This window comes from Pleurodeles waltl, chromosome 3_1 (genome assembly GCF_031143425.1).
Source record: "Pleurodeles waltl isolate 20211129_DDA chromosome 3_1, aPleWal1.hap1.20221129, whole genome shotgun sequence".
Classification (NCBI taxonomy): Eukaryota; Metazoa; Chordata; class Amphibia; order Caudata; family Salamandridae; genus Pleurodeles; species Pleurodeles waltl.
The window spans coordinates 1,257,279,956-1,257,424,134 of NC_090440.1; positions in this window are offsets into that span (position 1 = coordinate 1,257,279,956).

Consider the following 144,179-nt stretch of genomic DNA (forward strand, 5'->3'; position numbering starts at 1 on the left):
ACCAGCCTGTGCCATGTGTATAGTTTTTCCTTAGGTTTGGGCTTAAGATCGTGCCCATGTTGTTACAGTAGGAAATGTGCCATCTTCACCTAACCGCTGTTTAATTGTCTGCTATGTGCTGTCATTGTCTCTTCAATACCAATTGGGAATTTTTTTAACTCCTCACTAATGCACACTACTTCTTACCATGTCTCATGACATGTACCTCAACCCTGGACTCCGATTGTGCTACATAAGGCTAACGTTCACTCATAGGGACTGTGAAATGAATATTGTATAGAAATCACAATTACAATTGCACCTGTAAATAAAGCACCTTGTACACATGTAGCATTTCTACGTTTACTGTGGTCCATCTACTCAGCTAAAAATAGTGTTGTATCTATCCATTTCAATGTGTACAGAATATCAGTACATGAGTACATGACTGTCAGACAGTGAGCCATACACTAAGATTCTAACATGAGAAAGCTGAGTGATGGTAGTGTTGGCTACAACCAACTTATTAAGTATACTACATGATTTTTAACTGAAATCCCTTAAAGTAGACATAGGGCATGTATGGCTCTGAACCAAATCAATGGTAATTTACCTAGATGGAAGTACCAGTACCACTTATTTTTGTGGTGCAGAAAAAGCTAACCTTATCAGTGATGGCCACCTGTCAGTGTTGCAGGATACAACTCCAAATTTGCCTGTTGTCCACACTTTCCAACAATGAAATTGTAGGACCCCACCAATGACAGGTGAAGTACCATATTTACCTGTCCAAGATAAAGTATACATACACATTGTGAATGGCTGGAAAACTGGATGGCAACTGTATGCATTAGTAGACAGTATATAGCAGCCATTCTGACAGCTCCTTGGTCATAGGGGATGGACACGGGAAACCTCCGAAATCAAGACAGTAAGTATACCCTAGGCCTTTCCCCCAACTTGGCCAGTGCACTCATGAGAATCTCGAGACTCTCAATCAAATTACAAAATTATGAAGCTAAGATGAATAAGATTTATTTTAAAACCATATACCAAAAGAATATCTAAAACCTACCCTATGCTAAACTAATCTATACTACCTATACTTAACTAACAACTACACCTATCAAACCTATTTGAAGCTTATCTTACACATGTAACACCACACTCTAAACATTGGACCACCACCCACCTTAAGAGACAAGATACAAGCAAGATAACATAAACTATGACTACACATGTACTAACCTAACCCATGGCCTAAACAAATCTATTTTTTTGGTACGTTTTCATTATATATATATATATATATATATATTATTTTTTTTCGTACACAAATACCCCAATATTACCCCCACCCTCAACAATAAAACAATGTAGGAAAACCCACTCAGCCACTATACGTATCCTAACCTATGCCTACCATACACTGCCCTAAAACTACCCATCTAAAACCCAATCTAAAACTATTTAAAACAGTAAAATGGAAGCGAAGGAACTGGGAGGTTGTACGACACAAATAGTTAATTTCCTGCTTTTCTTCATTTTCTTCTTGATGTATCGCAACATCCTCCGATTCTCTGCTGACTCCTACTCCAATTTTTTAAGTCTGGCTAAAATCTTGCCCATGTCCCTTCTCATGTCTTGTTCAAACTGGCTTGGGACAACTGCAGCAGATGACTGAACTGGTGGTTGGGTTATGACTGGTGCAGCTGACATAGAGGGCCTTAGTCCGGCAGTGGCCCCCTGCACCCCTGATGATTTTCCTCCAGTGCCCTTGTGTGGCTGCTGTTGAAGTCCACCATGTACAAATGCACACCATTCCCCTGATACCTTCTCACTGTGGAACCTCATTCCCATTCGGCGGTATCCAGTCTCAACCTCCATTATGTGGCGGCAGTGTTCCGCCCTCTTGTGGAAAGCTTGCCTCTGATCTTGTGTCATGTTGGCCGCTGAAATATGAGGTGAAACAAGCATAACCATTGGGTGGAGGTTGTACAGACATACTATGTACACTAAAACTGCAGATAACACATACAGGGGGTCATTACAACCTTGGCGGTCTTTTAACAAGACCGCCGAGGGACCGCCGTGCGGAAGACTGCCAGTAGTGGGGGTTTGGCGCTCGGCGTATTATGACCATTGGCTGCCCTCTGTCGTTTTTTCCAACGGAGAGCCGCCAACAGCCATACTTGCGGGCGGCGGGGAAGTGGAGGTTGCTCCACCTCCACCACCACGCCAACAGAACACCGCCCAGCGAATCACGTCCTGTGATTCTGCGCGGCGGTGTTCTGTTGGCGGTGTGGTGTTGGCGGAGCTGCCCCCATGGCTTCCGCCCCCTCCCGGAGGATCGACGGAACAGGTAAGTCGATCGTCCGTTAGGGGAGGGGGGCGGGGAGGTGTTGTGTGTTGTGTGGGTGCATGGGGGTGTGGGTCTGTGTATGTAGGGGTATGTGTGAGTGCGTGTATGCTTGCGGGGGTGTTGCGTGTTTTGGGAAAGAGTGCGTGTATGTCTGTGGGTATGTCTGTATGGATGTGTGCGTGTATGTTTGAATGTGGGTGTGCGTGCCTGTGTGTGTGGATGTTGGCATGTATGTCGGGGTGTGTGCGTGTGTGTGTTGGTGGTGCCTGCATGCGTGTCGGGTGTGTGTGAGGTATGTGATGTTGGGGGTCGGTGTGGGGAGGGGGGCCCTGCCACCTTTGGGGGGTGGCAGGGGTGGTAGGGGGTGTAGGGGAGGGAGTCAGGGTGGGGGTGGGGTGTGGGGGAGACCCCTATCAGTGCCAGGGAAGGAATTCCCTGGCACTGATAGTGCTTACCGCTATGGATTTCATGGCGGTTCCTACCGCTGGAAATCCACGGCGGTAAGCCGGGTCAAAATACCAGTGGCCGTATTGGTGCCAGCCGCCGGGCTGGAGACCCAGGTCTCCAGCCCAGCGTTCGTCTCCGCCCTGGCAGGCGGAACGGAGAACCGGCGGATGACCATGGCGGTAACCGGCATGGTCATGATTCCACAAAGTAAGACCGCCAGCCTGTTGGCGGTCTTACCGCTGGTTTAACGCTGACCGCCAGGGTTGTTATGACCCCCACAGTCTAACACACATTCCTCAACAATCACTTACTCCTCATCTATGACTATTTCCTACCAGCCATCAACAATATCATGTAAATGTCACTGAGATGATAGCAATCCATTGTTAATCAACAGGGCCCAGAGCTGAATGGACAAAATTGTCCATGATCAACATTTTTGTCATCAAACTTGTGAGGATCATGTGCCCCGACAAGTCTGGGTTTCCTGTGTCCCTGTGCATAAGTGGGGCTGTGCATGCAACCCATCACCTCAACACCCCTGATGAAACATCAAGGCTTTCCCAGTCATCATGGATGCAAGGTGGGGGCTATATGATAGTGGGTCTGGCTATTCTAAGGTTTGGTAAATCAACATTTATGTGTCCTGGTGTAAGACCTGGCCTAAGCATATGTTGCAAGGGGGCACACCATTGCCCATGATGTGCCCACATGTACAACTAATACAATGTTCCCACAAAGTTTGGCCAAAGCCTGAGCTCCACATCAAAGTTGTCAACACATTACAGAACAGAAGGTCTACCCTGTGCTATGTTGTGCTACATGTGTTAAACGACTCACACATGGTAGCTGTATGGGTGCCCTTAGGACCACAGTGAGTTTGACACTGCACTGGGTGCTGCAACAGTATCCTGATACATTGTACATCATTTGCACATTCATGTCAGACATCATCAAAGTCCCAGGTACACTCACTGCATACACGTCATATGTATGACCTACATCACTCACAGATATCATGGTGGCAGGACCATGTTGTGAAAACTGCTGAGATCTGGTATGAGAAGAATTGTGGACTTTTCCCACAACCATCCAAGGCTGCGCTTTCTACTAATTATGTACACTACTGACTGTTGTGCAGCACAATATGGCTCCTTGCAGTATTACAGTCTCATGTCTGAAGGGCACTGAGGCACCTATGGTGCATGTGTCTCCTACATAAGCCCCCTAGAGTCCTCTGCAGATATAACCCACATATGTACCATCTTGTCAGTAAGTGTAAGCTATCAATCAATCAATCAAACAGTTTTTGCAAAGTACAACAACTCACCTGTGAGGGTCTCAAGGCGCTATGTGTGGGACACAGTGATGACAATGGTGCTGTGACAAAGTGGTTGTCAACAAGCATGCTATGTACTTAAACAGCTGCCTTGAGACCTATCATGGTAGACATAAATGAAAAGGAATGCATGCCATTACAATTCCCATTACACACAATTCCATGCCAGCACACATTGCCCCTTGAGCTACAAGCAAGTCATTCTCATTGCACAACATTTCAACAGACATGACGTCACCATTCATTCTCCAATGATATCATATACTTGGTCAGGCAAAACCATCTTTCACAGCATTCCACACTTCAGACTGACTCTCACCAAACCCTGGATTAGCACACATGACACACACAATGACACTTACTAGATGCACTGGAGTCTTCAAATCAGGCAACCTCACCTATTATGTAGGGCAGAGGTCCACCTCCAAGACATGAATGGAAAACATTCCTTAATTTGTACATATCAGTTAATGGACGGCATTGTTCATTGTCAACTTGTTAGGCTGAGTGAGCAAGTCATCCCAGTGGTAGATCAGAGCAACTGACAAACATCTGTGATCAGTCAATCACACATAGATAATGTAGACCCACACACCTACAAACCATCACTGTCCCTGACACTACTGTGGTGTTTCTCACTGCACCATTTATTCATGGCATTGTCATACAGTTATCTGCTATCTCTACACCTCCATGACTATATAGGAGTGGTTGACACTATATAGTGCATCTGATGGGCATGCAATGGTTTTTGCAGTGGCTGTCCCATTGTGACACACATAGCATTTGATCCTGCTTCAGATGTTGCAGACATCTACCTCATTGTCACAGCGAACTGGCAAACTACTGCATAGGGTTTGTGTGGGTATTCCAGGGTGTTGAGGAATGCCGTGATGCATCCTTCCTTGAAGTAAGTAATATGTGTGTGTCATCACAAGGCACACACATGATAAAGAATGCAATGAGAATTTAATCATGTGAAAATAGGTGTACCTACCTGCATATTGACTGATTGAAATCATGGTTATATTGCCAATAGTGTGTGGCCAGCCATTGTTGCCATGGTATACATTATTTGTCCAGGGAGGGATAAGAACATGGGCATAGACGAATGCCTCAACATAGACACGCTTGCTCTGTGGCCAAGGATGAAAATGTTGGTGCAGGTAACTGAGCAATATGCCAGTCATGGAGCAGATGCAGAGCAGCCCCATACTGTCGGTGAGAGGTGGTAGGCCTGTGGAACTGACTCAGCACATGTGTATGTGGTAATAGACATAGCGCCAGGGCCGGGGTCGGCGGGAGCACCGCCAACAGGCTGGCGGTGCTCCTAAGGGCATTCTGACCGCGGCGGTTTGGCCGCGGTCAGACACGGAAAACCGGCGGTCTCCCGCCGGTTTTCCGCTGCCCTGAGGAATCCCCCATGGCGGCGCGACCCCCTCACAGCCATCCTGTTCCTGGCGGTTCCGACCGCCAGGAACAGGATGGCGGTGAGGGGTGTCGTGGGGCCCCTGGGGGCCCCTGCAGTGCCCATGCCAATGGCATGGGCACTGCAGGGGCCCCCGTAAGAGGGCCCCACTGAGAATTTCAGTGTCTGCATAGCAGACACTGAAATTCGCGACGGGTGCTACTGCACCCGTCGCACACTTCACACTCCGCCGGCTCCATTCGGAGCCGGCTTCCTCGTGGGAAGGGGTTTCCCGCTGGGCTGGCGGGCGGCCTTCTGGCGGTCGCCCGCCAGTCCAGCAGGAAACACAGAATAACCGCGGCGGTCTTCTGACCGCGCAGCGGTATTCTGGCGGCTCCCGCCGGCACCGCGGTTACCGCGGCCGGCGGGAGTCGGAATGACCCCCTTAGTATAGGGTGTATGTGATACACAATGTACAGGAACAGGGAAGTGCTAGTAGTCTGGACCCAGCGCATGGTCAAGCTGCCTTACATGGCCTTGGCCAATGACACACAGGGGACGATAGAACACCAGTGGTGCAGCACCAATTGCATCAATACATCCTTGTGGCCCTCAGTGCACCCCTTACCCACGCCATGTGTGCGCCTAATGATAATTAAGGTACAGCTTGATGCAGGTAGGGTCCAACTGCATCTATTTCTGTGTAGGTGAATGATGTACTCGACAGGAGTTACAACAGATCATCACAACTTCTGCTGAGTACATGGGGGCCCATCTCATACATTTATATGCCCACATATCACACCTGCTCTCAGCAGCCTTTCAGAGTGCATGAAAAATGGAAAAAAAGGATTTCTCATTTGCCTCGGTGGTTTATAATTTTGCCTCCCAAATAAGGTTTTGGGACACCCGTCCATATGTGATGCATGGTGCAGGCCTCATTTGGTGCTGCTCATACCGAGTTGCCCTATGCACGCATAACAACACTTGTAATGGTTGTGCAGGGAAAATGGTATATCAGCCCTGCATCAGCTTTATTAGTGCACATTTGAATAGCATGCCTAAGGCGGTGCTGGGAGTCTTCGTACAGGTAGCATACGACATGTCCAGATCCACAACCATTACATGCAGTACTCAACCATATCTGCAACTCTCATGCACGTGCAAAAGAAAGGAGTTTGTATGGAAATGGAAGACTTTGCAACTGGTCCACCATTCTCTATGCCCAGTGATCCAACAGATCTTGCTCTCTTGTAATGAGGTCGACCTATCGGTACTTAACTTGGTGGCCGATCCTTCCTGTCGAAAAGATCTGTGTTAGGTGGTGGCGCACCTTGCCCCACTGCAGCCTCCATGCCTGTGTGGGGTAGCCAAGAATGACACTTCCACCCAGTTGCTGCATCATGGGGAGGTAGTGCTGAACCAACCATATAAACGCCCCCAGCTCATCGGCCGACATCAGCACCATCCACCCTTTCCCAGACATACTGGACTGCAAATGCAGTTCACTCCAAAAAATATTCCTAACACCTAACCAAACTATCCTAACTACCCCAACAACTACAAAACCCCAGACAAAAACCCCACAATACAGAGACAGAAACAGTGCGCTTACAATCCAAAGGCCAGGTTTAAAGACAAATGAAACACAACACCTACAGGAGACAGCACATTAAACTCTCCAAACATTCCAAAACTCCTTCAGCACTAACTCCACATACCCCCACACAGTCACAGACAATGGCAGTATGAGGTGAAAGTGAACTAATTGTTCCATGTTCGCAGGCAGGATGAATGGTTTCATCACTTCCTGGGTGTGTGCGTCACGTTCCCAGTCATTTGTTGTTTTTTTTAGCCATGATGGTTATACATCGATTTTCTCAACTTTTACGTGAAATTGCCTGTGGTCATACAATAGACGTTCAAGGGCTAGGCATTAGCTTAGGGGAATTTTATGGTATATGTATATGCATGAAAAATGTTGATGCATGACAGTCATATGTTGATTTTTCACCATGATGCTTTAAAAGGCATGTGAACGTACGAATGCCGTTCAGGGCCCAGGCGTCATTTTACTTACGTTGCAGTGTGGATTTCATGAGTTTGCGTCATTTATTTTGATCCATATCTGAATTATGTGGATTTTTGCATTGGTGGCTTTAGTGCACCCTGATTCACTTAACATGTCACATGGGCTGTGCTACAATGTTGTTTATGTGGTATTGCTACATGTGCATGATTATACATTAATGTCATTAGGGTGACATTGGTATGTCAAATCCATAGGTTTGTCTATGTGTCTGCTGCATGCGATTACTCATACCATGTGCATATGTGCATGTGTAGCTACACTGTGTCCACATACATGTTGGCACATGTGTGCTTTGTGTGTACATATGTATATGAAGTCTAATTTTTGGGTGGAATACATTGTTTTGTCTGGGATACAAATGTACACATACCGACAACACAATATATATGATGGCCTATGCCCAACACATGGTAAGGCATGTGACAACCATGACAATCTTTACTCAGAGTATTCAGTCGACTTGGACTGCATTGATATGATGTTACCCTTGACAATTTGTGTGTGCATGCGTGTCCATTCTGTGGTGTGTTGTTGGATTTTACTTAATGTTGCTCTGCTACATGTGCGCCATTTGGTTCCCCATGCATTTTAGTTTCAAAGGATGTTATGTACACATGCGTTAGTAAGGGTTGGTAGATGCTGTGTGTGTGTGTGTAAAGACGTGCAGTGTCATTTCTGTAACATATGATGACAGTGGTGTATTCATGGTATGTGAAACCTCACATTACTATCTTCCTGCATGGACACATGTTGGCATTTTACAAATGCATGTGTGGTCACATCAGTGGCACCTATGTTTCCATATGTCGGGACACATGTGAAGGCCATTTCTTTCAGTCACAGATCTTGTGATACCTATGCCCTTATTTTTGTGCTAGGTTGCCTTTTGTTCAGAATCCATACACATTACCATGACTGAGCCATTATTGTGGTGCATGTGTGCTGATATATGTGGTATATGTGTGCATGCCTCCAGCTCGGCACTCACATTTGTTGATATCATATTTGTTATGACTGTCACATAAAATGGCATACTACTGTGTAGCAGTGTTGCAGTCTGGAATAGATGCCAGCCTACTCATCATCACAACTGTATGAGTTTGGGTGCCAACACAAACCCATGGTTGCGTGTAAATACGCAGGTTAAGGGAGCTCCAGTTTACTCAGCCCCCTGTGCACAGGCATCATGCCCCTGACAATGTTGTATGTTAATATAGCCAGAGCAGTGTTGTATGGGTTTATTGAGTGGGGATCTAGAATTTTCATGATTGCTACTCAGCAGAACCACGCACACTCCCCACCAAACAGACACATGCACAAATGTGGTCATACAGACCAGGATATCACATTTTCCTCTGGGGTACCTGATGTCAGCCTTCCACTCTCATGCACAGAACTCGGGTGCTCGCACATGTAGGACATGTCTCATTATTTGATGTCCTTATTTGTTTCCATGGGCAGCTTCTTTAGCGGTTGTGTACCTGTTGTGACTTCAATCTTGGAAACATGCTAGGGTACAGATTGTGTTTTCTGTCACTGCCTCCTGTCATGGCGGCATACGATGGGCAAATGCCATGGTATGCCAGTGGCCAACATGACTGGGTTATATACTGACTTGGCCACCCTCTCTGTCCATATGTTAAATGTTGACATGTAGACAATGATGTGTTGTACAGTCAGTATTGGTCTATGTGTGTCCCTTCTCCATGTTTTCCAGCATTACCTGTAAGATATGTATTGTCTCCTATTTTGCTCCAATTCTTTAGGCTGCTTGCACTTTGTACACATCTTCTATAGCAACACTGTCTGGTCATACATGGACATAATGCAACATGTGACCCGTGTAATTTGTAGATGCACACATCTCCTACTACTGGCTACTTGATAATTACGGTTCCATTGACAGTATTTGTGTGATGTAATGAGTGCCACACACACATGACATTACACCTGCCACTACACTGGTGTTGTCTCCACGTGACCTCCCATGTAGTATTTGCAACTATCTGTGGGTGTCTCAAAGCTGTCTATCCACATCATTAGTTGAACATGGGTATGCATTTCTTCCAGCATGCCACAACCTAGACAACTCTAACCATGACTGCATCACGTTAAGGTGTGAAATCATCTCACTACTGTACTTTCATTAGCCAAATGCACCATATATGGCTAGGTCTACTCCCACTCAGTTTAATGCTGTGTCTCAGACATTATTTCATAATGATGGACATAATAGCACATCCCACACCTGATTGCAATGTTGGGCCAAAACATGTATTGAATAAATTGTTACTGTTGCTACCATTCACTTGCTCCGTCATGTGAGTGACAATGAGTGGTGTGTATTGCTATGTGCTGTGTGATGTTGTTATACAGAGCATACTAGGTAAACATGCTGCCACATGTCAAGCATTGTTGATACTGGTAAAACCATTGCTACCTAGGACATACACCAGTGCATCAGTCTTCACATGTTTATCTGGATTTTCTAAAGGCATGTGTCAAGACAGCAGATTTGTGTGACAAGTGTGCAGTTCATGTACATAGTGAGAGTAAGACACTCTCCCTACATTCAACCTAGACAAGTTTTTGGTGGTGCATTGTCCCAATAAATTCTTAGTTCCTGACTATGGGTCATATGTTTGGATTGTGATTCTGCACCCATAGCTACTTATTTTGTCTGGCAACCCATTGCGCACTCCACAGCCAATGTGTGTGTGCCTAACGTGAAGTACAGTCCACCATGTGTCAGGGTTGTGCCCAATGGCAGTGCCAGGACATTATCCCATGGATACACTGTGCAGGCTCTGCATCGGACATTGGTTACAATCCCTGGACAATTAAGGAAGGTCTATAGTTACCTATGATGTCCCACATGTCGCCCATGTACTATGCAGGCAAAGCTGCAATCACCGTGAGTTGTGTCAGTGTTCTGTTCCGCCATTACTTAAAATCCATTTCAGAACAGCCCATCCCTTATATGTGCCCTCTTGTATACATCCTGTTAGGAATGGGGTTGTTGTGGTGAATGGGTTAGGTATTAGTACCTTGCCCACTTGACAGCACAATATATGTATTGGTGCATAGATTTAGGCCTTCAAGAGTAAACTTGGCCATTAATTGCGTGTCACTGATATTTGAGATGGAAGCAGTAGACCCTCTTACAAACCAAACAATGTTGCTACCATACTTGTCACCTTTGTCTTTCTTACCTGCTCCCTGAGGTTTGAGTCACATTCCAATGCTACATGTAGTGGAGAATGAGTATACCAAGAACAGTCAGGTCCAAAGTATTATATTTGTGCTATTTACAATGTGATGTTGTTAGTCCAGTGACTATGGCCCTCATTACGACTCCATAATATAGTTACTGCCAGATTTCTAGCACATTTAGGTGGATATCCAGTAGTAGCCACGCTGGCGGACAAGGCGCCTGGGTGGTGCTACCACCTGCACCGCATCGCCAGAAGGACGCCGCCAGCCGTATTATTACCATTAATACGGCCTGGTGGTGTCCTGCTGATGGGGTGCTGCTGCTGGTAGCAGCACCCCTTCCCGTTCCCTGCCAGACAACCTCTTCACCAGACAAGGTAAGTAGGGAGTCTGACACGGGGAAGGGGGGTTTTTGTGTGTGGTGTCTGCCTGTGTGTTTGAATGTGTGTGTGGGTGTGTGAATGCATATGTGAGTGTTGTGGTGTATGAGTGGTTGTATGCATGTGAGTGAATGCGTATATGAATGTTACAGTGAGTGCGTGTCTGCTTGTCAGTGTGTATGCGTGTTAGCATGTTAGTGTGGATGCATGCCTGAATGCGTGTGAGTATGTGTGAGTGCATGCGTGTATGGATGTGTGTGAGTGGATGAATATCTGGTAAATGGTAGCCAAGAGTGCAGGCCCCTGGCACTACGAATAGTCACTCTCGGCCCACCGCCCAGACCTCAAACGGGAATGTCCTGGAGGAAAAAAGTTATGGAGAAGGTCTCACACAACCACTTGTTTCTGAAACACATTCATACATAAGTGAAACATAGGACCTGGTAGCGTGGCGTAGCATAGTACTTGCAAGTGGCAAGGTAGGGGGAACATTTCAGATATCATCAGCTGAGCGTGGAGTGAGAAACGGATCCAACGGGGAATTCGTGAAGTCAGAGGGGGTATCCGGCTCTAGTTCAACATCTGCTTGGGTGGAAGTCGCCGTCGGAAGATCAGTCACAAATCTTGACATGGCCTGTAATAGTTTAGAGCGTTCTTCAATCAATTGTTCAGGTGTGGGTTTAATCCCTTGTCGCTTACATTGCCTATGCTTTACCTTTGGAGAAGACCAGCCTTTCTCTGTGTTTTCTGTACTTGCGGGTCTAGCTAGGCCCTTGGCATGCAGCCAGGTTCAGGCATCCTCTGGTGAAGTGAAAATGTGCACTTGAGAGTCATCCTGCACTCGGAGCTTGGCGGGGAACAGCAGCACATATTTGGTATTATGTTCACGAAGGCGCTCCTTAATGCGATAGAAAGAGTTGCGTTTACCTTGGACCTCTGCGGTAAAGTCAGGATACGCTGTAATCGTTGCATTTTCGTATCGTACAGGGTACATTTTGCAAAATAACTGCAATAGGAGGTCCCTGTCACGATAGTTAAGTACCCTAGCTATCAAGGGGCGAGATTGTGCTCCTGGTGGCGGGGGCTTACCTGGTACTCTATGTGCAAGTTCAATTGAAAATAACTTTGGGACCTTGTCACGTAGTAAGGTCTCCGTGAGCCACCTCTCTAAAATCAACTCAGCACTTGGGCCTTCAACACGTTCCAGGAAGCCCACCAGGCTTTTATTAAAATCGTCTTGATCTCCCTTCCACGTCCTCCGCTCTACGCTTTAGGCTAATTACCTCTGTCGTCAAATGCAGCATCTTCTCTTGTAGATTTTTTACCGCCGGAGGTAGCTTAGCCAGGTCATTTTCCACCTCCGCATTCTGGTCCGACAGTATATGCTGATCAGCACAGAGTAAATTGATGTCTACCATTACTGCGCCAATCTTTGCCTCCAGAGTGGTCTTGGTGTCAAGAATGGCCTTCAGTACCTTTTCAAACTGCGATGTATGGTTGTGTAGAGTAGTTTCCATTTCCTGCAATGCTTGATAAGTGACACTTTGTTCACCTGCAGGGGGAGCAGGTGCATCCATAGTGTTTGTGGGCCCTCTCGGGGTCTTAGGTTTGCCCATTTGAACCCTATGCCAACAGGGAGTATTGTTAAGGGTTGGGCATTCAGTGAGAACCTACACAGGTGCGGACTCCAAGAGTACCGATAGATAGAGAGGCCCAGTTGTACACAGTTTAGTTGGTCTGAGCTGTTTTGTTGAGGCCGTAGTTTCACACAACACCAACACCGCAGCAGAGTTCTACTAATCACCGGGTGCACACTGAGGGAGGGAATGCGGGTAGGCCTGCGTGCAAGTATGGATATGGCTGTGCTTCAACGCTGTCTGTTTGTGGGGCAGGCATTGTAGAGTCCAAAGGCCTCCCAGCCCTTCATTAAGCCTTGATGAGCCCCACGAAGGCACACAGCCACATTGTGTCCAAGTTTACCACAGAGCTCACATGGGTCCACTAACAGTTCCACTCGCTGCACCAAGCTGTCCGACAACTCCGTACAGGATGGGGAGCGACACGGCACGGTCTTCAGCAGAGGAAATAGTGAGTTAGTAGCGGCTCAATGTGTGCCTCCGATCAACCCTACCCAAGAGAGCCTACTCGTGCGAACATCCATAACAGTGTCCGATTCAGTTAGGCCAGGGCCTGGGTCTCGACTTCGTGTATCCCCCTCAACGCAGTCCAACACAGGAATGCCACATTTGCTGTGCGTTTGTAGTGCCCTCACCACCTTTCCCAGGCAGGTCGTTCCAGGCATGTAGTACAAGCTGCTTGCGCCCTCAGGGTGGAGCATGTACTCAGCTGTCTCTGCCCGTTAGCACCGCAGCTGGTAGAGCCGGGGGCCGCCAACAACTCAGGGGACGCTGTGGGCATTCAGGGGGCCCATGTTCCACCAGCAGCTCCAGGGGGCCCACGGGATGCTTCACGCTCCCCCTTTGGTGGAGGAGCACCTACACGCTAGGTAGGCAATTGTCCGATCCAGTCGGCCATTAACTTATTGTAGAGTGGGCTGTGCTTCGGGCCGCACCGCTGACGCAGCTCCCACTGGGTTCAGCCCACAGGATCACTAGCGGCAGTATCCGAGCTCGGGTTTCGTCCACCCTCAGCAGGGCAGCGCCGACCGGTACTGCCACATGCCAGCCCCACTGGCGGCGTCGGTCTCACCCTCCATGGGCGGCGCTCGTCCCGGACGGAGGCCGCTTCACGTCTGCCTCAGGACAGGCCGCAGGCTGCAGCATCTGCTCCCCTCAGGCTCTCAAACAGCGGCACAGAAACCTTCAGATCAGCCCGATGTGGTCACAAGCAGAGGGGAGAACGGTGCTCACCCGATAGAAGGTCGGGAAGCGTTGGTTGCAGGATTGTTAATACGGCCGGGAGCGGAGCTGCAGTCTATGCTGTCACTCCGGTCACTATCTTAGCCACACCCCCAACGGGGACATTGTAGTTAGGAAACAGAATCAAAAAAAGAAATAGAAATTCCCTTTAAAAACCAAAGGTTACAGGGACGTTATAATTAGGTTCACATTTTACATGGCTGAAATGTGTCGACTTACTTTTAGGGAATCTACTCAAAGTGCAAAAAATATTGGAAATCGTTAAAGTACACCAAGGAATGAAATGGAAGGTAGGGGCTTTCCACTTGTGTACTGTAATTCAGATTACCTCTGATTGTGGACTTTATCCTAAAGGATTGTCTAAGCCACATATACACAAAAATTGGTTATTTATGTCTTGAATCATGTCCTTTTGTCTATGTAATTTTGTATTTTTATGTCAATGTATAGTGCCAACACATGGTGTCTCCAATGATGAGTAACTAGAGTACCAGGTTCAGAGCTTGTGTATAGAAACTATCCCCACATTGCCTCCTTTAATTGTCCTGTAGTGACTGATGCCCCAGTTGTGTAGGGTGAGGTGGGCAAACCCTATGCATGGTTGCCTAACAATCCAGCAAGGCAGCAGACCAGCATGGCAGCAGTCCCACAGAGTGGCAGTCCTTTCACCAACACATCAGCCCTTCTTCCTAGCAAATTCTCCCCAGGTTCAGTGTTGTACTGAAGAGTTGGTGTCTGACGTCCACTATTTATCCCAGAGACCTCCTTTAAAAGGAGAGAAGCTTATAGAGGTTTTCCTTTGACATGCACAGGGTTCCGGCCTCCCCTGCCTTGACTGCAGACTAACTACAGGGGGTATGCTGCCCTTTGTGTGATGGTAGGACACAGTCTATTCAAGTATAAGTAGGTCTGTACCCATCTCTGTTCTTGCATCCTGCCAGTGATGGTCAAAGCAGCAACACAAACACTCTCTACTGTGTGTGGCTCTCTAGGAGGACTACAGAGAGTCCAAATGTCAGCTACACCCATTCTGGTGAGCTAAAGAAAGGCTGCAGGAACTAAATGGCTAATAAAGACAAATGTCAACTTTCAAAAAGTGGCTTTTTCAAAACTGTAATTTAAAAATCGTCTTTACCATAACAGAGGATTTTTTATTACAGTTCAAAAGACACCAAATATAAACTGCTTACCCTTACCCATATGGAAGTTGCAGCCTATTAAATGTAATAAGATAACTCAATGTTATCCTATAGACATAGGCCCTCATTCTGACCTTGGCGGGCGGCGGAGGCCGCCCGCCAAAGTCCCGCCGTCAGGTTACCGTTCCGCGGTCGAAAGACCGCGGCGGTAATTCTGACTTTCCCGCTGGGCTGGCGGGCGGTCGCCTTCAGACCGCCAGCCAGCCCAGCGGGAAAGAGGCTTCCACGATGAAGCCGGCTCGGAATCGAGCCGGCGGAGTGGAAGCTGTGCGACGGGTGCAGTTGCACCCGTCGCGTATTTCACTGTCTGCGCAGCAGACAGTGAAATACATGTAGGGGCCCTCTTACGGGGGCCCCTGCAATGCCCATGCCAGTGGCATGGGCACTGCAGGGGCCCCCAGGGGCCCCGCGACCCCCCCTACCGCCATCCGGATCTCGGCGGTCCGACCGCCGGGATCTGGATGGCGGTAGGGGGGTCGGAATCCCCGCGGCGGTGCAGCAAGCTGCGCCGCCGCGGAGGATTCAATGGGGCCGCGGTACACTGGCGGGACCCCGCCAGTGGTGCCGGTCCGACCGCGGCTTTACCGCCGCGGTCGGAATCCCCATTGGAGCACCGCCGGCCTGTCGGCGGTGCTCCCGCGGTCCTCCGCCCTGGCGGTCAAAAACCGCCAGGGTCAGAATGACCACCATAGTCCTTACAGTTTTGGAAAACACATTTAAGAGTTTTTCACTACCAGTACATGTAAACTAAAAATTGCATGTTCTACATTTAAATTAAATTACATTTATTGCTCCCTGCCCCATTGTAAAGGGCCTAGCCTAGAGGTGACTTTACCTTATTTTAAAAAAGAGGTATTTTGCCCGGTTAAAATGTCAGTTTTAAGACTGCACTCATGAGCTGCAATAACAGGCCTGAGACATGTTTTAAAGGGCTACATAAATAGGTGGTACAATCAGTGCTGCAAGCCCACCAGTAGCATTTAATTTACAGTTCCTGGGCAGAGGTAGTGCTAATTTACTATGGACGCTAAAGTAAATTAAATATGCCAATTGGATATTAGCCAATCCTGCCATGTTTTAAGGATACAGCACTTTAGCATTGGTTAGCAGTGATGAAGTAAGCAGAGTCCTAAAGCCAGCAAAAACAAGCGCAGTTGTGCATAATTTTTTTTAAACTTGAGCTAGCAACATTCCTTAGCACCATCCTTTCACCATGTTTATGAAATGACGTAGGATGGCAATAAGGAAAAGTTAGCATGAAAAAAAAGATGCTAACATCTGTGACATGCTGTAAGGAAAAATGACGATAATGCTGCAAAAATGGCGATACACCTTTTTGCGGCACGCAAACATGTTGCAAAAGGGTTAGCGCCATTATTACACCGCATTAGCATCAAAATCAAATGCACAAGCAGGAAAGAGTGCAATTGCAAGAGAAGATGGAATCATCAGGCCAGGAGAGACCCCAAGGAAACCCAAACACCCTAGTACCAGCCAGAAGTGTTCAGAAAAGTCACAGAAGAAGAGAAAGTGCAAGTGTCGCTTTAGCAAGAAGGACCATGACATCCTGGTCAGAGAGGTGACGGAGCACCAAGATCAGCTCTTCGTCAAGTTGGTAGGAGAAACACAATATGGCAGGCAATAGTGGAGTAAGTCAACAGCGTTACAGAGGTGAAGAGGACTGTCACTGAAGTCAAGAAGCGATGGCATGATTGAAAGCCCAGGACTAAGGAGAAACTTGCCAGGAACCGTAAGGCAGCACTGCAGACTGAAGGTGGAAGTCCCGCACCACAGGAGGACCTGGATGAGCTGGAGAAGATGGTTGCAGCGGTCATCCCAGAGAAGCTGGTCACTAGAATTGGAGGATAGGAAAGCACAGACTACCAGGAACCACCACAAATGCAGGGTAAGCTGCAGAGGGGATATCTGGAACTCAACTAATGGCAGAATGGGAGGCACATAAATGTGCATGGAAAAGGGTTGCTTTGGGACACATAGGCGCTGAATCAAGATGCACCATCCTCACCCAAACCACCCAAGCCACACATGTACTGATGCTTCGGTTCTGGAATGCACTCCAACATGTACACAATGTCAACATAGGCCACTCACAAATATGCTCCACATTGCCTGGTAGCCATGTGGAAATAGTGTGACTGTGCCAATACAACACCCATTGCATATAGTCAAAGCCCCTGTACCAACACAACGTAGACATCAGAGACTTGGAAGGAAGTCAATATCACCCTAGGGGTGGTGTCAGGGTGGTGTCTTTGGCCAAAATGCTTCCCTTCCTCAATGTCGCATTGCCTTTACTCTGCTTTCTGTATCACACAAAGAAGTGCCAAATCGCCAGTAGAGATTCTGTATGTGCAGGAAGGGACACCTTTGTACACATAAACAATCAAACCTTTCAATGCAGACATTCTTGGATCGTGGTGCAACGATGCCTGCTGGCGCTGGGCAGCTCAATTTAGCAGCAGGGCAGGGTACAACACAGAGACGTGCCCAATACATATAAATAGAGTGCATCTCTGCATTGTGAAAATGAAACAGCGGGGCACTGACACTTTTAGCCCAGAGTTGCGCGCCGTCATTTTCAGTTGCTAGTGAGCTGGACCCATGTGTGATGCACAATGCTACACATAAGTACAACCACAACCTTGGGTCAGTGACATGTCACTGATCCTTCAGTGGTAAATACATGATGTCCCATGTCAACAACCAATACAATCGAATATTGTTTTACACTATCTCCTTGCAGAGGATGATGGCTTACCTCCTGCTACCCTGCCTATCCTGGATTTTTCTGATGACATGGATAACCAGCTCCCAACCATCAATGAACAGACTCTCCTGGATGTCCTAGGATTACTCCGTACACCACTTCCAGTCACAGGGAGGAAACACAGTGTTGCGGGATCTCCACATCAACCACCCAGCCACCAACACACGCCACCAGCCAGTACTGACACAGCCCTTGAGTCCGAGGACCCAGAGATCAGCTTTCAGAAGACAGTGGTAGGAGTCTAGTGGGAGTTGGCCAAGCAGGTGCAGTGGGGATGGAGACCATGGCAGGCAGCCTTGAGGGATTGCGGACGTGCCTCAGTCCGAATAAGGACAACTCAGCTGCCATCAGAGGTATCCTCTCTCCACTACGTGGACTCCAGAAGTCTCTGGTGGACAAAGTTGCTGTCATGAAACAGAGGCTACCACAAATGCCCTCACCAACTCCCAGCAGTATGCTGAATACTCTGGAGTCCATACAGTGGGAAGTGGCCTCCCTCAGGGAAAATATGGCTGCCTACAACTGTGATGTTGGTGTAGTGTTGAAAAATCAACAGTTCCTCCTTGCAGCAGTGATGCCTTATGTGTTGCCACAACAGCATCAGCCATGGCACAGGAGGCACCACACACATCAGAAGATGAAGATGTGGAAGGAATAACATTCACAATGCAAAGCACATGGTAGCACCAGCCTGTGCCATGTGTATAGTTTTTCCTTAGGTTTGGGCTTAAGATCGTGCCCATGTTGTTACAGTAGGAAATGTGCCATCTTCACCTAACCGCTGTTTAATTGTCTGCTATGTGCTGTCATTGTCTCTTCAATACCAATTGGGAATTTTTTTAACTCCTCACTAATGCACACTACTTCTTACCATGTCTCATGACATGTACCTCAACCCTGGACTCCGATTGTGCTACATAAGGCTAACGTTCACTCATAGGGACTGTGAAATGAATATTGTATAGAAATCACAATTACAATTGCACCTGTAAATAAAGCACCTTGTACACATGTAGCATTTCTACGTTTACTGTGGTCCATCTACTCAGCTAAAAATAGTGTTGTATCTATCCATTTCAATGTGTACAGAATATCAGTACATGAGTACATGACTGTCAGACAGTGAGCCATACACTAAGATTCTAACATGAGAAAGCTGAGTGATGGTAGTGTTGGCTACAACCAACTTATTAAGTATACTACATGATTTTTAACTGAAATCCCTTAAAGTAGACATAGGGCATGTATGGCTCTGAACCAAATCAATGGTAATTTACCTAGATGGAAGTACCAGTACAACTTATTTTTGTGGTGCAGAAAAAGCTAACCTTATCAGTGATGGCCACCTGTCAGTGTTGCAGGATACAACTCCAAATTTGCCTGTTGTCCACACTTTCCAACAATGAAATTGTAGGACCCCACCAATGACAGGTGAAGTACCATATTTACCTGTCCAAGATAAAGTATACATACACATTGTGAATGGCTGGAAAACTGGATGGCAACTGTATGCATTAGTAGACAGTATATAGCAGCCATTCTGACAGCTCCTTGGTCATAGGGGATGGACACGGGAAACCTCCGAAATCAAGACAGTAAGTATACCCTAGGCCTTTCCCCCAACTTCGCCAGTGCACTCATGAGAATCTCGAGACTCTCAATCAAATTACAAAATTATGAAGCTAAGATGAATAAGATTTATTTTAAAACCATATACCAAAAGAATATCTAAAACCTACCCTATGCTAAACTAATCTATACTACCTATACTTAACTAACAACTACACCTATCAAACCTATTTGAAGCTTATCTTACACATGTAACACCACACTCTAAACATTGGACCACCACCCACCTTAAGAGACAAGATACAAGCAAGATAACATAAACTATGACTACACATGTACTAACCTAACCCATGGCCTAAACAAATCTATTTTTTTGGTACGTTTTCATTATATATATATATATATATATATATATATATATTATTTTTTTTCTTACACAAATACCCCAATATTACCCCCACCCTCAACAATAAAACAATGTAGGAAAACCCACCCAGCCACTATACGTATCCTAACCTATGCCTACCATACACTGACCTAAAACTACCCATCTAAAACCCAATCTAAAACTATTTAAAACAGTAAAATGGAAGCGAAGGAACTGGGAGGTTGTACGACACAAATAGTTAATTTCCTGCTTTTCTTCATTTTCTTCTTGATGTATCGCAACATTCTCCGATTCTCTGCTGACTCCTACTCCAATTTTTTAAGTCTGGCTAAAATCTTGCCCATGTCCCTTCTCATGTCTTGTTCAAACTGGCTTGGGACAACTGCAGCAGATGACTGAACTGGTGGTTGGGTTATGACTGGTGCAGCTGACATAGAGGGCCTTAGTCCGGCAGTGGCCCCCTGCACCCCTGATGATTTTCCTCCAGTGCCCTTGTGTGGCTGCTGTTGAAGTCCACCATGTACAAATGCACACCATTCCCCTGATACCTTCTCACTGTGGAACCTCATTCCCATTCGGCGGTATCCAGTCTCAACCTCCATTATGTGGCGGCAGTGTTCCGCCCTCTTGTGGAAAGCTTGCCTCTGATCTTGTGTCATGTTGGCCGCTGAAATATGAGGTGAAACAAGCATAACCATTGGGTGGAGGTTGTACAGACATACTATGTACACTAAAACTGCAGATAACACATACAGGGGGTCATTACAACCTTGGCGGTCTTTTAACAAGACCGCCGAGGGACCGCCGTGCGGAAGACTGCCAGTAGTGGGGGTTTGGCGCTCGGCGTATTATGACCATTGGCTGCCCTCTGTCGTTTTTTCCAACGGAGAGCCGCCAACAGCCATACTTGCGGGCGGCGGGGAAGTGGAGGTTGCTCCACCTCCACCACCACGCCAACAGAACACCGCCCAGCGAATCACGTCCTGTGATTCTGCGCGGCGGTGTTCTGTTGGCAGTGTGGTGTTGGCGGAGCTGCCCCCATGGCTTCCGCCCCCTCCCGGAGGATCGACGGAACAGGTAAGTCGATCGTCCGTTAGGGGAGGGGGGTGGGGAGGTGTTGTGTGTTGTGTGGGTGCATGGGGGTGTGGGTCTGTGTATGTAGGGGTGTGTGTGAGTGCGTGTATGCTTGCGGGGGTGTTGCGTGTTTTGGGAAAGAGTGCGTGTATGTCTGTGGGTATGTCTGTATGGATGTGTGCGTGTATGTTTGAATGTGGGTGTGCGTGCCTGTGTGTGTGGATGTTGGCATGTATGTCGGGGTGTGTGCGTGTGTGTGTTGGTGGTGCCTGCATGCGTGTCGGGTGTGTGTGAGGTATGTGATGTTGGGGGTCTGGGTGGGGAGGGGGGCCCTGCCACCTTTGGGGGGTGGCAGGGGTGGTAGGGGGTGTAGGGGAGGGAGTCAGGGTGGGGGTGGGGTGTGGGGGAGACCCCTATCAGTGCCAGGGAAGGAATTCCCTGGCACTGATAGTGCTTACCGCTATGGATTTCATGGCGGTTCCTACCGCTGGAAATCCACGGCGGTAAGCCGGGTCAAAATACCAGTGGCCGTATTGGTGCCAGCCGCCGGGCTGGAGACCCAGATCTCCAGCCCAGCGGTCGTCTCCGCCCTGGCAGGCGGAACGGAGAACCGGCGGATGACCATGGCGGTAACCGGCATGGTCATGATTCCACAAAGTAAGACCGCCAGCCTGTTGGCGGTCTTACCGCTGGTTTAACGCTGACCGCCAGGGTTGTTATGACCCCCACAGTCTAACACACATTCCTCAACAATTACTTACTCCTCATCTATGACTATTTCCTACCAGCCATCAACAATATCATGTAAATGTCACTGAGATGATAGCAATCCATTGTTAATCAACAGGGCCCAGAGCTGAATGGACAAAATTGTCCATGATCAACATTTTTGTCATCAAACTTGTGAGGATCATGTGCCCCGACAAGTCTGGGTTTCCTGTGTCCCTGTGCATAAGTGGGGCTGTGCATGCAACCCATCACCTCAACACCCCTGATGAAACATCAAGGCTTTCCCAGTCATCATGGATGCAAGGTGGGGGCTATATGATAGTGGGTCTGGCTATTCTAAGGTTTGGTAAATCAACATTTATGTGTCCTGGTGTAAGACCTGGCCTAAGCATATGTTGCAAGGGGGCACACCATTGCCCATGATGTGCCCACATGTACAACTAATACAATGTTCCCACAAAGTTTGGCCAAAGCCTGAGCTCCACATCAAAGTTGTCAACACATTACAGAACAGAAGGTCTACCCTGTGCTATGTTGTGCTACATGTGTTAAACGACTCACACATGGTAGCTGTATGGGTGCCCTTAGGACCACAGTGAGTTTGACACTGCACTGGGTGCTGCAACAGTATCCTGATACATTGTACATCATTTGCACATACATGTCAGACATCATCAAAGTCCCAGGTACACTCACTGCATACACGTCATATGTATGACCTACATCACTCACAGATATCATGGTGGCAGGACCATGTTGTGAAAACTGCTGAGATCTGGTATGAGAAGAATTGTGGACTTTTCCCACAACCATCCAAGGCTGCGTTTTCTACTAATTATGTACACTACTGACTGTTGTGCAGCACAATATGGCTCCTTGCAGTATTACAGTCTCATGTCTGAAGGGCACTGAGGCACCTATGGTGCATGTGTCTCCTACATAAGCCCCCTAGAGTCCTCTGCAGATATAACCCACATATGTACCATCTTGTCAGTAAGTGTAAGCTATCAATCAATCAATCAAACAGTTTTTGCAAAGTACAACAACTCACCTGTGAGGGTCTCAAGGCGCTATGTGTGGGACACAGTGATGACAATGGTGCTGTGACAAAGTGGTTGTCAACAAGCATGCTATGTACTTAAACAGCTGCCTTGAGACCTATCATGGTAGACATAAATGAAAAGGAATGCCAGCCATTACAATTCCTATTACACACAATTCCATGCCAGCACACATTGCCCCTTGAGCTACAAGCAAGTCATTCTCATTGCACAACATTTCAACAGACATGACGTCACCATTCATTCTCCAATGATATCATATACTTGGTCAGGCAAAACCATCTTTCACAGCATTCCACACTTCAGACTGACTCTCACCAAACCCTGGATTAGCACACATGACACACACAATGACACTTACTAGATGCACTGGAGTCTTCAAATCAGGCAACCTCACCTATTATATAGGGCAGAGGTCCACCTCCAAGACATGAATGGAAAACATTCCTTAATTTGTACATATCAGTTAATGGACGGCATTGTTCATTGTCAACTTGTTAGGCTGAGTGAGCAAGTCATCCCAGTGGTAGATCAGAGCAACTGACAAACATCTGTGATCAGTCAATCACACATAGATAATGTAGACCCACACACCTACAAACCATCACTGTCCCTGACACTACTGTGGTGTTTCTCACTGCACCATTTATTCATGGCATTGTCATACAGTTATCTGCTATCTCTACACCTCCATGACTATATAGGAGTGGTTGACACTATATAGTGCATCTGATGGGCATGCAATGGTTTTTGCAGTGGCTGTCCCATTGTGACACACATAGCATTTGATCCTGCTTTAGATGTTGCAGACATCTACCTCATTGTCACAGCGAACTGGCAAACTACTGCATAGGGTTTGTGTGGGTATTCCAGGGTGTTGAGGAATGCCGTGATGCATCCTTCCTTGAAGTAAGTAATATGTGTGTGTCATCACAAGGCACACACATGATAAAGAATGCAATGAGAATTTAATCATGTGAAAATAGGTGTACCTACCTGCATATTGACTGATTGAAATCATGGTTATATTGCCAATAGTGTGTGGCCAGCCATTGTTGCCATGGTATACATTATTTGTCCAGGGAGGGATAAGAACATGGGCATAGACGAATGCCTCAACATAGACACGCTTGCTCTGTGGCCAAGGATGAAAATGTTGGTGCAGGTAACTGAGCAATATGCCAGTCATGGAGCAGATGCAGAGCAGCCCCATACTGTCGGTGAGAGGTGGTAGGCCTGTGGAACTGACTCAGCACATGTGTATGTGGTAATAGACATAGCGCCAGGGCCGGGGTCGGCGGGAGCACTGCCAACAGGCTGGCGGTGCTCCTAAGGGCATTCTGACCGCGGCGGTTTGGCCGCGGTCAGACACGGAAAACCGGCGGTCTCCCGCCGGTTTTCCGCTGCCCTGAGGAATCCCCCATGGCGGCGCAGCTTGCTGCGCCGCCATGGGGGATTCCGACCCCCTCACAGCCATCCTGTTCCTGGCGGTTCCGACCGCCAGGAACAGGATGGCGGTGAGGGGTGTCGTGGGGCCCCTGGGGGCCCCTACAGTGCCCATGCCAATGGCATGGGCACTGCAGGGGCCCCCGTAAGAGGGCCCCACTGAGAATTTCAGTGTCTGCATAGCAGACACTGAAATTCGCGACGGGTGCTACTGCACCCGTCGCACACTTCACACTCCGCCGGCTCCATTCGGAGCCGGCTTCCTCGTGGGAAGGGGTTTCCCGCTGGGCTGGCGGGCGGCCTTCTGGCGGTCGCCCGCCAGTCCAGCAGGAAACACAGAATAACCGCGGCGGTCTTCTGACCGCGCAGCGGTATTCTGGCGGCTCCCGCCGGCACCGCGGTTACCGCGGCCGGCGGGAGTCGGAATGACCCCCTTAGTATAGGGTGTATGTGATACACAATGTACAGGAACAGGGAAGTGCTAGTAGTCTGGACCCAGCGCATGGTCAAGCTGCCTTACATGGCCTTGGCCAATGACACACAGGGGACGATAGAACACCAGTGGTGCAGCACCAATTGCATCAATACATCCTTGTGGCCCTCAGTGCACCCCTTACCCACGCCATGTGTGCGCCTAATGATAATTAAGGTACAGCTTGATGCAGGTAGGGTCCAACTGCATCTATTTCTGTGTAGGTGAATGATGTACTTGACAGGAGTTACAACAGATCATCACAACTTCTGCTGAGTACATGGGGGCCCATCTCATACATTTATATGCCCACATATCACACCTGCTCTCAGCAGCCTTTCAGAGTGCATGAAAAATGGAAAAAAAGGATTTCTCATTTGCCTCGGTGGTTTATAATTTTGCCTCCCAAATAAGGTTTTGGGACACCCGTCCATATGTGATGCATGGTGCAGGCCTCATTTGGTGCTGCTCATACCGAGTTGCCCTATGCACGCATAACAACACTTGTAATGGTTGTGCAGGGAAAATGGTATATCAGCCCTGCATCAGCTTTATTAGTGCACATTTGAATAGCATGCCTAAGGCGGTGCTGGGAGTCTTCGTACAGGTAGCATACGACATGTCCAGATCCACAACCATTACATGCAGTACTCAACCATATCTGCAACTCTCATGCACGTGCAAAAGAAAGGAGTTTGTATGGAAATGGAAGACTTAGCAACTGGTCCACCATTCTCTATGCCCAGTGATCCAACAGATCTTGCTCTCTTGTAATGAGGTCGACCTATCGGTACTTAACTTGGTGGCCGATCCTTCCTGTCGAAAAGATCTGTGTTAGGTGGTGGCGCACCTTGCCCCACTGCAGCCTCCATGCCTGTGTGGGGTAGCCAAGAATGACACTTCCACCCAGTTGCTGCATCATGGGGAGGTAGTGCTGAACCAACCATATAAACGCCCCCAGCTCATCGGCCGACATCAGCACCATCCACCCTTTCCCAGACATACTGGACTGCAAATGCAGTTCACTCCAAAAAATATTCCTAACACCTAACCAAACTATCCTAACTACCCCAACAACTACAAAACCCCAGACAAAAACCCCACAATACAGAGACAGAAACAGTGCGCTTACAATCCAAAGGCCAGGTTTAAAGACAAATGAAACACAACACCTACAGGAGACAGCACATTAAACTCTCCAAACATTCCAAAACTCCTTCAGCACTAACTCCACATACCCCCACACAGTCACAGACAATGGCAGTATGAGGTGAAAGTGAACTAATTGTTCCATGTTCGCAGGCAGGATGAATGGTTTCATCACTTCCTGGGTGTGTGCGTCACGTTCCCAGTCATTTGTTGTTTTTTTTAGCCATGATGGTTATACATCGATTTTCTCAACTTTTACGTGAAATTGCCTGTGGTCATACAATAGACGTTCAAGGGCTAGGCATTAGCTTAGGGGAATTTTATGGTATATGTATATGCATGAAAAATGTTGATGCATGACAGTCATATGTTGATTTTTCACCATGATGCTTTAAAAGGCATGTGAACGTACGAATGCCGTTCAGGGCCCAGGCGTCATTTTACTTACGTTGCAGTGTGGATTTCATGAGTTTGCGTCATTTATTTTGATCCATATCTGAATTATGTGGATTTTTGCATTGGTGGCTTTAGTGCACCCTGATTCACTTAACATGTCACATGGGCTGTGCTACAATGTTGTTTATGTGGTATTGCTACATGTGCATGATTATACATTAATGTCATTAGGGTGACATTGGTATGTCAAATCCATAGGTTTGTCTATGTGTCTGCTGCATGCGATTACTCATACCATGTGCATATGTGCATGTGTAGCTACACTGTGTCCACATACATGTTGGCACATGTGTGCTTTGTGTGTACATATGTATATGAAGTCTAATTTTTGGGTGGAATACATTGTTTTGTCTGGGATACAAATGTACACATACCGACAACACAATATATATGATGGCCTATGCCCAACACATGGTAAGGCATGTGACAACCATGACAATCTTTACTCAGAGTATTCAGTCGACTTGGACTGCATTGATATGATGTTACCCTTGACAATTTGTGTGTGCATGCGTGTCCATTCTGTGGTGTGTTGTTGGATTTTACTTAATGTTGCTCTGCTACATGTGCGCCATTTGGTTCCCCATGCATTTTAGTTTCAAAGGATGTTATGTACACATGCGTTAGTAAGGGTTGGTAGATGCTGTGTGTGTGTGTGTAAAGACGTGCAGTGTCATTTCTGTAACATATGATGACAGTGGTGTATTCATGGTATGTGAAACCTCACATTACTATCTTCCTGCATGGACACATGTTGGCATTTTACAAATGCATGTGTGGTCACATCAGTGGCACCTATGTTTCCATATGTCGGGACACATGTGAAGGCCATTTCTTTCAGTCACAGATCTTGTGATACCTATGCCCTTATTTTTGTGCTAGGTTGCCTTTTGTTCAGAATCCATACACATTACCATGACTGAGCCATTATTGTGGTGCATGTGTGCTGATATATGTGGTATATGTGTGCATGCCTCCAGCTCGGCACTCACATTTGTTGATATCATATTTGTTATGACTGTCACATAAAATGGCATACTACTGTGTAGCAGTGTTGCAGTCTGGAATAGATGCCAGCCTACTCATCATCACAACTGTATGAGTTTGGGTGCCAACACAAACCCATGGTTGCGTGTAAATACGCAGGTTAAGGGAGCTCCAGTTTACTCAGCCCCCTGTGCACAGGCATCATGCCCCTGACAATGTTGTATGTTAATATAGCCAGAGCAGTGTTGTATGGGTTTATTGAGTGGGGATCTAGAATTTTCATGATTGCTACTCAGCAGAACCACGCACACTCCCCACCAAACAGACACATGCACAAATGTGGTCATACAGACCAGGATATCACATTTTCCTCTGGGGTACCTGATGTCAGCCTTCCACTCTCATGCACAGAACTCGGGTGCTCGCACATGTAGGACATGTCTCATTATTTGATGTCCTTATTTGTTTCCATGGGCAGCTTCTTTAGCGGTTGTGTACCTGTTGTGACTTCAATCTTGGAAACATGCTAGGGTACAGATTGTGTTTTCTGTCACTGCCTCCTGTCATGGCGGCATACGATGGGCAAATGCCATGGTATGCCAGTGGCCAACATGACTGGGTTATATACTGACTTGGCCACCCTCTCTGTCCATATGTTAAATGTTGACATGTAGACAATGATGTGTTGTACAGTCAGTATTGGTCTATGTGTGTCCCTTCTCCATGTTTTCCAGCATTACCTGTAAGATATGTATTGTCTCCTATTTTGCTCCCATTCTTTAGGCTGCTTGCACTTTGTACACATCTTCTATAGCAACACTGTCTGGTCATACATGGACATAATGCAACATGTGACCCGTGTAATTTGTAGATGCACACATCTCCTACTACTGGCTACTTGATAATTACGGTTCCATTGACAGTATTTGTGTGATGTAATGAGTGCCACACACACATGACATTACACCTGCCACTACACTGGTGTTGTCTCCACGTGACCTCCCATGTTGTATTTGCAACTATCTGTGGGTGTCTCAAAGCTGTCTATCCACATCATTAGTTGAACATGGGTATGCATTTCTTCCAGCATGCCACAACCTAGACAACTCTAACCATGACTGCATCACGTTAAGGTGTGAAATCATCTCACTACTGTACTTTCATTAGCCAAATGCACCATATATGGCTAGGTCTACTCCCACTCAGTTTAATGCTGTGTCTCAGACATTATTTCATAATGATGGACATAATAGCACATCCCACACCTGATTGCAATGTTGGGCCAAAACATGTATTGAATAAATTGTTACTGTTGCTACCATTCACTTGCTCCGTCATGTGAGTGACAATGAGTGGTGTGTATTGCTATGTGCTGTGTGATGTTGTTATACAGAGCATACTAGGTAAACATGCTGCCACATGTCAAGCATTGTTGATACTGGTAAAACCATTGCTACCTAGGACATACACCAGTGCATCAGTCTTCACATGTTTATCTGGATTTTCTAAAGGCATGTGTCAAGACAGCAGATTTGTGTGACAAGTGTGCAGCTCATGTACATAGTGAGAGTAAGACACTCTCCCTACATTCAACCTAGACAAGTTGTTGGTGGTGCATTGTCCCAATAAATTCTTAGTTCCTGACTATGGGTCATATGTTTGGATTGTGATTCTGCACCCATAGCTACTTATTTTGTCTGGCAACCCATTGCGCACTCCACAGCCAATGTGTGTGTGCCTAACGTGAAGTACAGTCCACCATGTGTCAGGGTTGTGCCCAATGGCAGTGCCAGGACATTATCCCATGGATACACTGTGCAGGCTCTGCATCGGACATTGGTTACAATCCCTGGACAATTAAGGAAGGTCTATAGTTACCTATGATGTCCCACATGTCGCCCATGTACTATGCAGGCAAAGCTGCAATCACCGTGAGTTGTGTCAGTGTTCTGTTCCGCCATTACTTAAAATCCATTTCAGAACAGCCCATCCCTTATATGTGCCCTCTTGTATACATCCTGTTAGGAATGGGGTTGTTGTGGTGAATGGGTTAGGTATTAGTACCTTGCCCACTTGACAGCACAATATATGTATTGGTGCATAGATTTAGGCCTTCAAGAGTAAACTTGGCCATTAATTGCGTGTCACTGATATTTGAGATGGAAGCAGTAGACCCTCTTACAAACCAAACAATGTTGCTACCATACTTGTTACCTTTGTCTTTCTTACCTGCTCCCTGAGGTTTGAGTCACATTCCAATGCTACATGTAGTGGAGAATGAGTATACCAAGAACAGTCAGGTCCAAAGTATTATATTTGTGCTATTTACAATGTGATGTTGTTAGTCCAGTGACTATGGCCCTCATTACGACTCCATAATATAGTTACTGCCAGATTTCTAGCACATTTAGGTGGATATCCAGTAGTAGCCACGCTGGCGGACAAGGCGCCTGGGTGGTGCTACCACCTGCACCGCATCGCCAGAAGGACGCCGCCAGCCGTATTATTACCATTAATACGGCCTGGTGGTGTCCTGCTGATGGGGTGCTGCTGCTGGTAGCAGCACCCCTTCCCGTTCCCTGCCAGACAACCTCTTCACCAGACAAGGTAAGTAGGGAGTCTGACACGGGGAAGGGGGGTTTTTGTGTGTGGTGTCTGCCTGTGTGTTTGAATGTGTGTGTGGGTGTGTGAATGCATATGTGAGTGTTGTGGTGTATGAGTGGTTGTATGCATGTGAGTGAATGCGTATATGAATGTTACAGTGAGTGCGTGTCTGCTTGTCAGTGTGTATGCGTGTTAGCATGTTAGTGTGGATGCATGCCTGAATGCGTGTGAGTATGTGTGAGTGCATGCGTGTATGGATGTGTGTGAGTGGATGAATATCTGGTAGTGGAGGTGAATGGGTGTATGTATGGTGTGTGTGGGTGTGTGTGTGCATGTATGCCGGGATGGGGGACAATGTGGCTGAAGGGGGGGTGGGAAGAGTTGGGGTCTAGTGCTTGCTGGGGGGTGGGGAGCCATCTACTGGTGACAGGGTAGGATTTCCATGTCACCGGTAGCCCTACCGCCATGGTTTTATTGGCGGTGTTACTGCCGCAGAAACAATGGTGGTAGGCCGGCTCATAATGCCACCTGCCGTCTTTTGTGGACCGCCGGGTCAGAGATGAACATCTCCTGCCTGGTGGTTCATAACTCCATGGTGGTATAAGTGGTGATGTGGCGGGTTGACAGCGGCCAACCTGCCACACTCATAATGTGGCGGTATTCACCGCCAGCCTGTTGGCAGTGATACCGCCATGTTAAGCCTGGCAGTCAAAAGACCACCAAGGTCAAAATGAGGGCTTATGTGTAGAAGTTATCTACAATGTGGAGTCTCCTGCGAACTCCTGCAGCAGTGTTCTGTTGTTCCCCCTCCAAATTTTCTGCTCCATCATCATGCTCCTCCTTGTTGGGGCCATCAACCTTGTCATCCGAGGGGACATTTGTTCTGACACAGATGTTGTGGAGGATTGCACATGGCAGTATTATTTTGCATACGAGTGGTGGGGCATACAAGAGGCTTCCTCCTGTCAGGGCCAGGTACCTGAACCTCGATTTCAAGAGCCCAAATGTCCTCTCCACCACATTGTGTGTTTTGCTGTGCCCCTCATTGTAGGCCTGCTCTTCCACCATGTTTGTATTGGCAAATGGAGTCATAACCCATGGCTGTATGCCGTACCCTTGATCAGCTGCAAAAGAAAGAGAGAAAATGTGTTGGTAAAGCTTGACAGTGGTTTGGACAATACCATGGGAACTGTTAGTTTTAGTTGGAGTAGTGACTCAGTCTTGCTTGTGGTTTAGTGTATGTTCCAGTTCTTTTGAAATGGTTTCATTAGACTGTGTTGAGGTTAGAGTCATTTTTTGAACTTTAACCTGACTAATATAATTTTTTGGTGCAAAACCCCCTTCTTCCATACCTCCATTGCCCCACCCAACCAAAGTAATTTTTTTTTACCCTAGCCTATCCTTTGCACCGGCTTGTACCATTCCATAAATATAGTGCCCGGCTGGTGCACAGAAACGGTGCAAGCCAGTGGTAAACTTGTTGGTGCCAAACTGCGTTTGTGCAGTTTTGCACCAAAAAGTATAAATCAGGGCCTAGGTAGCACTTAATCAGAAAGGACGTTCCAGAAGGAGCTCCAATGAGGAACATGTCTAAGGGTAAAAAAACTTAGATGTTGCTGCGAGGCTCCAGGATGGACCAAAGGTCTTGACTGGAGGATTGAAGGAGAGGCTTAAAAATTATGATGAAAGCTCTGCATGACCCATCGAATCTTAATGAAACACTAAGAGAAACCTGAGAAGTCAAGGAGGCAAGAAGCAGAGTAGGAGACTGACTACCCAGGACAAACTTATAGAAGGTCTGGAGCAAGGACTATGACAAATGAACTGCTTGAAGCATTGCGACACAATGATTCCCTTCTATATAGAGTGGGAAAAATAGGAAATTGTGTAAAAAAAGTAAACCATAATGGATTGGGAAAATTTCTCAATGAAGCTGACCATTTTGGATTGGGCTATATTTCTACCTCAGAAACCCTCACTAGAGGATTCTTGGAAGAAGGAACAAAGGGATGGTGTTGTTGAAGGCATCTCTTGCCAGGAAGACCCCAGCAGGAAGAATGGGTAAATCAAAGACTGCACAGGCAGACTAGCCAGCTTTAGGCAAGCTTGGTTAGAGAATGTGTCAGCCCGCTGGCAACCACAGAGCCCCTACAGCACCCAGAAAACCAGAAGTCCCACTCTTTAACTTGGGTGCTGACAGAGTGGGGCACCGCTAGAGGGCGCAACAGTTGTGAGGCCTTCTTGGGCCCACTATGGTTCTCCATTTTAATTAGTTTTATATTTAGCATTTTACACGTTTTAGACTGACATCACCTTTTAGCAATGACATTTTACACACTGTATGCCTGCACAATATTGTTCGGGAAATACATTGCACATACTGCTTGTTTTAAATTATCCTTTCTTGACATGTAATGTGTACACTCACTTCGAGGCTAGGAACATAGAACAAGAGATCCTAGTGTTTGTGTTTCTCATTCAGAGACAGATTCTAACATCTATACTGACATTGCATCAGAGCTGTGCCTCTAACACAGTGAGGTTTTGAATCTATAGACAGTGCACTGTAGCAGAGGGGTCACAGGAGCACTCTGGCTACTACCATTCTGAAATGAATTCTATGTTCGACATGCAGCTCTGCTGACACTAATCTTCCATTTTGCAGAGAAGAGTTGCCAACGTCACTCTAGACCAGCACCCTGATTCAGCTCATTAGGTGTGGGGGTCTCAGGTTATCCTTCTAGATGGAGCACAGGCAGAGACTACACCCTCTTTGCCCTCAGATTGTAGATAGTGCTACATGGGAAAAATATAGATCAAAGCTTACCATGGCTGGACTGTTCATTCTTCTTATCAGGTTATTAACTCTGGGTACAATGCTTTCTTTTTCTTCTGCCTAATATAGCAGCTCATTCTCTCTATGTAAGAATGTGATTATTTCAATAAATGTTTGAAAACCTTTATTCATATCTTTCTTGTTTTACCCTAGGTATGCATGAGTAAAACAACAAATGGGGTAAGATCTGTTTCCACTACTACCTTGAGTGTCAGAGTGTCATGATCGAGGTTGCTTTAATCATCTGTTGCCCTGGAAAGGCTGGGGGTTCAGTTGAGGCACTTTGAGTTTGCTAGGAATTAGGTCAACAGTTTCTTATGGTGCAGATGGACTCCCGTCCTGAGGTTCTTCTGCCCTAATATGCAATCCTACCTTTTTAATGGGAAGATGCCTTTTGGATGTCTGTCAGCTGGCTCCATAAATCTTAAATATATGCATTTCTTGACTTCCTTAATGTATACCAGATCCCTATTACATAGCTAATCACATACTTCAACAACTTTTCTAGGCTTGACTCTGTGCCATCATCCACTTGTGGTAAACACTTAAAAAGTGAAATATTACCCGATGGTAAATGGACCACACACCACACAGCCACCTTGCTATCAAAAGATTCTGGATCACTCCCTAAACCATTTTTCCAAGTAAGGAATGTTGAAGTGATTAGTGATATAAACCTCACTCAGATCCCTTACATGAATCAAGTTATATGAGGCTCCTTTTACCTGATGAAATACCTATGTTTAAACTTCCTTTATGTACAATTTCATCAAAGGAGAAAAATCATAATAAGCCTGGTAGTCTTCTGCCTAGACTATGCAAATGATGTACATCTTGGAGTTTCCTTCAAAGTGATACAGACACTACAGAAATGTAAATGATGCTCGAAGGCAGCTAATCAACCTTATTATCTGATCTCACATCCCTAATGCCCTTCAACCTCTACCCTGGCTCTCTTTGTCTTCATTGCTGATTGGGCCATTCAAGGTTATAAACCTCACTTTTTTTCATTCAACGCAATGCATGAGACTTCAACCAATCACATACAATTTACAAATCTGTTATCTTTCAGAATAACAGGGTAAGATACAAATACACCTGAAATGACCAAACAAAGTGGATACGCCAAAACTAATGATGAAGTATTTTACATATTAAGGGGCTTATTTATAAGGAGCTTGCACCACCAATGCATCAAAAAATTGACCACATTGGCGGTGCAGTCAGTACTCCATATTACAATGTGATGCATCTAGGCTGATGCATTGCTTTTAGTAGTATGCGTCAAAATGTTCCTGCAATTTATCCGGCCACGTCACGTAAGTAATGTATGCAAGATAGGAATTGCTGCATAGTTTCCCCCATGCATGGATATTTACAAGTAAATGGAAAAGTGACGCATTGGATAGGAATGTACTGCAAGTGTCCAAATGCATCAAAATTCCTGCACATCGGCAAGTCATTTATAGGAAATTATGCATTTGCCTTTGATTATAAAGAGAAATCAGACTGAACAGTCTGGCACTACAACATGGAGCTCCTCATTTTGCAGTTGGGAGTGGCTAGGGGAAGACCACTATCCCAACACCCCAACCACACATAGATTCCCCCCACCACCACAACGTTAGTGCAAGAGAAGGTGCATGTTTATCAGCAGTGGATTACCCTCATTGACCTAAGAGAGGATGAGGTCATCACCCTTTACCAGCTATGGAGGCAATCAATTGTCCAATTGTTGCATCAGATAGCACCAACCTTGAGGTCCAGCAACATCCTGCCACAGGGGGAAGCTCATGTTTGTACTCCACATGTTAGTGTTGGGGACATTACAGATAGCAACAGCCAAATTTGCAAATTGGCTGGTATCACCCAGCCATTATGCTCTGCTTTTCTCAGCACTGTCATCTATGCCATCATATGCCGATCACTGCAGTACCTCCTCTTACTCAACATACAACTGCAGCTGGAGACCAAGCGAGGCTTCTATGCCATCACCAGCTTCACAAATGTGCTTGGTGCAATGGACTGTACACATGTGCAACTGGTTCCCCCGGCAGCTATATCAAACATATACAGGAACCTGAACCACAGGCTCTCCAGGAATATCTAGGCTATCATCGATCTTTGTGGTATGTTTAATATCTCGGGAGTGTGCATGACACATAGATGTTGTGCTACTCCATCATAAATTAGAGTTTCCAGAATGGCCTCTCTGGGAATGGCCCCTCTAGTTGGTAAGTACATTTGAAGTACAGGCCTGACCCAACAACAGCAAATGGGCAAATCCATGTGTGGTAACTCACACAGTGCATATGTAGGAGGGATGTACCCCAGACTTGGACCATTCATCTGGGCACCTCTGTATGCAAACCTCAGATGCACATGTTGCAAGACATACCAAGCACTGTGTTTGTCAAAAGTGTGTTAACTGACTTTTCTCCCTTTGTCTTTTGTGCTGACCAAGGACATAGCCTGCAGACCTGGTTAATGACTCCAGAGTAACGTCCCCAGACTGAGGCCAGGTATAACTTAAATAAAGCACTGTCCAAGACCATGGTTATCGTTGAACGGACTTTCAGCCTCCTCAAGTCAAGTTTTTGCTGCCTGGATATGTCAGATGGCCAGTTGCTATACTTCCCACCAAGAGTCTGCAAAATTATACTTGTGTGCTGTAGCTTGCACAATACCTGTCTGCAGACAAATGTCTCATAGGACTAGTGCGATGATGTTCAGGAACCAGGGGAGAATTATAACAAGGATGATGATGAGGACATGGGTAAAATATTGGTACTGTTGTTGGGACTGGTCAAAGGGACAGCATATTCCAGAATTTCTTTACAGAACAATTCTCCTGTTGTCCGTTCTCAAATATTTTGCTAAAATATTCTGTACACATGTAAATACATTAATGTAGACTTGACATGTATATGGAATCTGCCAATCACAAATATAGGTAGTTACTGCACCATCATGTGGTCAACATGTGTGAATATCAACAACATGTGGCAAATGCGTGCCTGTGGGAGAATCACAACAAACAAAGGTGGTGATGCGGAATATTGTGCACATGCACTGAGTATGTGTGGTGCAACTGTGACTGTCAGGCACCCCATCGCAATCCATATCAACAGTGTGCAAAAACTGAGTGTGTGTGTTCCCTGTAATTACATTTCTTCACTGCATCATTGTCACAGAGGGCAAGATAGTGACCTGATTGTCCCATGACTGTGAACAGAGGCCCATAGGATGATCATGGGCACTCACTGCAACACAGTAAGTCCACACATGCCACACAAACGTTTGCCAGCATACATCAGTGTTGCATCTCACATAACACAAGCAATTGTTGCTTCCCATTCTGTGCCAGTGCTGGACTGGTTACCTAGCCACAAGGCAGCCACACATCACCCAATAGGAAAGGATGCAATCTGTCACATGCAGGAATTAATTTGGCTGTGTCATTCAGTTTTACCTTGATACTAACAATGCTGTGACTACAAAAGCTCCATACTTGGCCAGGGCACAAAGCTAATAGACAAATAGATGTTTAGGTCATTTTACATGTGATGTCAGACCTGGCAAAGTAGCATTCGTTGACGGTTCTATACTAAGGTTCTATAGTTTAGGGGTAGGAGGAAGGGTTAGGTCTTTTTTAGGGCATGTTTAGGATGGATCGTTTGGGTGCTTGTATGTCAGTGAGGGGCTGAGTGAAAAACATGTTGAATAATGAGTTTGGTGATCCGCTGTTGTTGTTGGTGCATAAGCTGCCCAACATGATAGGGAATGGAGGTTGGATGAAGTAAGGATACCCGACCCACGAGAGGCAATAGCACTGGGATAAGGTACAGTATCAAATGGATTGTATCTTCAGTGTCCTGCAGAGCGTTCAACAACTGAAGCACCATTGGGCAGATATTGTGAGCCGTGATATTGATCTACTTGATTACATGTGGATAGAAGTTGTTGACCCAACCGGTAAGTCCCTATATATCATGAGCTTGATGCTGTGTGTCATTTGCACATGTTTGATGTTTCCTCTTCAAATGCCTGGCATATATGTATTTGTGATAGTAAGGCATACTATGGGAGAACACACTAAAATGAACGATAAGAGCCTCAGGAGCCTGCTTACTGTGCATGGCCATTGCAAAAAGCAGACCATGCTGTGCCAGCTAGTCCAAAGAGTGGCGTGCGACCCATCAACCCTTGTCCAGTATGTAATGTCAACCAGCCTACTAGGTCATTACTGACTCTAAACTGTGTAGGCCAGCTGCATTGTATGTTCCAGGTGAGCCAATCTCACATGTCATCAGGCACATAGTTAATCAAGGAGATTGCATTACTGTAGGAAAGTACCCTCTTTTTGGCATAATACCCTCAATTTCTGCCTGAGTTTGTTGTTGACTGCGTCACTGGGATCCCACTAGTCAGGACCACACTGTTTATGGTTTATGGTCTGCTTGTCAGTGTGTTTCACTGTTTTCTAAATTGTCACTGGAGTCCTGCTAATCAGAACTTCAGTGCTCATGCTCTCTCTCCTTCTAAATTTGTCACTACAGTTTAGTGACTCCATATTTCACTCCAATTTGGTACACTGGACCCCCTCCTTATAAGTTCCTAGTATATGGGTCATAGGTACCCAGGGCATTGGGGTTCCAGCGAATCGTTATGGGCTGCACCATTTCCTTTGCCACCCATAAGGAGACCATGCAAACACTTCTTCAGGACTGCCATTGCAGCCTGTGTGAAATAGTACATGCACTATTTCACAGCCATTTTCACTGTACCAGGTCACTTATAAGTCACCTATATGTCTAACCTTCAGACCCTGAAGGCTAGTTGCATAGTACCTGTGTGTGAGGGCACCCTTGCACCACATCATCCAGGCCCATTTTCCCGGACTTTGTGAGTGTTGGGAGGCCATTATGAGTGTGCACTACCTATAGGTCAATACATGTATATAGCTTCACAATGGTAACTCCGAACATGGCCATGTAAGGTGTCTAACACCTGGGAAGTGTACCCCAATACTGATTCCAGTATTGGTTGCACAATCCTATGCACTCTGGGGGCTCCACCATGGCCCCCAGTACTGCCATGCCTGCCTTCTGAGGTTTCCACTGCAGCCTCAGCTGCATCCACCTCACAGACAGGCTTCTGCCCTCCTGGGGATTGAGCAGCTCAATCCCAGGAAGGCAGAACAATGCATGTCCTTTAGGAGAGGTGTGTCACTCCCTCTCCCTTTGGGAATAGGTGTTAAAGGCATGGGGGGTATCCTCCCAGAGCCTCTGGAAATGCTTTCAAGGGCACAGATGGTGCCCTACTTGCATAATCCAGTCTACACCAGCTCAGGGACCCCCAGTCCAGGCTCTGGCATGAAACCGGACAAAGGAAAGGGGAGTGACCACTCCCTTGTCCATCACCACCCCAGGGTGGTACCCAGAGCTCCTCCAGAGTGTCCCTGGGTTCTGCCATCTTGTTTTCAGGATGGTCAGGGAACTCTAGGAGCATCTGAGTGGCCAGTGACAGCAGGTGACATCAAAGACCCCTCCATATAGGTGCTTACCTGGTTTGGTGACCAATCCCCTTCTCAGGGCTATTTAGGGTCTCTCCTCTGGGTGTTTCTTCAGATTTGTATTGCAAGACTCCAGCAGGAATTCTCTGCATCCTTTACTTTTTCTTCTACCAATGGATCAATCGCTGGCTGCTCCAGGAACTCTACAAAACTGCAACAAAGAAGCTAAGGGGGCTTCTGCAACCTTGTAACTTTACCTTCTGCCAGCAACTGCAACAGTTTCCAGGTTGTGCATCCTCTGAGGACTGCCTGTCTTCAGCCTGCACCAGAAGAACCAAAGGAATCTCCCGTGGGGTGATGAAGTCACTTCCCTGCTTCAGCAGCACCTCTCTGCAGCGACGTCCTGTGGCTTGGGTCCTCTCTCCAGATTACAGATGTGGATCCAGCAACACAGGTGGTAGACTAAAGTGACTGCGGCAGTCCTAATGTCCAGCTGTCCAATTTTGGTAGAGGTAAGAACTTGCCTCCCATGCAAGACAGTACCTGCATGCACCACGTGACTTGCAGTTGCCAAGACTTGTGTGCAAACTTCCCAGAAGTCCCTCATGCACCCCACAGCTTAGTCCCCCAGCACTCCATCCTGTGAGGCACAGCTTCCTGAGTGGTCTCTGGTGGCCTTGGAATCCTTTGTGCTGTGTTGCATGGGCCTCTATTTGCACCTTCTTTGTCCCCATACTGAGGAACTCCTGTGTGTGCTGCCTGGTCTTCTGAGGGCTCTCTGAGTTGCTGAGAGCCACCTCTGTCTCCCCCTCGTGGGTAGAGGCCACCAGGTCCTGCCCGGTCCCAGGTCTCATTTTCCTCTAACTGGGAGCTTTGCATTTAGCAAGACTTGGTGGAAGAATCCAGTGACACAATCCAGACTGCATTCATCCTTCCGGCATGAGACATCTTCTGCAGCAACCAGGAACCTGCATCTGTCTTCTTTGGTGCAATTCTGAGTTTGTCTTCTCGCCGGTGGTTCCACTTTTGCACCTTTATCTGGGTTAGAAGGGGCTCCTGTTCTCCCTAAACTCTTCAGTGATTCTTGGACTTGGTCCCCTTCTTCCACAGGCCTTCAGGTCCAGGAATCCATTGTTGGTGTCTTGCGGTCTCTTCTGGTTCTTGCATTATCTTCTATCACGACTACTAGTGTGTTGTAGAAAACTTGCTATGTTTTACTCCTGCTTTCCTGGGCTCTGGGGTGGGGTATTTTACTTACCCTTGGTGTTTTCTTACTCTCCTTGTGCCGCTCTATACACTACACTTGCCTAGGCTGGAAACCGAGTTTTGTATTGCACTTTTTTAGAATATGGTTTGTGTTACCCCTAGGCCCATTGCAACCTATGGTATTTTTCACCATTTGCACGATTTCCTACTGTGTACTTACCTGTTTCTGGTTACTAGTGTATATATTGTGTGATTTACTTACCTTCTAAGGGAGTATGGCCTACAAAGTATTTTTGGCATTGTGTGACTAAAATAAAGTACCTTTATTTTTGTACCACTGAGTATTGTCTTTCATGTGTGTAAGTACTGTTTGACTACAGTGGTATTGCAAGAGCTTTGCATGTCTCCTAGTTCAGTCTTGCCTGCTCTGCCTAAGCTACCTCTAGAGAGCCTGGCTTCTAGACACTGTCTACATTTCACTGATAAGAGATAACTGGACCTGGTATAAGGTGTAAGTACCTCTGGTAACTACTACAAATCAGGCCAGCCTCCTACAAATACCACTCATAGCATCACACATACATGTGTATTGTGAGAAATGGTCATAATTCTTTGATGAGTCTGTACAGGCCTTGAATGCTCATTGTCAAATTCCAGTGTCCTGGTTAAATGTAAGGAACCAAGTCAACAAGATACGTAAGCATGGGTACTGTCAGATGTGTGTATCTTAGTGAAGAATAGGTATCTATTTGTGCAGTTCCCAGCATTTATATGATATGCAGTGTGCTGTCCACAAAACTGAACTGTTCACATAGCCACAAAATCAAGGTACCCTTGAACCCTGTATAAACTTTTGGGGATCTTGTACCTTATCTGAACTCTGTGCAACTGATTTGTGACATGCCTGGTCTTAACAGATGACCGAGCAACATGGCAGACATGTGCCCATCATTAGGACATTCCAAATTTACCACATGCTACCTGTCCAATATACACACAAACTCTGACATTTGTGAAGTTTATGGACTGTACTTCATATGTACACAGGGCCTCATTTACAACAAATGATGCATCGCTGCTTTGTGGGAGCAATATATCAAAAATTCTTGTTCTGTGACAAAAAAGATTACTGCTCCATGGATGGGTCATAGTTACAATACTGCATACCATGGCTTAGGTTCCCAGGATGTTTCATAAATTCTAACTCATCTGGAGGAAAGGATGAAGCGATGCATCTACTCTAAAAGTAATGGAACAATGGAGTTGGTGTCATCCCTGATGCAAGTCTGGGAGTGTGTCAAAAATCTGAGGCAAAGAGCCTAATATGTGAGCAATAATGTAAAAGACTGTAGAATAATGGAATATTTTCCACTTTTACATTGGTCCTGGATGTAAGAGGTAACGTATGCAGTGTGGCGATGTGTCACATCACAATGGGAATAATCCACTTATATGTATGTAGAGACCTGAGTATGTGTGACATAGTGAGTGACAGTATAATATAAGTGAGTGCAAGTATATGTTAAAATGTGAAGGGGCACGGCATGTATTACCTACCTCCTGTGCATACTTACCTGCTATCCTTTGGGGGCCCGGACTTAGGGACCCCTTCCTCTATGGAGAAGTGACAATCCTGGCTTTCCCCTTACAATAAGTGCACAATGTCACATTGTATTGCTGCAGTGGATGATATACTTATGGGTGCCATGGTCCCATGTAGGTCAAGGGGTCCTAGAACATGATTGGCACATGTGTGGACCTACTACAACTAGTGGCAGTCTGATAAACAGACATCTTCCAGGATATGAAATGACTTCAAATGGTTCAATACCTGTTTTAAAGCCACTGTGTCAGTCCCAATGCCTTTTTGAGGCGTAGGAATTCCGACTCAATGCATATGTGTGATGCATCTTGAAGAAGGGTCAAACAATGAAAAATGTGTAAATATCACTGCATCAGATGTAAGTGACATTTTCCGATGGAACACCCACTCTGCATACATTTAAATCTCAGTGAGGTTGCCGGATCCCGCACAGGTTTTTTTCATGCAGGCCCCCAAAAAACTGACACATTTGACCAAATGCGTCACATTGTAAATATGGAGAAAAAAGAGCACTGGTGCGGCGTCAAAAAAATAATGCAATGATGGCACAAACTCCTTGTAAACAAGCCCCAGAGTGTATATGTTCAGCTGTAATGGAGATTTGTACCATGTTCTTGTCTCCTAGGTGGACCCTATTCATACTCCCTTGGCAAGATGGACAGATTCCATGATTCAAATGCTACCAGTGAGTGTCACATGATGTTTCTGTGCTCATAAGTATTGTGTGTGGCCACATATACATTTTGCAGTGAGATGTGTAAGTGGCATCATCACTTAGCAGTCTAAATATACCTGACATGTAGAAACACAACAGCAGGAGGACGTAGGAAGTAGAAATAGGATGGTGGTTTGAAGGATGTTGTAACTGAAGTGGATGTGAACATCAAAATTGAGGAACAACCTTCTTTCTACCTATCTGATGCACATTGTTAGTGTGGGTACCCAAATGGCAATGTAACGTCTATCTTATGTGGCCGGGCCACACAGGCTGTGTTCATTCCTAACTAACTGAAGATATATTTGACATGAGTTGATGTGGGACATGTCACCATTTCAAATATGCCGGTGCTGCTTCATGCCTGAATCATGCCCTCATATACCAAATTCCCTATGAAAGACACAGTTCCATACCCTTGTAATGTTTATTGAGGAATAAGGGCAATGTGTGAAGTACCACAGACATGCATGCACAGTGTTATCTGCATACAGTCCATTTCACAGTCGACCTACAGCTGCTGTTGCCCATACTGCCTCACTCATTAATTGTCACCATTGAACCTGTTCAGGCAAATACATGCAATGTACAGAACAACATACTAATAGATATGACACCCAACGCATTCATGCACACACCCATCACATGGATTAATTATAAGTTGACATATGTGGATAGACACTTGGCCATGTAAACGATCACACACAATATCTTGAATGCCATTACGTGATCTCAATTAAAGTGTTTCAGGTACGTCCATGTGTCAACACTGGAGGGGTGTCCAAAAGGTCTGTTGAGTTGTAGCTAGCTAGCTATACTCTGTCTATGTTACAACAACCTGCCACTGAGTCATGCTATGCTGCAATGTGTGTTGCCTTGTGTTCTTTCCATATCAGAGAAACATTGCTGAGGCACAATACTAGACACTACCCATTTCAGAGAGGTGTTAGGCCATATGTCATACCGGCATTGCATGCTACCTGACAAACCCCACTGAGCACCTAGAAGAACTATGTGTACCATTCTACGTGTACACAACATCATAGCTTCCGATCTGTCGTAATGTTCACATGTCCATACCTTTATGATGCCAGACAGCCATTCCAAGTACCTAAAAATCCAAGACATTAGCACTTCAGCATTGTAACTGTAGGGAATGAAGATGCTTCTAATGACTGTTGGTCATTCTTCCTTCCATGTATGCCCAATTCATTGGCTGGACATGCCACTTGTGCTTCTAACAGTTGTTCATGCGTATATTTGTAGATAAAATTGACAACTTCTGCCTGGTCTGATACATATGTCCTTCCTCTTAAACAGAAAACATGACACATGAACAGGAAAGAACATACTGGATATGTTTAGACCTGTACCAGCTTCTTGGAAAGGTTGCAAAGGGCTACAGGCGCATGGGTAGGAAGTTCGAGCACTGGAAGGCAGCCAGGACCTGGCAATCACCACCCCGGGGTCAGAAACTGCAGGACAGACAAGGAACAAGTGTTGGCTTTGAGGGGTCCCAAGCAGTCATTGATCCAGTAGTGGGACCATCTGCAGCACAACCTGGAGTACTACCAATGGCAGTCACCAAAACACCAGGCCGAAGGACTGAATTTGAACAGCAGGCCCTGAAGGAAATTGCAGAGATGAATTTAAAGCTGGCTGCCTGCTTCTGCAGGCAGGTCGCTCCCCGCTCCGCCTTCCGCGCCACCTCCACTCCACATTTTGCTATTTCCTGTTTTTCTGCCGTCGCTGCGTCCCCTGCGGCCCCTCCCGCCTCCCCTCTCCTTCTCACCGTTCCTTGCTGCCTCCTTTTTCCTTTCCCCGCCGCTGCATCCCCTGCGGCCCCTTCCCCCAGCCCTCTCATTTGCCAGGCCATCCCGCCTCCCAGCTGCCACTCCCACCCTCCCCTTCTCTTATGGCAGCCGCAGCGCGGGTGCGCAGCGGGCGCGCTGCTGGTGCGCCGAAGGTGTGCCAATGGCAAGCCCGTCTGCGCCCGTCGCGCCTGGACCACGCCCAGCACCAGAACCCCTGGCCCCAGCAACAGCCACCTGGCCAGCATTCGCTACGACGCCAACACCATCCGCGCACTCAACACCAGCCGAGACACCACCTGCTTCCAGGCCTCTCCAAAGAGCACGCACGGACCCTTCTCCTGCCACAACTGCAGCTTCACCTGCAACAGAGCCCACATACCTCCTAGGATCAAGACCAACCACCTCCACTGCATACTCCTCAACACCCGTTCAGCACGCAAGCACGCCATCGAAGTCTGGGACCTGCTCGACTCCACCTCCCCGGACGTGGCCTTTCTAACCGAAACTTGGTGGAACGACTCCTCAGCACCCGACATCGCCATAGCCATCCCGAACGGATACATAGTCGCTCGCCGAGACCGCACCAACAGGCATAGTCATCGTTCACAAAGTCACCCTCGAAGTCAAAACCACCCTGGACGACTCCTTCAGCACGGCCAAACTCCTTCACTTCCAAATCCACACTGACCCCAACACCACGCTCAGAGGAACACTCATCTATAGACCCCCAGGACCCAGGGCACCCTTCAGCAATGCCATCGCCGACCTGGCCAGCACACACCCACGCACTCGCCTCCACGGACTACATCCTCCTCGGAGACCTGAACTTTCACCTCAAAAACAACACTGACACCAACTCAACCACCCTGTCTGAAAACCTCGCCAACCTCGGCTTCACACAGCTCGTTAACACACCCACCCACACATCCGGTCGCACCCTTGACCCCATCTTCTCAACAAGCAACCATGTCACCTTTAACCACACCACCAAACTCTACTGTACTGACCACCATTGCATCCACTTCACCTTCAAGAAACAGACAGAACACCACCTCACCAAACAACCGCCAAGTCACCGAATTTGAACTAACCAATGCCCTAGCCCAGAAACTGCCCGTCAACCCCACCGACCCTGACATCGCGGCACACAACCTCAAGCTATGGATCAACGACTGCGCCGACCGCCATGCTCCACTCAGAAAACCCTCCAACAACCACATCAAGAAAAAAGCCACCTGGTGCACCGACAACCTCCAAGCCTCCAAACGCCACTGCCGAAAACTCAAGCAAATATGGCCACTCGAACGCACTCCAGACAACCACACAGCACTCAAGGATGCCACACGCAAACATCACCAACTCATCAGGCTAGCAAAAAGATCCTCCTTCAAAACCTGGCTAGAAAACAACACCCACAACTGCAAAGAACTTTTCAACATCGTAAAAGAAATCTCCAGCCCAAGCGCCACCGTCAACTACATCACCCCCTCCCAAAAACTATGCGACGCCCTAGCAACCGCCTTCCACCAGAAAATCACTGACACCCACGACAGCTTCAACTCCCTTCATACCTCGGATACTCCTATTCAACCCTCCACAAACTCCACCCGCTCCAGCCAACTGACCTCCTGGACCAGCATCAGTGACGACGAAAGCTGCAAGACCATGAACTCCATCCAATCCGGATCACCATCAGACCCCTGCCCTCACCACATTTTTAACAAAGCAGACACAGCCATCGCACAACATCTACTAAAAGTCATCAACATCTCCTTCGAAACTGCAAGATTCCCGGAAAGCTGGAAACACGCCAAAATCAACTCTCTTCTCAAGAAACAAAAGACGGATCCCAAGGACCTAAAAAACTTCCGGTCCATCTCCCTGCTCCCTTTCCCGGCAAAAGTAATTGAGAAAATCGTCAACACGCAGCTCACTCTATACCTCGAAGACACCAACATCCTCGACCCCTCCCAGTCCGGCTTCAGACGCAACCACAGCACCGAAACCGCCCTCCTTGCCGCCACAGACGACATCAGAAGCCACCTCGACCATGGAGAAACATTAGCCCTCATCCTCCTTGACCTATCAGCTACCTTTGACACCATCTGTCACCACACCCTAAAATCCCACCTCCACGCAGCAGGAATCCAGGACCAGGCCCTCAAATGGACTGCATCCTTCCTCACCAGCAGAACCCAAAGAGTCTGCCTTCCCCCATACCAATCCAAAGCCTTCAACATCATCTGCAGCGTACGACAGGGCTCATCCCTCAGCCTGATGCTGTTCAACATCTACATGGCCCCCCTTGCACAAGTGGCCCGTCAGCACAACCTCAACATTATCTCCTACGCTGACGACACCCAACTCATCCTCTCCCTCACCAAGGACCCACACACCGCCAAAACCAACCTCCACGAGGGACTAAAAGCCATCAGCGACTGGATGAGAGACAGCCGGCTAAAACTGAACTCAGACAAAACAGAGGTCCTCATCCTTGGGCGCAACTCATGGGACCACTCACGGTGTTCGTCCACGCTGGGTTCCCCACCGACAGCGCACGAAACCTCGGCTTCACCCTCGACTCCTCACTCTCCATGTCAAAGCAGGTCAGCGCCATCTCCTCCTCCTGCTACAACACCCTCCGCATGATTCGCACAGTCTACAAATGGATCCCAACAGAAACAAGAAAAACAGTAACCCAGGCCCTCGTCAGCAACAGACTTGACTACGGCAACGCCCTCTACACCAGTATCCCATCCAAACTCCTCCAATGCCTCCAATGCATCCAAAACGCCTCCGACCGACTCATTCTCAACATCCCTCGCCACTGCCACATCACCCCCCACCTAAGAGACCTTCACTGGCTCCCCGTCAACAAGAGGATTACCTTCAAGCTCCTCACCCACGCACACAAGGCACTCCACAACACCGGACCATCAGACCTGAACAACAGACTCAGCTTCTACACCCCCACCCAGCATCTCCGCTCCGCTAACCTCGCCCTCACCTCCATCCCCCGCATCCGACGCAAATCTTCCGGTGGCAGATCATTCTCGTACCTCACCGCCAAGACCTGGAACACCCTCCCGCTGGATCTACGACAGACCCAGGACCTTCTTTCCTTCAGAAAACTCCTCAAGACTTGGCTCTTCGAGTAGTAGCAGCACCCTCCCCCCCCCCCCCAGCGCCTTGAAACCCTCACGGGTATGTAGCGCGCTTTACAAATTGATTGATTGATTGATTGATTGCCCTGGAACAGCAGGTCGCCACACTTATGGACATGGTGAAGAACTTGTAGCAAACTGTTTGCGATATTGATGCACCAATTTAGACTGCCTCTGACTTCGTGCCCCTCCCCAGTCCCTGTTCTTTTTAATTTAGGCATTACATTTTAGCAATGTTTAGGATAGTTTTTAGATTAGGGACAGTTTAGGTTAGTCATAGTGCTTTCGTAGATTTTAATGTTTTATAGTTAGTTGAGGATATGGTTGGGTAGGTCAGTTAGTAGGTGGGGGTCAATGTTTAGATTATGTATAGAAAATAAAAACAAATTTAAAAATACAAAACTATATATATTTGTTTAGGTTCTACAATTTATTTAGTTTATATATAAGTGTAGTGTATGTTTGTTTTGTGTCCTATTGTGTATAAAGGAGGGTGGGGGTTGATGTTTAATATGTTTCATGTGGTATATATGCAGATCGTGGCAAGTTAAGGATATGTAGGTTGGGTATTTGTAAATTAAGGTAGCATGGATTAGTTAGCATATGTTAGATTAGGCATAGTTTACTTAGTTTTTAATGTGGTGTAGGTTAGTTTTAGGTTAGAATACAAGGGGTCAATAGTCTTAGCAATAAGAATATGTTATTTACTTTCAAAATGGTTCCCTTTTTTATCTATGGCAGTTGCCATATATGCTTTTGCTGGATCAAGCCTGTGATGTGTGTTTTTCATAACAGTGCTTGTATATAGGGTTAAATGTGTGAAGCATCAAAGGAGTATATATGGTTAACTTCCCAAAGGAGTAACTTAAGGGATTGTTTAACATGGTTGTGCTCAGAGAGTGTCATTCTTGCTGTGAATGGACATCTAGCCCCATACAGGTATTCACCAACTGTTGTACTGTGAGTGTAAGTGCAGCTACATGTTATGTATGGAAAATAAGTGGTGCAATTGTGAGTAATCAAGGATGTGTTGGATCATACACTGTTGCCAGCCACTTACACACTCTCTTTTGCACCAATTTATTGTCACATCAGGGTTGATTGTGGTCTAGTATCCAGGAATATGCCCCCCACATGGGCAGTAACTTCATTTGGTCCCACCATTGACTGATTGCTAATCGTAGAACTTCATGCATATGACCTTGGGTAACTACTATCTAGTTCATACACACATAGGGTTCATATATACTTTTGCCCTTTGCCTGTCCTATTTTTGGCATGGGTCTATTGAACACAATTCAATTTTGAGAATATGTTCGGTCTATAGGGGAAGCACAGCAAACATGGTCTACTCTTTCTGCTCATTAACAGACATACACTAAGGTTGAGGAGGGAAGTGATTTTATTTACAATTGATCATAGGAGCAAGCTGCAAGTGGCAGTCCTTGGTTCAATAACTCCAACAATGTATGTGAGTCATAGAATGTCCACAGAGAATCCATGGGGCATACATTGCATTAGACATGTGTAGGAGAGCAGTGTTTCAGTGAGGAAGAGAATGAGCAAACTGCCAATAGAAAAGATAGGCCACATTGACAGTCCACAAATCGTTGCGATCAACAGGTGCAGCAGCAAATTGAGGACAGTACCCATTGTAATATACACTGGCATGGATCAGCACCGGGCAAAGGAGAAACAGGCAATTTGGCCCACACAAATTCTACCGGGCAGTTTTATGCTGGAAAGAGGTGAAGTCTACATTTTCATACTCTGATCTGTGTCATGCTTTCTGTGAGGGTGGAGTTGTAGGTGCATTAGCCAACAGAGGCACACACGCAAACATCAGGGGCTGTATATATGGAGCCCCAGTCTCCAGCAGCATTTCTCAGTGTCAACAAGTGAGGCAGCCCTGCACTGAGAAAGGCCTGCTGGTTTGCCAGCACAGCACTGTCGCTCTATGGGGCAGATTTATACTTTCTGCAGCAAACCTTTGTTAGCGTAGGTTTGTGCCAAAAAGTATAGTGCCAGCTAGAGCCATTCCTAGGCGCCGGCTGGGCTCCATATTTAAGGAATGGCACTAGCTGGCGCTAAGGCCCTGGGAGGCAGAGGGGGAACTGGGGATTGTGCGCCAAATTATGGAGCAACACTGTTTAGAGGCAAAAAAATTGCCTCTAAGCAGTGTAGAGCCATTTTCTGGTGCACACGCCTCATGGACATGGCTCCTGTCTTAGTAAAGACAGGAGCCATGCCCACCTCCCCAATGGCCATGCCCAGGGGATGAATGTGGGGCCATTGGGGCCAGCGCCGTGCAGGGGGCACCAAGTCAGGGCCCCTGAGCAAAGTTGGACCGAAAAAAATAAATACCTACCCGGACTTACTTTCAAATGCATCCCCCATCTGTGGGTGACCTCCTTGTGTGGGTAGGGGTGGGTGGGGTGTCCCTGGGGCAGGGCACCTGTGGGCAATTTTCATGGTCTCCAACATGGAAATCTGTCTACAGGCCCCTTATGCCTGCCCATACCCAGGCATTGAATAATGGCACTAAACAGGATTAGCGCCATTATTTAAGGCCCTCCTCCTCCCATGTGTGATTTTTGCACGGAAGGATAAATAAGGCGCTAAGGCCTTTGAGGCATTTTTTGCCAGGGAACGCCTACCTTGCTTCTCATTGACACAAGGTAGTTTTCCACTTACAAAAAATTTTGTTAACACCAATATTTTGGCGCTAGAAATGTCTAGCGCCTAAATATAAATATGGGGTTAAGTTTGCACTGGATTTGTGTAAAAAAAATGACACAAATTTGGTGCAAACAGAGTATAAATATGGGCCTGTGTGTCCTGCTTCTACTCCATGGACTCCAGGATGTTGCGTATTGCCCCGAGCTGTTTGGCTACCTCTTTGGTGCCACTATGGCAGGGCATTTTTTTGTGCCTCTGCCTCATGACACCAACAATGCAGCCAGGGACTGTTGGAGTCCATAGAGCGGAGGGTAGCTACCTCATTTAGAGGCCCGGGTGTCCTTATTGGGTCTAAGGCACCTACGGACTACCTGTAGGGTGCCTGCCATGGTTTCCATTCCTCCCATATTACATCTACCATCTCCAACTGGATTCCTACCACACAACATTGGAATTCAAATTGTGGGTCCAGGTTTGGGGTGGGCTGACAGGTGGTGTTTGGTTGGCGAGAGGTGGATTTTCTGGAGACCCTCCTATGCTGTTGGCACTTTATGCAACTGGAGATGTTGTGTCAAAGTAGGCCAGGATTTGTCAGAGGGTGTCTTGGTCAAGGGTTCGTAGGCTGTCATCCTCAGCTAGATCATAATCATGGACAGGCAGCTGCTCCATAATTGTAGGTATATCCTCTGCAATGAGAGTGAGAATTGTTAATGGTGTTGTATGTTAGATGTTGACATGAGTGACCTGATTGACAATCTGACTTGCTGATATTTGACTTTCAGTACTAAATTGATGTGTAAGATGTCTGTTACACAGAGGTGTAGGGTCCAGGTTGCACTGTAAATAGCCTTTCATATGGCAGTATCTCTCCATTCTTAATACAACCAGTGTGTGAGAAGGCAGACTTTACTCTTATGGCACATATTGCAACACAGTTACACAGGTCACTGGGCCTACCATTCATGGACATATGATAAGCGCTCAGGTCCACATCTGCCAAGGTAATTTGCTGTTATTTTTCATAATGCATATGGTGATTGTGTCTTAACATATTGACACCACTATTGTTCAAATTGCACTTAATTCCCAGGGTGCCTACATTCCCTGTGATCAGTATTCAGCCCAGTGCTCATGTGCACGTGATGTGGGTTTGGTCATGATTTTGTAAGGATACTGTCATCTAACTTTCACACTATTCACTAATGCACTCTGCCTTGTTGTGCTGCCTTGCTTGCACATTGTGCATTCATGTGGTCAAGGGTTGAATTAGTAACACATATCTTGCTTAATTCTACATACCATAAAACATTGCTACACTACAGGAATGTGTGAGGGCATGTACATACCATGGATTTCCTATATGTGTCTACTCATTTGATTTGATTAGATACATTTTTGCCTTCATCATTGTGGGCAGTGGGCACAGTGTACCACATCTGAGGGTATTGGGCACTGTGTACCACATCTGAGGGTATGGGCTCTGTCACACTAGGTAGGTTGCTAGCACTGACACTCACCTCAGTTGCTATTTGCCAGATTTGGGAATCTGCATAGTATGACACTTCATTTGACTCAGGCCCCTCACTTGTGCATGCCTCCTCTGCCACTCCTCTTCTTGTGCCATTGACACAAGTTAATGACACACAGTGATGGAACCCAGATCATGGATTGACTCTCGTGTGCCTACAACAACAATAACAATATGTGCGACAATATCCGATGTACGGACAAGTCTGATGGCTATTGATGGCTATTAGTCAAGCTGTACTCCACAAGGTAGTTTTGCTGGAACTGGTGACATGTACCTACCCAGATTTACAACGACTGGGCACATCCATATCAGTCTTCAACCATCACGGAGTCCTGCCCTTTGTGGTGCTAGACTAGTTTCATGTCCCTTGACTGATCCCTATTTAACATTCTCCGACTGAAACACATGTGTCATGGTGAGACTATTTCCCTTCAGACTCCCCCTTGCCACATGCTGCATCTTCACACATGGCTGCATCACATTTAGTTGTACTCCAAAGGGCTCTTCTCTGTCATCATGACCCAGCTGAGACACAAGTGTGAAACTGTAAGACAAAGCAGTGCATGTGTATAGATTAGGCAACCTTGCTCTACACATCTACATTCTGACCTCCTTGTCATGCAGTATCTCCCCCAATCTGACAAAGTGGCATTTAAACCTAAGCAGCCAGCACTTACAATACACTGCACAACCTTTGACCAACCAGGGCCACACATCATCTTTGGTTTCAGCACACATGGGGCCTCATTTACAGGTGGCCTGCACTGCTGGTGCTTCACTTTGTTTTATACACTCTGGCAGCGCAGGCTGCAGGACCAAATCTACAAGGCCACATAAAGCCACTTTGATTGGCTTTACATGGCCTTGCACATATGGCCCCCTTTCACACATTACTCTGCATGAAAGGGCATTACAAGGGTGTTGCTGTAAGTGTTCCCATGCAACACCAATGGAATCTGATGCGTTCCCAGATTTACAAGGTTTCATAAACCTGGGAATGTGTCAGTTTCCTATGCCACCTGGAGGTGGCATATAGGTGGAATAACAAGTAGAAATAACAATAGTTTTCCCTGTTATTTCCTCCTTCTGTGTGTGCTGCATTCTGCAGCACACATAGAAGGATGAAAACACCTATCATAATTGTTTTTGTGCAGGTAGGTGTCCCTTCCTGCACAAAAACCATCATCCTCACAACGCAGGCATCCTTTCACCATGGTGTACGGGGGCCTTCGTTGGGCACATGGCAGAATTTTGTGCACCAGTGCAGGGGACAAGGACAGGGATGTGCCATATCATGTAGATACAGCAAATCCATGCCCTTTTGTTTTGACACAGGGCATCACAGAAAAAAGTATTGCAACTCTGTCCTGAGCTAATACTTTGTAAATGAATCACATAGTCCTCCAATGTGCATCACTTGCATTAACCCTGACCTAGTCAGCTTTGAACATGTTACCCCTGTTCTGGCTGTCCCTACTGTGACAACAGACAAGTGTGGTCTCACCTCGGATATCAGGAAAGGTGTGTACTATTTGTTGTCATTCCAGATGTTAGACCTGACAGCCTTAGGGTGGTCATCCCCCAAATTTTTCATGCCTCTCTCCATTTTTCTCACCTTGTCCCTGTTTAGGACTCTCCACATTGCAAGGCTTGTGTGTGCAGTTCCACTGCCACTTTGACTTTGCATTTAAAACTATTTGCCAAGCCTTAAACTCCCCTTTTTCTACATATAAGTCATCCCTAAATTAGGCCCTAGGGAACCCATAGAAGATGATTCTATGTAAGTAAAAAGTAGGGCAGATACTTATGTATTTTGCATGTCCTGGTAGTGAAAAACTCACCAATTCATTTTCCACTACTTTGAGGCCTGATCTTCTCATAGACTAGCATTAGAACTGCCCTCTCATACTTTTCAGTGGTAGACTGGAAGAGGTAGACCTGTCATATTTAGTATTGCCAGAATGGTAAAAGAAAATCCTGCTTAGTGGTGAAGTTGGATTTAATTTTAATATTTAAGAAATGCCACTTTTAGAAAGTGGGCATTTCTCTGCACTTACTGCCATCTGTGCCTTACAGCACTATCTCCAACCCACGTCTGGTCTGTGCTGGTTGACAGCTCCTCTTGTGCATTCCACCCAGACAACCATAAACACAGGACACTCAGATCTGCATTCATCTGCATACTGAATGGGTGGAGGGGCTCTCTCTTACACTTCGAAGGCCAGTGGCCACCCCTCACACAAAGGACTGATAACCCTTCACAGGGACCCTGGCAGACAGGACTGGGCTGATTCATCACTTACTCCAGCAAGGCACTGAACATATGTGATTATACAGTGATTATGTTGTGTTGTACGGTTTTCTCTTCAGAGGGCACATGCTCAGCAGTTGATTTACAGAGTTGTGCCAGCTCCTAGTTGACAGTAAGTTGACTGATCCCAGGAAGCCTGCTGAGAAGGCGGACCTCTGAGATAGCACCAGTGTATCCAATAATATATCTGGGGAGACTTCCATAAAGGTGGCCAGGGTTCCCAACAGAAGAAAGAGGGTGGAGAAAAATACTAAAATGTGGTGTTCTCTAAAGAGCCCCAAAATAATTCCCAAGGGAAAAGTGGTAATCAGCCCCAATATGAGACTAAGAATAGCGGATTCTTTGGCCACAAGACAGTGACATTTTTACCCCATTGTATAGATTGCTCCAAGTATGGTCACCCTAAGGGTGTCTACAGTTGTCCAAAGACGGCACAGCCCCCTACTGGTGGGCAGACACCTGGCTTGGCTAGTGTAGCGCTTGGGGAGGAGGTAGTCACAAATAGCTTTGGGGAACAGACAGAGGTAACCCTAGTATCCCTGGCGGATGCAGATATGGTGGCAAAAGCCCACATACCTGTCAATACTTCTAAGTATATGCAGTGGGTCACCACTGATGGGCAACGGGTGGAGGCTCTGCGTGACACAGGAGCCAGCATGACTACTGTCAAGGGTCAGCTGGTGTCAGCAGAGCAGGTCCTACCGAATATATTTCACCAAGTCACAGTCACTGCAATTGTGGGAGCCATGTACTGGTGGCTCTGTTCCCCTTTGAGTGGAGGGGAGGTCCTCTGGTACTCTGAAATTAGCTGTGAGTCCTGCCATGCCTATAGATTGTCTGTTAGGCAATGACCTAAACCACACTACCTGGAGGAAGGTAGAGTGCAGGTCTCACTTGAAGATGATGAGATTGCCTGAGTGGGTCTGCATGACCACACGGTCCATGGGTGCCCGGGAGGGGAGTCAAAGGCATCTGAAGCATGAAAAAATGGCCCAGACAGCTGCGAAAAAGAGTTGCTGGGGAACTGGAAATCCGCCCTCGAAGTTCCTGTAGTGGAGGTTGATGAGGTCCCTGAGGAGGAGGCCCCTGAGCCAACCAGCGAGGACATTGACGCCCTAGGTGACCTACTTGAGTTTGCTGGCTGACAACTTAAGGGTGGGGCCACCAGGAAGGAATTCTGAAAAGCGCAGAAAGAGTGTCCCACTCTTGGGGGCTGGAGGCAACAGGCCTCAGCCCGTGCAGCAGGTGAAGCCTCTGGGGACCATCTGATTTACTGGGAGAACAATCTCCTACATAGAGAAACTAAGGCTCCGGGTACTGGGGCACCATGTGTGCTGATGGTCCCCCAGTGTTATAAGGCCTTCCTACTTGATTTGGCTCATGACTTACCCCTGGCAGGACATTTAGGGCAAGAAAAGACCTTTTCCAGGCTTGTCACCCACTTCTATAGATCCTGAGTGAAGACAGCCTCAGATACATTCTGCAGGTTCTGTCCCACCTTCCTGGCCAGTGGGAAGTCAGAGAAAAAGCTGAAGGTTCCCCTGATCCCACTTCTCATCGTTGGCACACCCCCTTTGAAAGGGTGGGCATCAATGTCATTGGTCCATTTGACTCCAAGACAGCTCTAGGGAACAGGTTCATCCTGGTCTTGGTGGACCATGCCACACACTGCCCAGAGGCAATCCCTCTGAGGACGATGACTGCACCTGTGGTGACCAGAGCTTCGATGGGAATCTTTACCAGTGTGGTATTCCCCAAAGAGATAGTGTCTGACAGAGGCACTAACTTCATGTCTGCATACATGAAGTCCATGTGGGATGCATGTGGTGTAATATACAAGTTCCCCACAACCTATCACCCTCAATCCAATGGTCTAGTTGAAAGATTCAACAAACCTTGAAGGGCATTATTACAGGCCTGCCTGAGGCCATGAGGAGTAAGTGGGACACCATCTTGCCATGCCTTCTCTTTGCTTACAGAGAAGTGCCCCAAAAGGAGGTAGGGTTTAGTCCCTTTGAGTTTCTCTATGACTACACTTTTAGAGGGGCTCTAAGCATTGTCAAACAGGGGTGAGAGAAAGCTCCCAGGAAAGTTCCCAGGGAAACCCCTGAGGATGTGGTCAGCTACATATTGGCTTTCCGCAATCAGATGCACCACTTCTGGAAAAAGGCCAAAAGCAAACTTGAGGTCAGTCAATTGGTAATGAAATGCTGGTACGACCAGAAGGCCACTATAGTGAAGTTTCAACCTGGCAACAAAGTATGGGTCATGGAAACAGTAGAGCTCAGAACTCTCCAGGATCACTGGATTGGCCAATATGAAATAAAGGGGATAAGGGGGAGGCCACTTATTTAGTGGACCCCCAGACTCCTAGAAGCCCTCTAACGGTGCTCTATGTTAACAGTCTCAAGCCTCACTTTGAGAGGTATGAAGTCAGCATGCTCCTTGTGGCAGATAAAGGTGTGGAGGAGTAGAGTGAACCTCTCCCTGACCTCTTCTCTGCACAGGAAATTAATGGGTCGGTAGAGGGTGTCAACTTCTCTGACTCCCTGACCCTAGAGCAGAGGGGTCACTGCTACCAGTTGCTGGAACAGTTTGCCTCACTGTTCTCCCTCACCCCAGAATTCACACATCTCTGTGTCCATGACATTGACACAGGAGACAATCCCCCTGTAAAGAAGAAAATGTACAGGTTGTCAGATAGGGTGAAAGCCAAAGCCAGTATCACAACGGAAGTTGCCAAGATCCTAGCTTTAGGGTTACTTGAAACCTCTAACAGTCCCTGGTCCATCCCAGAGGTATTAGTACCAAAGGCTGCCCCACTGGGCGCAAAACTAGAACTTCGGTTCTGTGTGGACTACCAAGGCCTCAATTCTGTCACCAGGAGTGACGCACACCCCAACCCCTGAGCTCATTGAGAGGATAGTCTCTGCCAAATTTCTTAGTTCCTTTGATTTTACATCAGGGTGGTGACAGATCATCTTGACTGAAGGGGCAAACGAGAGGTCAGCATTCTCAACCCCTGAGGGACATTACCAATTCCGGGTGATGCCCTTTGGTTTGAAGAATGCCCCTGCAACCTTTCAACGGTTGGTCAACAGAGTAAAGAGGTGTTCTGGTCTTCCTACTTAGATGACATTGCTGTCTACAGTGCCAGCTGGGAAGAACACTTGCTTTACCTCCAAAAGGTGTGCCAGGGCCTGCAACAGGCAGGACTGACAATCAAGGCCAGTAAGTGCCAGATAGGGCATGGTTCAGTGGTGTATTTGGGGCACCTGGTAGGTTGTGGCAAGGTGCAGCCCCTCCAGGTCAAGAGTGAAACAATCATGGATTGGCAACCACCTAGAACCCAAACTGAATTGAGACCCTTCCTAGGCCTCACTGGCGACTACAGGAGGTGTGTTAAGGGATATGGTACCATGGTTGTCCCCTTAACCTAGTTGACTTCTGAGAAGCAGCCCAGGTTGGTCAACTGGACAAAGGCCTGCCAGAAAGCCTTTGATTCCATCAAGGAAGTTATGTGCACAGCACCTGTGCTCAGGGCCCCTGATTACTCCAAGGAATTCATAGTGCAGACAGATGCTTCGGAGCATGGCATAGGGGTATTATTATCACAGCTGTACGAAGAGGGTCTAGACTAACTGGTAGCCTTCATTAGCAGGAGGTTACTTCCACGGGAACAGGGGTAGAGTGCAATCGAAAGAGAAGCATTTTCTGTGGTCTTGGCACTGAAGAAGCTGAGACCCTATCTGTTTGGGATTCACTTCCGGGTTCAGACAGACCACAGGCCCCTCTGATGGCTCATGAAGATGAGGGGTGAAAATCCTAAACTCTTGAGGTGGTCTATCTACCTACAGGGAATGGACTTTACAGTGGAGCATCACCTGGGGACTGACAACACCAATGCTAATGGTCTATCAAGACTCTTCCACCTTACTCATGAGAGCTCCCAAGGGGTTGGGTAGCTCTCTCGACTTTCAGCTGGGTAGAACACATGTTACACCTGACAGTCTTAGGGTGGCTATCCCCCAACTTTTTGCCTGCCTCCCTCCATTTTTCTCACCCTGTTTATGCTGGTTTTAGGACTCAGCTTACTTTACCACTGCTGGTCAGTGCTAGTGTTCATGTGCTGTCTTTCCTAAAAATGATAACATTGGTTCCTACCCAATTGGCATATTTAATTTACCTGTAAGTCCCTAATAAAGTGCACTACCTGTGCCCAGGGCCTGTAAATTAAATACTACTAGTGGGCCTGCAGCACTGATTGTACCACCCACATGAGTAGCCCCTTAACCATGTCTCAGGTCTGCTATTGCAAGGCCTGTGTGTGCAGTTTCACTGCCACTTCGACTTGGAATTTGAAACTACTTGCCAAGTATACATATAAGTTGGGCAGGGTGCTATGTAAGTAAAAGGCAGGCCATGTACTAATGTGTCCTACATGTCCTGGTAGTGAAAAACTCACCAAATAGTTTTCCATTACTGTGAGGCCTGCTCCTCTCGTAGACTAGCATTAGAACTGACCTCATATACTTTTAAGTGGTAGATTCTGATCTGGAGGGAGTAGCCCTGCCATGCTTACTGTTGCCAGAATGGTACTAATAAATCCTGCTTACCGCTAAAGTTGGATTTAATATTACTATTTGAGAAATGCCACTTTTAAAAAGTGGACTCACTGTCATCTATACCTTACTGCTTTGTCTCCAATCCACGTCTGGTCTGTGTTGGTTGACATTTCCCCTTGTGCATTCTACCCAGACATCCATAAACACAGGACACTTAGGCCCTCATTTGGAACATGGCGGTTTGGCTCACCATGCCGGCAGTGGCGGCTGAAGCTACTAGCCGGCATGGCGGGTCGAACCGCCTTATAATGGAGATGGCCGCCAGCGGCAGCTGTCACCCACCGCCAGGCTCCCGCCGTCAGGAAGCCTGGCGGCGGTATGAAATAAAGATAGTTCTCAACATTGCATCACTTTGGTGCCACCCCTGAGGTGGCATAGGAATCTGATGCATTCCCAGACTTGTAAATCTGGGAATGCATTAGATTCCTTAGTGTTCCATGGGTGTTTTGTAGGAACACCCACACGCAGTTTTTTGCATGAAAGGGGCCCATATTTACAAGGTCATGAAAAGGCACGCAAGGTGGCTTTGTCTGACCTTGTAAATATGGGCCTATATTTATGAAAAATGATGCACAACTGAGCTAGCGCAGTTGTGCGCCATTTTGTTAACGTGAGCCAGCATAATTCCCTTGAGCCATCCGTGCGCCGTATTGAAGAAATGACGCACAATGGCGCTTCAGAATAGTTAGCATAAAAAAAAAATTACGTAACCATTGCGACATGCCGTAAGGACAAATGACGTTGATGCTGCAAAAGTGGCGCTAGACCATTTTGTGGAACTGATATATTTTGCAAAAAGGGTCAGCGCTATTTTGTACTGCATTAGCATCAAAACAAAAAGCACAAGCAGGGAAAATACTAATTTAATGACAAGATAGAGAATGCAGGCCAGAAGAGACCCCAGGGAGACCCCAATCACTCAAGTGCCAGCCAGGAGGGTCCCAAGAGAAGGAGAAGATGAAGCGCAAGTGTCGCTTTAGTGAGGAGGAGCATGACATCCTGGTCAGAGAGGAGCACCAACACCAGTTCTTCGTCACCTCCAAATTGCCAGTCGGTAGGAGAGACGAATTATAGCAGGCAATATTAGACAAAGTCAACAGCGTGGCAGAGGTGAAGAGGACCTGGATGAGCTGGAGAAGATGGTTGTAGTGGTCAACCCGGAGGAGCTGGTCACTGAAATCACAGGACAGGACAGCACAGCACAGCGCAGATTACCAAGAACCACCACAAATGCAGGGGGGAATATCTGGAATTCCACAAATGGCAGAAGGGGAGGCACATAGGACAAACACTGACTGCATGCTAAAGAGTTGCATTGGGACATATAGGCCCTAAATGAAGATGGGCCATCCCCACCCAAGCCACACATGTACTGACGCTTTGGTTGTGCAATGCACTCCAACATATACACAACATGGACATAAGCCACTTACTATGGCTATACTCCACCCTGTAAATATGCAGCACATTGCCTGGAGGGGACATGCAAATAGTGTGTCTGTGGCGGTGCCACAACAACACCCATTACATATTGTCAAAGCCCCTATACCTACACAACTTAGACATCTGAGAGTAGGACTGAAGTCAATACTACCCTAGGGGTGGTGTCAGGGTGGTGTAACTGTCCAAAATGCTTCCCTTCCTCCTTGTTGTGTTGCCCTTCTCATGTGTCATGCATCTTGCAGCATACATTTAAATGCCACCTTAGCAAAAATAGCTTGTACATGTACAGAAAGGGACACCTCCCTGCACATACAACAACCATCCCCTCAAGGCATGCACCCCTTCATGCTGCAACACCGCCTGTGTTGGTGCAGGGGAAACAAGTCTGTGCCGGCGCAGGGGGAATTGCAGGGCTGAACCATACTCTAATGAATATGGCACATCCCTGCATTTTCTAAACTGATGCAGTGTCATGCAACACGTATTGCTGCTGCACTGAGCCGTGCCACTTGAGAAAAAATATGCCCTAAAGCTTGCAACCTGTGGAACACAACCCACTCAGGGTGAACTCACAAACTCTCAGACACAACTATATACGCCATATGGAAATGGCCACAAAATAAGACACATACAAGACACAGCATGTCTGAGAACATCATGTGTGTAGCTGTACAAATAGCCGCAATCTGACCATCTGACAAAATAGAGGGCCAGATATCACAGAAAGTTATGGTGCATGGTACTGTGCCAAATTTGGCAGCATCCTGCACCATCACTTTAAAAAAGCAGCGATATGCCATATTTAAAAGAATACGGCGCACCCCTGTGTTTTCCCCTGTGCCAGCTCTAAATTAGCTGGTGTGCACTAACGCAGCCACCCTTGCACAATAGTGCAAGGATGACTGTGTTGAGGTGGAGATTGTTTTTGTGCAGGAAGCACAACAACAATCTTAAATGGTGATTTGCTCTTTCTATGTGTGTGAAAGCATTTTCAAAACACATTTTGAAAGCATTTCTCCTTGTGGCACCAAGCTAATGCCACCCCTGGGGTGGAGTTAGATTTTGGTCCTGCCTCCAGTTTATGAAAACTCAAATCTGAAGCCACAACAAAATGCAATGGGTGTTGCTGCGGGACACCCACAGCAACACCCATTGCACGCACCTTCCACGCACAGTGCTGCATGTGAAGGCGCTGTATCAACAAGGAGGCGCTAAGCCACAAAAAGTGGCTAAACTCCACCTTGTACATAAGGCACAGGGCATTGCACCACCAGAGCATCACCAAACGTGACACTCAGGTGCACGCGAGGCACCTAGATATGCCCCAAAATACCTTTTGAGGTTGACCCATGTGTGATGCACAGATCTACACATAATGTACAACCTCATCATTGGGTCAGTAATATGCCACTGAGCTTCCATTAGCAAATAAATTATGTGCCATGTCAACAGCCACACAATTTAAGATTGACTTTACACTATCTAATTGCAGAGGATGATGACTTACTTCCTGCCGAGCTGCCTGTCCTGATTTTACAGATGAAATGGATGACCAGCTGCCAACCATCAAGAAACAGACTCTCCAGGTTGTGCTATGATCCCTCCAGACACCACCTCCAGTCGCAGGGTCTCCACATGAACCACCCAGCTACTAACACACACCTCCAGCGAGTACTGACTCAGTCTTGGACTCTGAGGTCCCAGATATCACCTTTCAGAGGACAGTGGTAGGAGTCCAGCGTGAGCTGGCCAAGCAGGTTCGGATGGGGAAGGAGACCATTGCAGGCAGCCTAGAGGGAGCGCAGAGGTGCCTCAGTCCAATCAAGGACAACTCAGCTGCCATCAGAGGCACCCACTCCCCGCTACGTGGACTCCAGCAGTCCCTGGCCATTGTCATGAGGCTGAGGCTATAGCAATTGCCTAAAACTAGCAGCAGCATGACAGACAACAGGCTGGGGGTTATGCAGAATACTCTGGAGTTTATACAGCGTGATGTGGCCTTCCTCAGAGAAAACATGGCTGCCTACCACTGTGATGTTGCTGTGGTGTTGAACAATCAGCAGTTCCTCCTTGCTGCAGTGATACCTTATGTGTTCCCACAAATGGCAGCTGCTGGGGCCTTTGACTCCACATCCCTATCTGCTGATTTGTGTGAGGGCCCCTGCTAACTCTACAAAAGCACCAGCCATGGAACAGGAGGCACCACACACATCAGAGGATGAAGATGTGGAAGGAATAACATTCACAAGGAAAACCACCTGGTAAGACCAGTCTGTGCCACATGAACAGTATATCCTTAGTTTGGGCTTAAGATCATGCCAATGTTAGAACAGTAGGACATGTGCTCTCTTCACTCAACCACTGTTGACTTACTGTCAATGACGTACTGTCATTGTCTCCATTCTTGCCAAATGGCAATATTTTACCTCCTCAGTACTGCACTTTTCTCATAAACATGTCTCATGGCATGTCCCTCACCACTGGACACTGATTGTCCTACATAGGGCTAACGTTCACTCATGAGGTCTGTGAACTGGACATTGTATAGCATTTGAAAATACACTTGCACCTGTGAATAAAGCATCTTTTATACATGTAGCATTTCTATGGTTGCTGTAATCCATCTACTCAGCTAAATGATTGCGTTGTGTGAATCTGTGTCAATGAGGACAGAACTTCATTACATGAGTGCATTACTGTCATTCACAAAGCCACACACTAAGATCTTAACACGAGAAAGGTGGATTGTCAGTTACAACCAACGTACTGAGTATTCTAAACAAATATTGAACAGATATACTTTAAAGTTGACATACGGCATGCATGGCTCAGAACCAAGTCAATGGTAATTTACTCAGATGGGAGTACCAGCACAACAAATTTGCGTGGTACAGAAGAGGCTAACCTTCTCAATGATGGACAATGAAACTGCAAGACCCTACCAATCACAGCTGAAGTTCCATACCTACCTGTCCAAGATAAATTATACATACACATTGTGAATGGCTGGAACAGTGGATGGCAATTGAATGGACTAGTTGATGTTATTTAGCAGCCAATCTGACAGCTCCTTGGTAATAGGGGTTGCACATAGTAATCATCGGAAATCAAGACAGTAAGCATACGCTAAGCCATTCCTCCAACTTGGCCAGTGCACATATGAGAACCACCGGACACTCAATCAACATCTACAAAAATAGTATTGTACAGACAGGATTTACTGTAAAAAATTAATAACTATACTATCCTAAAAGCTACCCTACACTAAATGAACCTAAACTAACTTAACTTAACTTACAACTACACCTAACCTATTCTAAACTTAGCTTACACATGTAACACCATGCTCTAAACCATGCTTTAAACATTGTCCCCTCACCGCCATGAAGAGACATGATACAAGTATGACAACATAAACCATGACTACACATGTACTAACTTAACCTATGGTCTAAACAAATATATATTTTTATTAGTTTTTTAATGTTGATATATTTTAATATTTTTTTACACAAATAACCCAACATGACCTCTCACCCAACCCCCATAACAAAATGTACTAAAACCCACCCCGAACTATTCTTAATCTAACCTATGGCTACCCTACACTACTACACTAACCTAAAACTACCCATATAGAACCCAATCTAAAACTATTTACAACAGTAAAATGGAGAGGAAAGGAACAGACCAACAGGTAAATACACAGGGAGCACGTTGTATGGGCTATGCCTGTGTGGAGAGGGCTGGTTGTAAGAAGGAAGGGGGCACAGTTCTGCGTGCATGAAGGACTGTGAATGCATGTGCCACATGGCAAGGGTAGGGATGTGGGCCACTCACTTCGACGGTGCAGTTGATAATGACTTCTCTTCTTCCCCTGTACACGTCATGTAGGTCAGTGCCCACCAGAAGAAGGATATTTGGCGTGCCATCGCCTAGGAAGTCCGGACCCTGGGGGTCCACCAAAGACGGAGCACCCACTGCCGGAAAAGATGGGAGGACATTCGCCGCTGGAGCAAGAAGACGGCGGAGGCTCAGCTGGGGATGGCTTCCCAAAGTGGGAGGGGTGCCCGTCGAACCATGACCCGCCTGATGTTCCGGATCCTGTTGGTGGCCTTCCCTGAGTTGGATGGGCGCTTGAGGGCATCACAGCAGACACAAGGGGGTGAGTACAACATCATTCAGTGGACTTTGACTGCAGTGGAGGTGTCTGGGTGGGGGAGGAGGGCTGTGGGTTTCCCTAGGCCAGGACGAGTTCCGTAGGCTAGGCCCCTCCGTACTGCAGGCCATGTGGCACCCCACCCCACCTCTGTAGAGTGACAAGTACAGGTATTTATGCCCCTGTGTCATCTATGTGTGCAGATGTCGACCATAGCCATGTAGGCCATATCCCAGGAATTGCATCTGTAGAGCCCAACAGCGTGACATAGTGCAGGGGGCTGCTGTGTCTGTATTGTCCGCCAATGGTAGCCGTAAGCCATGCACTCAACCTGTCTTTCTTCTGTCGCCCCCCCCCCTTTTTGTGGTCTCCCTGTTCTTGTGTGCATCAATATCATCAGGCAGAGGTACAGTGGCACTGGAGCATGAGGGAGCTGCATCCCACATGGCCATGGAGGGCAACACCACAGACTCAGAATACACCAGTAGGACAGAGGGCGAGGGGAGCACCACGGCGGTCACAGGATCTGCAACCAGCGACACAGACTCGTCCTCCGATGGGAGCCCCCTGTTCACTACTGTGGGGGAGGATCAGAGCTACATGGGTCCCATCAATGGCACCTATGATGTTGGGGATATGTCCAAGGGCATAGAAGTCACCTTTAACTGTAGGCAAATCCTCCACCTGAGGAAAAATGATGTAGCTCCGCATGTGTTTCAGCAGGGCAGACAACACTCTGTACAACACGTTGGAAAACATAGGCTGGGACAACCCTGATGCCATGGCCACTGTAGTTTGAAATGACCCACTTGCAAGAAAATGGGGCACTGATAGCACCTGCATTAGAGGGGGGATCCCTGTGGGATGGCGGATTGCTGACATCAGGTCTGGCTCCAACTGGGAACACAGTTCCTGGATTGTGGCACGGTCAAACCTGTAGGTGATGATCAAATGTCTTTCCTCCATTGTCGACAGGTCCACCAGCGGTCGGTACACCAGAGGATTCCGCCATCTCCTCATATGTCCCAGCGGACGGTGCCTAGGAATGACAACAGCGACCACAGAGTCAAACAACTCAGAGGTATGTACCCACAGTCTACACAGAACACCATTCATACACAAAATCTGGCCTATATTTGTGTTGTGCGACAAGGCCTAGGTTTGTGTGACGCAGTTGGGAATTAGGCCATGTGGGCCCCTGAAATGGCAGCTGCCTGACCTCTAAAGTGGGACAATGGGATGTTAGGTAACTGCACTGGCGTTGTACACAGTCGCGGTAGGCGGTCGAAGACCGCAGCTCAATGCTGCATTGGTTAATATTGGATCCTATGGGTCCGAGGAGCCAATGACGATGTACGCCGGCGGTGATGGTACGCACCGCCGAGGACGTGACCGCCGCGGACGTGACCGCCATTTTCTATCTGTTCAATCACTTGATACCTGATCTTCGACAGGAGAGGACCTACACTGCAAGTGCTGCTGTGACCTCGGTCTGGAAGAGACAATGGCTCGTGCGACTGGGGAAAGGGCCCCTGCCTTCACTGCAGAGGAGTTGGAGAAGCTCGTCGACGGGGTCCTCCCCCAGTACACGCTACTCTACGGTCCTCCAGACCAACAGGTAAGTTGCAGATGTCGACCATAGCCATGTAGGCCATATCCCAGGAATTGCATCTGTAGAGCCCAACAGCGTGACATAGTGCAGGGGGCTGCTGTGTCTGTATTGTCCGCCAACGGTAGCCGTAAGCCATGCACTCAACCTGTCTTTCTTCTGTCGACCCCCCCCCTTTTTGTGGTCTCCCTGTTCTTGTGTGCATCAGCATCATCAGGCAGAGGTACAGTGGCACTGGAGCATGAGGGAGCTGCATCCCACATGGCCATGAAGGGCAACACCACGGACTCAGAATGCACCAGTAGGACGGAGGGCGAGGGGAGCACCACGGCGGTCACAGGATCTGCAACCAGCGACATGGTCTCGTCCTCCGATGGGAGCCCCCTTGTGGTGGTGGCAAAATCTGTGCCCCCCCTTCTACAGGTACAGCCGCCACCCCCCCTACCAGCACCGCTCTCCCAGCAGCCCCTCAGCCTTCGCCCCGTGCCCGCTCACCCAGGAGGGTGGGCATCACCTTCGCCCTAGGCACCTCAGCCCCTGCCCCTGTCACCTCTGCTGCCCTCAGTGAGGAGGCCATTAACCTCCTCAGGTCCCTCACTGTTGGGCAGTCTACCATTTTAAATACCATCCAGAGTGTAGAAAGGGAATTGCAACACAAAAATGCATTACTGGAGGGCATTCATTCTGGTCAGGCTGCTCTTCTTCGAACCCTGCAAACTCTGGCCTCAGCACTGATGGCAGCCATTGTCTCTGTCTCTAGCCTCCCCCCTCCAACTTCCTCCACCCAGACCCAATCCCCTGTACCCCAGCCTATCCCAAACACACTATCAGACCAGCCTGCACACACCTCACCACACAAGGGAAGCTCAGGCAAACATAAGCACCACACATCCCACAGGCACTCATGCAAGCATCAAACACATATAGACACACCAGCTTACACTGCCTCCACTGTGTCCCCCTCCTCCTCGTGTCCCTCCTCCCTCCTCCCTCCCAGTCTTGTCTACACCTGCATGCACTACCACTACAGCCACTACGTCCCGCACCAGCACACCCACCACCACACCCCGCTCACGTGCACTCACCACCCCACTCCCATTTACAAGTCCCTTGTGTCCTCTCCCAGTGTGTCTGTGACGCCCCCTCCGAAGATACACAAACGCAGGCACACACCCACCCAACAGCCATCCACCTCACGACAGCCTCCAGCCCATGCACCTTCACCCAAAGTCACCAAACGTACACCTCCTACAACCACTACCTCTTCCTCCACTTCCAAACCCCCTCCAGCTACCCGTCCCAGTGTTTCTAAGAAACTTTTCCTGGCCAACCTTGACCTCTTTCCCACCACCCCCCCTCCAACTCAGAGGTCCTGTACTAGCACCTCAGCCAAAAAATCTCCGGGACCAGTGGTGCCTGTTACAGGTATGAGGAGTGCACCGGCCACCAGGACAGCTAGTGTGGCACGGAGCCACAGCACAGCCAGTCCCCCCCTGTGAAGCACCAGAAGTTGGACAGTGCCCGGCGGGAGAGTGGGAAGACTCCAGCCAGCAAAGCCGCTCACAAGGGTCCCGGGGGGAGTGTCGACTCAGCTGTGACTCCTCCCAAGGTGGGGAAGGGGCAGAAGAAATCTCCAAAGTCTGGAAAGAGGAGCACGGCGGAGAAGACCGCCATCATCCCCGCTAGCCAGGAGGCCATCGCCAGCCCCATTGTCACTGGCCAGGAGGCCACCGCCAGAGTCACTGCCCAGGATGCCAGCCCCATCGTCACTGGCTAGGAGGCCAGCCCCATCGTCACTGGCCAGGAGGCCACCGCCAGAGTCACTGCCCAGGAGGCCAGCCCCATCGTCACTGACCAGGAGGCCACCACCAGAGTCACTGGCCAGGAGGCCAGCCCCATCGTCACTGCCCATGGGGCCACCGCCAGCCCCAGAGTTACTGGCCAGGAGGGCCCCACAAGCCACAGCCCAGCTGACCCATGAAGGACCGCCAGCCACAGGCCTGCTGGGCAATGAAGGACCGCCTTGGCAAGCACCGCTGAACAGGCCAGGGACCACTGAACAAGGCAAAGACCGCCATGGAATGCACCGATGAACAGGTCTGACAATGGCAACTCAAGCACCGCTGAACAGGCCAAGGAACGCTAAACAGGCAAAGACCGCCATGGAATGCACCGCTGAACAGGTCTGACACTGGCAACTCAAGCACCGCTAAACAGGCCAGGGACCGCTGAACAAGGCAAAGACCGCCTTGGAATGCACCGCTGAACAGGGCAAAGACCGCTGTGGCAAGCACTGCTGTACAAGGCAAGGAACGCCGAACAAGGCAAAGACGGCCAAGGCGAGCACCGCTAGTCCATTAGCGGCAGGGGCAATGATGCAACTGGGACTGTCACGGGGTGAGTGCTGTCCTTCACAGGATGAAGCACTCTGGGCACCAGTCCCCCTCCAGAACCAGTGGAGAACAGCATCCACTCCGTCTGTCCTGCACAGGATGAAGCACTCTGGGCACCAGTCCCCCTCCAGAACCAGTGGAGACATGCATCCACTTGAGAGACTGTGGCTTTGCACTCCCCAGGATGGTACAGTGGGCAACCCACCCACTGTAGAGACTTGAGAGACTGTGGCTTTGCACTCCCCAGGATGGTACAGTGGGCAACCCACCCACTGTAGAGACTTGAGAGACTGTGGATTGCACTCCCCAGGATTGAACAGTGGGCAACCCACCCACTGTAGAGACTTGAGAGACTGTGGCTTTGCACTCCCCAGGATTGAACAGTGGGCAAACCACCCACTGTAGAGACTTGAGAGACTGTGGCTTTGCACTCCCCAGGATACATCAATGGGCATGGAGCCCCCTCGTGGATCTGGCGTGGTGCACTAATCCGGCTGAGGTGCCCCCCCTTCCCTTCCCCCTGAGGTGCCTGTTGTATTTCTATCTGATGCCCCTGCAGTGTTCTCCGTTTTGATCAGGTATCTAGTGTGGGCCTCGCCCATGCATTTTGGGCCCAGTGGTCCACGGACAATGAATGGTGCATTACCTGCACTACTAATCGTGGTGTATATTTTGTTTAATGTGTATATATATATATATATATATATATATGTATATATATGTTTGTTTACTGTATTTTGATATATTACAATGGTTAAACTCATTTCCTTTTGTCTTTGCATTCTTCCGGGGGGGGCGTTACTGTAATGTTTAGCTATGCATTGTTGTGTGTGTTGTAGTGGGTGAGGGTCGGGGTGGGGGTTGGGATGTTGGTTGTGTGTGTCCCTGTGTTTTTGCCTCCCCCCTCCCCTATGTCGTAGGTGCAGTACTCACCGTGTTCTTCGCCACCGGCGTTGATGATCCTCGTATAGTAGCAGGAAGACTATCGCTGGTAGAATATGGAGTTCCGGCTCCATGGTGTTGTCGTTCCTCGGGGAGTGTGTAGAGGTGAGCGTTTTCCCTTTGAAATGCCTGTTTCCGCAGTGTTTTTATCCGCGGTGAACCCGCCCCAGAAAAGGTGGCGGATCAGTAGGTTGTGATACTGTGGGCGGTACATTGTCCTACGCTTGTCTGTTTCCCGGTGACCGCCACGCTGTTTGTCTGTACCGCCGTGGCGGTCGGAGTGTTAAAGTGGCTGTCTTTGCTGGCGGTTTCCACCACGGTCATAATTCAATTTATTTTACCGCCGGCCTGTTGGCGGTTTTACCGCCGCTTTAACACCGACCGCCAGGGTTGTAATGACCACCTATAACTCCTCTTGACATTTCACTTTACTCTCGACATTGTACATTGCAGCCTCTTACCCTCTGTCTATGAACACTGACTGTTCCCTTTGGATTCCCTTTTTTCAGATCTGTGTATCCCATTCTGGCTTCTGCTATGTGTACTGCTGCCCAACAACTGTCATACATTGGTATGAGTACATGAACATATACGTTGCATTGCTTTGCTAATGTTGTAGTAATACATTTGTGAATCATCAGACTAACTCCAGATTGGTATTTGTTTCAAGGGCATTTCTTTAGGTGCCAATAAGATTAGGGGTATGTGCAAGGGGCTGGGGTGATGGAGGAGGAAGGTCCATGGTAGAGTCCAGTCTCATGGGATCACAGGTGCATTGTCCATGGGGGCATAGGAAGTGGAGCAATGGCACTTCAAGGTGGACAGGGTAACAGAGTGGGACAGTAGGGTGACAATCAAGAGGGTCCTATTTCCTGGTGGGGTCTGGCCAATATTCTCTGTCTTCTGCCTGGATCGCAGGTACCGTTTACAGGGTGGTTCTCCTTCTGCAGGGGGTAGGGTGCTGATGGCTTGATGTTTGTGTGACGGGCCTCCTGTCCACTAGCGCCAGCAGAGGTGGAAGGCTGTTCCTCGGTTTGGCTAGTGTCAGGGGCCCTTTGTTGAGCCACTGCCTCCCTCATGGCCTTGCCCATATAAGCCAGCACCCCTGCCATGGTGACCAGGATGGTGTAGATTTTGGTGAGGTTCTCCCTGATCCCCTTGTACTGTCCCTCCTGCACCCGCTGTGTCTCCTGAAACTTGGCCAGTACCGTGCCCATGGTCTCCTGGGAATGATGGTATGCTCCCATAATGTTGGAGAGTGCCACTTGGAGGGTCAGTTCCCTGGATCTGTCCTCCCCATGCCGCACAGCACTCCTCCCAGTTTCCCTGTTGTCCTGTGCCTCTGTCCCCAGAACCATGTGCCCACTGCCACTGACCCCAGGTCCCTCATCGTCCTGTGTTTGTTGGGTTGCCTGGGGTCCCTGTATTGGTGGACACACTGCTGGCTGACGTGTCCTAGGGACAGTGGCATGGGCCCTCTAGGTGGGTGCTGTGCTGGTGTTTCCTGAAGGGCTCTGTGGTGGGTTGAGACTGTAGCAGGGGATCTGACTATCCAGAGGTCCCTGATGTGTCAGGTTGGTCATCCTGATTCAGGCGTGCAGAGCTGCTGTCATCACTGTGGGCCTCTTCTGTGGGGGTACTGGATGTAGCTGGTACCTCCTGTCCGGTGACGTTGGGTAGGGGTCTTGTTGGGATGCAAATGCATTGTTATTGTATCTGTGTGTGCCATCTTGTGCAATGGGTGTGTTTCCCTTATAGAATTGTACTTTCCCTGTCGCCTTGGACCTATGTGATTGCTGATTGTGTGGACTGGGTGAGTCTCTCTACTGGGAATGGTGTGATGATGGGTGTCCATACAGGTCTGTGATGGGGGTCCATGCATTGGTGTTGCGTGCAGGACTTGGTATTGGGATGGGTGGGTTGTGATAGTGGGGTACATGTGACGTGGTGGAGTGATGGGCGTGAGAGCAGGGGTAGGAGTTAGTGATGGCATGCAGGTTGGGGGGTGATAGTAGTAAAGATTTGACTTTACAACTACAACCAAGCCATTCTCAATGCTCAACTTTCCAATAGATATGATGTCATCATCCTAACTCCAATTATATCATATCATTGGTCAGGCAAAACTATTATTCATAGCATCCCTCATATCCGACTGACTTACACCAAACCCTGGATTGGCACACATGACGCATAAGGTGACACTTACTGGCTGCATCGGGGTCTTCAAATCTGGCAACCTCTCCAAAGGCAATACATGAATGGAAAACATTGCTTAGTGATATTTGTGCATTTCAGGTAATGGACGACATTTCTTACTATCAACTTGTTAGGCTTAGTGAGCAAGTCAACCTAGTGGTAGATCAGACGAACTGACAAACATCTATGATGAGTCAATACCACATAGTTCAGATAATGGAGACCCAGGCATCTACAAACCATCACTTTCCCAGACACTCCTGTGGTGCTTTTCACTGTACCATATATACATGGCATAGTCATGCAGGTGGATGACCATATGAAACTGCATGACACTGTATACTGCATCTAAGGGGCATGTAATGGCTGTTGCAGTGGCCATCCCATTGTGACACCATTAGCTTTTGGACTTGCCCTAGATGTTGAAGACGTCTACCTCATTGTCAGTGCAAACTGACAAACAACTGCCCAGGGGTTGTGTGAGTATTCAAATGTGTTGAGGAATGCTTTGATACATCCTTGTTTGTAGTTATCAATATGTGTGTGCCATCAGAAGGCATACACACAAGCAATAATGCCATGGGAGTTTACTTATGTTTATTTAGTTGTACGTACCTGCACATCGACTGATTGAAATTACGGATGTATTGCCAATACTGTGTGGCCAGCCACTGTTGGCATGGTATTCCATTTTTTTGCCCATGGAGGGATAAGAACATGTGCATAGACATATGCCTCAACACAGACACATTTTCTCTGTGGTCTAAGGATGCATGTGTTGGTGAAGATTTCTGAGTAATGTGCCAGTGATGGTGCAGATGCAGAGCAGTCCCATACTGTCAGTAAGATGGGGCAGGCCTGTGGCACTAAATCAGCATATGAGTGTGGGGTAATAGACATAGGGGGTAATTCCGACCCCGGCGGTCAAGGACCGCCGGGGCCGGGGTCGGCGGGAGCACCGCCAACAGGCTGGCGGTGCTCCGCAGGGCATTCTGACCACGGCGGTATGGCCGCGGTCAGAACAGGAAAACCGGCGGTGTCCCGCCGGTTTTCCGCTGCCCTGAGGAATCCCCCATGGCGGCGCAGCTTGCTGCACCGCCATGGGGGATTCCGACCCCCTCACCGCCATCCTGTTCCTGGCGGTTCCGACCGCCAGGAACAGGATGGCGGTGAGGGGTGTCGTGGGGCCCCTGGGGGCCCCTGCAGTGCCCATGCCAATGGTATGGGCACTGCAGGGGCCCCCGTAAGAGGACCCCACTTCGAATTTCAGTGTCTGCTTAGCAGACACTGAAATTCGCGACGGGTGCTACTGCACCCGTCGCACCCTTCCCACTCCGCCAGCTCCATTCGGAGCCGGCTTCCTCGTGGGAAGGGGTTTCCCGCTGGGCTGGCGGGCGGCCTTCTGGCGGTCGCCCGCCAGCCCATCGGGAAAGCCAGAATGGCCTCCGCGGTCTTTTGACCACGGAGTGGCCATATGGCGGTTCCCGCCAGGTGGGCGGCAACCGCCGCCCGCCGGCCTCAGAATGAGGCCCATAGTTTGAGCTGTATGTGATACACAATGCACATGAAATGGAAAGTGCTAGTAGTCTTGACCCAGTGCATAGTCAAGCTCCCTTACATGGTCTTGGCCAATGACACAAAGGGGCAAATTGAACAGAAGTGGCGCAGCACCAAGTGCATCACTATAGTCCTTGTGGCCCTCAGTGCACCCCTTACACCTGCCATGTGTGCGCTTAATGAGAATTAAGGCACAGCGTGATGCAGGTAGGGTGCAACTGTATCTACTTATATGGAGGAAAATGATGTACTCAGTAGGAGTAGCAAGGAAACAAATTATGATGACCTCTGCTGAGTACATAGGGGCCCATCATATATATTTAAATGCCCCTGTGTAACACCTGCTCTTAGCAGCCATTCAAAGTGCATGTACAATGGCATTTAGGTATTTCTCATGTATATTTGTATACATGTATTGCGGTATATTTGCCCCTGAAACAGGTGTTGGGCCCCTCTCCCATACATGATGCATGGTGCAGGCCTCAGGTTGTGCTGCTCAAAACAGAGTTGCCCTATGCATGCATCCCAACACTTTGTAATTGTTGTGCAAGGAAGGTGGCACCTCTGCCCTGCCTCAGCTTCATTATTGTATATTACAATGGCAGCCCTAAGGTTGTGCTGGGGCTCTCCATACAGGCAGCATACAACATGTTCAGATCCTTAAACATGACATGCTGCACTTAACCGTATCAGCACCTGTCATGCACATGCAAATAAAGGACTTGGTAGGGAAATGGTTTACTTACAAACTGCTCCACCAATCTCTATGCCCAGGTGATCCAGCAGATCTTGCTCTCTTGTGATGAGGCCAGCCCTGCGGTGTTTTAGTTGGTGGTCATTTTGTCCGGTGACAAAAACTCGAGTCAGGTGGTGGAGCACCTTGCACCACCGCTGCTTCCTGGCCTCTGTATGGTAGCCCTGAATTACGCAGCCTCCTAGTACGAGCATCATAGGGAGGTCATGTTGTACCAGCCAAATGAAAGCCCCCCCAGCTCATCTGCCAACACCTTGGCCATCCTCCAATTCCATGACATCATGCAGTACAAATGCAGTTGGCAGAAAAAAAATACCCTATCACTACCCCACCTACACCAACTGCCCAAAAAACTATTGTATCCCTAGACAAACACCCCACAATACAGTGATAGATACAGAACAGATACAAGACAAATGACTTACTATAAAACAAAAAAATACACAACAGCTACAGGACATAGCACAAAAACACCACCAATGCCAGCTCCACACACCCTCACACAGTCACAGACAATAAGACTGTGAAGTGAAAGTGGACTCACTGTACCATGTATGCAGGCAGAATGTCCAGTTTCTTCACTTCCTTGGGCTGTGCGTTTCTTTTCCAGTCATGTGTCATTTTTTATGCATGACGGTCATGTGTTGATTTTTCTCCCCCGTTGTTTGCGAAAAGGCCTGTGGATGTGAGATAGACACTCAGGGACCAGGCATCTTTTTGCTTGAGAGAAAGTATGGTATAGGCGTTTGCACCTAAATTATTGAGGCATGACAGTCATGTGTCGATTTTTTCTCATTGTGCATGAAAAGGCCTGTGGATGTGTGACAGACGCTCAGGGGCCAGGCATCTTTTTGCTGGCATTGCAGAGTATAGATTTGAGCCATTTGCATCATAATGTTTTGACGCATGACACAAGTGCTTGGAAATTTGCAATGTAGGCCTTGAGTGCACCCAGATTCATATACCATGTCACATGGGCTAATCAATAATGTTGTCATTATGGTATGGCTACATGTGTGTAACTATCCAGTCATATCTTTACAGTGACATTGGTATGTTGAACCTATATGTTTGATTATGTGTCTGCTGCATTCAATGAGTTATACCTAGTGCATATAGCTACATACAATTTGGCACATGTGTGCTATGAGTGTACATATGTGTTTGAATACTTATTTGTGGGTGTACCACATTGTTATGTCTGATATACAAATAGAGACATACCAACAACACAAAATATATGATGGCCTACCTCCAAAACATGGTAAGGCATGTGACAGCCATGACAATTAGTCCTCAGAGGATGCTGTGGACTAGGACTGGGTTGACATCACATTACCCCTGGCAATTTGCATGTGCATGTGTGTCCACTCTGTGGTGTGTTGTTGGTTTAGTTTTCATGATGCTCTGCTACACATGACATATAGGTGGTCATTCCGACCTAGGCGGGCGGCGGTTGCCGCCCGCCCGTCGGAAGCCGCCTGAATACCGCCCCGCAGTCAATAGACCGCGAGGGGTATTCTGACTTTCCCGCTGGGCCGGCGGGCGATCTGAATCAGATCGCCCGCCGGCCCAGCGGGAAAGCGCCTTCCACAAGGAAGCCGGCTCGGAATCGAGCCGGCGGAGTGGAAGGCGTGCGACGGGTGCAGCAGCACCCGTCGCGCTTTTCAGTGTCTGCATCGCAGACACTGAAAAGCCTAGTTGGGCCCTGTTAGGGGGCCCCTGCAGTGCCCATGCCATGGTAAGAACCGCCAGAGCCAGGCCGGCGGGAAGGGGGTCGGAATCCCCATGGCGGCGCAGCATGCTGCGCCGCCATGGAGGATTCCCCAGGGCAGCGGGAAACTGGCGGGAGACCGCCAGTTTTCCCTGTCTGACCGCGGCGTTAGCGCCGCGGTCAGAATGCCCTTAGGGGCACCGCCGGCCTGTCGGCGGTGCTCCCGCGCCCCTTGGCCCTGGCGGATTGTATCCGCCAGGGTCAGAATGAGGGCCATAGTTCTCCATGCATCTTAGTTGCAGGAGATGGCATGTGTCACTGTAGGCTGCTACATGCTGGTTGTGTGTAAAGGTATATGTAGGGTCATTCCAGTAACATATGACCACATGTCAGTGATCTTGTGATACATATGCCCTTAATTTGTGGTAGGTGGCCTTTTGTTCAGAATCCTACAGACATTATCATGCCTGCGCCATTTTAGTAGTACATGTGTGCTGAGATATGTGATATATGTGTTCATGCCACCAACTAGGCAATCACATTTGTCCACATCATATTTGTTATGACTGTCACATGCAATGGCATACCACTGTGTAGCAGTGTTGCAGACAGGCATAGATGGCAGCCTACTCTTCATCATTACTGTGGGAGTTTGTATGATAACACAAACCCATGGTTGCATGTGAAGGGGGAGGTTTGCAGAGCTCCTGATTACTCAGGCCACTGTGCACATGCATCAGGCCCCTGACAATGTAAAACGTTTGCGTAGCCAGAGAAGTGGTATTAGGGTGCTTTGAGCAGGGAATCTAACCTCTTCATGATTACCAATCAGCAGAACAATGCACACTCCCCTGCAGACAGACACGTGCACAATTGTGATCAAACAGACTGGGATATCACATTTCCCTCTGTGGTACTTGATGTCAGCCTGGGTATTTTTATATGTTGGACCTGTCTAATCATTTGATATCCTTGGTAATTTCCATGGGCAGCTTGATGAGGGGTTGCATCTCTGTTGGGACTTCGATTTTGGAAACGTGCCAGGGGACAGTCAGTGTTATATGTCACTGCCTTCTGCAATGTTGGCATACGATGGGCATCTACCAAGTTATGGTATTGACAAACATGACTGGGTTACGTACTGACCTGGCCACCCTCTCTGTACATATGTTGGATGTTCACATGTGGACATTGATGTGTTGCATAGTCAGTATTGGTCTATGTGTGTTCCTTCTCTATGTTTTACCACATTACTTGTAAGGTATATCTTGTCTCCTACATTACTCCCATTCTTTAGGCTCTTTACACTTTGTACACATCTACAGCAAAATTGTCTGGTCATACATGGACGGGAGGCAACATGTGACTTGTGCAAATTGTAGATGAACACATCTTCTACTACTGGCTACATGTTAGTTACTGGCCCATTGCCGGTATTTGTGAGATGCAATGAGCGATACACACATATGACATTACACCTGCCACAGCACTTGTGTTGTATCCAAGTGACCTTGCATGTTGCATTTCCAAGTATCTGCGGGAATCTCTCAGCTCTCCATCCACATCCTCCGTTGAAGATGGGTATGCATTAATTCCTGCATGCCACAACCTAGGTAGCTCTTACCATGACTGAATGATGTTAATGTGTGAAATCATCTCAGTGCTGCTTTTTACATTATTTAAATGTGCCATATATGGCTATTTCTACTCCCATTCATTTTTTGGATTGGTCTCTGACATTTTTGGACATTGCTGGACATAGTTGCACATCCCACACCTGAATGCTATGTTGGAGCCCAAAACATGTTTGGGATAATTTCTAACTGTTGGTACCTTGCTCTTGTTCTGGCCTGTGGGTGACAATGAGTGGTGTGTATTGCCATGTGCTATATGACGTTGTGACACAGAGCATACTAGGTAACCAAGCTGACACATGTTAACCATTTTTGGTACTAGCAAACCTTTTGCTACCTAGGACATACACCTGTTTATCAGTCTTCACATGATTATCTGGAATTGCTGTAGGCATGTGTCAAGACAGCAGATTTGTGTGAAAAGTGTGCATCTTATGTAGATAGAGAGTGTAACACACTATACCTACATTCCACCCAGACAATAATTTGGTGGGGTATTGACCCATTTAATTTTTAGATCCTGACAATGAATCATATGTTTGGATAGTGAAGCAGCACATATAGCTGCTTCAATTGTCTGGCAACCCATAGTGCACTCCACAGCTAACATGTGTGTGCCATAAGTGAGGTACAGCGGACCATGTGTCAGGGTTGTGGCCAGTGGCAGCGCCAGGACATAATCCCATAGATACACAGAGCAGGCTATGTATCTAACAATGGTTATAAACCCTGCACTGTTACTGAAGTTCCATAGTTACCACCTTGACACACGTGCACCATGTAGGCAAAGCAGTAATCACCCTGAGATGTGACAGTGTTCAGTTCCTACATCACTTAAACACCATTTGATCACAGCTCCTACCTTATGTATGCCACCTTACATACATCCTGGTAGGCATGGTGATGTTGTGGGAAAAAGGCTAGGAATTAGCACTTTGCCCACTTGATGGCAATTTATATGTTGTGGTGCATGGATCTATGCCTTCAAGAGTCACATGCCCATAAATTGTGAGTCACTGATATGTGAAATAGAGGCAGTGGACCCTCTTAAATCTCAAACATTGTTGATACCATACTTGTTACTATTGTGTTTCCTACCTTCATCTTTGGAAATGCCACCTCAGCTTGGGGCAACTCCTGGTGGCCCACACCCCTCGGTGCCCCCTCTGAACCGGCTGAACACTCCCGCAACCTAGAAATCATCCTCCACTCCTCCCTATCCATGACCCACCCTGTAAACTCAGTTGCCTCCTCCTGCTGACATATACCTCCCAAATTTTGGAAGATCTTCAGATGGATCCCAGCAGACTGTTGCAGGACAGTCACCCACGCCGTAGTCACTAGCAAGCTCGACTACGGCAACGCCCTCTATGCCAGCACTTCAACCAGAAACATGAAAAAACTACAACTCATCTAGAACACCGCTGTCAGACTCATTTTAGACCTCCCTCAGCGAGAACACATCTCCCAACACCTGAGGCCCTCCACTGGCTACGTGTCGAGGAGCGAATCACCTTAAAGCTACTCACCCACAGGTACAATCCATACACAATGCAGGAACAGCCAACCTGAACCACCGCGTCTTCATCCACACCCCCACCAGATCCCTCCCCTCTGCCCAGATGGCCCTGGCCACTATCCCACTCATCTGCAAAATCATTGCCAGATGACAATCCTTCACCTACATTGCAGCAAAGAGCTGGAACAACCTCCCCCTGCACCTCAAACAAAGCCTGACGTTCAACCTTCTTCAGGAAGAACCTCAAAATGTGGCTCTTCTGATGAGGCCCCTCCCCTCCCCCCAGCACTTTGAGACCCTCAAGGGTGACTAACTGTGCTCTACAAAAACTAATTGATTGATTGATTACCTGCTCTCTGAAGTTTGAGTTGCATTCTAATGGTATATGTAGTGGAGAATGAGTAGTCCAAGGAGATTCAAGTGCATTGTATTTTGTTGGTGCTATTTACAATGTCATGATGATACTACCGTTACTATGTATAAAAGTTCTATACTATGTGGAGTCTCCTGCAAACTCCTGCAGCAGTGTACTGTTGTTCCTCCTGCAAATTCGCTGCACCATTATCTTCCTCCTCCTCACTGGGGACTTGAGCCTGTTCATCCCAGGGAACATTTGTTGTTATTCATATATAATGGAGGATTGCACAACCAAGTAATGTTTTACATATCAGTGCTGGAGCATACAAGAGGCTTCCTCTTGTCAGGGCCAGGCACCTGAACCTTGACTTCAGAAGCAGAAATGTCCTCTCCACCACATTGAGTGTTCTTCTGTGCCCTTCGTTATATGCACGCTCTTCTACCATTGTAGAATTGGCAAATGGAGTCATAACCCATGGCTGTATGCCATAACCTTGATCGGAATGAGAGCAGATGTGTTGGTTAAGCTTGATAGTGGCTTGGAATATACCATGGTAGTTGTTAGGTGTAGGTGGAGTGGTGACTCAGACTTGATTCTGGTATAGTGTATGTCCCTGTTTTTGTGAAATGGTTTAATAGGTCTGTGTTGATGGACATGACAGTTTTGGGTTGTGACTCAGAGACCTGGGAATTGTCATATTAAATTCAAACTGATGGTTAAACTGTTGCAAAGATATGTTGTGTAATCCATATTTGAGGCAGGCTCCTATTGTTGGAACCTACCACCTCCTTGCACCACAGTGGTGTCATATGTAGAAACACCACGGTAGCCCTACAAAGCCAAACTGTGCCCTCCATGTTACCATGTGGCACTACGCATGCAATGCGACACTAAGGGGGTCATTCTGACCCCGGCCGGCGGCGGACTCCGCCGGCCTGGCTGGGACCGCCAGAATACCGCTGTGCGGTCAAAAGACTGCCGCGGGTATTCTGGGTTTCCCGCTGGGCTGGCGGGCGACCGCCAGAAGGCCGCCCGCCAGCCCAGCGGGAAACCCCTTCCCACGAGAAAGCCGGCTCTGAATGGAGCCGGCGGAGTGGGAATGGTGCGACAGGTGCAGTTGCACCCGTCACGATTTTCAGTGTCTGCAAGGCAGACACGGAAAATCTTAGTGGGGCCCTGTTAGGGGGGCCCCACGACACCCCTTACCGCCATCCTGTTCCTGGCGGTCACGACCGCCAGGAACAGGATGGCGGTAATGGGGGTCGGAATCCCCATGGCGGCGCAGCAAGCTGCGCCGCCATGGAGGATTCCCCAGGATTCCCCGCCGGTTTTCCGTTTCTGACCGCGGCTGTACCGCCGCAGTCAGAATGCCCATGGGAGCACCGCCAGCCTGTTGGCGGTGCTCCCGCGGTCGTTGGCCCTGGCGGTTTTTACCCTTTGTGGCAGATGATGGTTGTGCCAGCCATCAAGTGTATGAGGGTGTAAATCACGCATTTGTAGGAATCATCAAATTTAGTATAGTAGAATCTCCTAGATTCCAATACATGATTTATCACTTTCAACACATGTGGATTTCAACACATCCACAGTGCAAGCTTTGGGAGGGGGAACACTATTTTTTACATTGGTCCCTATATGTGCGGCGCATGAAATGTCAGGTATGTCCTTTATACTCCTACAGAGTCCTACTATGGCATCCATTAATTTTACAGTTTTGCACAAACTGTTTCTTGCATACGGAACACACCTGTTGGTGTTAGGGGGAGCTAAGATGTGCACATGGCACTTTGAGTAGGTGCTGCACCATTTCTCATGATTCTGCCCCATGGTCTTTCATGGCAGGTTAATTTGTATCACTATGTGTGTTTCACAATGCAACAGACAGATGTATGTGCACACTACAGGTATGTGTAGATGATATGTAGTTGGTAATGGCACCACTTGGGTGGCATTTTATATAGGTGCTGCCAGGAGCTTGCACCCCATGATTAATGTGGGGCTGTGTCTATGTGTGACTTTCTTTACAAACCCACGGCCTATGACATTGACATAGCTGAGCTATTCTTTGTTTTGTGTAATGTGTGTGGGTTCTGTATTTAGTTGTCAACCAGTGGACACTTGTAGTGGTTTGTGGGCAGCTTCTGTATGCAAAGGGGACATAGCTCCACCTGCCCTTATGTGGTGTGCCAGTCAGGTTGTAGTTGTGTTATGTACATGTGGGTATATGTGTGTGTGATGTGCGATGATTGAGGTGTAGTGAGGCATGTTGCATATGTGTTGTTGCCTGTACATCTGTGTTCCCCTGTCTATGTCTATTTAGTGGGTGTATATCTTGTTTGTCCTACATGGCTGGTGTGTTGTGTGTGTACTTATTGGTATGGTGGCTTACCTACGAGTTGCCCATTGCCTTATTGCCCATCCTTGAACCGCTCGTTGATAGTGGAATGGCGGAATAGGTAGGCATCATGGACACTGCCGGGATATTTTGCTAGGATGTTAGTGACAAGCCCACGGTGGTCTACAGTGGCCTGCACATTGATCGAACGGGTGGGCTTGCAGTTTCTATATAGATGTTTGGTTGCTGCAGGTGGCACCAGGTGGACATGGGTGCTGTCCATTGCACCCAGCACATGGGAGAACCCAGCAATTTGGTAGAAACCTTCTTGGTCTCCTGCTGCAGTTGCTGGGTGTTTGGGAAGCATATGTGGTTCGGCGTGAGGTGTAGGATTGCATCCAGGACCTTAGGAAGGAAGAACGAGAAGGATGGCTGAGATATATCAGCCACTTGTGCACCCGTTATCTGAAAAGATCCAGATGACAGCATATGAACAACAGTGGGGAGTTTTGTCATGGGTGGAATAGTTGTAGGAGTTTCCACAATTGCTGTGATGTGTGGCGCAATGTAGTGCAGCAGGCATACAATGGACTCTTGGTTCAGTTGCTACATTCTGATAACATCTTTTTCCCTGAGCCCAAGGATTGTTGTCCACTGTTTTAAAGAACTTCTCCCGCCTTCCACGCTGCCTTTGTGCCTGCTGTGGTGTTGTTTGGGGTTGCTGTGGTGGAGGAACATGCTGTCTTCGCTGACATCTGCGGCGTGTGCCAAGCTGGAGCAGTATCACTTCCAGGTTGTCCTGGAGGTTGCAAATACTCCTTCTGTGTGCTTTTCCTAAGTGGTGGTTTGGGGGCCTATTTTTAACGCTTGGTCGGACCAGGTGTTAAATTCTGACGCTAATTGGTCTTAGCATAATTTTTTAGGTCCACTTCTTTGTACATCGTTTTTGCCTCAGGAGGTAAATATGGAGCTTGAATGCTAGCAACCAGTTTTAAAAGGGAACACCTACCTTGCATATCATTGTCGCAATGATATACAAGGTGGGTTGTCGTTTCCAGAAAATGACTCAAACTCATATATTTTGATGCTAGACGGGTCTAGCGTCAAAATACAAATATGGAGTCAAGTTAGCACCATTTTAGCGTAAAAAGAAATAACGCTAAGTTGGCACTAACTTTAAAAAAAAATGGGCCATGGGCTGGCACACTGAGCCACCGGAGCATAAAAAAAAATTATGCTCTGGTGGTGCAGAGTGCCGGTAGGGCCTAGTAAATGAGGCCCTTAGTCAGCAGCAGCTGAGCATAAATACCAGATACTCCTTGACCAGCCCCAACACTGCTATGCTACTTTCACAACAAGAATACACCAAAATGCCATGACTCTTTCCCAGATATTCTTGTGGCTAGGAAAGCTGGTGCACACAAAATATACGCACCTCCTTGAGCCAAGTTGCATGTATGCTCCGTCCACAACTTGGGAGTACCGTATGTCAAATAAACAATGTTAACTCCTCTCTGAAACACCACAGGCCCAAGACTCCAATAGAAACAGGGCCTCTTTTACGTGTCCAGTGGCTCAAGGTGGCATAGCAAGTGCCTTGTTACGCTGCCCTGTGCCACCGGGAAAGGGCAGAAACACGCTGTAGCTACATGAAATGGTGCATTTCTGTCTTCTCCCCCTACGCTGGCACACAAATTGCTGCCTAGCGCCTTTGCAGGCACCCTTGCAACAGGGTGCAGGGATGCCTGTGTTGTGAGGATGATAGTTTTTGTGCAGGATGGGATACCTTCATGCATAAAAACTATCTCAAGAGGTGTTTTCCTCTTTCTGTGTGTTGCCGAATGCAGCACACATAGAAAGAGGCAAAAAACGGGAAGAAATAAAGTTATTGTGTGTCACTCTTACACCATTCCTGAGGTGGCGTAGCAATCTGACACATCCCCAGACTTGTAAATCTGGGAACATGTCAGATTTGTTTGGGTTCCATGGTTGTTGCATGGAAACACCTCAAGCAACACCCATTGAAAGCCTCTTTTAGGTAGTGTTATACGTGAAAAGGTCCATATTTACAAGCCCCTGAAAAGCCATGCATGGTGGCATACTGTGCCACCGGAACGTAACAAAATTAAGCTCTGGTGCCCCAGTGTGCCACTAGAGCCTCAAAAATGAGGCCCTCAGGGTTGAAGAGCTTTTCAGTCTTATATTCAGCAACCTCAACATACATAAACACAAGAAAATTATGCCACAATTTCACCATATGAGCAAACCCCATAATAGATGTCCACGGAGTAAGAAAATGTAAATAAAAAGATAGCCCACCTCTTCTCAGACAATCTAGAAATAGCGCAAACCACATTTGATGCAAAAGCAAACCAACATTCAGGTTTTGGTGTTCCACACCCATCAACTCAATACTGCCATTTTCAAAGACATTTTCAGAAAACTCACAATCATAATTTGCAAAAAGGAAAATATTATAATTAATTCAAATGACAGGAATCTCCTGGCCTTTGCAGAGAATTTTCAGAACCTCAAAGAGGCTAAACTAAATTTTGCTGAAATCCAACATCCACCAACCTACAGCCTCTCATTTACCATTTGCTGACCTGCACCCAACAGTCATTCAAAATCATCATCCCACTCATGTTACTAATTCTGAAGCCCCCACTGCCCAGGTGCACTTCATGTCACTCTCCAACCTGACTGCTGAGTTTGATTTGCCTAATGATCCTAGCACATTTATAAAGCTCAGTTTTATTACACTTGCTCAGAGTGAGCCATGGTTTTCCCTACTGAGACCTGGTTTGGAGACAAATCTTTTCCCACTTTCCACAACCTTCTTCCTCCAGCAATAAAATCATCTTATTGAACAATGAGGCTGATTTAAGAGCCCCAAGCGCCTCCCTGCACCACATTAGCGTAATTTGTTATGACACTAATGTGGCCCGACGAGGCCAAAATCGCCACACCAGATTTACAAAGTGGTGCAATGCATGCATTGATCCACTTTGTAACACGTTGCGCTACATTCTGCCTGCACCAGGCATAATTTATGCAAAGGGGGCACTCCTCTGTTAGGGGGGGCTGAAAAAATGGCACAATGAAATCTAAGATATTTCTTTGCATCATTGTTTTGGCACTTTTAATGCCTGCACAGAGCAGGCACTAAAAGCAGGCACACCACTGTATTCAATAGGCTTCAATGGGCTTTGCAGGATTAGCATCAACATTTTGAACACTAGTCCTGCAAAGGTCAGATCTAGTGTAAAAAACGTTGACGCTAGTTTCCCTAACTACCTCCATGGCGTGCCAAATCTTAGATATGGCACACACATGGTAGCGTTAGTGGGGCGCTAAGGGGCGCAAAGATAATGGCACTGCACTATCCAAGATCTTTGTGACTGGGGGTGAATGTTTGATTTGCTCTGCATTCCATCCATCATCTGTTCTTTTTGCATTTGTCGGGCCAAATGAGAAGGGTATGCCCTGACATGTGTCCTGTGCTCACGGCACCACTGGATTCAAGCTAGCCGAGTTGATAAAGGGTGATACTGTGAAACCGGTCCTAGGATGCTTTTTCCAGTCCAGGAAAGACCAAGCTTGGCAGGTGGGGCTGCACTGTTCCCATGAGAAACAGGATCAAGACTGATTTGCACATGGTTGGGTCCATACTGGGGTGGTGTGGTGAGCAAAAAATAAATGGGTTAAACCCAGATCTTTGTGACTGGAGGTGAATGTTTGATTTGCCCTGTATTCTGTCCATCCTCTCTTCTTTCTGCATTGGTCACCCCCAGGTGGAAGGGTATGCCCAGACATGAGTCCCGTGGTCACTGCGCCACTGGATTCAAGCTAGCCTAGCTGATGAAGGGTGATACCCTTTAATCTGTCCTAGGATGCTTGTTTCTGGTCCAGGAAAGACCTGGCCTGGCAGTTCGTGCTGGACTCTTTCCATGGCGAGCATGGTCAAGATTGATTTGCGTATGGCTGGGTCCAAACTGGAATGGCATGGCAAGCAAAAAACTGATGGATTAAACCCAGATCTGAGAGTGGGGGTGAATGCTTGATTTGCTCTGCATTCCGTCCATCATTTGTTGTTTTTGAATTTGTTGCCCGAAGTGGGAAGGGTATGCCCAGATGTGGGTCCCGTGCTTGCTATGCCACCAGATTCAAGCTAGCCTGGCTGATGAAGGGTGATACAGTGAAACTGGTCCCAGGATGCTTGTTTCTGGTCCGGGGAGGACCTGGCCTGGCAGTTTAGGCTGGACTGTTCCTCTGGGGAACAGGGTCAAGTCTGATTTGCATATGGCTGAGTCCAAACTGGAATAGCATGGAAAGCAAAACAATCTGATGGATTAAACCCAGATCTGTGACTAGGGGTAAATGTTTGATTTGCTCTGCATTCTGTCCATTATATGTTGTTTTTGCATCTGTTGCCCCAATTGGGAAGGGTATGCTCAGACGTGGGTCCCGTGCTTGCTATGCCACCAGATTCAAGCTAGCCTGGCTAATGAAGGTGTTAGGGTTTGTACACAGCAAAGAGCATGTCCCCTCTCACTGCACTAGTGGGTTCTGTAATAGCTCCCTTTTAAACTTACTATTCAAAGCCTTTCTTGTTATCTCACCTTCCCCCCCTAGGCTTCTGTGTATGTTGTTTAATGTGCTGTTTTGTTTACACATTGGGCCTTGCTTTTACCAAGGCTTCTTTAAAACACTCCTCCCTAGGCCATGTGTTAATCCAACTCATTTGCATAATAACTGAAACTCTGCACACCTTTCAAGAACATGTGCAGCATGTGAGGACCACACCCAGCTCTTCAAACCACACCCAGCTCTGCACACCTTCCAAGAACATGTGCAGCATGTGAGGACCACACCCAGCCCTTCAAACCACACCCAGCTCTTCGAACCACACCCAGCCATGTCTATAAAAGGCATCCCCCAAGCCTCACCCAGTGCTTGTGCTCGTCTACCTCCCGCTTACCTGAGAACAGATCCCTCGGCGCTGGCACTCCGGCTCTTTACAGACTTTCTTTGACTTCAATTGGCGCAGCTGCTGGCTCTTCCTTCTTCCGGTTTCCGGTTCCTCCTTGCCTCAGCCTCTCTCCTACGAGTAACCTGCAAAAGAGAAAGAAGACAAGGTTAGACTGATCAGTATCTCTTGCCAGCAACAAGTAAGTGCAAAACTTTTTATTACCTGAGGGAGCTTTGACTGCAATTTCTGGATTCGTGTATAGACAGTTTGAGGCAAAGTGCCTTCCACGAGCATTGTGATTAAGGCTCTTTGTTGCAGGATTATTTTGCAGGACTTTGTGAAGCGGACATTGTTTTTTTTCATGGAACTTTTGGGAATCGAACAGTGGAAACCATTGACAGCAAGGAAAACAGTAAATCAAGGACTTGCACAAATTACATGCTGTATTTTGATGTAAAAGTACAGTATTTGTTTTATAAAAGATTCTGGAAATATGCGAAAAGTGAGTCTGCTATTGGGAATTTAGGCTTTAGTTATATTATGATGAATGTTTGATATTGGTAATTCTGATAATGGTATTTTTTTAATTTTTTAGAAGCTTAACAGTAATAGAAAACACATTCCAGAGCAGTAACACATTCCAAACCTGGAAACTAGATACCAGGATCCAAGAGGTACTTTTAGAAGAGAATTTCCAATAAATAAAAGGATAGTCAGGAACCCATTTAGGAATAGGTTGCACTTATCTGTTCTTTGTTTATGTTTCATTAGGCACCAGTTTCTACAGAAGTCAGAAAGGGCCGCAGATTTGTGCAGCACTTCAACAGTGGAAACGCAAGAACGGTGTTGTCTCTCTTTTTTTTATTTTATCCACTTCCCCCCTTCCCTTGAGCTTCTGTTCTTAGTGCACTGTTTTAAAAACTAGTGTGCTGGAACAAGCAGTTTCAGGGTGGGGTCGGATTGTCTTCAACCTCCATCAGAACTGAACAAGAACTCAGGTGAGCTGGGCTTTGACAGAAGCACAAGCCTTAAAAAAAAAAATTCAGTTCTGGTGGACGATGAATACCGGGGAAGAAATAGAGGGCATTGACGTCACGGATATGGCGCAGGCCCTAAATGAGGACTTGGCTCATAATGAATCAGTGTCTGGCATCTTGCAACATATGCAAGAGGAAATAGAGAGATTAAAGATGGAGAATACCTCTTTAAAACAGGATTTAAGCAGGTATAAATTTAGGGGATCTCAGTGGAACACAGCTTCTACGCCTTTGTTTAAAACCTCCTCAGAGACAGGGGCGCCATCAAAACATACAACTTTGCCTTCCCCAGTTGAGGTTACTGTTAATGTTCCTAATGTTGTGCCCTTAGCAGCACCTGAACGTTTTCATGGAGATAGTAACAAATTCCATGTTTTTATCAATCAATGTCAATTACACTTCATTTGTAAGCCACAACAGTTCCCTACTGATGATACGAAAGTGGCATTCGTCTTGTCTTATTTGGGTGGCACAGCAGCCAATTGGTCAATTCCTTTCGTGGATAGAGATGATCCCATCCTCCATAATTGGAATCAATTTAAACGTACCATGACCAGCCTTTTTGCAAAACACACTTTCATGCAGGCAAGTGATAATGAGCTTTTAAATCTTAAACAAGGTAACAAGGATTTATTGACCTATCTCACTAGTTTTAATCGTTTACTCACCGAGACACAGTGGCCAGAAGAAAAGCGTGTCTCCCTTTTTTATAAAGGTTTGAGAGACGAGTTAAAAGACGCGCTGGCTCATATCGTTGATTTGCCAAAAGACTATTCAGACTTTGTAGATTTAGTTGTAAAATTAGAACATAGACTAGGAGAAAGAAAGAGAGATAAATACAAACTGGAATCACGGTTAACTTTTATTAGACACAAGAAGAAAGACACAGATAATAAACTCCCTGAACCAGAGCCTATGCAAATAGGGACACTCAGAGGTCCACTCACATCAGAGGAAAAAGAAAGAAGGAGAGCATTTCAATTATGTTTATATTGTGGCAGGGCAGGTCACTTTGCCAGAGAATGCCCAGTAAAGCCTAAAACTCCACGAAAGGGTGCTGTTTCCTCCACCTCCTCAACTGAATCGGGAAACGATTAAGCTCGACAAGGGGAGAGGTTACTTGTTCGAGAAAACATCTTAATCAAACCTCTAATGCTGCAGCCTTCAGGGTACCGCACATACCTAGACATTTCATAATTCAGGTCGTTTTAATTGTTACTACCCAAGTGAGGCATTCTCTCCCTGTCCTACTGGACTCAGGCGCGACAGGAAATTTTGTGGATAATAAGTTAGCTGAAATCTTAGGACTTCCTATGTGCCTAAAGCCTTGTCCAGAAGCAGTATGTGCAGTGGATGGGTCAGAATTGACCTCTGGATTAATCACAAAACAAACAAGTCCACTTGTTATGGTCTGTCAGAACGGGCACACAGAGGTGATTAGCTTTGATCTGATAGATACTCCTAATTTTGGTTTGATTCTCGGGGTACCCTGGTTAACAACTCATAACCCAAAAATTGATTGGGTGAATAGAACTGTTACTTTGGATTCCTCTTTCTGTAGAACCAATTGCTATCAAGAAGCAGGTACAGAACAGAGCACAGTATTACACTGTGCTAGTGTTACACAAGATGAACCAAGTCTCCCTCCTGAATATTCTGACTTTAAAGACGTCTTTGATCCAGTAAAGGCTAGTGTGCTGCCCCCACATCGGTCTTATGACTGCCGTATAGATCTTATCCCAGGGGCCCCTTTACCTAATAACAGAGTATATGCTTTGACTGACGAAGAAACCAAATACTTAAGAACCTACCTAGATGACCTACTACAGTCTGGGTTCATCCGTCATTCCACATCTCCAGTGTCATCTCCACTCTTTTTTATCCCGAAGCCGGATAAATCCCTGCGCGCGTGAATCGATTATAGAGGACTAAATAAGGCTACAATAAAGAATAAATATCCTCTTCCTCTAATACCTGTGTTGTTGGATCAATTAAGACATTCTACTGTATACACTAAACTAGATCTGCGGGGAGCTTACCACCTGGTCCGAGTAAAAGAGGGGGATGAGTGGAAGACAGCTTTCAAGACAAAGTTTGGTTTATTTGAGTACACAGTAATGCCCTTTGGGTTATGTAATGCCCCTGCGGCCTTTCAGTTCTTTATAAATGAGGTCCTACACGAATTCCTGGACGTTTGTGTCATAGTATACATAGACGACATCCTCATTTACTCTAAGAACTCAGAAGAACATACCCAACATGTTCATGCAGTATTATCAAAGTTAAAAGAAAATCATCTTTTTGCTAAGTTAGAAAAGTGTACTTTTAATGTCAACAAGGTGGACTTTTTAGGATACTGCCTGTCACCTCAAGGAATAACTATGGATGTAAAGAAAATCAGTGCTATTGCTGATTGGCCAGAACCATCCTCTGTAAAAGATATTCAGAAATTTCTGGGTTTCGCCAATTTTTATAGGAGGTTTATTGCACATTTTGCAGACATTGCAGCCCCAATAACTACCTTGTTGCGGAAAGGGCAACGATTTCTTTGGACTGATGAGGCGGCACACGCCTTTCAACTCCTAAAACAAAAGTTCACTTCAGCCCCAATTCTGAAACATCCTGATCCTGACTTGCCCTTTTTTGTTGAAGCGGATGCTTCACAAGTAGCTTTAGGAGGAGTTCTCTCTCAACGAGATGCAGTAGATGGCCAGTTACATCCTATAGCCTTCTATTCCAAAAAGTTATTACCAGCTGAACAAAATTACACTGTGGCTGAAAGGGAACTACTAGCTATCAAAGTAGCCTTTTCAGAATGGAGGCACCATTTAATGGGAGCCAAGTACCCAGTTACAATCTTTTCTGACCATAAGAACCTACAGTTTTTTGGATCACTGTCAGATGCGCTGGTTAAATTTTTTTAGCACATTTGACTTTGTTATAACCTATAGACCAGGTACACAACAAATTCAATCTGATGTGTTATCTAGATACGGACATACCTCAGACATGAAACAAGATAAAATAGGAGAACCCATTATTCCTCCCCAAAAGTTGTTGGCACCAGTACAACAGAAGGATTTCATCACAGATCTATATAATGCACACATGCAAATAGCACCTCAGGATTGGTTAAAGGATTCCCATAACACAATACAACGAGGTTTATTGTATCACGACAACATGCTGTTAGTGCCCACCTCTGAATTACAAACACAGGTGATAATTTGGCATCACGCCTCACCGTTGGCAGGTCATCCTGGTTGGGTAAAAACCCTGGAAAATGTGCAAAAACACTTTTGGTGGGACACTATAAGAAAGGACATTAAGCAATTTGTCACTACCTGTCCAATTTGTGCAAGACATAAATCTTCTCATAAGGCTCCTGACGGCTTGTTAATACCAATGCCAACACCCAAACAACCTTGGCACACTGTGAGCGTAGACTTTATTGTAGGTTTACCACCTGTAAAATCCTTCACAACAGTGTTGGTTATAGTGGATTTTTGATCTAAAATGGCACATTTTGTACCATTACGGAAATTACCCACGGCGGCAGAATTTGCCGATATTTTTATAAGGGAAATTGTGCGTTTACATGGTTTGCCAAGCAAAGTGGTGTCAGACCGAGGGAGCCAGTTCAACTCCAGATTTTGGAAAAAACTATGTGAAAAACTGAAAATAGATGTGGCCTTATCCACTGCTTTCCACCCAGAGACAGATGGACAGACTGAACGACTGAACCAAACCTTACTTCAAACGCTACGTTGTTTATTGGCTGATTATTCTAGTGAATGGTTGGAAGCTCTTCCTGTAGCAGAGTTTGTTTATAATAATACTGAGCATTCAGCTCTACTTTGCTCACCATTCTATTTCTTGCAGGGGTATCATCCAAGAGCTATACCCATTTTGTTAGAAGATTCCCTGTTGCCTACAGTAACGGATAGACTAACGAGGTTAGGTGACATACAAGACAAAGCCAGGAAACATTTATTAAAGTACAAGGAAAGCATGAAAAGACAAGCAGACAAACACAGGTCTGAAGCCCCAATGTATAAAATTGGTGACAAGGTATGGCTCTCCACGAAAAACCTAAACATAGAGGGATCCCGAAAGCTGCAACCACGTTTCATTGGACCCTTTAGTATAACTGCCATAGTAAACCCGGTAACAGTAAAATTAGATTTACCAAAAGAATATCCAGTACATACTACATTCCATGTGTCCTTGCTTAAGCCGTACAACTCAAAAACCCGACCTGAACCACCACCTCCACCCATACCAATTAAAGGAAATCTGGAATATGAAGTGAAAAGCATAAAAGACTCAAAAAGAATTAGTGGACGTCTGTTTTATTTAGTAGAATGGAAAGGATATGATGAATCTGAGAATTCATGGGAACCAGCATCATATGTACATGCCCCACAGCTGATTAGACGGTTTTATTTAAAAAATCCAGGAAAACGCCGTCCTGTAGGAGGGCCTTTGAGGGGGGCAACTGTTAGGGTTTGTACACAGCAAAGAGCATGTCCCCTCTCACTGCACTAGTGGGTTCTGTAATAGCTCCCTTTTAAACTTACTATTCAAAGCCTTTCTTGTTATCTCACCTTCCCCCCCCCTAGGCTTCTGTGTATGTTGTTTAATGTGCTGTTTTGTTTACACATTGGGCCTTGCTTTTACCAAGGCTTCTTTAAAACACTCCTCCCTAGGCCATGTGTTAATCCAACTCATTTGCATAATAACTGAAACTCTGCACACCTTTCAAGAACATGTGCAGCATGTGAGGACCACACCCAGCTCTTCAAACCACACCCAGCTCTGCACACCTTCCAAGAACATGTGCAGCATGTGAGGACCACACCCAGCCCTTCAAACCACACCCAGCTCTTCGAACCACACCCAGCCCTGTCTATAAAAGGCATCCCCCAAGCCTCACCCAGTGCTTGTGCTCGTCTACCTCCCGCTTACCTGAGAACAGATCCCTCGGCGCTGGCACTCCGGCTCTTTACAGACTTTCTTTGACTTCAATTGGCGCAGCTGCTGGCTCTTCCTTCTTCCGGTTTCCGGTTCCTCCTTGCCTCAGCCTCTCTCCTACGAGTAACCTGCAAAAGAGAAAGAAGACAAGGTTAGACTGATCAGTATCTCTTGCCAGCAACAAGTAAGTGCAAAACTTTTTATTACCTGAGGGAGCTTTGACTGCAATTTCTGGATTCGTGTATAGACAGTTTGAGGCAAAGTGCCTTCCACGAGCATTGTGATTAAGGCTCTTTGTTGCAGGATTATTTTGCAGGACTTTGTGAAGCGGACATTGTTTTTTTTCATGGAACTTTTGGGAATCGAACAGTGGAAACCATTGACAGCATGGAAAACAGTAAATCAAGGACTTGCACAAATTACATGCTGTATTTTGATGTAAAAGTACAGTATTTGTTTTATAAAAGATTCTGGAAATATGCGAAAAGTGAGTCTGCTATTGGGAATTTAGGCTTTAGTTATATTATGATGAATGTTTGATATTGGTAATTCTGATAACGGTATTTTTTTAATTTTTTAGAAGCTTAACAGTAATAGAAAACACATTCCAGAGCAGTAACACATTCCAAACCTGGAAACTAGATACCAGGATCCAAGAGGTACTTTTAGAAGAGAATTTCCAATAAATAAAAGGATAGTCAGGAACCCATTTAGGAATAGGTTGCACTTATCTGTTCTTTGTTTATGTTTCATTAGGCACCAGTTTCTACAGAAGTCAGAAAGGGCCGCAGATTTGTGCAGCACTTCAACAGTGGAAACGCAAGAACGGTGTTGTCTCTCTTTTTTTTATTTTATCCACTTCCCCCCTTCCCTTGAGCTTCTGTTCTTAGTGCACTGTTTTAAAAACTAGTGTGCTGGAACAAGCAGTTTCAGGGTGGGGTCGGATTGTCTTCAACCTCCATCAGAACTGAACAAGAACTCAGGTGAGCTGGGCTTTGACAGAAGGGTGGTACTCTGAAACCGGTCCCAGGATGCTTGTTTCTAGTCCAGGTAGGACCTGGCCTGGCAGTTCGGGCTGGACTGTTCTCATGGGGAACAGGGTCAAGAGTGATTTGCATATGGCTGGGTCCAAACTGGAACGGCATTACAAGCAAAAAAACTGATGGATTAAACCCAGATCTGTGACTGGGGGTGAATGTATGATTTGCTCTGCATTCTGTCCATCATCTGTTGTTTTTGCCTTCAGCAGGTCAGCAGGTTAGGCAGAAGGGGGACACAAATACAGCATCATCAAGGGAACTCAAACCTAAGGCACTCGTGCATTCCCTCATTCCTCTCTTCCTTGACCTTCTAATCCCACACCCAGCAGGAGAATCCATGTGTGTCAAAGGTGACACACTACGTTCATCCTCAAATTTCTTTAACCACAGCAACTCAAAATGTTACATTGTCCAAACATTGATTAAAGGAAAAACTGTCCATGCCTTTTTGAAATGACTACTTACTATTGGTATACATTTCTGTCTCTGAGGTTACGGAGTGTGCAACTTCAGGATGTATGGATAGCCTTGACACATGACTGCATCTTCTGCCGGTGCTTGGGTTTCCTCTAGAGGCACCTGCATTTGGTTTTACAGGTTCTGGACTTGCTACTATGTCCGAAGGTCAGTGGCCGCCTATGACATTGCCCTCTTCATTTTCCACACTAGTTGGTGAGCAGTTATTATCCATCCTCAAATACACTACTTCTGAAATGCAGATATGTTCCTATTGACTTTTTTTTTTGGCTCTGGGCTGGTACCATGGTTCCTCGCCCAGAATTAACTGTAATGGGTGTCATTCTAAAGGGAGTCAAACTTTTCCACAACTACCCTGTTAGGAACAATATCCAGCCATCTATTGCAATGTTAAATTCTCATAAGTGGTATGCATGGCTTGTTTGGACATTGTTCAGTGTCATTTAGTGATGCAAGTGCCAACTAGATTGAATAGGGAAACAAATCCTGCACTGCTTAGCCTGAGGCCACCATTGTGTTATTTTCTGGTGTAAGATGCTAAGAGCTTCCAAGTACTACTTGAACTCATTACCTTGAAATGGTGGAGCCATGTCTGTCTTCACTTTTCATAGGAAACCAAAAATGGCAAAGATCTTATCCAGACATCTTTTTGGTTGCTCAAAGTTAAACACATTAGCAATCTCTATTAGAGGAAATTTGGAGTATGCATCAGTCATCACTAGCATGTAGTGTCCATGTGGCAGGGTTCTGAAATCCACACTGATGTCATGCTTGGGGTTGGTGTATGGTTCTTCCGTAATAATGTGGTAGGATTGTCAGGCATAATAGGGCTTCTGACAACAACATCATCTACAAATCTATCCATGGGTCGAAACCATACCTTTCCCTCTGGTTTTTATCTCTCCTGGGTGTGCAGTGTGAGAAATATGCACCATCTGATGTTGCAGCTCTTGGGTGATGACAAAATAGTGTCCTCACAGGAAGATGCCATCATGGGTAGAACTGTGCTCAGAGCGTACTTGCCAGAGTTATTTCTGCTTGAAGCACCCTGGGTTAGTTATGCTTGCAATTCTTTGTGCAGATGATCATCAGTCTAGGTGCTTATCAGATCCCATAGCCTGTCATTTACTAGAGCTAGGCCACTCCTTCCTTTTGTTGAGATTAGTAAAGTTTATATCATTTGAAATCCAAGTTCATCGGGTTGGAATCGAAGTATGTGTTCAGACCAGCAATTGCACTAAACAAACAGGAAGACAGAATGCAGCACGCTCATAAAGAACGCACTAATCCCTATATTTGTCTGATACTTCACAATACTAAGGGGGTCATTCTGACCCTGGCGGCCGGTGACCGCCAGGGTCACCGACCACGGGAGCACCGCCAACAGGCTGGCGGTGCTCCCGAGGGCATTCTGACCGCGGCGGTTCAGCCGCGGTCAGAAATGGTAAACCGGCGGTCTCCCGCCGGTTTACCACTGCCCTACTGAATCCTCCATGGCGGCGGAGCGCGCTCCGCCGCCATGGGGATTCAGACACCCCCTACCGCCATCCTGTTCATGGCGGGAATCCCGCCATGAACAGGATGGCGGTAGGGGTTGCCGCAGGGCCCCTGGGGGCCCCTGCAGTGCCCATGCCAATGGCATGGGCACTGCAGGGGCCCCCGTAAGAGGGCCCCGCAAAGTATTTCAGTGTCTGCTTTGCAGACACTGAAATACGCGACGGGTGCAACTGCACCCGTCGCACCTTCCCACTCCGCCGGCTCCATTCGGAGCCGGCATCCTAGTGGGAAGGTTGATTTGCCCTGGGCTGGCGGGCGGCCTTTTGGCGGCCGCCCGCCAGCCCAGGGCAAATCTCAGAATCACCGCAGCGGTCTTTCGACCGCGGTGCGGTGTTCTGACGGGGTTACTTTGGCGGGCGGCCTCCGCCGCCCGCCAAAGTAAGAATCACCCCCTAAATGTGCAAAATAAATTTTCTGGTATCAACAGGCGTGCAACTCCACCAAGGCTCCTGCTGCATAGAGAGCCACGAAGGATAGACTAGCCCCAATACATGAAAGCATAATAGGCGGTGCACTGCCACATTTGCAAACAGTTTGTAAAAAGTAAGATAAGAGTCCAGTACTCCAGTAGTGAAGATGTCAATTCCTTCTTTTTAATTCTTGCCAGTCCGATAATTTGTGTTCTCACAGTTCCATGAATATAGCAAATGGTACAGTGAAAGGATAGCCAATAGACAGCCAACGCGTTTCACCCACTGAAAGGGCTTCTTCAGGGCTGTAATGTAACATAACATGGAACGATTGTATACAACATATAATCTGACAGAAACCAAAGTGCATAACAATAGATGTAATACAAATAAACATGAGTAAAAAGAATGAGAAGATGCGTACCAACATGATGTGGAATACCGTGTATTGCAAACCAAGAGGGAACGTGAAAAGTGCACGTACATTGAAAATAAGGTGATATAAAAAAAAGGAGACATGTGTCATGCGAGACCTAAAGCAGATATACAGACCAACCACCAAGCAGAAATGGACCAATAGAAATATATCTGTACTCAGACAGATGGGAGGATACAGTAAATCACCTGGTGAATATCCCAATGTAAGGCTGAATAAACAGAGTGGAGAACTAGTGTGTAAGAAAAGGTCCAATCAGGACGAGAAGAAACCATGTAGATAAGGATATGCCTTAGTAAAGGTTAAGAATAAAAAACGTCAAAGAGAATCGTGTGAGGACAAATGCATACATGAGTTAACCTACCACACTGGAGTCCAGTCAGTCACAATAGTCAAAATATAGTGACAAATTTAATGCCTGATGAGAAGAAAAAAGAGGCATGAACCCACTAGAAAAATAGTACAGTACGAACCTACAAATCAAAAGTAAAACAAGGAAAAAAGGGGAAAGAAGGAGAGGTATGATTAACTGTAATAATGAAAACTTGTGGCCAAAAATGGGTTCATAGATAGCCCAATAATCTGTATCAAGTGTAAAAGAAAGGAAACACCAGTACGTGTGCAAGGCAATTGTTAATAGTAAATAATCCAAAGATAAAACACGGAGCGAGCGGAATAAAACTGTATTTTTATCTTATTACCAAGGAAAAAATATGTTCAAACAATCCCCAATATCCGATATTGTTGTAATGGAAGTTTCAACCTGAAAAACACCATACCCGTGCCTCAGACGGAGTAGTAACTAAAAGAAAGAAACTATTCTACCTGATAGATTGGCAAGCGTTCGCGTTGAGAAACATATGTAGAGAGTAGCCAGGACCGAGTGACCGTAAGAGTAAATGTAGGGCCCGGCGGCAGTATAATGCCGGTCCCAGAAAACGAGAAAGCCAAACGGGAGCCCCCGTTTGAAGTGATATCAATGGAATACACAGAACCCAGAAATCCGGGTGGTGTGAGAATAAAAATAAAACGAAAATAAAAAATAAAAAATGGACAACAGCAGCAGCCATCTTGAAGCTGTTGTCACTCCTAATAGATCAAGAGGAAAGTGAATGAGGACACCAAACAAGCCGGTGGTTCAAAACCGGAAAGAATGATAAAAAATATCTGGAAAGAGAGAACACCAGTAACAAAAGATAAACAAAAATAAATGAGTATGAACAGAACTGACTGAAATCCATATCATTGAAACACCAGTTGTTGTAGGTGAATAAAAAGTAAATAGACCAAACAAAAAAAGTGATAACAAATGGAAAGTAGAAGAGTGGGCAAGAAAGGCTACAAATAGGTCAAAATATACCTAAGAGTCCAAAGATAATAGGCAAGAAGGGCAAGTGGGAAAAAATATACAACAAGAGAATATGGCTATTAACAAATCAGAATATTGATATTGGTCCTGGTTTTGTATAATCTAGCCATGTACAGAGCATAAATACACACATTTACGACAAGTCAATGTTCGCATGCTAAAAGTAAGTATTACAAAATCCCCAGCAATTAGAGCATGGTACAGCATGAGACCAAACAATCAAAATAGAGAGAACTACAAAAGAATATCAGACACTACACCTGGCCTAATACAACATACATAGTCCTAATCTAAATTTATCATGTTATTCCAGATGCAGTTGTTGGGCTATAAGAAGTAGTGAAATTCATGGTCAGTATTGTGGCCCAAATCCACCGCTCGTAGGCGGCAGATCCAGGCTGCCTCCCTTTGGCGTAATGTCAATTCCCTATAGCCCCCCCTGGGGTGAATCGGAACATGGTCAATTCCATGAAACCAAAGACGTGAATCAGTAGGGTGAGCAGATGCTATATGTGTAGCTAATGGGTAGTCAGAGTCATGGTTTTTGATGGCACGTATGTGTTCCTGTATCCTGAGTTTCAGGGAGCGTTTCATACTGCCCACATAGATTAAGTTACATGCACATCCCAGAACGTAAACAACTTTTGTATTGCAATTTATAAAGTATTTGATAATAAAAGACCTCGTATTGTTGTAACAAAATTCTTTGGTTTTGTCAAGGCCAAAAGTACATACATTATAATCATGACAAGTGTAAAATCACCTCGGTTTGGTAGAGAGCCAGGTGGTGGGACTAGAGACAGAAATATAACTGGGGCATAAATAATCCCTTAGGGTTAACCCTCTACGATAGGTGATCTTAGGTTTAGTAGATACGTGTTCTTTGAGACCCGAAATATCAGTCAGTAAGGGCCAGTGACATTTAAGTATTTAAAAAATGTCCTGGCTATGAACAGTATAACGAGTCACAAATGACAGAGGTTCCTTTTGATTTTTGTTGTCTCCATGTGATTTTACAATCAAAGCATCTTTTCTTGGAGTGTTCATGATACGTTCTACTGCATGTGACAGAATCTTATTATTATAGCCCCTATTGATGAATCTTTGTTTAGCAAGTTGAGCATGTGTGAAGAAATTCATATTGGTGCTACAATTACGTCTAACACGTACCATTTCACCAAACGGAATGTTGTGAATTACCGAAACTAGGTGGGCACTGGTAGCATGGAGAAGGCTATTGCATGCTGTGGATTTCCTGTACAGGACACTCTGTATGTTGTACTGTTCTATAAAGAATCTAGGCCCATATTTATACTTTTTGACACAAAACTGCGCCGGCGCAGTTTTGCCTAAAAAATATTACCGCCGGCTAAAGCCATTTTGGTGCACCATGCGGGAGTCATATCTATACTTTGACGCACGGCGGCGCAAACAACAGGTGGGAGTCATTATTTTTGACGCACACCGCCGCGTCAAGTCGTAAAGGAAAACAACGTTAACGCAGCGGAAATGACTGTGGATCGATTTATGACACCGCAAACCGGATATGCGCCTTTTTTTTACGCAATAGCATCAAAAATACCAGCGAACACAGCCATTTCACCAGAGGAGAGCCAAAATGGATCCCAGATGTCACTACAGACCCCAGGAAGATGACAGCAGACCAGGAACTAGCCGGGAGGACCCACACAAGAACCAGGGCACTTTTAAGAAGAAAAGAAAGTGTCGCTTTAGTGCAGAGGAGCATGAAATTCTGGTTAAAGAGGTGACGGAACACCAGCACCAACTGTTTGTCACATCAAAGTTGCCAATCAGTAGGAGAGAGGCCATATGGCAACAAATTGTCGACAAGATTAACAGTGTGGCTGAAGTACGCAGAACAGTCATCGAGTGCAAGAAACGCTGGCATGACTGCAAACGCAGGACCAAGGAAAAGATGGCCAGGAACAGGAAGGCAGCACTGCAGACTGGAGGTGGGAGTCCAGAACACCAGGAGGCCCTGGACCACATGGAGGAGATGGTGCCAGCCGCCATCCCTTAGGAGATCGTCACAGGGATTCAAGGACAGGACAGCGTAGACTATCAGGAGACAACTCACATGCAGGGTAAGTCGCATGGGGAATTAAAATGCAATAATGTCATCTACAACCGGGGGGGATACCGACCACTAAATGCATGGAAGTCATCTAATACATGGAATGGCATGGGTAAAGGGGCACGGCAGGGGGCATGGCCCGTTCTGAGAAGACCTGGGGCACACCATTACACAACACCAACAACCTTTCCATGGGGGCATGCTGTCATGCCAACGATGGAGCAAAGGGAAAGGCACGACAGGACGGAAGGCCACTACGTCAAACTGACATCCTGGCACACGTCAGCCAACATACCCCCTACATTAACTAGGGCCCTATTAGCAATCCTCTATCCATACCGAGAACTGGAATGTAACTGCGACAACAGTTGCCACTACCACCTCTGCTCTGTGTGCAGCTCAAGTAGCCAGTGGCAGTAACCTCCCCATGGATCATACACACCTAAACTAGGGGGTGAGGATGACAACTGCAACAATCCCCAGAAACAAGACAAAGGCCCCAGTACTCTCAAATGTCAATGCCCATAGTTGTTGCAAACATCAGCCAATGTAACCAACAATAGGAGCTACACAGCACTAAGGACACACCCATGCTGCATATGTCAGGGTCCATCCTGTGCCTGGGTAACAAGGCAACATCCAAAATGTCATACTGCTCAGACACCAGCATTGAGGAGGGGACACATGTAACTGGTCACTTAAATACACCTGCACAGTCAGAGGAGGAAATAGGACACTGATACGACTATCAGGGAAATCCAATGTAACACACATTTCCCAACATCAGCAGGACACATTAACAATGTCAACATCCATATCGGATCATAACATTGCCATGCATAGGATATGCCACATGTCAATGACATTTAAGTGGATGTGAACGATCAGAGATTGGGGCAGGTCCAGATTGTTAAGTGTGCTGCCAGGGCCATCAGTACACCCACAGCCAGTGAAAGGTCTCACCATGAGAATGGATGTACACGGAGGGTCGAGTAGGAAAAGAAGGTGGCAATTCTCTATTTGGCATAAATTGACACCTAGAAGCGATGATGCTGACAAGTCTGATAACTCAATATCATACATGTGACACACAGGTGGGCCATAGTCCTGGAAGAATGCCCAACTGAAGGACTGGGGAAATTAACACAAAACAAGATCACAAAGTGAAATTCATCAAAAGGCAGGCACGTCACATCAAAATTGCCACAACACAGACACACTATTTGTACCCTGTTTCATTGCAGAGGCCGATGTGCCTGTCCCAGATTTCCCTGATGACATGGATGACGAGCCGATAAACATTCCCCAGGAGACCATCCAAAAGGTCCTTGAAACCCTTCAGACCCCACCTTCTGTCACAAGGAGGAGCACAGAACAAGCAGCCATCACAGAGGAACCACCCACAACCCCAATTGTAAGACCTGCCAGCTCCAATACAGCTGAGGACTCAGACGACACTGGCACCAGCTTTGAGAGAACTGTAGTTGGAGTACAGCTGGAGCTGGCCAAGGAGGTGCGAGTGGGGATGCAAAATATGGCAGCCAGCCTTGAGGGGATGCATTTGTGCATGATGTCATCTGCAGATCAGACAGCAGCTATGCAAGCCCTAACATCTATCTTGCAGGAACTGCAGAAAACCCAGAAGGAAATCAGCACAGCTGTAATACAATTGACCCAACACCTACAACAGCAATCCTGTCAACGCGTGCACGAATGCAACATTGAACCCTTCAGAGCCGACCTGGCTGCCTACCATCGTGATGTGGCTGCTCTTCTCAAGAACTAGCAGATCCTCCTTGTTGCAGTACTGCCCTTAAGACCTTCACAGGTAGCAGCGACTGGGATGTCTGACTCCACGTCTTCTAACACTGAGGTGTGTGTTGCCTCTTCACAACCAACAACAACAAGGACAGTGGAGGCAACACACACATCAGAAGAAGAAGACATGGAACAGATCACATTCACACGGAAAATGACCCGGAAGCACTAGTCCCTGCTACATGGCCAACTATTACCAATGCCCTGCGCTTTGTAACTTGCCAGTCTTGAAACAACTGTGCTCAAGCACTGTTCTGCAAACCACTGTGGCGGTGATTCTAACCGCGGCGGGCGGCGGTCGCCGCCCGCCATGCGGTTACCGCCAAATGACCGCACCACGGTCACAAGACCGCGGTGGCCATTCTGGCTTTCCCGCTGTGCTGGCGAGCGACCGCCAAAAGGCCGCCCGCCAGCACAGCGGGAAAGACCCAGCAACGATGAAGCCGGCTCCGAATGGAGCCGGCGGAGTTGCTGGAGTGTGACGGGTGCAGTAGCACCCGTCGCGAATTTCAGTGTCTGCTAGGCAGACACTGAAATTCTTTTCGGGGCCCTCTTACGGGGGCCCCTGCAGTGCCCATGCCATTGGCCATTGGCATGGGCACTGCAGGGGCCCCCAGGGGCCCCGCGGCACCCCCTACCGCCATCCTGTTCCTGGCGGGAGACCCGCCAGGAACAGGATGGCGGTAGGGGGTGTCAGAATCCCCATGGCGGCGGAGCGCGCTCCGCCGCCATGGAGGATTCTGTAGGGCAGCGGAAAACCGGCGGGAGACCGCCGGTTTTCCTAGTCTGACCGCGGCCGAACCGCCGCGGTGAGAATGCCCTGTGGGGCACCGCCGGTCTGTCGGCAGTGCTCCCGCCGACCCTGGCTGCGGTCTGAGACCGCCGGGGTCAGAATGACCCCCTGTATATCTTGTCAGCCTGCCCAGTGATTGTCTCTCTCCTACTCATTGGCAAATTCTGTCCCCCTGCACTGTCTGAAACAGCAACCCCAGCATGTCAAAAGCATTTTGGTAAACCCTTGTGTTGGATCACAATGTAAGATGTCACTATAATTGACTCACAATCATGGACAATGCACAGATAGCACTACAGCACTTTTCAATAAATAGCACTTACACAACACATCTCTCTCTGGGTAATGTGACATATCAACTATGCAGTAGATCACTGAAATGTGCCTACTGTCAAATTACGTAGCTTGTCAATACAACTGTCCTGATAATATGTAGTCAGAGAAATCTGCACAGTGCCCATGATTGCATCATACTCTGCCCATCCTGAGGGACAAATCTGATGAAGTGATAAACCATACACCATCATGCTGTGTTGGAAAGAAGAATGCTTCCTCAGGGGATAACTAAGTCATCAAATAGTGTTAGCAAAATGTTGTCACCATGCAAAAATAACACAATAAACATGCCACACTTATCTAAGTAAACACTACTAAAAATTGCACAAATGAAGGTGTCTGAGTTAACATACAAATAGGTAATCATGACGAACTGTGTCACAAATTATGTATGAGGGTCATGAAGACAAGAATACAAGATTGCCAATGAGAACTCATCTTATAAGGGTGTGCATGATCATCACACTGCAGTCAGACCTAAAACTGTTTCCCCAATATCAAATCTGGAAGCACTGTTAGTGACTTTGAAAACACACTTATCAACAGAAACACATTGGGATCCATATTAACTGTGATTGGTGGTTGCAACAAAGGGTCAACACTTTGCAAGGTAGCTCTGGGCTAGCTGCCAATCGTACAGCTCAGTTGGGATTTTTTTGTAGCATAGGACACAGATGTTATAGTACCAAATTGATGTACACTGAATCCAAACCCACGATCAAGTACCATTTAACACATACTATTAAGGGGTAACCAAATATTTATTAAATGCTAACCATAGATGAGGAAACAGAAGGAAAAATCCAACCTACCCTAATCTACCCTGACTACTCATTACCCACAACTGTCCCTAACTAACCTAAGCTACACTTACTTATCACATGTAACGAAACGTTCTAAACATCAACCCCCCACCCCCTTTTGAGACGGGACACATGGAGGACAACACATACTAACCAAAACACATACTATACTATCCTAAACTAATATATATATATATTTTTTTTTTTTTTGTGTTTTTTTGGGGTATTTCTTTTTTGTTTTTACACACAAGAACCCCAACATAGCCGAACACATGTAATAAGTAAAAATAGAAACAAGCAGGCCCCCCCACCCCACACCCACTAACACTAACTAAACTAACAGCCTATACTAACCTAACACTAAGCCCCCTAAGCCCACTAACTATAAGAACAAGGAAAGAGGAGGGAGGGGAGGGAATCATGTCCATCAAAAAAAGTGTCTAGAGGTTGGCCCTCCGGAGGGTCCTCTTAATGTCCTTGACCCGCCGGTTAATGTGCAGCACGTCCCGGCTCACGTGGATCAACTTGCGTAGCACTTTGTCCATCTTATGTTCCATTCTGTTGAAGGCTGCAGGGTCAACAGATGGAGCAGTGGCAGTCTGGGTACCGGTGGAGGAGGTCTGTGTGGGCTGTCCTGCACCGGTGGGAATGCTGGGGCCAGGAAGTCCAGCAGATGTTGGACCAACAGTGGCAGCTGTGGGTGGGGCCACCTGGCTCTGATTGGTGGTTGTGCTGGTGGTGGCTGTGGTGGGCAAAGTAGGCCAACCCTGTGGGAAGGCTCGCCATGCCCCGGAGGCCCGTTCATGGCGATATCGCCGGGCCATCCTCCAGAACCCCGACTCCACCAGCAGGATGTGCTGATATCGCATGGCCTGGCGCTGAAATTCACGGACCTGGTCTGGAGTCATGTTAGCAGCTGTGAAGACAAATGCAGATATGCTACATTAGTAACTGCATTGTGTGAAACGGCACAGCAAGTTAATCAGACATTACATCTACTGTACTTGTAACAGCTCATATCACAATACAGAGCATTGAATGTCCCTGAGGAAGTATATGGCAGGCCAGACTACAAAGGCCACATCATACAAAGCACATCAATAACCTGCAAGATGGATAATAACTGGCTTTGACTTGCAATCTGAGTTCTGACAGTTATCATCTAAGAATCATGCTGCATATCCTCTGCCAAGAGCTGGGCTACAAATGTCAGTGTACAGAAAGCAAAACTAAAGCCACATGGTCTGCAAGTTGTACCTGGACCTGCCAGTATAGTACCAAGTGCCAAACCGAAGTGTGTATACTAGTATGCAACCAAACCGTCACTTATTCACATGTCTGTGTAACATACTGGTAGTATCAGTACTAGGTACCCCATTAACAAACCCATGGCCGTGTTTGAGGGGGGGGGGGCGGTGGATACACAACTATAATTTGCCAACAACATGTACACCGAGGACTGTATAGGAAACTCCACACATGTTTGTCTCTACAGACACACCACAGGTAAGGTCTGTCTACAATTAATAGTCAGCAAACCCTAGAGCACTCATAGGGTCAGACATGTCAGGAAATGAAGAACTTAGCACACAACATATACTTCCAGTGAGGCCTGACTTACATCAGACACAGAGTTGCTAGAACACCCATGATCATGAATTGCATGCACACCTAGGCCATTGCACTCAGGTTCCACAGACTTGATGCACTACATGTAGAAGTACATGCTGCTAGGAGGTTCTACCTACTGTTTCAAAATAACGTAGGTAAATAGGGAAGCAGATGTCTATTGGAAAGCTATTAGCTCTACCAATCTTAGAGAATGTGGGTCTGACAGGCTGACTAAATTGGGGCTGACTTCCATTGCGACTCTTGGTGATACAAGTGTCATACACATGACTATCCCCTGTACTCACAGTGGGGCCTACAGGGATGTCCTACAATCCCTACATGATACCATTGGATACGCATTGGCAAACTCAAAACATGTGAGAACTGCATTCCCACTCATGGAACAAGTGAAAAGCTTGCCCAACACATCACACCTTGCTATGCGTCCAACTCATACGAGTCCATAACCAGCAAACACAACACATAACAGACATATCAACACTTACTGGAGTGGTCGGGGTCCTCAAATGTCGCCACCTCTCCCACAGTATAGGGTGCCGGTCCACCTGTCAGGTATGGAAGGAAGAAATGTGCTCAAAATCTGTGCACACTGCAACAATTTCATAAACATTTACAATGTGTAGGCTTAATAATGAAATGGCAGCCATTCAGACATGATGGTGCTGGATCTGATATATCACGGCCAACTTGTACATAGCATGGGTCTCCTGTGACAGTTACACACATATCTGCACACATACATTGGCCCTAACTATCATGTGGTTGCAAACATGCCCCATAATTGGTGAGCACTAAGAAATATGGAGTGTAATCGTCTCATCATGTGCATCCAAGAGAGACATCCAAAGCCTGGTTACTTGAGGACTGCATTACCAGTCAAACATGCCTTGTGGCCATGACACATTTATTGCACATAGGCCCAATGTACAGAGTTAGGGGCAGGGACTTTTGTAAGCCATCCTGTTGTTACAGTATATTTAATTGATGTGGCCCAGCTATGGTGATTTGCACCAACCATGGAGATGTGAAGCCATGTGCATACACTTGGACTGCCATACATACTTGGATTGTGGCTCAACTAATTCCAACAAACATCTTAAGATGTTAGCTGACGGCACCTTACACCTTTTCACGATGTTTTCAAATCAAGAACTGACATGTATCCAAAAAGATCAAGGAACACAATAATCCCACACATTCATAGTACTTCTGTCAACGCTTTCCTTCCACACTCACCAGACTCACATGAGACATATGTCTGAGCCACTTTCCTATTATCAATTGACGTGAAGGCAGCACTCATTTTCTGCATCATGTAGTGATTCTAAAGTCAGTCTAGCAATTGCGTCAACATAGTTGGCCTAAATGTTGGTACATCTGTACTTCTCTGTCAATAGTACCCTATATAGACATGATTGGCTCCTATTTTGTTAGCTGTTCTGACAAAAAGGCCGCACCAATTTCCTTCATGGAAAAGTAACCTGTAAGTTTGCTGAGCACGTGCTACCTGACAGCTAGCAATTGTGATCCTTGCCATAGTGCCTCAATGATCCCCTTATATATCCCCAGCATTACACACAGTCAGCAAGTTAGCTGGCAGACATTGCACTAATCCCCTGATGTCACTACAGAGCATTTAATCGTGCACATTAACATAAGTCCTACTCACCAACAGTGTCACCAATCATGATTCCCAGGTGGTCCAAGAGATCCTGCTCTCTGGTGATGAGGTCAGCCCACCGGTGCTTCAGCTGGTAGTCACTCCTCTGGCTGGCATACACACGCTGCAGGTGATGCAGCATCTTTCCACACCGGATTCTGCGCGCCTCTGTCGGATACCCCTGTATCACCCTGCCCCCTGCCTGGATCATGAGCGGCAAGAAATGTGTCATCAGCCAGATGAAGCCCCCCAACTCCTCTTCCCCCATCCTGCCAAGACGTGGCCCACCAGACATACTTATAAGTGACGATAAGGAATAGGGGTAAAAGAAATAGAAAGGGGAAAAGGGTGAAAGTAGGGGTATAAAGACAGAAAAAAAGTAAACCTAAACACTAAAAGAGCCCAACTATCCCCAAACTAACACTACCCACAACAGACTCCCACAAACAAGAAAAACACAAGATAAATGGACAAATGTAGACAAAACACAGTACTACAGTATACACAAACAATAGTTATTCCACAAAAGGACTTTACAGATAGCACACAGGACAAACACAGCACAAAATCTCAGGACAACACTCTCTACACTGCCACACAGTCTAGAAGGATCATAGACTGCAAAGTGAAAGTCCAAGTACACCCACTGTACATGATCTGTAAACAGGATATCCTAATACATCACTTCCTGTATGAAAAGTCCCGCCTTTTTCACGTTATGCGTCATTTTTTGTTTACCAAAACTGTATTTGCGTCATTTTTTTTGACGCACAGACGTGAATATTAACCCACATCCACATAATGATACATGGACTGTACCAATATCTGGATGCGGGCTAAATTTTACTCCTGTGCGTCCAAAAAAATGGCGCAAATACAGTTTTAGTTGTCAAAAAATGACGCACACCGCTCGGGATGTCAAAATTACAGTGCATTAACTGGTTTGGGGCATTTTTACTTGTTTTTTGGTTATTTTACATTTTGAACACATCAGAGATTGGCTAATTGAAGACAGTATGGGGTTGATGGTGTATGTTCACATGTGTGACATCATACTGCAGCGGAACATCATCCACTACACCCTTCACAGTATTTTTACAGTTGGCTGACGCAATAGATGGTCATAAGTGTGGCCTACACATATGTATTGCACAAATTGTGCATGTTTGGCATAAGAAGAGGATAGCACTGTGACGCACATATGTACAATACCTAAATGCCTTTGGCTCAAAGTGTGTGCTTTGACAACTAATCTGTTGGTTGACCAAGTGTGTGTGTATCACATGAAGCATATTTGTACATATGGTTGTATGAATGTGACGTCCATGTGTCCAATCCTTAGATGCAAATCAAATTGAAAATGAGCAAGGGCATGTGTTAGTCATACATGTAATAACACCCGTAAAGTGTACTTCCAAGTTTTAGGGTCACGTAGATACCACATGTGACATAGCATGCACCAGATGGATGGCAGACGCTTGTTCATGTCAATGGTCCACATTTTCTACATCCTATGTCCTAGAGTATTGGTAAGAGCTTCCTAGGCACTACTTGGAGAATCCCACAGTGAGTCATACACGTACATTCAGGAAGTGGGTACCATGTTGTTTGCACAGACAGACAAGGGTGAATCTCATATGTATGATGACACCACAGTTGAGGCCATAGATGTGAGCCCCAACTATCAAGTGGCTGTGGTGGACAAGCATACAAGACAGCACATGTCCACATATTTCAGTGATCAATTGCACATAGTTGGCTTGTTCATGTGTGTGGTCCAATGATGATCCTGTAGATTGTTTGGGGTGTAATTTGTCACAGTTCGGTCCAGGACTCATCATGAGTCAGTGGCAGCTATTCCTGTACCTACTGAGTATCCTTGGTTGATCAATGTGAGTAAAGTAGATGAGGACATGTGAACCAACATGTGGATGGTCCCACCCTGTCACTAAAGACGTGTATTGAGACAGTCAACAGGGCAACCTTGGTGTGCGGAGTGAGATAATGTCTCAGGTGTCATGTTCCAGCAGGTGTCATTACAACATTTGTACACAGGTTGGCCTCTGCACTTCCTACTGCATCTGGGAACATAATAGCCTCTGTGCTGATTATTCTCGCAGCTATTCACCACACACAGCCCATCACAATGTTGTGCCCACTGTGATGCTGTGTGTGAACTGTCATGGTCCTGACATTTGTGTGTTATTCATGGACATTATCAGAGGTTGCTTGTTGTGCTGAAAGCCCGTACCCAATCCCTGCCTACGGCCCTGGGACACTGTCACACTTTGTCATTCATGCATAAATGCAACCCAGACAAGGGATGGGCCATGAATTTTGCTTTGCCAAGAGGATGTAACTCAAATGGTACAGTTAAAAGGCAGATGATGCTATACAATGTATTTGGGTATGCATGGAACAAAGCCCATGCCCAATGCCCCCTGATGAATGGGAGGTTTGCTAACGCAAGTGTGGTACATATGTAGACACAGGGATACTTTAGTGTGACGCACAGACAGTTGCCAGTCAGCCTGACAGAATGCAAGGTGATTCAGGATCCAGTTACATGACAAGTTACGTAACCAGTGGTCTGACTGAGTCTGTTTTGAGGACAAAGTAGACAGTTGACATGTCAAACAGTGTACGTCCTGTGTTTTTGAAGGTGACAAATGAACCCAGTGGCTGTGTTACACAGCATAATTAGTATCAATGGTTGACATAATGGCAACTCCTAGGCTGTTCCAGGCATCATCAGGGGCAGTGCTTTTTGAAATGGGTGGTGTGCATGAAGGTGATCATAGGTGTGGGCTGCATCTGTTTCTCACCAGTCTTGTAGGTGAGACTTGCATTCGAAGGGCCAACAGACATTTTCACAAGGGGAAGCAATCTACATGTGCTAACAGGGCTTTGAAACTAGAAGACAGTGTAAAAATTGACCTAACGTCCTTGCAGTCAGATGTTCTATGACAATGGCATACCATAGGAAAGGGTGTAGCACACTGGTTTACTAATGTTGGTCTGTGTGTGTAGAGGAGGTATTATCAGGATACACATCTTAGTATTCCAGGGATCTCTTCCGACAGGTGGGTTGTGACCAGGTGCATGGGTATGTAATGAGTTAGGAAATGGCCTGACATGTACATGGAATGTCATGTGCGCAATGCATGTCATATGTGTGGCACTTGTGCTGTCTATGCTCTGCTTCTATGGAACTCTAGTCACAGATAGTCCTTGCAAATATTGGATGCAGTTGGACTAACTGCTGTCAAGGGTCTGGTCAGGCATTCCTGTTACTGATGCCAAAGCACATTGACTGCCTCATGTATGAGGCTTGTTTTCCCCTTATTGAGTGATGGTGTCTTAGTTATGTGCTGCGTTGGACCTTGCTTTCAACATGTATGTGTGAAATAGTTGTGGTCCTCTGCTATTGGCCTTCAAAGGAGATATGTTCATGATATATGTCATTAAGAGTGTGTGTTTATGTGACCATTGTATGTTAGGCATCACATTAGCTCTGGGATGTTCCGTGTCCTACTCAGTATGTCAGCAAAGCTCCATGAGGCAGCACTCTTATTCTGATAAGTAGAGATGAAGGTGTGCAAAAAGGAATAGCCAGACCATGATATGGTGATTAGAATAGGTGTTTATTTAAATGTGTTAACTAAAGTGGTGAAGGTGATCATATTCAGAAGAAATTATTTACAATCTGTTGCCGCCTGCGTATACCAGCAGCTGTGTTCTGTAGTTGCCCCTCCTGTTGCAGGCCAGCATCCTCCTTTTCCTCCTCTTCAGGCATGTGTGGCTCTGGTTCCGGAGGGGAATGTTTCTTTTGATACAAATGTTGTGCAATATTGCACATATGAAGATGATCCTACTGAACATCTCGGGGGAATATAGGAGGCTACCACCAGTGATGTCGAGGCAGCGGAACCTTGACTTGAGGATGCCAAAGGTCCGCTCGACAATGCTACGTGTCCTCCTATGGGCGTCATTGTATGCACGCTCTGCAGCAGTACTTGGGTTGCCAAATGGTGTCATAATCCATGGCTGGATGCCATACCCCTGATCAGCTGCAAGAGAAAATGAAAGTGATCATGTTGATGTAGCTGGCACTATTTAAAAGAACTTTCATGGCAGTAGTTGTCTTGTGTTGTCTGTGACTCTTTTGTGTACTAATGTGGCATCCTATGCTTGTAGGCTGTACCATCTGCATTATGTTGTTTCCTTGGCTGAACGAGTGTTTGTCTGCTAACCGTTTGTCAGCAGTATGTTTTGGGATCTGCAGTAGAGTGTGCCCTCCCTAGCATTGTGACTTGTGATACAGGTGTCCGTGTGTCTTCACTGGGGGTGAGATGATAGTTCCATGCACAGATAAAATTGAAAGTGTTGTTAACACGTTCATATCAAAGTACCCTGGACATCCCATACCTTGAAACTTATGCAATGGATTATTGTAAAGGTCATTGGGACACTTACAATTTGCAAGATGACATTTAGGCAACCACACTCATTGACGTCTTAACATTAGGCTGTACAGTAATTTCCGATGTGTGCCAGGTTCAATGGTGACTTAAGAAACATGGCTACAGATGTCAGGACCTCAGTGTGTTCCTGTTGACATGTTGCTGTTGTGGTGTATGTGTTGTGTGTCCTAGAGGGTTGCTATGCAGTGTGTATATAAGTAGGTTTTTGTACATACCAACAGGTAGTCCATTGCCATACCGTCCATCCTGGAAGTGTTCATTGATGGTGCAGTGACGGAAGATGTATGAGTCATGTACACTCCTAGGATATTTAGCCACGATGTTGGTGATCAATCCCTGGTGATCGACTATGGCCTGCACGTTGATGGAATGTGTGTGCTTCCTGTTGCGGTAGAGGTGTTCAGTTGCAGCAGGTTGCACAAGGCGTACATGTGTGCAGTCGATTGCACCAAGGACGTGTGGGAAGCCACTGATGAGGTAGAACCCCTGTTTTGTTTCCTGCTGCTTCTGCAGAATGTTAGGGAAGCAGATGTGGCGGGTGTCAGTCAAATGATGGCATCTAGTACTTTGGGGAAAAAGGCGGAGAATGATGGTTGTGATATTCCGCCAACCAGGGCACCAGTTGTTTGGAAAGAGCCACTTGCCAGCATATGAAGTACGGCAAGCAGCTTTGTTTCTGTTGGGATGGTGCGGGGTGTTACCAAAGTGGGGGGCAACTGCTGTTCAATGTTGCGCAGCAGCTGCTGAATGGCCTGCCAGTTCGGTACCTCTGTATGATGTCGTGATCCCTGAGGCCCTTCAGGGTGGTTCTTGGGTGGAATATCCTCTCCTGCCTTCTGCGCTGCCTTTGGGGTCCCTGCTGGTGTTCTTGTAGCTGCTGTTGTTGCTGATGGGCTCTGCATCTGCGTGCACACTGGATTAGTATCACCTCTATGGCTCCCTGTTGCTGCTCTGCTGTTTGTTCTGTGTGCTCTGATTAAATACAGGTGTGTTTGCCCCATTTTAACGCCTGCCCTGACCCAGGCATTAATTTTTGATGCAAATCGGGCTGTATGTCATTTTCTGGCTCCGCCTCCCGGCCGTGCATAATTTTTACCCGAAAGCATAAATACGACGCACCGCCGTTTAAGCCATTTTTTGGACGGGAACGCCTACCTTGCATATAATTAACGCAAGGCGGGTTGCCGCATCCAAAAAATTATGCACACGGCGGTCGTCCACGGGCTCGGGCGTCAAAGTTTAAATACAGGGCAACGTTTGCACTGATTGTGCGTCAACATTTTTGACGCACAATCGGCGCAGAAGGAGTATAAATATGCCCCCTAATGTCCAAAAAAATCAATGGTGTCTCTGTTGTAATGTAAACTAAGTTGTACGTTGTAAGGATTGTTGTTGAGGAAGGCATGATACATAGTCAGTTGGTCAATGGTCACATTCCATATGATAATAATATTGTCAATGTACCTTACCCAAAAGACGATGAAATCAGTCCTGGGTGAGGCATCTTTACCCCAAGGATGTATTTTCTCATACTAGCCCATGAATACACAGACATATGATGGAGCAAATTTTGAACCCATCGCCGTCCCTTGCGTCTGTTGAAACCACTCATTGTTGTGTAAAAAATAATTTTTGGACAAGATAATGTCAATCATTTCTAGAAGCATTTGATTGTGCGCAAAACAGTCAGCAGTTCTAGTATTTAAAAAAGATGAGACTGCTTGTATTCCAAAGGGTTTACGAATGCACATATATAGACTAGTCAAGTCCATAGTAACAAATGTAAGATCCTCCGACCAAGTGAAATCTTCAAATTTGTTAAGGATATCCTTGCTGTCCTGTATGAAAGATGGTAAGTTGCGCACAAACTTCTGTAGGTAGAAATCCACGTATTCTGACATTTTCTCTGTGGGTGAGTTAATACCAGATATGATGGGTCTGCCGGGGGGAACTCGCCACCTTTGTGAACTTTTGGAAGGATATATATACAGGGATATTTGGTTTTTTTTACCATAAGATATTTAAGTTCATCATTGGAGAGTAAGCCTAGTTCATACCATCCCCAAAGTTTATTGTTACTATATTCCGTGAGGTCTCTAACAGGATTATGAGTAAGGTGCTTGTAACAAGTGGCATCAGACAATTGCCTATTGATTTCTGCCATATAGTCATCACGATTCATGATAACCACATTCCCTCCCTTGTAAGCCTGATGAATCACAATTGACTGGCCCTTTTTGAGGCTCGAAAGGGCCACCCTTTCTAATGAAGACAGATGGTCCAATTGTTGCCAATTTCTTATGCGTGTCTTAAGACATTTGTGCAAATCTGCTGATACCTTTTTTGCAAACAACTCAATATTGCTATGAGTATTAACTGGCGTGAATTTGGACTGCGGTTTCAACCCACTGGTCTTATCAGTTCTCTCCAGTATCCCCAGATCAGTTCTAATATCCTCAATTTCTCTGCCGTCATCTCCTTGGGACATTAGTAATTGTAAATCATGTAAGTCAGACACAGTATGTACAGGCATTTGTGTATCTACCGTGAGGCTCTCTTCCATCTGTGATTCAGACTGTCTACTATTTGTACCCCCATCGTGGGCAGCTAAAAAGTAATTTTTAAGTTTAAGAAGATGAGTGAATTTGAATTATTCAACAAAGACCTCTACTGGGTCATTGGTTTGGATTGGACAGAAATCTAAACCTTTCCTCAATAAATTGTATTCCATTGCACTCTCACATTCGTTGTTGTCACCTTTATAAAGCAGATTGATGAAGAGGTTGAATGTTTCTTCCTCAGCGTAGTATAGCAGTAGGAATTTCTTAACCTCTACATTGAACTAATTCATGGCCTTGAAGTAGCTCTTAAGGTGAGCGACCTACATGCACCAGTGTTGCACCGCTGTGATGGAGTCACTGAGCTGGCTAAATGGTCGGAAAGGATCAGCTGCACCACCTATCTGGTGGTATGCTTGTCACCTCTAGGTGTGTACTGGAGGTTGTGCTCTGTTGGTGACGTGTTGGGACACCTGTGGCTTCATGTACCCCACTTTGGTTGATCATGTGGCTAGCATGCACCTGTTGGCTGGAGCGCTGATGTGCTCAATGCAGCTAGTTGATGTGTCTGAGCTTTCAAGTGGTAGCAGGGGTTCCCTCAGCCTTGACATTAAATATTCGAGCTGTGGGGTGTGTGGGTGTGAAGTATCCTTTCAAAATAAGAGACAACTGGCAATAACTGAAGGTGGTCAAAGAACGTCAACAATCCCTTTGCTTGCCTAATCTGATGCTTCTGGTTCTATGCTGCCCCCTGGAAGTGGATGATCATCACTGAACTCTGACACTTAAAAGTTTTATCTAGGCGAGATCTTGGGTGGGTAGTAGGGCCCTGTTAGACCTGGCCCTTTTTTTCAGGGTTATCCACAAACTTTTTTGTCTTCTTCCTCCTATTTTTTCTCACCTGTTTGTGTTGGCTTTAGGATTCTGGGCACCTTACCACTGCTGACCAGTGCTAAAGTGCAGATGCTCTCTGTCTACATTTTACTGGTGATTGGCTTTCCGTGATTGGCAAATTTGATTTACTAGTAAGTCCCTAGGACAGTGCACCAGGTATGCCCAGGGCATGTAAATCAAATGTACTAGTAGGCTTGCAGCACTGAATGTGCCACCCACATGAGTAGCCCTGCAAACAAGTCTCAGGCCTGCCATTGCAGTGTCTGTGTGTGAAGTTGTAAACAGCCATGCCGACCTGGCAAGTGCACCCACTTAGCAGGCCCAAATCTTCCCTTTTAGTACATATAGGTAACCCCTAAAGTAGGCCTATGGCAGCCTCATGGGCAGGGTGTTATGTATTTCAAAGGTATGTCATGTACTGGTGTGTTTTACATGTCCTGATAGTGAAATACTGCTACATTCTTTGTTCACTATTGCAAGGCCTATATCTCCTATTGGGCAATATGGTGATTGCCTTGAAATATCTTTTAAGTGTAATTTCCCATTGGAAGCAAATAGAGATGTGGAGTTTGGGGTCTCAGAACTCGCAATTTAAAAATACATCTTTTGGAGAATTTGGTTTCTCGAATTGTGGGTTTGAAAATGACACTTTTAGAAAGACACAAGGTGCCGACTTTGCGGTGTCACGATCACACCACGGGGCCACAGGTGCTGCTGCAGAGTTGGGTGTCACAAAGATCGGTGACATGGAGCTCGGATCTCACATGACTGAAGGCCTGCCATCCTTGGAGGTGGCCTCCAATATCTTTTTTGCCTCTGCTTCCTATGTTTTCACTGTGTTATGGACTTTGTTTTAGCTATTTTTGGTACTCTGGGCACTTCACCACTTCTAACCAGTGCTAAAGTGACTTGCTAGTAAAACAAATATGCCAGTTATGGATAAATCAATCATCAATACAATTTACACAGAGAACATATGCACTTTAGCACTGGTTAGCAGTGGTAATGTGCCCAGAGTCCTAAAGCCAACAAAAACAGGTCAGAAAAACTAACAGGAAAGAAGAAAAAATTGGGAGAAGACCATGCAAAAATGGCGATTTCCAACAATAGAGATATGGGGTTTGGGGCTCCTAACTCACACTTTAATAATACATATTTTGGTAAAGTTGTTTTTTAAATAGTTAGTTTGAAAATGCCACTTTTAGAAAGTGGGCATTTTCTTGCTTAAACCAATCTGTGACTCTGCCTGCTTCTGTATTCCCTGTCTGGATCAGACTGAGAGTTTGGCTGTTTGTGAATCCCCTCTAGACAGTGACACAAAGGGAGCTGGGGTGTAGTCTACATATCCTGATGGGCAATCTGAGAGTTTGGCTATTTGTGAATCCCCTCTAGACAGTGACACAAAGGGAGCTGGAGTGTAGTCTACATATCTTGATGGGTCATCTGGGACGCAGTGGAAGGAGTCGCTTACACCTGAATGGGCTGTGCCTGCCCTCACATAATGCAGCAACGAGGCAGTAAAGATGACACAACCCCTTGCAGCACGGTTGTTCCATCACTGTGAGCCCATATTTCACACGCATCATCGCTGGCCATCAAAATCATTGTAAACTTGTGCAGATCCAAGGTGTCCCGTCCGGAAATCGACGCATCGCTCTCTTGCAGGAGAAAAAAACAATGCATTGCCTACCCAACTGGAGAAGAAACAACGCACAGCCTCACTTGCGTGTAAGTAATCAACGCATTACTGACTTTTCTGCTGCACTCTGGACCTTGCGGCTTTTTTTATTTATGTAAATCGGGTACTTTGTATAACAACGTTTGCATTGTTTTCTATGGAGTAAGACTTTTTATTTTTAAAATTCTTATCTTTGTTTGTGTATGTTGGATTTTTGTCGTTTTGGTCTTGTTTGATTTAGATAAATATTGGCTATTTTTCTAAACTGGTGTTGAGTCCTTTTGTGGTGTTTTCACTGTATTACTGTGGGTGTGTTGGTACAAATACTTTTCACACTGCCTTTGAGATAAGTCTGACTGCTTCTGCCAAGCTACGAAGGAGGTGAGCAGGGGTTATCTTAAGTCAGTATCTCCCTTGTCCAGACTACAGTGAGGTTCCCTGTTTGGACAGAGTGCAAACTGACTGCCAACCCCAGACACCATTTCTAACAATCCCCATTTGTGCTGTTATTTCCTTTAGACAGTGAACTCAAGTAACAGGCTTAAGTAGTGATTAGCTTTCATTTTTGACATCTAGTAAAGTGCTCACCTGTACTCATGATAGACCAGCTAAAGATATGTGTGAGGTCTTAAGATCTGATGTCACTTCCTGTTAGATCATGAGTCATGATGCCTCTTCCAGTAATTTCAGTTGCGATGTCACACACCCTGATGTGACTTGCATACTACCTTAATTGGTTAGTCCCCCCACTTCTTTTTTTTAAGACTTGTGCCCCGGTCACATGATCCACTATAGTCGTAAAACCGTGTTGTACATTTAGTCATGAGAAAGAACCTTATGGCGTTCATCGAGACAACTAACGATTTGTACAATGATAGCAGACGAAAGGAGCATTTTATATCACATACATTAAAGTGCTTTTGGCTGGAGAATCAGTGTTGGAGTCAAGGCGTTGTAGTTAACAGTAATTCACAAATAATCCTCGGACAGAAGAAAGAAAAAAGAAGGTGTCTACTTTCTTTGAAACTTGTGCTCCTTGTAATGCCACTTTAAGGAAGTATCTCCTTCCATCTTGTGCCTTTCAAACATGTCCGGTGCGTTATCTGTCTGCACCTTCTGTCTCCATATGTTGTTAGCCACAGTCTGGGTTTGTTATCTGAAGAGTAACACAGGAAGCAGTGCTTTTGGCTCTGTCATTCCATGCATAAAGGGAATACCTTATGTTATCAGTCTCAGACAGGCTCCATTAAAAGTGAAGGGTAGTGGTGCCTTCATCGCAATGTCTATGAAGCAGTGATGTGCTTTGATAAAGCCATGCAGTTCTCTGATCTGTTTTGCCAACGGCAACTGAAGCGGTCTAGCTGCGGCGTGTCACCTTATGTGCCTCCGATAATGAAGCGGTCTGCTCTCCTGAAATAATAAATAGCCACTTTGCTGCAATTGTGTATTCTACGTGCAGCACTGAGATGCAAGATAGACCCCCTAAAAGCAGTTCTTTTACACATAAAAGCATGGTTCATTCGTTATGCCTCAAGGTAATTTACAAAGAGAATTAACACGAGTCTTAAGTTATTATTAACATTAATAAAGCTGTCTTTTTTTGTCAATGAAATAAAAAAACGGAGTGTTTTTCATGTAGAGCTCAATACTGCTGTTGGACGTTCTTCCATATACATTTCTAGCGGGAAAAGCCTTATAAATTGGAGCATTAATGTGGTGGCTAACCGGTAATCAAACTATGATCTGCATGCTAAGGGGCATATTTATACTTTTTGACGCAAAACTGCGACAACGCAGATTTTCGTCAAAAATCTTACCACCGGCTAACGCCATTTCTTTGCACCGGGCGGAGGTAATATGTATACTTTGGCGCATGGGGGCGCAAACCACAGGTGTGAGTCATTTTTTTTACTCAAATCAATGCGGCACGTTGTAAAGGAAAACCACGTTAACTTGGCAAAAATGACTGTGAGCTGGTTTACAATGTCACAAACCGGATATGAGCTGTTTTTTTACACAATAGCGTCCAAAAGCGGTGCAAACACTGCAAAATGTGCTGAGGAGAGCCAAAATGGATCCCAGATGCTTGCACAGACCCCAGGAAGATGACAACAGACCAGGAACCAGACAGTAGGACCCACACAAGGCCCAGGACAGGGAGAAGAAGAAAAGAATGTGTCGCTTCAGTGCAGAGGAGTAGGAAATTCTGGTTAAAGAGGTGATGGAACACCAGCACCAACTGTTTGTCACCTCAAAGTTGCCAATCAGTAGGAGAGAGGCAATATGGCAGCATATTGTTGACAAGATCAACAGAGTGGCAGACATACAGAGAACAGTCATTGAGTGCAAGAAATGCTGGCATGACTTCAAGCGCAGGACCAAGGAAAAGATGGCCAGGAACAGGAAGGCAGCACTGCAGACTGGAGGGGGGAAGTCCAGCACCGCAGGAGGCCCTGGACCACATGGAGGAGATCGTCACAGGAATTCAAGGACAGGACAGCGCAGACTACCAGGAGACAACACAGATGCAGGGTAAAATGCACAAATGTTAACTGTAAGCAGGGGGGGTGGACATACCTACTACACAATGCATGTAAGTCATGATATTCTGGGAATAGAATGGGTGAAGGGGCACAACACGGGTCATGGCCCTTTCAGAGGAAACCTGAGGCACAATACTACACAACACCAACAACCTTTGCATGGGGGTATACTGCCATGCCAAGGATGTTGCAAAGGTAAAGCCAGGCCAGGAGGGCAGGGTACAACGTAAAACTGGCAGTCCATCACACGCCAGCCAGAATTCTCCCTACATTAACTAGGGCCCAATTAACAACCTCTGGCCATATCTGCAAGTGGAATGTAACATTGACAACAGTTGCCATTACCACCTCTGCTGTGTGTGCAGGTAAAGTGGCTAATGGCCGTAACGTCCCCGTGGATCAAACACACCCAAATTAGAGGGTTCAGGATGATAACGTTATCAATCCCCTGAAATGAATACAAATGTTCCAATCCTGTCAAATGTGATTGTCCAAAATTGCTACAAACATCAGCCATTGTTATAAACATTAGGAGGTACACAGCACCAATGCCAAACCCATGCTGCATATGTCAGGGTCCACGCTGTGCCTGAGTCACAATAGCTCCAATGACACCATGCAACATCCCAAATGTCATACTGCTCAGACAACAGCATTGAGAGGGAGGACACATGTAACTGGTTACAGAAATACACCTGGACAGTCGGAGGAGGAAATGAAACACTGCTAGGACTATCAGTGCAATCCAATGTACCACAACATCATCAGTACACATTACCAATGCTGACATCCATCTCGTGCCAAAACAATGCTATAGATAGAATATGCTAGACTTCAACAACATATAGGTGGAAGTGAAAGACCAGAGACTCGGGCAGTTATAGATTGTTAAGTGTGGTGCTAGTGCCATCAGAACACCCACAGCCAGTGAAAGACCTTACCATGAGAATGGAAGTAGACAGAGGTTTGAGTAGGACAAGAAGGTGGCAATTCACAATTTGGCCTGAACCAACACCTAGAGGATGTGATGCTGACAAGTCCACAAACTGACCACAATACATGTGACATGCAGGTGGGTCATAGGCCTGGGAGAATGCTTATATTATAGACATGAACAATGAACAGGAACCAAGATCACAATGTGAAAATAATCGGAAGGTAGGCATGTTACATTGCAAATCCCACAACACAGACACACTAATTGTACCATATCTCAGTGCAGAGGACGATGGCTCTCCTGCGGATATGCCTGTCCAGGACTACCATGATGAAATGGATGATGAGCTGACAAACATCAGACAGCAGACCCTCCAAGATGTCCTTGGAACCCTCCAGACCCCACCTTCAGTCACAAGGAGGAGCACAGAATTGTAGTTGGAATACAGCGGGAGCTGGCCAATTAGGTGCAGGTGGGGATGCAAACTATGGCAGCCAGCCTAGAGGGGGTGCGTTCGTGCATGACGTCAACTGAAGAACAGGCAGCAGCTATGCAAGGGCGAACAACAATCTTGCAGGAACTTGAAAAAAGGTTGAAGGAAATCAGCACAGCTGTAATGGAGTTGACCCAACACCTGCAAAAACAATCCGGTCAATACGTGCAAGAATGCAATATTGAGCCCCTCAGGGCCGACGTGGCTGCCTACCACCATGATGTGGCTGCTATTCTTAAGAACCAGCAGCTCCTCCTTGCTGCAGTACTGCCCTTAAGAGCCCCACAGTTGGCAGCTACCGGGATATCTGACTCCACATCTTCAAACGTGTGTTGCCCCTTAACAACCACCACCACCAAGGGCAGAGGAGACAACACACACATCAGAAGATGAAAACGTGGAATAGATCACCTTCACCCATAATAGTACCCGGTAGCACTAGTCCCTGCCACATAGCCACCTATTACCAGGGTCCTGTGCTTTGTAACATGCCAGTCTTGCAACAACTGTACTCAAGCACTGTACTTAAACCCACTGTTTATCTTGTCACCCTGCCCTGTGATTGTCTCTCACTACTTCATTGGCAAATCCTGTCCATCTGCACTATCTGACACTTCACCCTAGCATGTCCAATTACATGTCCTTTTGCACTTGTGTAGGATCACAATGGAAGATGTCACACTATTGGACTCACAATCATGGACAATGTACATATAGCACTACAGCACTTTAAAATAAATAGCACTTACACAACAACTTTGTCTCTGTGTAATGTGACAAATCAACTGTGATGGCCATCAGTGATGTTTACCTCAGGTCAATGATTATTGATTGTCAATACACCTGACCTGAACGAATCTTGGCTGATAACTATGCTAGGAAAATATAAACTATACACCATAAGGCTGTGTTGGACAGAATAATGCTTCCTCAAGGGATGTCTAAGCCAGAAAATAGTGCCTTCAATTTTTACTGAAAGTCAAAACTTACGTATGTGACATTTGCCCCAATTTCTAGCTAACACACAACAAATAGCATGAATGGATGTGTATGAGTTTCCATAGAAATAAGTGACCGGGGTGAACATTGTAACAAATGATAGGTGTGAGTTATGTATACCATACTACATGAGAGCATACTACCACTCACCGTATTCGCTTGGACATCAGGCTGCAGGCAGACTTAACACAGTGTCCCCAATACCAAATCTGTTAGCAAAGTATGTGACATTGAAAACATACATCACAAGATAACCACACTTTGGGATCCATAGTAACCATGAGTGGTGGGTGCATTGGATGGCCGAATCTTAGCTAAGTAGCTTTGATGTATCTGTCAATGTAACAGCTCAGTTGGGATATGGTTGCAGCATGGGACACAAAAGCTAATAAAAAAGATACACTGTACACTCATGGCAAGGCCCTGATCTACAAGCATTTAACACATACTATAAAGGGTTAGCTAGATATTTATTAAACAGTAAAAACAGAAGCTAAAACCAGGGAAAACACCTTACCTAACCTAAACTACTCTAACTACACATTACCCACCACTGTCCCTAACTAACCTAAGCTAAACTTACTTATCACATTTAACGAAACGATCTAAACATCAACCCCCCTTATAAGACGGGACACATGGAGGACAACATATACTAACCTAAACACATACTATCTTATACTAAACAAATATATATATATTTTTTTAAACACCAAAACCCCAACATCGTCCTAAACATAATAAAAAACAGTTGTAAAAATTATGATACCCCCACACTACTAACTAAACTAACACCCTATACTAACCTAACACTAAGCCCCCTAAACCCACTAATTTAAATAACCAGGAAAGAGGAGGGAGGGAATCATGGTTGAGTATAAGCCTACAAGTTGGCCCTCCGCAGGGTCTGTTTGATGGCACACACCCTCCGATTCCCTTGCGCCACCTCCTGCTGCAGTCTGGTCATTTTACGCAACACACGGTCCAAGTTCCGTTGCATCTGGTTAAAGGCTGCAGGGTCTATGACTGCAGCAGGGGTGGTCTGGGTGCCAGTGGAGGAAGTATGGGCCCTTGTCGGTGCCATGTATGTAGGCTGAGGTGCAGGTGGTGCTGTGACAGGTCCTGGAGCTGTGGATGTTGATGGTCCAGCAAAGGTCCCTGCTAATGTTGGTGCAACCTGGGTGGTAGTGGTGGTGCTGGTGGTGGTGGCTGTGGTGGACACGGAAGGGCCCCCTTGGGCAAATGCCCTCCACACTCTGGAGGCTCTTTCATGGCGATAACGCCTTGTGATGTTGCGTAACCCAGACTCCACATCCAGAATGTGGCGGTAACGCATTGCCCTGCGATGAAACTCTTGAATCTGGATGGGAGTCATATTGGCAGCTGTTAAGACAAATAGAAAACCAAACAATAGGTACTTCATTGTGTGAAATGGCTCAAGAAGTAAATCAGACAATACATCTAATGTACCTGAAACAGCCCATATCATCATACAGATCACTGATTGTCCCTGATGCAGTACATGCTGAGCCAGCCTACACATGTTCTATCATCAAACAGCACATCAAACCCCTAAAAGATGGGTAACAACTGGAATGACTTTGGCATCATTGTTCAGCCACTTGTCAGGTAAAAATCATGCTGCAAATCCTTCACCACTGACAGGCCAACAAATTACTATGTTCTTGATGACAATCTAGGGCCACAAGATCTGCGAGTTGTGAATGGAATTGCCAGTATAGAATGCAGGTGCTAATCATGAGTGGGTATCCTAGCTTTGGACAAGTGATTTACAGATTTACATGTCTGTGTACTTAACTTGGATCATCAGTCCTAGGTACACTATTCACAATCCTACGCCTGTGCCGGGGGGGGGGGAGTGGACAAGCAACTAATAATTTCTAACAACAAGGACACCCAGGAAGCTTTGGAAAGCTGTACATGGGTCAGGTGGTCCAGCAGGTCTTGCACCCTGGCAACAAGGTCAGCCCAGCGGTGCTTCAGCTGGTGGTCATTGCGCAGTGTGTTGTGGATTCTCTTGAGATGGTACAACACCTTTGCCCACCGGAGCCTCCTTGCCTCTGTGTGATAGCCTTGGATCACACGACCACCTGCCTCTATCATTAAGGGTAGGAAGTGGCACACCAGCCAAATAAACCCACCCAGCCCCTCCTCTCCCATCCTGCCAAGACGAGGCCAACTCAACATTCTTGCACAAAAAAAAGGGAATAAAGGGGTACAGAGGAGAATAGAGGGAAAGTAGGTCAGGGAAATGCAAAAAAAAACTAAGAACACAGCCCAACTATACCCAAACTACAACTACCCACAACAGACTCCCAACACAACAAAGACAAATGTTGACACCACAAATGACCAAAAAAACACTAAGACAGGATACCACAGACAGTTATGAAACACAAAAAGACAATTTAAAGACCACACTGGAGCCAAAATCACAAAATGCACAGAGAGACAAGTCAAAGCACAGCCACACAGTCAGGAAATATCACAGACTGCAAAGTGAAAGTGAAAGTACACCCACTGTACCAATTCTGTAAACAGGATATCCTATTATATCACTTCCTGCCTCAAATGCAGTGCGTTTTTATTGGTATGCATCAAAATATTATGACGCCTACAGTATGTGCGTCATTTCTTTTTACGCACATGATCAAAAGTAACCCTGCATCCATATTATGAAATATGTTTCATACTTAACCAATTTACGGGGGTACAGTGTGGGAATTACCGCTCAGGGCCAATGAATGTTTAGTGGCAATGTGTGGCATATTTCGAAGCATATGCATAATTTTTTGACACATGTGCATCTTTTTTTTACGCATATGCGTCAACATTTCTATCTTTAACTGGGTTTGGGTCATTTCTCATTTGTAATGGTACATGACAGTTGTGACAATACAGATATAGGCTGATTGCACCCACCTTGGGCATTACGGTGTATGGGCACATGTGACAGACCATACTACTGCAGACCATGATCCTCTACTTGCTGCACTGGATTTAAACTATTCACTTACCCAATAGATGGCCAAACGTGTGGGATACAATTATGTATTACCCAGTTTGGGCATGTTTTGCGTCAAGAGAGGATGGCAAGGCAACCCAACTCAATACAGTAATTCTATGCCTATGGGTCAATGTGTGTGATTTGGCTACTACTATTGTTGTTGTCCCACTGTGTGACCATCACAAGATGCATTTTTGAAAATCTACTTGTATGCATGTGGAGTCAATGTGTCTAACCCTCAGGTGCAAGTCAGCGTGGAAATGAGAGAGGACATGTTTTAGTCATACACATAGCAACATCTGCATTGTGCATTTCCTAGGTTTTTTGGAACATAAACACCACCACTGACAAAGCATGCACAGGATAGATAGCAGACGGTTGTTCATGGCAATGTTCCAAAATGTAGCCACCACATGTCCTGGAATGTTGGATACTACTTCCTAGGCACTTGTTTGTTTACCCACCATGAGTCAGGCATGGGATAATACTATGTGGGTACCGGGTTTGTGACAACGAGTCCCAAATATAATACACAATTGTAATGTTACGCCACAGTTGGAGTTATATAACTGAGCTATGTCTCTCCTGTGGCAGTGGAGGACCAGCAGACCAAGCAGCACATGTTCACATATTTCCAGTGGTAAAATGCACAGAGGTGTCCGGTTCATGTGTGTGGGCCAATGTTTAGCCTGTATAATTATTGGGGTCTAAATTGTCACAGTTACGTGCAGGTCTAGTCATGAGTCTGTGGAGCCATTTCCTGTATCTACAAAGTATCCTTCACAGATCAATAGAAGGAAAGCCAATGAGGAATTGAGAACACACATGGGGATGGTCCATCCCTGTCACTGCAGACGAGTTATGAGACTGTCAACAAGGAAACCTTGGGGTGCTGACAAAGTTAATGTCTCAGGATTCTTATACCGGCAGGTGTCCTCACAATATTTGTACACAGGTTGGCCTCTAAAATTCCCACTGCATCTGGGAACATCAGTGCCTCTGTACTGAATAATCTCACAGCTATTCACCACACAAGCCCCATCAATACGTTGGGAGCAATGTGAATCATGTTGTGGACTGTCAGGGTCCTAACATGTGTAGACATTTCATGCACATTATCTGACGTTGTTTGTTGTGCTGGAGGCACCATACCCAATCCATGCATACAGCCATGGTACACTGTCACTATTTGTCACTCATGCATACATGAAACCTAGACAAGGGATAGGCCATGATTCGGCTGTTTGGAGACAAGTTCCCCCCATGGTACGATAAATAAACTGATTATGCTATACAATGTATTTGAGTATGCATTGTAGACCCACCTGACACAATACCCCAGGAGGAATGGGAGGGTTGGGAAAGCAACTATGATACAAATGTAGGCACACAGAACATTTAGGCTAACGCAAAGACAGAAGCCGGTCAGGCTAACAGGATGCAGGGTCAATCAGGATCCAACCATTTAACAAGGTAAATACACAGTGGTCAGCCTGAGACTGGTCAAAGGTGAAAGAACACTGTGGAAACGGAAAACTGTGTTTCTCCTGTGTGTTGGAACGTAACACATTAACCCAAGGGCTGTGTTACACAGCTGATTTTTACGGCAATGCATAACAGTGTTATCGATAAAATGGCAGCTTCTATACTGTTCCAGGCAGCTGCAAGGGCAGTGCATGTTCAAATGGCTGGTCTCCATGGGGTGATCACAGGTGTGTGCAGCATCAGCCTCTCACAAGTCCTGTAGGTGAGATTCAAGTTCAATGGGCCAACAGTACCTTTCATATGGGAAGCAATGTACAGGTGATTACAGGTCCTACAGACTACAAGCCAGTGCATTATTTAATCTGACATCCATGCAGACAGAAGTACAATGACTATGGAATACCATACTAAAGAGAAAAGCACACTGGATTAACATTGTGAGTCTGGGTGTGTGTAGGGGAGGGATTATCTGGGGACACATATTCCCATTCCAGGGACCTCTGAAGAAGGGTGGGCTGAGACAGGGAACATGGGTGTGGCTGGACTTAGGACATGGGCTGGCATGTGCAGGGGATGTCATGTGAGCAATGCTAATCATACCTGGGGCACTTGTGCTATCAATTTGCTGCTTATAAGGAAATCTTGTCACACATAGTCCTTGCAAAGATAGGTGACATAAGACTTACTGCTGTCAAGGGTCTGGTCATACATTCCTGTTACCAATGCAATAGCACATCCACTGCCTCATGTATGAGGCATTTTTTACCCTTAATGACTGATGGTGTCTTAGTTGTGTGCCATATGCTGCGATGAACCATGTTGCCAACATGTATGTGTTAAATAGGTATGGTCCTCTGCTATTGCCCTTCAAATGTGAAATGTACAGGCTATATGTCATTTACAATGTGTGTGAATGTGCTGTACATTCATATGCATCAAAATAGATTTGGAATTTTCTGTGCCCTAATCTGTATTTCATCAATGCTCCATGAGGCTACACTCTGATTCTGATAGTTAGAGATAATTGTATGCAAAAATGATTATCCAGACCATGATAAAGTGTATAGTATAGGTGTTTATTGACATATGGTAAGACAGTGGTGATGGATGAGTAGAGTTAAAAGAAATGTTGGACAATATGTTGTCTCCGATGCAATCCTGCAGCTGTGTTTGGATGGTCCCCCTCATGTTGATGGACAGCATCCTTCTCTTTCTCCTCATCCGGCATTTGTGCGTCAGGTCATATAGGGGAATGTTCCTTCTTACACATATGTTGTGCAGGATGGCACAGGTCAAAATTATTTTGCACACCATTTCAGGTGAGTATAGGAGGCTGCCTCCGGTGATGTCGAGGCACCTGAATCTTGACTTCAGGATGCCAAAGGTCCTTTCGACTATGGTACGTGTCCTCCTATGTGCCTCATTATAGGCACGCTCTGCTGCAGTGCTTGGGTTTGCAAATGGGGTCATGATCCAGGCTGGATCCCATACCCCTGATCAGCTGAAAGAGAAAATGAGTGAGAACATGTTGATGTACCTTGCACCAATAATATCAGTTTGCATGGCAGTTGTTCTCTTGTGTTGTCTGTGACTCATTAGTGTTTGCGTTATTGTGTGGAATCCTAGGCTTCTAGGATGTACCATCAGCACAGGGTTGTTTCCTTATCTGAACGGGCGTTTGACTGTTGACCGGATGTCCGCAGTATTTTTGTAGAGTTGCAGTACAGTGTGTACTCCCTTGCATTGTGTCGTGTGAAATAGGTGTCCCTGTGTCTTAACTGGGGGTTACATGATACTTCCATACAAAGAATCAATTCCACAGTGGTGGTAACACGGTTGCATCTATATACCCTGGACATCCCATTCAATTTCACATATGCAATAGAAATATTTAACCATCAGTGAGACCCTTAGATTTGGCAAGGTGACAATGTGCAAAACATCTCCGTAAGTTGTGAGCACTGACGTGTTAACAATTGACTATACACTACTTTCACATGTGTGATATGTTCACTGCAGACCTATTTCTCTGCCCTTGCCAAGTCGACTCAGGTTGTAACATGTATCTATACTACTGAACATGTTATAGTTCAGCTGGCTAACTTGGTTGTGAGGTTGCCATTTAGAGTTTCAGAAGGTCCATATGACTCTACATCTGTTGTGTGTGTTAATTTGTCACAATGCGTATGAGTAGGGATGTGCACTTTCAATATTGTCCCATCAAGATGTGTTCTACGCACAGTCCACTTGCTTATTGGTAATGGGCAATGTGAGAGCAGGAGTGATGAGAGATATTGGCACAGCCTCAATGATTGCATGTGACCTTCATTGGAGTCATCATCATGCTATGTGTGTCATGGTGTTTAACCTGAAGCAAAAAACATTACACACCCCTTACGCAGCACATATTGTTTGGAGGGGTGTTTGATTGAGTGTTATTGATGTGATATTGAAAGATTAATCTTCCAAATTGTACTGCCTGTTGGGGCCATGTCTTTGTCATTGTGTTGTTTTAAATTGTCCCCTTGTGGCTCTGGAGTGGCATCTGTTGTTATTTGGAACTGTCATTTGTCCCTAGGTGTGTATCCCATTGGGTGAGGATATCAAACATGCCTAGCGGTGTCACTACCTCATTGTCTTCCTGTCCAGGTGTCGATGTTGTGGTGTATGTGTTGTGTGTCCTAGAGGGATGCTGTGCTGTGTGTATATAACTGGGTTTCTGTACTTACCAACAAGTAGGCCATTTCCATATCGTCCATCCTGGAAGTGTTGATTGATGGTGCAGTGACGGAAGATGACTGAATCATGTACACTCCCAGGATACTTTGCCACGATGTTGGTGATCAAACCCCAGTGATCGAAAATAGCCTGCACTTTGGAGTGTGTGTGCTTCCTGCTGGTATAGATGTTCGGTTGCAGCAGGTGGCACAATACGTACATGTGTGCAGTCAATGGCACCAAGGACGTGTGGGAAGCCATTCATTTGGTAAAACCCCTGTTTTGTCTCCAGCTGCTTCGCCTGTGTGTTGGGGAAGCTGATGTTACGGGGTGTGAGGGAGATGATAGCATCCAGTACCTCGGGTAGGATGGCGGAGAATGGTGGTTGTGAGATCCCAGCAACCAAGGCACCAGTGGATTGAAAGGAGCCACTTGCCAACATGTGGAGTACAGCTCGCAGCTTGGTTTCTGGTGGAATTGTCACAACTCTGTCGTCCCATTTCCAGGGGGTGCTGTAAGGCGACTGTTGAAAGCCTGGGAATCACCTTGAACACCTATCTAGAGTCCCTTGCTGACTCTTGTTTGTTTCTCTTTTCGCCATGGTATACTTGTGTAGTAATACATTTGCTTCCTGGGACTGCAACTCCCATAATGCATAGCCTGGTAGTCAGGAAAGCCCGGATTCAGTCTCCCATTGTTTTCTATGGGAGAAGTCCAGGTGCTCCTTTTCACCGGATCCTCTCCTCCGGGACTTGCAAGTGTCTGAAACTACACACACTTGAGTCCTCTCCTGTGTAGTCCAGCTTGGAACTGCTTATAAGCAGCCATTTCCTCAAGATCCCCGTTGTGCATTGGAGTTTGTTTCCTTTGTGTTACAGACCCATTATCGGTTGGAGTTCCAGTTTTGTTCCTGTTCTGTTCCAGCTTGATTCCGTTTCCTGTTTCTCTGCCCTGCTCCTGATTGTTCCAGCCAAAGTCTGCTTCCTATCTTGTACCTGTTTGTTTCTCCCAGAGCCTGCTCCCTGTTTCTCTGTTCTGCTCCTGCCTTGTTTCAGCCTGAACCTGCTCTCGGTTTCCCAGTCATGTTTACTGCTTATTCCTGATTCCTGTGTTCCAGCCCTGTCCTTGCCTGTTCCAGCCAGAGCCTGCTCTCAGTTCCCCAGTCCTGTCTCTGTTTGTTCCAGACAGAAGTTTGTGCCCTGTTTTCCAGTCCTAGTCCTGCCTTTGCTTCAGCCTGAGCCTGTTCCCAGTTCCTGACTCTGTCTCTTAGTTTGTCTCTCCTGTTTCTGTTTTCTCTCTGTATTTGTGTCTGGTAAGTGTTCTATCAGTCTTCACAAGTGTATAAGTGTCCTCATTTGTACTGGGGTTGGCTCCTGGGTTCTAGGAGGCAATTCCAGCCCCCATCCTTGTCCAGTGTTATACGTTGTCTTTCGTGCCTAACAGTGACAGTGTGCTATTGCTGTTTTCTCAGGAATCGCCACTGTGTTTCCAGCTGGACCCACAAGAGTGTGTCTTGTGTATGTAAGTACTTTCCTTGTTTGTGCTCTAGGGTCCGGAGACAGAATCACTTGTGCTGCCTCCTTTCTATGGGGCTGGCAGGGTGACTATCTGTAAGAGCAAACTGCACAGAGGCATTGATATTCCCTGTCACTGTGGAGGTTCTGCGCCCTACTCTGTGTACAACCCCAGCGTGTTTGTCCATTAGTAATCTGTTTCCTGCTTGTTCACAAGAGTTGCTCTGCTTTTACTTTCCTGTTTCCTGTGCCTGTCCATAGCTGTCCTTTCCGTGCTGCTCTTCTGCCCCAGTACACTACCTCTTTAGGATATTCAGAGACCTCAAGGGGTGTCCCAACCAGAGTCCTGATCAGACCTGTCCGAAACCGTGACAGGAATGGTGTGGGGTGTCTGCAAGGTAGGTGCCAACTGTGGCTCAATACTGCGCAGCGGCTGCTGAATGGCTTGCCAGTTGAGCCTGTACCTCTGAATGATGTCTTGTTATCGGAGTCCCAGAAGGGTTGTCCTGGTGCGGAATATCCTCTCCTGCCTTCTGTGATGCCTTTGGGGTCCCTGCTGGTGTTGTGAAAGCTGCTGTTGTTGGTCCAGTGCTCTGCGTCTGCGTGCATGCTGGATGAAAAGCACCTCCATGTCTTCCTTTTGGAGCTCTGCTATTGCTTCTGTGTGTTTTCATTAAGTACAGGTGTGTTTGGCCCATTTTAACACCTGCCCTGACCCATGTGTTATTTTTTGACGCAAATTGGGCTGTGCGTCATTTTCTGACTCTGACTCCCGGCCGTGCGCCATTTTTGCACGGCAGCATAAATAAGGCGCACAGGAGTTTAAGTCATTTTTTGGATGGGAACACCTACCTTGCATGTCATTAACGCAAGGCGGATTCCCGCATCCAGAAAATGATGCACATAGTGGAATTTTGGCGTTCACAGGCTTGGGCGTCAAAGTTTAAATATGGTGCACAGTTTGTGCGATTGTACGTCAACATTTTTGCCCTTCTGTGGCCCCAAGGACACCTCCTGCCACCCCCACCCACCCCTGGAGGACACCCATGGATGGGGGGACCCATCTCAGGTAAGTGCAGGTAAGTTGATGTGAGTATTTTTTTTTTAAGTGGCATGGGGGCCTAACTTGGGCCCCCCCACATGCCACTGTGCCCAATGGCCATGCCCAGGGGACAGAAGTTCCCTGGGTATGGCCATTGGACAGGGGGGCACAACTCCTGTCTCTGCTAAGAAAGGTGCCCTTTCAATGGGGGTTGTGCGACCAAAAATGCTGCAAGTACAATTAGAGCCATGATTTTTTACTCTAACCTGACTTGCACCATTTTTTGACGCACAACCCCCAGTCTTCCCTAAGCCTGCGCTGCCAGGTTAGAGTCATTTTTTTTTTACTTTAACCATCCGCAGCGCCGGCTACCGTCAATCCATAAATAAGGCGCCTGCCTGGTGCATTGGAATGGCGTTAACTGGTGGTAATTTTTTCTAAGCAAACCAGTGCCGGCACTGGTTTGCGTCAAAAAGTATAAATATGAGCCTAAACCTTTATCAGTAATAAACTGTGTTTGTGCATTCCTTCATGCACTTGGTATTAGACTGTAATGGTCTGAACAGCCCCTACAGAGCACCACATTAAAAATAGCATTTGGAAGAAACATGGTCATGTGATCATATAGTCAGGTCCTAGAGGGCGTAATCACATGCAAAAAGAATGCCAAAGAACATTACAGTTTAATCATATAATCATCCCCTTGAGGGCATAGTGTATTACACATTTTCAGGCCTAGCAGGTCTTTTAAATATTTAACTGTGGAGTCAGCAGCACAAGGTTGCAGTGCCGCAAGTCGTTACTGGATGTCCCTGTAGAGTCAATAGCAGAAGGTGCAGTACCACTGATTGTCGCGAGTTGTACCTGTAGAGTCAACAGCAGAAGGTGCAGTACCAATGGTCATGGCTAGATGGGACCAGAAGCACTCAGAGTACAGTGTCGCAAAACACTGACAGAACTTTTTTTGATGTCAGAAGCTCTGAATTTCCCCCAAACCTGGAAACGGCAGGAGAAGTACAAGGTTCTCAGTGAATTGGCTGAAATATTTAGCCATGATGCACATTAATCCTTTATCAGAAATAAACTGTGTTTGTACATTAGCGGAATGCGCAATACCACTGGCTGTAGCTAGACGTTCCTGTGGAGCCTACTGAGTCAGTAGTGCCTTGGGGCACTTATCGTCCTTCAGCATGGTGTATTACACATTTGCAGGCCAAGGAAGGCTGTCGTAATATTATCACACACAAGGCCCTTACAGCACAAACTCCTCTCAGCTGTAAAAACAAAAGCTCCATTTTTAAGAGAGTTTAAATATACATTGAATGGTGGGAGAGGCTATGATTTCTGGGTCCCCTCTAACCCAGTGTGACCCACAAGATGGCCTGGACAGAAAGAACACATTGTTCTGAATGTTTTGGTGGTAGCCCCATTGCCCTTGGACCACCACAGGCTGAGTTATGGCCAAAAATGTGTTGTAAAGGGAATGCCTGCGAAGCTTGATGGGGTGAGTTTCCCAAGTGCAGTGAATATTGTAGTATCAGCTCTCCCGCTGTGAGGGGAGAGCCACTGTTGAGGATTCAATACTTGGGTTGATTTCATGCTATATAAAGCCACGCAAAAATGTGCAAAACACACACACAAGACACAACTACAGGTATTATGTAAGTAAGAACCAAGTGAAGGGAAAACGCGGAAAACGAACGTTGCATGTGAACATGCATGATTGTTGACCACAGTGGCTGGCAGGAGCAAAGTCCTCTATTCATTCCAAGAGGTCTTGCAGACAGCGCATGCGCACTGTCTAGGCTTGATGTAAAAAGAGACAAACGTGTTTGAAGTTTCAATAGAAAGACGGGTCAGTTACAGGAGGTGGGCAAACACACAGGCAGTGAAACATGGGTGTCATGTAGGGGTCACCAGGAGTCACAGTTGTCACCCCTCGCTTGCCTGTTGTGACCCCTGGCACTGCCTTTGCGACACTTGACCTCAGCGGAAGGAAAATCAATTGCAGGAGCACATAGGGGGTCATTCTGACACCCGCCGGGCGCGGTCACCGCGCGCCCGGCGGGAGCCGCCAAAATACCGTACCGCGGTCAGAAGACCGCAGCGGGTATTTTGAGTTTTCCCCTGGGCTGGCGGGCGGCCTTCAAAAGGCCGCCCGCCAGCCCAGGGGAAAACGACCTTCCCACCATGAAGCCGGCTCGTAATCGAGCCGGCGGAGTGGGAAGGTGCGACGGGTGCTACTGCACCCGTCGCGTATTTCACTGTCTGCTATGCAGACAGTGAAATACAAGCGGGGCCCTCTTACGGGGGCCCCTGCAGTGCCCATGCCATTGGCATGGGCACTGCAGGGGCCCCCAGGGGCCCCGCGACACCCCCTACCGCCATCCTGTTCCGAACAGGATGGCGGTAGGGGGTGTCAGAATCCCCAAGGCGGCGCAGCATGCTGCGCCGCCTTGGAGGATTCTGATGGGCAGCGGAAAACCGGCGGGAGACCGCCGGTTTTCCTGCACTGACCGCGGCCAAAGCGCCGCGGTCAGAATGCCCTAAGGGGCACCACCAGGCTGTTGGCGGTGCTCCCGTGGTCAGTGGCCCCCCATAGTCAGCTCCTCCTGAATGCATGTCGGTTGGGGCACGGCATTTCTTGTTTCCTATCTTTTTTTATTTCCTTTTTTCTTGTTATTTTTTTTTAATTACACTTATAGTGAACAATGGACATTATTTAATATACAGGTAGATGGACTATGAATGCCCAATCTCCCCTTTCCAAGGTAGTTGAGTTAAGTAAAAAATGTTTTTAAAATGCTTAAAATGCTTTTAAATGTATGTGTGTTTGTGGGTGAGAGTCTTTGAGTGAGAGCGAGCCTGTGTATGTGCAAATGTGTGCATGTGTATGTAAGCATGTGCTAGTGAGTGAAAGTAAAGGTCAATGGCGTGTGATATCACTTCGGCAGTGAAATGACTTCAAGCTAAAAAACAGTGGTACACAGCTATATGCAGGTAATTAGTCACATATATTATATTTAAGGCTCCTGGTTACCCATTTTTACAGATAAATAAGACAGAAAACAACATGTTTTCTGTTTGCTTTTATTTTATAAAGTAGAAAACTATAGAAAATTGGGCTTCTTTCAAGTGATTTTTCTTGCTTTCTTTGATGAATTGCAGGCAAACAACTGAGAAGATTGACACAATAGGGAATTAAAAAATACAGTGAAATTTCCTTAAAAATACCATGTGTTAACATACTGCTAAAATGTACATGTGGGTGTTATATTTTGCTGATTAATTTGCTAAAACACAACATGTATCAAAGTATGAGTGCATATTTCTTGGTTAAAAAAATATCGAAATATACAATTTTGCAACTTAATTTATTCACAAAACAGATACAAAATATGATTAAATACTAATAGGATGGCCAAAAAATAAATAAGGATAAATAAATGCAGAAACATAAATAAATATATCATAAAATTGGGAGTCCTAATTAAATTCTGGATTTTACTGTGTGCAGTATAATAAGACGATCACTGGACTGTGATAAGGGAAAATGAATAAGGTATGTCACACTAGAGATGATGAGTTCTGAGTGGCATAAATGCTTATTCAATTTATCATCTGTGAAACTCTGGCCCAGATTCTCACAGGTTTACCATCGAGTTAGCTTTAATTTTGTAGAGCTAAACCAATGCTAAATCTTTTTTGGGATTCACAAACCAAGGCAAATTGGTATTTGTGATGGTTTGTTTGGCAAAGTAACGCAAATCAGTGAGAAACACTAATTTGAATTACTTTGCTTCAATGGGCCGTTACATGCATGGTACATGGGTGTACCCGTGCTACCACCCATGCTTTTTGATGCTAAATCCTATTCTGAAACATCAGGAGAAAGGGCTTTGCACCAAAGTTAACACCTCTGTTTTACAGTGATACAATCAATGATGCAATAGAAGATGTAATGAGTGATATAATTCTGAGTTAATTAGCAGTGCATGGCGAGGGCGCTAGTTATAGTTACCTTAGGGCACTTACTTGAAATATGTCTAACTATAACAGCCACATTTCTATGGTTTTGTGAGTATAAAATCTTAACCAGACATTACAGTAAATAGAGAAATGTTTTCATTTCACTGTGCTTTTCTGACTTTGTATGTGTGCTGCACTGTACTGCGCATATACAAAGTAGGAAAAGCTTTTTCAATGTTCTAGGCATAGTATTTTGTACCGGGAGGATACCCTTTGTGTACAAAACCTATGCTAGATTCACATGTACATCCTAGCATTATGGCGCTAAGGTATGTGCATGGTACAGGTCAGCTGAATCAGCGTCGGCACAAGGGAGAGGGGAGGAGAATGTCATATCTATGCAAATATGGCACTCCTTTGCAGTATCCCTGTCACGCAACACAGTGCAGCATTGTTGGCCGGTGCACTGCGTTGGGTGACAGGTTTTAGAATCTGGGCCTTTGTTTCAAACCAATGCATAAAACTCCACTAGCTACACTTCGGAAAAATGTTAACTAATACACACCTCCCTCTTTGTCAGGACGACCATGCTGGTGAGTGAAAACTTTAAAAAAACATTTCAGTGAGTCTCTTTACTAGAGTCACTAATCTTGCCAGGTCCAATTCACCGTGCCACTTACATAGAAACACCTATGTTTTCGGCTGAAAAAAGCTCCGTTAGGGATCCACAAAAGATTCTAGTGTTCTTGAAAGGCTTACCACTCCATAGTTATGGCAGCGTTCAAATATGCAGCTTTAAAACCCACGCAACAAGTAGAGAGGCTTGTGAGTCCGTGAACACCCATCAACTTCGGAGGTTGTTGCCATTCACAAACTCCTTTCCAGACCTTTCCCACCTTAGAAATGGATGGGTAATTACTCCAGCATAGGGCCGTGGTAACATAAAAGCTTTCACACCACCGCAGTGAAATTAGATGCATCATTAGTACATTAATGGAAAGAGTCTGCATTGTCCCTGTATGATGTGCTGTAAATTGACAAGGAGGAATCAGGGCAACCACAGCATATTGGCAGACATCTACAAATTATAAACAGAGAATGCTTTACGACAGAGAATACTCCATGATGTCACCAATCAAACTTCCCTCAGACCAATCCTGGTGCTGTTCTCGTGCTAGGTATAGCATGAGAGCAGCACCAGGATTAAGTGGGGACCCTGTGCTGGTATCTCAGGGACTGCTCAGACACCATCAGGAGCAGGAGAGAAGAGGAGCAAAAAGGCAAGCAACGCTGGCATCAGGACAGGTAGATTTTTTAAAAATTATTTCCCTAATCCCCATGTCCACCCCCAACTTGAGATTTGAGGTGACCGCCACTGGCATTAGGAGTATGTGGGAAAGGTTAAAAGGGGACACTGCAAGGGTGTAGAAAAGGACACTGACTCAGGGAGTGCGAAATGAGACACAGGCCGAGAGTGAGGGAGAAGATTGGTGGAGGGACAGGTTGGAACACCAGGGCGCAGTACAGTATGAAGATAGAGACAAGGAATCTGGAGATATAAACACCAAAGGAGAAAGGGCTAGAATGGGACAAAAAGGGGCAAAAGCAACAGGTTAGTTGAGTAGCCACGCACAGTTTTCTCATCAATTATTTTACTGCAAATGTTACAGTGATACAATCAATGATGCAATAGAAGATGTAATGAGTGATATAATTCTGAGTTAATTAGCAGTGCATGGCGAGGGCGCTAGTTATAGTTACCTTAGGGCACTTACTTGAAATATGTCTAACTATAACAGCCACATTTCTATGGTTTTGTGAGTATAAAATCTTAACCAAACTATAATGTCCCTGTAACCTTTGTTTTTTTTTAGTGAATTTCTAAGGTTTTTTATTCTATTTCCTTAGTATAACGTCTCTGTAAATGTTGTTTTTTTCAGTGAATTTCTGTGGTTTTTTAACATGAAGTAAGATGCCCATCGCACTGCACAGTGGGGCGGGGGTTTGAATGCAGTGCCAGGCCTGGCATTGTGCTGCCCTCACCTAATTTTGCTGCTCCTGCCCTCTCTCCTTGCCATCCATACCCCTGCTCCCTCATTACAGCCCCATGTGGCTATTGTTCTGCCACTGCCCTTCCCGCCTGCCCTAAACACTTACCGTGCTACCCCATGTGCCTCCTCCATACCCTCTGTTGTCTGAGTCAAGGTATCAGCTCCCTCCTTCCTGGCCTGCATGGTCCGATGTGCTGCCACTGCCCTCCATTTAGCTTGATGTCCCTGCCCACTCCTCCTGTCCTCTGTGTCCCAATTCTATGCCCCATCATTGCCCTCCTGCTTAGCCTCTGTGCTTAGCTTGCTGCCCCTACCCTGCTGTCCCTGGCCCTATGATGTCTGGGTGCATGCCCCTGCTCCCTCCTTTTTGACCACCATGTGCCATGGACCTGCCACTGCCCCTCCTATCTACTCTGAGTGTTATGTTAATCTGTCACTACCCCTCCCACCTGCCCAGCATGGGCAGATGGATGCTGTCTACCCCTGCCACCTCCACCCTGCCTGTCTGAGTTCCATGACCCATCCCCTCCCTCCTGTCCTCCTTGGTCCATTTTGCTGCCATTCCCTTCTTCCCTCCATGCTCTGTTGTGCTGCAACTGCTCCTCTTGCCTACCCTGCATGGTCTGTTGTGAAGCCTCTTCCCCTGCCCTCTCTTGTCTGTGTCCAGTCCCTACATCTCCCTTCTGCCCTCCATGTTCCTTTGTGCATGTCCCTGCCCCGTTCTTCTTGCCCACAGTGGCTGTTGTGCTGCCACTAACCCTCTTGCTTTCCATGCATGGTCTTTTTTGCTGCCACAGCCCCTGCAACCTGCCCTGTGTGGTCAGCTTACTACCTCTGACCCCCTTCCATCTTCCCTCTGTTGTCTGTGTGTATGCCATTGTAGCCTCATTGTTGCTGTCCACTGTGTGTTGTGCTTTCAGTGCCCATACTGTCTACCTTCCATAGTCAGCTTGCTACTCCAGCCCCCTTGACCCCTGCCCTCTGCTTTCCATGTGCAGGCCCCTAACCTCCCTACTGCCTTGTTTGCTCCATTGTTTTGCCCCCTCCCTCCTGCTCTTCATGGTCTGTTATGCTGCAACTGTCCCTCTTGTCTGTCCTGTATTGTCAGCTTGCTGAGTTTGCCTCTTTCCCCTCTGCTCTCTGTTGTACATGTGCATGGACCTGTCCCCTCTCTATTGCTTTACTTGGTCGGTTGTGCTGCCCTGCCGCCCGCTTACCCTGTGTGGTGTATTGTGCTGCTGCAACCCCTGATACTTACCCTGTTAGGTCAGTTTGGTGCCACTACCCTTCTGCCTCCTACCCTCTGTTATTTGAGTCCATGTCCCTATCCCATTCCTCCTGCCCTCTCTGATCCAATGCACTATACTTGACAACATTCTGAACTTGGTAAGAGAGATTTTGCAAAAATAACTAAGGGATTGATTTTCCCCATTTACTTACATTGGAAAAGAAGAGATTTTAGGCAGGAGGAAGGTAAAATAAAGCCTCTTTGGGCTTAAAAACATTAGGAGTCTCCTGACTAAATCAGGATTTTGGTATGTATGGTTGTACTGCCACTGCCTCTCCCTTCTGCCCTGAATGGTCTGTTATTTTGCCACAGCCTCTCTTGCTTGTCCTGCGTGGTTGGTATACTGCCCCTGCCTCCCTTTCCCCTGCCTTCCATGGTCCATTGTGCTGCCACTGCCCCTCCCACGTGCCCAGCATGGTCAACTTCTTGCCTCTGCATCTTCCCGCATGCCATCAATTATTCGTGTCCATGCCCCTGACATCTGCTTCCCCACAGTATTCTAATGCACAACTAGATTGGTAACATTCTATATTTATTATAAAAGTGTGGCACGCCTGACATCATCTTGATGTATTTAGAAATGTAAAACCTAATGCATTCCCATAGAAATTATGATTAGTGCACTAAAAAACTAAAATGAAGAAATATTTTCTTATTTTAGAAATAGCAACAAAGCACTTTTAAATTATTTGCTATCTTCATGTTTTTTTATCAAGTTAATCACTTGATTATTTGTTACACTTAGGGGAGAGGCTGTGGCGTTACGGCCAGAGCTGCAGACTTTGCAGATGGGGAACTAGATTTGAGTATTAGCATCAGCTCGACATCCTGTGTTTCTGGGCAAATCACTTAGGGCCACATATACGTATATTTGGAATTGCGATTCCCTAATTGCGATTCCATGGGAATCGCAATTAGGGAATCGCAATTCCAAATTCTAAAACTCCCCTGAGTTTTTTTTGTGATTCCTGGTGGGTCGCAAATAAACCTGCCTCATTAATATTAATGAGGTAGGTCGCAATTTGCGACCCACCGGGAATCACAAAAATCACAGGGATGGTGGCCTGCTGGGGTTAGCAGCCTACCATGTCTGTGATTGTTTTAAAATAAAGCAATCTTTTTTTTTTTTTTTCAAATGCAGTCCATTTTCCTTAAAGGAAAATGGGCTGTGTTTAAAAAGAAAGAAAATAAAATATTTCAGTTTCATTTTTGAAGAGTAGGCAGTGGTCCTTGAGACCACTGCCTGCTCTTCAAAAACGTTTTTGCATGCATTCACAAAGGGAAATGGGTCCCTTAGGGCCCATTCCCCTTTGCGAATGGGTTAGCACCAATTTGAAACTGGTGCTAAGTGTGAATATTTTGCGACCACATTCATGGTCACAAAACAATCATACAATACCATTTAGAGTCTGTATTCGGAACACGCTCCTTCCTGATACTGATTGCAAAACCCAAATTGCGATTCGGTAATAAGTTACCAAATCGCAGTTTGGGCTTGTACATCCCAAAAAGCATTTTTCTAGTCGCAAACGGGCTGACTCTGTGAATCAACCCGTTTGCTTTCTACATGTGGCCCTAAATCTCCCCATTCCTAATACCAAAATGAATGTGTGCTTGTGTAATGTAACTGATGCTCATGTAAAGCACCCCAATACCTTTTGGGTCAAGTCTGGGCTATATAGAAGTGCAAAAAAACACCACAGGCAAAAAATTACGTTACTGGCACCTTTGTTTTCTGCCTCAGTGACAGTGCTGTGCCTGGCACTGCGACGTCTGGCATCAGTTGTGGGCACAGCTAAGCTGCTGATGCTAGATGTGTCCTCAGTGTCCCCCAGTTCCAGTTCACTTGGTGTGGCTGAGCGGTTACCCATCAAATTGTCTATCACATTCGTGATTTGCACCAGTCCTTGAGCCACATCCCTACTGCTGTGCGCTGCCTCCACCTGTGCGGCCACAGCATGGCACTATATGAGGGCTGTTGAATTTGCCAGCCGATTGCCGGAGGACAAAAAATGCCAAACATCCCCATAACATCTCTCCTTCCTGCGGTGGCTAACTCTGTCATGGAGCAGCTCATGACACCATTCCCTCACTGCACTAGTCAGCACCCTGGTGTTCTCCGATGCTTGGATCTGTCCCTCATGCAGCTTATTGATGTTCGCATTGAGACACTCCAGCTGGCGATGCAACCCCCATGTTTGTACTGTGTGCCTGCATCTGCCTTTGTAACACAGAGATTTTTTTGTTTTGCAGGCGCTGCTGCTTTACTATAGCAGATTCCAGGCCGCCGACCACTGATGATCCCTCACCTGCTTCAAAAGCCTGTGTGCCTGCATACGTAGGCATCCTGCGGGGTGTTGTGCTACGCTGTGGCCGGGGCTCCTGCATGCCAGTGCATCCGCCACTTGGGGAAGGTGTGTATGAGTCATCCTGCTGGTCATCAGAGTCCTGGCTAAGTTCTGGTAGTGGTACTGCCATAGCCCTGAGTCGGATGGGCGCTATATTCTGTGACTCGTTGGTGTTGGAGTCAGAAGCAGGGTGGGTTTCTGTATCCCCTGCAATGGCACATGTTGTAGCTGCTGGGCCTGGGCCACCTGCAACGACAATATGCAGCATGTCAGTAATGTATGTATCAACAAAGGTCACACAATGGTAATAAATGTACAGTTACTTCTCATCACAATGTTGTGGGTGTTGTGTTCTTCTGTGGGTCGCTCTGCCTAATTACATTCTATGTGCTACTTTCAGCTCTGGGTTGTGGACTACCACTCCCATAAGGCATTATTGTGCTGCTTTTAAGATGTGGAATGCACTACTTCTCACAATGCTTTGCCCTACTTGCTAATTCCTAAGGGGCTTTTGTAGATACACAAATGGGGTTACATTTCAATATTACACTTGCCTTTACTGGTACTTGGTATGCCGGATGTGTCAATGTCAGTGACCCCACTGACTGCTTCTGGGAGGAGTGTTAACTCAACTAGGTCTTCCATCGGGGTGGAGGGTGTCTCTGTGGGTGGGCCACCTCCTGTGCTCCTGGCCTCCTGCAGTTGTCTTGCCACCCTCTCCTTGGCACGGGACCGCAGGTCGTACCACCTCTCCTTTATTTCCTCCACAGAGCACTGCGCTACTCCAACAGCGCAGATTTTGGTCTGAATGTCTGCCCAGAGTCTGCGCTTTTCACTCTCACGCACCTGGAGTGAGCTTTTGCCAAACAAACGGTCATGGCTCCTCACAACCTCCTCTGTGAGCACCTCCAGCTCTTGCTCACTAAACATTAGTTTCCTCTTCCTTTCTCCCTTCTCCTTTCCCTGTGCAGAGGTGTCCATGGTGGTTCTGCAGTCCTGCCTTCTTCACAGAGTTGCTCACTGTGGCTGGGCTGACTCTCTCTGAGTGCTTGTTTGGGTGTGGTGCCTGCAAACTGCCTGGGATGACTCACTTCCTGCTTGTGATGTCATCAGGCTCCTCCAGGTGGGTATTCTTGCAATTTGCGATTTTCAATTACTGAATCACAATTCGCGTTCTCGCAAATTGCGATTCGGTATTTGGGCCTCGCAAACCACAAATAGCGATTTTTAAGAAATCACTAATTCCGAATCGCAATTTTGATACATGGCCTATTGCGACTCGAAAATATTGATTTCTTAAAAAACGCTATTTGCGATTCGCAAGGCCATATCATCACAGTGCTATGCACGCCGAGCTATATAGTGACAAAGTCTTTTGCCATTTGTACAGCAAAATCTTTAAGCATAGGTTTGGCACAGTGTCAACCTTGCCGAGCTGTAAAATGATAAAAGCCATTTACCACTCAGTACAGTATTACAGCTTTGGACTGGTAAAGTACTGTCCAAACCAACCTGGAATGAGTAAAAGCAACCCCTGACACGTGTTTCGCTCTCATTAGAGCTCATCAGAGAGGTTTAGCTTTGTCCAGACATATATATACATATATATATTCACTGAAAAAAACAAAGTTTACAGGAACACTATAGTTGCGTTCTGAATTTTCTCTTTTGTCACACAAAACCTAAAATTCAGTAGTTATACTTACCTAAGCTAACTATTACTTGTGCTCCCCTAATGCACTGTTTATGGCCTCACATATTACATCACTCATGACAAGGTCAGTGGCATCACTGATGACATCTCAAATGACATCATTGATGACATCATCCAGTGAGTGTAAGTGTTTGTATCAATGTGTGAGTGGGTCTATGGGTGAATGAGTGGTTGAATCATTTGCTGTATGGGAGAGTGAATGGATGTGTGAGTAGCTGTGTGGGTGAGCAAGTGACTGTGAATGGCTGCATTTCGTTGAATGAGTGTGTGTGTGTTCGGCTGTACAGGTGAGTAAGTGGACGTGAGAGTGCTTCTCTGGATAAGTGAATGGCTGTCACTGTATTGGTGAGACAGTTGGTGAGTCAGGGCCAGATGTAGCAATTTACGATTTTTCGAATCGGATGCAGTACGGTGTCTCAGACACCGACTGCGAGTCGCTATGGGGTCGCAAAGACCCACCTCAGCAATATTAATGAGGTGGGTCACATTTTGCGACCCCATAGCGAGTCCCTGCACTCACAGGGATGGTGATCTGCTGAAGTCAGCACACCTCCATGTCTGGGACTGCTTTTTAAATAAAGCTTTTTTATTTTATTTTGCAGCCCGTTTTCCTTAAAGGAAAACGAGTTGCAAAATAAAAAAAATAACAAAACCCTTTGGTTTCGGTTTTTCAGAGTAGGCAGTGGTCCATTGGACCCCTGCCTGCTCTGAAAAACCCTTATTGGCAACATTCACAAAGGGAAGGGGTCCCATGCGGACCCCTTCCCTTTTGCGAATGTGTTACCACTAGTGTGACACTGGTGGTAACTGCGAATTGCTTTGCGACCGCATTCGCGGTCACAAAGCAATTTAGCATAGTGATGCGAGTCGCAAATAGGAAGGGAACACCCCTTCCTATTTGCGAGTCGCATTCACAATTTGCGAGTCGGTACCGACTCGCAAATTGTGAATGTGCATCACAAAAGGCATTTTGCATGGAGCAAACTGCGATTTTCGCAGTTTGCACCATGCAAAATGCTTTCTACATCTGGCCCTCAGTCACTGAATAGGTGAGTCAGAGAGTGTATGAATGGCTGTAAGTATAACTGATTGGCTCTGTCAGTGACTGTATGGGAGAGTGAGTGGGTGTATGCGTGGCTGTATCCTAAAGCGAGTGAGTGTGTCAGTTTTTATATAAGGGAGTGAGTGGATGTGTGAGAATTTGTGTTGATCTCTGAGTGGCTATGTGAGCCGCTGCATGGGTGACTGAGTGGGTGTGTGAGTGCCTGTTCATGTGAGTGAGTGGGTGTGTGAATGGTTGTGTAGTTGAGTGATTGGATGTGTAAGTGACTGTACTGATGAGCTAATGGCTGTGTCAGTAACAGTCTGGGTGAGTGTATGGTTCTGTGAGTGCTTGTACAGCCGATTGACAGGATCTGCCAGTAGATGAGTGATCTAATAATGGGCTTTGTGAGTGATTGTATGGATGTATGAGAGGGTGTGTCAGTGGGTGTATGAGTTGGGTGTGTAAGTAACTGTATGAGTCTGTGATTACCTCAGTTAGTACTGTATGGGTAACTGAGTGGTTGTGGCAGTGGCTGTTTGACTGAATGAGTGTCTGCATATTACTAGTTTTATGCATCTGTGAATATGTAGGTGAGCAGTGTATGGGTATACAAGAGTTTGTATGAGCAAATACATTTGTGTGTGAGTGTTTATCTGGATGATGTCATCAGTGATGTCATTTGAGATGTCATCAGTGATGTCACTGACCATGTCATCAGTGATGTAATATGTGAGGTCATAAGCAGTGCATAACAGGAGCACAAGTTATAGTTAGCTCAGGCAACTATAACTGCTGAATTTCTTAGGTTTTGCACGAGTAAATTCAGAACATAACTATAGCACCCCTGTAACCTTTGTCTTTTTCAGTGAATTCCTAAGGTTTTTTTAATACCATTTCCTAACTATAATGTCCCTGTAACCTTTATTTTCTTCAGTGAATTTCTAAGGTTGTTTTGCAAGCATTTCCTAATTCTAACCTTTGTTTTTTTTCATACATTTCTATGGTTTCTTAATTCTATTTCCTAACTATAACGTACCTGTAACCTTTGTTTTGTCAGAGAATTACTAAGGTTTTTTTTACAAGTATTTTCTAATTGTAACATCCCTCTAAACTTTGGTTTTTCCAGTAAATTTCCATAGCTTTCTTAATTCTATTTCCTAACTGTAATGTCCCTGTAACCTTTACGTTTTCCAGTGAATTTCTGTGCTTTTTACAACGGAAATGCTTAACTATAACTCCCTGTAAATTTTGATTTCTTTTTCCAAATGTTTTTGCTGTGATCATGAAAAATATGATGACAGTTTTTGTATTTATTTTTTGGAAGTTATATGATCATCATGTACTGA